This window comes from Pseudopodoces humilis, chromosome 3 (genome assembly GCF_049639895.1).
Source record: "Pseudopodoces humilis isolate 2021_Gansu_Grassland_sample_001 chromosome 3, ASM4963989v1, whole genome shotgun sequence".
Lineage (NCBI taxonomy): Eukaryota > Metazoa > Chordata > Aves > Passeriformes > Paridae > Pseudopodoces > Pseudopodoces humilis.
This window is the reverse complement of record NC_142202.1, coordinates 2,138,138-2,282,316: the sequence shown is the minus strand read 5'-3', so window position 1 is coordinate 2,282,316 and position 144,179 is coordinate 2,138,138. Positions and strand designations below refer to the sequence as shown.

The window sequence follows — 144,179 nt, the reverse complement described above, 5'->3', positions numbered from 1 at the left end:
TATTATCGACTTTGGAAGGATTTACAGGTCTCAGCTGCTCGTGTTTCTGTACCACACTACATTACATTTATGTGTACCATTGCCCTCTACAGGATGGAATTCGGGATTTATGAAAGTGTTGCAGATATTTTGCTTTCTAGGAGCTCACAAAGCAGTACATATTTAATTCCAGAGGTGGAAGGTAGTAATTTTATCACAGAAGGTTCTAGATTCCAGACCAGATAAAATATTCTGTGATATAAAGAATCAACTGTGAATACAGAATACTGTGTACACGGTGTACCAATATGTACAAAATAGTATTCAAAATCATCCCTTCAAAGCACAAACATGATTTTTAGATACAAATGCAAAAAGCACCTTTACCTCTCAATAATGGCCTTCTTTCTCTAATCAGTACTTTATACAGGACATGTGCAATAAACACTTTTACTTGAATATTTAGATTACTTAAAAATATATCACATTTTAAAAATGTGAAATGTGAAAAGCATTTAAAATAGACAAGAAGAACCCTGCAAATTCCGATCTGGCATTCTGAGAGCACAGTTCTATCATTCTATTTCACCACTATTTGCATTTACAAAGCCACAGCAGCAATTCTGGTTACAGAAAAAGATGGTTAACTTTTACATTATATTATTTACATAATAAGCCCGTATTTTCACTGAAAATCTGGCCTCTGGGCACACTTAGAATACTGGAAAAGTTCCATGGTGTAAACAAAACCAGAGGTAAGTTTGTAAGTACAAACGGACACCGAATGAGATTTCAGTACAGCAAGTGAGAAATTTAGGGACTAATTTAAAAAAGGGAAAAATTCTTATGGAATTCCCATCTGAAATTTCAGTCTTCACAAAGTATTTATCTCTGAACTTTAAAGTGCACAAAAATCAGTTTCAGCAGAAACACTGAGATCACCTCAATTTCCATCATTATTGGAACTATCACATCCTCCAGTTTAATCAAATTTTTGGATTTCAGACTAAATCAAGGGATTTTATAAAGACAGACCAAGAGGCCACTGCTTCAGATTAGTTGTTAACAAGGTCTCCTTCATTTAGAAATTAAACTTCATTGTATAAACCTCATGCATAAAAAAATTGAACAGATACAGGTAGGCCTTCTAAAACAGGATGAGATATCCTTATCAAGGCTTTTACCTGGTCAGTTGCAACTTTTATATATAACTTTTAATATAACTTTTTTAATTACTATTCATCTTCCTTCTTGTTAATTACAGAAAAGGAGAAAAACAATTTATGTAAAGTTCTTTTAAAAAGACATTTAGAAAAGCATTGAACAAGACATTAATAACAAACTGAAAGGATAAGCAGAATGGAAGTCTGAAAAATTCTATATTTGTATTATACAGGCATTGTTTTCATTCTTGGCACCTTATTTTTCATGTACATAAAGAGAACACAAGCTACAGCAGGGTGAGACAAAGATCAATGCTGAATGTATTACTTGGCATTGGTCAGGCTCAGTTTAATAAGAAAAGAATTGATCCATTAAGCTAAACCTAATTCTTGGCCGAAAATGGTTGAAATCTCTTCTTTATACTGCTAGCTTCATAAAGACCTATAATATTCAGAAGAAACAACTCAGAGCTGAGTTTAATAAGATTAAATGTATTGCAAATATACTTAACAAGAATCTATCAAGTTGTTAATGATTACTATTAATATCAAACAATTTTTGTATAGAATTTTTTTATTAGAGTGGTTGTAAAATACAGCTATGTGAAATGCAATACAAAAAGGGGTTTAGGTAATTTGTAACAGCCACAATTGCAGAACCAAAACCTTAACCTATAAGATATAGTAATTTATTTTATCAATCCTGTTTCTTATACAAGTGCAATTCAATTTGTAAAGTATTTAAGTGCCAGTCATTAACACTGTATAGCAAAGTGCAGAAGGACAGCATCTACTATATGTGATTGTGTTATTCTATGTAAAGAGACTGCAAAATAAATTACTTTTTCTGTCAGCAAGGCTGGAGCCCTATTGTTAAAACAACTTCAGATTTCTATGAACTGCTCTACAAAGCAGTTGTTTCGTGGCTCTAACAGCTAACAGCAGCCCTTGGTGCTGTGGGGACAGCCTGTGCTGCCAAAGGGACACAGTGACAGGCACCTCACTCTGCCACTCCTCCCCTGAAAAGCAGAGGTGCAGCAGCAGAGCCCATCCCAAAACCTCTGGGAGGGCCCATCCTGCAGCACGGCACCGCTGGGATGCACCAGCCAGGAAAATCCCCACCTTGGGAATACATAAAAGAACAGGAACAGGTATTCTGCTTCACCTAGGATTTGAGCGGAACAGGACAGACCTGGAATCTATTCAGCAACGTTGCAATCCAGTTACAGTTTTAATTAAGATGACAATGTGGCAAAAATACAGACACTCAAAAATCAAATCTTATGAATTCAGTGAAGAGAATTACTGAAACAGTGGGTGAGAGTGGATGGAAAACAGCACTGGAGGAAAAGACAGAAGGAAATGGAAAGTACTGAAAGTCAATTATTACATGCCCAAAGGTGAGATGTGCTGGCTGGCATCAGAACCTTGTGTGGTAAAATATATATTGAGAATGAAGAGAGAAATGAAAGAAAATTAATTTATGAAAAAGGCATATTCAAGGTACAAAAATAAAGAGAGGGAAGACAACTAGAAAGATTATAGCATGGAATTAAGAGACTGACACGCTGATAAAGAAAGCAAAAGGGGAAAATGAAAGGAAAAGTTCATATAAGGTGAAGATATTGTAAATAAAGATTTTTTTTCTTTTCAAGCACATAAAGTGCATAAGGTCACTGAGAGAAACAGAAGCACACCTATGAAATGGCAAATGGCAGTTTACTAACAGGAAGGAGAGACTGCTTAAAAATGAACTCTCTATTTTATTGTACATAAAACAAGGTTGGGGCTGATGACAGGATCAGACATAAATTTCCTGGGGGAGGAAGAATAAACACCAAAGAAAATCAGTAACATACCAGAACAGCTCATCAAGAAATCAGAAAGTCTGAAGGTTGACATAACTCCAGGAATAGACAGAATTAATTCAGAGCTCAGAAAGATATGTCAGAAGAAATAGAGAAATCATTAGCAGATATATTTAACACCTGGTCAGAATATGAACTGGACTCAGGAGAGGTTAGTGATAACCACTATCTAGAAAAATACAAACCCCTGACTTCACAGCCATGTCAGACTCTTGAAACATTATTATTTCAGGAAACAATACCATTAGGAGTTTGTACAGCTGCAAGAGAAACTGCTGGCACAGCTCACCAAAGGGATATCAAGCCTAAAGACACCCTCAGCACTTTTAAAAGAAGAATTACAAGTTACTGATCACAATGGAATATATGGGCACAGATTCCACACTCTCTAGAAAAGCTTCTAGTGCATTAATACACAGAAAACTCATCTACAAGGTCAGGAAGTGTGGGAACTAACAGTAAGATGAAAGGGTATGTTATGAAGAGAAAAACCGGTCAGCTCATCAATGAAAATAAATGGCATGAAATTCAGACTGACTGAAGTACACTCAGAGAGACTGAAAACCTGGCAGAGCAGAAGTGTAGACAGATTCATTTAGTGTAGGCAAATTTATGACAACAAAACGAACAGCAAATAACAAGCAAAGGGGCTCTACCCTTGGAAGGTGTTAAGTTCAGATCTCTCACATTGATGCACTTCATTAATTTCAAATTTTTCATTATCTGTCCATGATGACACAGCGATTTCCACAAGAAGTTAAAGCTAATACAGGACCTAAAAATAGGTTAAAAAATTTTAAAAAGCTTTCTAATTCACATTTCCAGGAACTGTATCTCTCATCAGCCTGCTAATTTACTCAATTTCGGCAAATGCTTCTAAAATCCCTCTCCAGACTTTTAAAATCTCAACTACCTGAGATAGCAGTATTTCAACTGCGAATTCTGTTCAAAGTTCATCTGGTTTTAAACCACAATGTTGAATAATAGGAGTCCTAATCCAGTTCAACCAGTGCCATCATTGGTTTAAGTCTAAGCTTTATCATTTTAGCCACAATTCTTGGATAGACTTGAACATTCTAGATTAGATCTTAGATACATTCTCTTTTTATTTTAAGTAATACATGTTGAATTATACAAATCATAATCTATTTGCAATGGAATGCTCTTTTAAATCAGGCATATTTTTTAACTTCCAACTTTCCAGCACAGGAGCTGGTTTTAAAGGGAAGTTATACTAAATGATTACCAACATATTAGCTGCATGCAATGGAATGGGGCAGTAATTGCTACAGGATTGAGAAACTGACAGCTAAAATGGAAACGTAGTATGAACAAAAGAAAAGGGAAGATGACTTCTAAATTTCACCAGCCCTAGAACAGAGTCCCTTTTACAGAGTAGGTGGGCAAGTAATATCTTCAGAACAAAGTGGGGTGAGTGAAAAAACCACACATTTAATCTAGATATAGTTACTGTCAATCTAGAAAATAATCTTTTCAACTAAACATTAGTTTACCTAACACCAAGCCTTGATACATAAATTCTCTTATACCTGTGAGATGATGTGTTTTCTCTTTTATCTCCATTTTGGTTTTTCTACTGTCTACTTTATACATTCCTCCCTAATCAGCAACAGCTGCCATTAGCCTCAAGGCAGGATGTCATTCAGTGCTATTACAAGTATTGCTTTGAAGCAATGAAGAAGGATGAAGGATGAAGATGGAATTCATACCTGTTTGGTTGTTAATGCTTAAAGAGGTTTGCCATAAATTTCTTCAGAAAAGCAAAAACTAGATATGCAAAATTAAAAAAAAAAAACAAACTAACAAATATAAAATGTGTGACGTTCAAAAGTACTCAGCCTAATTCTGTTAGAAGTTTGATTTTAACAGATGCAGAGTTAGGCCAGCACTGAGCACAGGAAAACCACTCCATACAGAATGAACTCTGATCAATGCAGGTTTATTTTTTATGACTTAACAGCTTGTGAAAGGAGGACATTGACAGCTCTCTGTTTCTCTACACAGCACATCTCATCATGAACCAGTGCAGCACCAGCTTCTTGATGAAATTAAGCATCTCCCACCTTTCCTTTAGAAGTGAGACTCTTCTCCATGCCTGTCCAGCCAGAGGAAAAACCTATCAAGATGGATATGAAAAATGGGGAGTTTAGTGATGAACACCTTTCAAGCAGACTGATCATATAAGACATGGTATGGCCAGCTGACAGTCACAGCTTTTAACCAGGACTGATATGGAATGAAATGAAATAATATCACTAGTTTCTGGATAACTTTTTGTATCCAGTACCAAATTCTCAGAGTGAGACAGTGATTGAAAATCTTCAGGGAGAAAAAAGCAACCACAGTAAGAAAACCCATAGATACCCCTGATTATGACATCTGTGATTCTGTCATGCCTATGATGTTCCACCTACTGCAGTTTTTATGGACTGATTTAGTCGTGATAGGTGGAAAACAAAAAGGAGAGCCCCAAATCCAGTAGTTATCACCCAGCCTTTGTCTTTTCAAATGAAGCTCTTAAAGCATACCAGGAAAAGGTCCTGCAAAGTATCACTGTGACAAAACATGTGTTTGCAGTGTATAGGAGGTGCAGGTGGGGGATAGGGGAAATTGTTAGTTAAAAGGACCAAATGAGGGAAAAAGGAAAAGAGAGAAATTATGGTAGAGCTAATAATATGCCTGTTATACAGTGAATGCTCTTGCATTTATTCCTTTTGAAATCTGGTACATGTTATTGTCTATTTTGCTTTTTAATTTTCAGCATGGTCTCCTTCAGTGGTGCTCGTGTTGAACTCGGGAGTTCCTTGTTTCAAATTGTAGTGGAAACCTCATTTTGAACAATTTAGTCAGGCAATGAAGGAAAGCTGGAGGTAGTCAGGCAGCAGAAGTTTCTGCTATACCTTAGCATGCTGTCCTGATTATAGTGCTATTATAGTTTGCTGTTCATAGAAATCAAGGAATTTATGAATCATTAAAAGGGGCAGGCGATAGAGAAGCTATTATAATAGCACTCAGAAATATTACAGGAACTATCACAAAAGCTACAGTGTTAATACCAATGACTTAATATAAATGTATTTGTGAAATTATGTGATAGCTGAGGACAGGGAAATGCCAAATTTTCAGCCTCAAACCAGTCACTGGCATGTGCACATTTTTGATGTATGGCTACATTTGTACAAAACTGGTTTAGGTGTATAAAAAATGCACCAGAGGTCATTAAAAGTGCATAATGATTGTGTAAAGACCCTGGACTGGAGCTTGTGAAAACACAGGCTTGGGAATATTAATAGACATTATACTAAGTTCCTCATTTCCTTATCTTTTGCTAAGAATTGCCCAGTGCCAGACACACCAGCCCCTAATGACGCCAGTGGCCAATTCCATGCACTTTCCATCTCTGAGAACAAGATTTCCTACTTTATTTTTTTCATTCAATAATGCATCCATAGAACAATGGTGAAGCATTTTTCTTTAAGTGTGTAAACATCACATATGCAAAAGATTGGATAGAAACATTTGGGGAAAACCCTTATTTTGGTTGTATGAAGACCTAATTTTTTTTTAAGTCTGACTTTTTGAACTTTGAATGTGTCTCCTGGAAATCTGAGCAAGTCAACATTTACTGCTAACCACCACCAAAGGCCTCTATGTTTGTATTGATATAATTATTTTAGATGCATAAGCAAAAAGCTACCAAGACCAAACACAGAACTATTTAAGGACTATAATTCAGGAAGTTATTCAGCTGGATTTTAAAAACTTTGAACAAAAACAGTAGATATCGAACAAGATTTAAGACCTTTCTTACATGTAAATAGAATCTGCTGTATCCAAAAATTTCCTCATTTTCTTTCTGGTCTTTCTTACACCTATAATTTTAACTGACTGTTTAATTGACTCAGTGGGGCAGAACCAGAGCTACTCTGCTCTGCTGCTATGGGAAGTTCTTAGCCATGGTCACTTTGCCTCATAGAACACTTCCTGCTCCTCAGTCAGCCCTCACCTCATCCCTCTGCTTAGTATTTTCCCACCATCCTTTAAAACAAAGGATCCAGACTGCATGCAAGAGAAACCAGATGAACTGCACTAACTACAGCCCAATTCCCCTTCCTCCTCTTTCAACTAGAGAGGCCTGGCAGTTCACTGAGGGGGTCATGTTTGCAGGCCATTAGCACAGCTGGGAGCGCCTGCAAACACCTCCCCACACTGCTCTCACTTGTTAGAGCTGCAGCCAAACCTCCCTTGCTTTGATGGCCACTGAAATTCATCAAGTTCAGCTCTCAGAACACATTTAAGACAGAAGGAAATAAAGTATCTTGACCAGTCTGCACCATCTTTTCTTGGCTAATGCATGGGGGGAAATAGGCAAAATTCCTCAGGTCTATGTTGCCTTTATTACCTCCTTCCTAGGGCAGCTTGGGAAGGTTCTTTAGTTTCTCCAAGTTCCAATCCAGCCACCTGCAGTACAGGCCTTCTTGCCTGACTGTGCTGTAGAAGAGGCACAGCTACTTCAATATTATAGTCACAGATTCTTCAATTTAACAAGTTATAAAGGACCAAGAAAAAATAAGTATTTAAAGGCTGTTCCTCTGCAGTGTTCTTCTGCAGCATCAAATGCAAAATGTTGGCCTGTATAGAGAAGCCATTGCTGGCATTCAGACCTTAAAGAGCAGCAAAGAAACTGTGGGAAGTGTGTGGAAGGAGGTGTTCTCTACCTGAGAGGAGTCATTTAGCCCCTGACAAATCCCCAGTAATAGTAAGCTGTAGTTTTACTCTTCATCCTAATAGCTGGGATAGAGGAATTTATACATATAGGTTTTCACAATGTTTTGTCTCAGAAATATTTATCATTCTAAGAGGCAATAGATGACATTCCATAATGCTACCTCTTACTGTAGTTAACACTGCAGGGAGGAAATCTATCTCTGTCCTCAAGTTCCATTATAATAAAAAAAGCAATAAAAGAAAACTAACAAGTGCATATAAAGTAAATAACTATTTCTGACAAATATATATTTGTCATCATAGCTGTCAAGTGATGTAATCACTTGCTCTTCCATCACAATTGAGGACCACCACACACCAGTAACAGTAACACTTCGTTTTTATATAGCACATCACATTTTAATCTGAAAACTCTCAGCAGAACAAGGACAGCATGGTGAGGGACACAGCCAAAACCTGTCCTACAGCAACCTACAAAAGAGAGACAAGAATCCAGTGCAAAAATCTGCCCAAGTCTGAGATTTCAGTCTGTCTGGGTAATCTGTTCCAGCATTTGACCACCCCCCCATGATAAATTCTTCCTCAAGTTTTCCCTATTGCAGCCCGTGCCCACTGCCTCTTCCCCCTTCACTGAGCACCTCTGAGGAAAGTCTGGATCTGTCTCCTTAAAATGATACATCCTCTCCCACCACATACAGGAAGACAGAAATAAAGTCCCACTTCAGCCTCAAATGTAATTTTTCAAGAACATTCCAAAATATCATGTGAGACAACTTACTCTACAAAATTTATGTATCTCTAAAGGAGAAAGTGTTGTGTCAATCCAATTGGGATTTTAACTCTTCCTAGAAACACTTCAGATAGAATTACTCATTGATAATTGATGAATTTAAATTACTTCTGACAATTAACAAAATTACAAGTGCAAAGTCCTGCTTATTGGCAAATAAAATGTGCTGGAATCTGCCTGCTTTCTTCATGCAATATTCCCTGTGCTGGCTCCCCAGTGGGATTTTTCACAATAAAACAAGCTGGTTTGTGCCCAAAATGCATGTGATAATAAAGCTTTCCCTTATAAAGCTTATATTGTGCAACACATCTTGTTTATTTGTGTAAACTTATATTCTGCACTGGTGAATGACTCCAACCTGAGGTCAGAATTCTTAGGGAACTGCCACAGTTCCACGAACACAAAATCTTTCCTTAGCAATAAAACATCCCAGGACTCCTGGAGGGTGCTGTGCCTGCAAGGATGGATGCCAAGCAAATCCAAAGGGCCGGGAGAAGGGAAAGCTCTCAGCATTCACCTGGTGAAAAGCTGCAGATCCACAAAACCTTCAAAGAATGTGAGTAACTCACAGGCACAGGGTGCACATGGAAAAGATGACAGCTCCTGTATGTGAGCTCAAATGGAAAGCTTGGAAGTGTTACAAACCCAGCAAACGTTGATGTGTGTATGTTTTAATGGAAAACAGAGTAGAAAAATGACACAGCAACTGACCTTGACAGTTTTGCAAGGGATAGTGCTCCCATGAAGAGCATTGGTTATTCCCACTGAGTGCCACAGGGCTGTCCAACAGGAGACAGAGGTCCTCTAATTTTTTTTTATTTTTCAAATGCAAGAATTTATTGTGGAGAATGCAAGACTGAAGTAGTTTTTAAATGTAAACCACTTACATACGGTACCTACATAACCTGAAACTATTGCTTGGATTTTTAGTTCTCTAATCTCACACATCCTTTGTTTTCATTTGCAGGTTTCAAAGACTGACGAGTCAGGTGATGCAATTTATCTGTCTTACAAAGGTAAAAAGCAACATGGAAGTGATAAGAATTAGACTCCTGCTCTTTAATCATTCCTACTATCACCTTCATAATTTTAACAAAGGATTGATACTGATATTGACTTTCCCTTTGGCCTTTAACCAAATAGCCAAATGTGTGCACTGGTGTCAGAAACAACATCTGGGAGGATCTAGAGCAAAAAGTGTGTCTTGTTGAGGATTTTCTTTCCCTGTGAGGCTAAATTTCTGCATATTTCACTTGACTAAAAGTCTTCTGACCAGGTATTTCTTTACTCAATTTGATGCTGTAATGCTCATTGTGAAGGAGAGACAAAACCTTCAGCCCTTTACCTGGTGCTTTCAGTCAAAATGTGTGACCAGCAATTGAACACCCTTTGAACCCTCGTTAAAAAGTACCTGCATATTTCATCACATTTATGGCAAGGCTTAAATGGTGCTCCCAACAGCTCAGATTCTCTTAACTCCAATGTTTTAATGAAACCAACAGTGGGGATCAAAGGTTTCTCTCATACTCTGTTTCCTTACTAAATGCATAAGGTCCGGCTGAGCTAAATGTCACATTCTGACTTGCTTGATTTAGCCCTGCTATTTAGTAGTAATTATGGACAGAAGTCTCATTTAGGTGTATTGATCCAGTCTTTAACATGAGGAATAAATTCAGCAGCTGAGCTATGGAAAACACTGGATGAATTCTCAATTCATGGCTCTCCACAAAGAACAAAAGAGCAGCAATGCTTTTGCTGGAGCACCAATTCTCACACATGTATGTCTGGAGTTAAACACACTAAAAAAGCTTCTCCTCGGGGAGAAGCCACAGCAAGAGCAACAAAAAACCTGTGGCCCATCAATAAAGCCATGGAAGAGGAAGGTTCCAATCCTGCCTCCATGGAAGGCAGTATCTCAATTCGGGAAAGCATTTAATCATATGTTTCGGTCCATCAGAATTCATGAGAGTCCTTAAGTATGTGCTTATTTTTAAAAGATGCTTAAGTGCCATTGATTTCAAGTACATGTGTAAGTGCTGTCCTCAATATAAACGATTTCTGAAACCGGGGTTGATGGGAGTTTTATCACTGATTTTAATAAGAGCAGAACAGGAGCTGAAGAATTTAAGAATCCCAAATGCTTATCCAAATTGAATGTCTACAGGACAATAAGGGAAGAATAAACGTGGACTGTTGCATAGTTATATTTCTGCTACCCAAGTAAAGAAATTCTGAAATTAATGAAAAATCCTAAGCTCCTCATGTTAACAAAAGATATTTACCACAAAGGGATAAGAACTTCCCTATCTCTGTATCACCCTAAATTTTTAACCTTACACGTATTTTCCTATTTTAGAGTTTTGTGGAGGGTTTTTTAAAGGGTAACAATACAATTTTCCAGTTAAATATACTTATTTTTTAAGTTATTAAAAAATCCATAATATAATTCTATGGGAGTTACCATAATAGACTGTAACAGCTGCTATGGTCTATTGTGTAAATAAGTAATTACAGAATTTACAGACTATCATGTAAATATGTAATTATGGACTTTTTAAAATGTGCATTATTTCCTCGATAGTCTATAGTTTAAATATGTAATTATGGACTTTAAAACATGTATTATTTACTCAGACTGCAACAGCTCCTTGGGACAGAGCTGTTCCGGCCGTTTGGGTAAACATGTAATTACGGAAATTTTAAAAATATGTATTATTTATTTGCCAGTGCTGCTGTCAATACATCACGGCAGCCATTTGGAAATGGGTATCATATAGTCAATATTCTGTCAAGTTTTCTTTAGTCACTTGATGTAATTCACCCCATGTTCCGGTCTGGTCCAAGGGAAGAAACACTCCAAGTATGTGTTTCTGGTGTGCTTTAATCCTAGAGGAATGCAGTTTTGGTTCTGGGAGATCACTGCACAACAAGATCCCAGTGCTGGAAGTGGGCCTGACCCCTGCAAACATTATTCTTCATCTCATCAAGGTAGGAGCACCCACAGAACACAATCCATGGGGCCACTTGCATCCTGATTTCTGTGCATCTTAAGCAGGAGAAAGGTTGGAGAAAATAGTTCTGTAATTTATGAAGTGTGGCATTTTTGTAATATACAGAACTATGAATTCCAGAAATGCTTCCAATGACAAGAAAATATTCTTCAAAGTGGTGGGAGAAACTTATTAAGGGGGTTTCACTCATCCAAGATGGAACTTCAAAGACATTATTATTCAGAAGAAGGGGTAATTACCATTACCATTAAATATTTATGTTTCTAAATTACCCATAGGCCCCAATCAGAGACAAATTTTAGGTCCTCTGCAAACATTTATGAATATCCCAACCTCAAAGACTTCACAATTTAAGAAATATTTTCAAATATATTATACTCTATAGAATGCTTTTTAGAAGCAAAATGAATGTGGTCTTAGGCCAAAATGTATGCACTGAGTTTATGATCTGCTGTGTCTGCATCTATTTCCCAATAATTCTAACATTTAGGCATGATTTCCCTAATAGACCACAGCAAAAGGAGAAGCAGAATAACTTATTCTTGTAAACATATAGGACAGTTGTGTAGCGTGGGACTGTGTTTCACTACAAACAATTCTATCCTTACACTGGAAATAGGGGTGGAACTGTCATTTACCTAAAATTATCTCCTCACATAGAAAAGGAGAGAGAAGATAAAACTCAGAAAAGAAAAAAATATTTTAAAGATAAGGGATATTGCCATAGTAAGATATATTTATTATTCATTTTTACTGATGTCACTTTCTCTATGGTTTCCAAGCCTTGTGTAATAATAAAGCTCTAAGAACTGAAACTAAATAGAAAACATTAAGAGTACTAAAAAGCCAAAATAATTCCCATCCTGATGAAAGATGGTAGGGCATTGGCTGGAGCTAGACTGAGTCCAGCAAAGTCAGCTTAACCCTTCAGGATGGATCTGGATTAACCAATGCAAGGCTGGAACATGACCTGTGAGGGGCAGGGGAAGAACCTGGGATTGCTTAGGCCTGAGAGGGGATGACTGCCAAGGACACAGTGAAGTTCTCCAGATACATAAGAAGATAGAGAGGAGTGAACAGACTCCTCTTTATGTCTAATTTAGATAGAACAAGTGGTAATTAAATTCAATATCCCAAGGGAGATTTAGGTCAATGGGGTACCCAGGAAGACTGCAAAATCTTTGTGGTTTCTAAAAATGGAGTGAAAAAACTTCCACCAATAATCGCACAGTTATCCTGCCTTTGAGAAAGGAAGACAGACTCTCCACATCCTTTCTTGGCTGGATTTTACAGGGTTTTTTGCTCCAGAACTGACAACAAGCTGTAGAATCAGGCTTATGCCTAAAAACCAATGAAACCCACTGAAATGTTAATAAGAAAGAAGTAAAACAAAGAAACAAACAAAAAAATCCCAAAACAAAATAATATTAAAAAGAGCTATATATATAATATATAAAATATATATAAATAAAAATATGTAAAAATATAAAATATATATAAGATCATTATATCTTATAGATCATAGATCTTATAGATCTTCAATACAGTCTAGATAATGTGTATTTCAAGATCCTATTTCATATTACTTCTCCTGAACAAGAATGTCCTGCCCCCTACCCAGAGTCTGGCAGCCCATACTCAAAGACAGCTCTGAGGAAGTGCCAGATTGCACCAGGGTGCTTTGAAATGTGAGAAAGGAATATGTGGGAAGACCCTTTCTCATCTCCATATATGTACCATGAACATATATGTTATTTTCAACCTTAAAAAGGTCCCAGTTTATTTCAGAAAGGTAGAAAAAAAATAGTTTCATCCCAATCTATCGTTTACTTAGCCAGAGAAAAAGCTGGCAAGAAAATGTATGGGAGTAAGGAAGAACAGCCTGAACAAAGTGATAAATGTGGGTGTTGTCACAATGAGAACCCACAATCCACATCTGGAACACAGAAGCTGTGAAATCTCCAGCCATGACGAGGATTTTCAACTCTGTGATGAGTTCTACTGACCATGGATTTTCTGTAATAACAAGTCAGGCTTTCTAACAGTAGTTGGAAATTGTTGTTCTCAAGGTACTTCACCACCTGTGTAAAGCAAGTAAGTTTTGTAGGAAGAGTCTCTGCAGGCTTGGAACCAAACACTGGGATTTCCTTCCAGAATCTGGGAATCTGCCATAGTCCTCACTCTTCTGAGCTGTTTATTCTGGAGCTCAGCCTGCATTTGCAAGGTCATGCCGGATACTACTCGTCACACTGTGTTGCCTATGCGTGAAATCCTCATTTTTTGCTAAGCTCACAAATATATATTCATGTCATAGCACCTTAATGTCCAGGGATGGTTGGAGCATGCCAAAGCAAGGGGGGCTGCCCCACACACTCTGTCTTTGACTGGCAAAACAAGGCCAAGTGGGAAGTTGTCAGCTGGAGACTGGAAATCTTATGGGAAGGTTTCTGGAATTAGGTGGAGGGGGAAATATAGACCTTGCCTTGTGTGTTTGCAATTAGTTTTGTGTGAAGTAGACCTGCCAAAATGGGAAGCAGTGTCCATTTTGTAGCAGTAATTATTATTGTGAAGCCATTTTCAAGGTGGGATTATGGGCACTAAACCGCTGGGACTGGCTGTGCTGCCCATGCGTTAAATCCTCATTTTGTGCAGACTTAATGAAAAAGATAGTTTCTTGTAATAGGTTCTGTCTTGTCAGTTGCTCCTACACAGCAGTATTGGGATGCTTTCTTTGTGCTTAATACATGCAGTGATAATTTTTTCACATGCTCTTTCTGTAAATGTTCCACCACAAAACATTCTGTTAAACTGGAATTAAGGTTGTAAATATGCATTAATAAGTTAGAGCAAATTCTGTACTAATTGCCTGCCCACACAACCTCACTGCCATAGATGGAGAAAAAGCTGCTGAAGAACACTGCAAGCTGGGTTCTCAGCCCAGAAATGTTATTCTACCTCCACATACAGGGGTCTGACCGAGAATCAAATCCCATGCTGAAGTTTATAAGAAACACACACTTCAGTATCAGGAATGCAAGATTGTACTCCCACTTTACAAACATAAAGGACAGGATTGCAAAAGCGCTTGTCAGTGGCCTAAATCTGCACTCCTTGGAGTAAATGGCATTTTCACCAGTGGCAGTACAACTAAGCCAGTAATCCCTCCTTTTGGAAACCCTATCCTGGGAGACATGAATTAAACAAATCCTATCCTTTGTGATTCGAATTAAACAAAACAGTTTGGGTTTCTTTTGTTCCGTCAACTAACATCTTTGTACAGTCTCATCAGCCTTTCACCTACAGTTACATCACAGGATGAACCACACATCAGAGTGATCCCAAATTTACTTTCTGTTCCAGCTACATAAAATACATTCTACTGTCAAAATTCTCTGCTAATTCTTTCAGGAATCAGTCAGTATTATTTTCCCTGTAGCTCTGACAGATCTGTCCATTCCCGTGCCTGAAATTAATTTTTTTTTCTGTTTCATAAGATCATATTTTATTGTCAACATATTAGGAGGGAGAACAGTATCAGAGAGCAGGCAAATCAGATAATAATTAACAGAAAATTAAATAATGGTAATTAATAATGATACATTTCTCTGTATGATAATACAAAAATTCATAATGGTGTTGTGAAGCTTAGTTTACTCCTACCTGTAATTTACTTTGAGGTCTTAGAATAAAAGGTGCTTAGAATTGAAAAATATTATTATTAGCATAAAAATGAGGTATGTTCTATTTATTTTGTGTATTAATTTAGCAGAATATATTATTACACAACTTTATACTGTAAGCACAAGGTCACACAGGATATGACTTGTCACACTGTGTTGCCTATGCATGAAATCCTCATTTTGTGCAGAGCTCTGAAATATATATTCATGTCAGAATATCTTACTGTCCAGCGACAGCCCCAGAGTTCCATTCTATTACATATTGAGGAAACAGATTCAGCATCATTTGAGAGGTCTCTTCTTCTCTCAATACCCGAATGAACTCTCATTAATCAAAAACCTACAAACACTCACCACGAGAGAGCCAATCCCAGTAATGCTCTCCTCAGCCTGGAACGTGATGATATCTATTCCACCAGCATTGTCTTATCATTTCAGTGTGACTGTAGTGGTCAAACAGCCAAAACAGAGCATTGATTTTACAGTTACTAGAAAACAGACCCTAACTTCACAATAAGTGAATGATATTGTTCCTAGGGATGGAATTTTTCTGGCGCTGGCACTGTTGCACACACTGCACAGACCTCAAGACAGATAATGCTCCCTTCTCCAAACTTCCAGCCTAGGAGCACACACTGGAAAGTTCAAGCTCTGCTTAGGCTGAGCACACTGATAGTTGCAGTTTGATAAACAGGAGTTCCTGGCGAACTTTGTTAACCACCTACTCGTCAACTCATCATTGTTTTGCCCAGCTTAAGGTGTTTTCTCCTCTAAATACATTCCTACTGCAGAAACAGAAACAGAATTATTTCAATGATGCGTCTCAGGGCAGCCTTGTTTTTTGTTTCTTTTCCTTAGCAGCCATAAAATTGAGATTATTGTATAAACAGTTTTAAGTGGGACACATTGCTCAACAAAATTCTTAAATCTAAGGCAATGTCAGTTTGCATTAAGAAGAAAAATATTACCTTGGTCTTCAATAGCATAGTAGAAAGCAACAGCAGTTTAGAGATCAGAGCAGATCACCAGTGTAGCCTCCAGACCAGAACAGCAGGTTTGACATGATACTCAAGCAAATAGCCAGAACAGAACAGTAATTAACAGTTAACAGGCCACTTAAATTAAGAGCTTTCCTTGAGAAAACAGCCTCAGACCTTCGGAGACTGTAGGAAGTAAAGTGGCAAAAGATCGAAGTGCATGGGGAATTTCCTCAATAGGCCTTTTATCCGCAGAATGTACAAACCCAGAAAAGCCGGGCCAAAATGTCGATGTAGGGGAATGTAGCTGCACAGAGGAGGGAATAAAGAGAGGAAAGGAAACAAGAGATTTGTACTAATGACCTTCTAAGCAATGGAAACATAACTTTCTTCCCTGATGTCTCCAGAGCCAAAATTTTGCATGGTTTGACATTTGGTGCTAACCTGTGTTTTGTATCCTTGTCATGCAACATGTCACCACAACATCTGGTAATGGAAGACGGATATCGAGGGTTTGAAGGCAGCCACAGCTCTTGGTCAGGCCACTGCCCTTCCCTTGGTGCCCCCAGAGTCAGCAAAGGGATGGATGCACACACTGAGAACCAAAGCCAGGGCCCCTGGATAAACATGCCCAGCCCTGGCACCCACAAGCACCTCCACCCATTTCTGTTTCACTCACTGCTTCAGTGCACCACCACCACCACCATGCTGATATGAGCACAGGCTTCTCACCATCATACAACACACAGCACTAAAATCCACTCCCACAGATGAGTGTGAAAAGTGAATGTCTCCCTGTCCCCAATCCTTTTTCACTTACACTGCTTCACAACTCTACAATATAAAGCATCTTTCCTTCATTCATGAATTTGACCTCTACGAACTTTTTAAGTCAAACAGTTCAAAGAGTTAATAAAGACATATCTTTGCTACTTTTCTCAATCTCACATAGCTCAATGCACTCTGAATTTGGGACATGTAGGAGCACAGCCTCATAAATATTTGTAGGTTCGGCACTGCAACAGAAAAAGCCCGGAACCAGCTAAGTGTCTTCCCCAGCCCCTATGTCCTGCTACCTCAGTAGTCATTTTGCCGGTCCTTCTGCTGCCAAGCCCTGGAAGCAATTCATGCATCTCCCAAACATTCCAGAACGGTGATGCATTCGGTGCAGCAGGACTCACAGCCAGCGTATTCGGGTTACAAAACCAGGGGGAGGCCACTGCCCCTTAGCCACATCCAGGAGGCCAGAGGTGCCAAATTAGTTTTACAGCTTTCTAGCGCTGAGATGTGTCTGGGGCCGGGGGACTTTTTGATGGACGCATGGGAGCAACACTTGCAGCCTGCTTGAAAGGGTCATTTCCACATTTCACGGCAGTGGCCTATGGGGAGGGGTGGGGGGTGGCAGTGTCAGATCAGCAGTCTGGGGGCTGGTGTTGGCAGGGGGAGGGACCCAGGCGCCTTTCTGACTGTTTCGGGGTGGGGGGTAGGACGTGGAACACAGTTCTGAGCAGCACCAAGAGCTAAACCCGTTCCTTGATTGAAGGAGGCTGGGAGCAAGAGGGTTTTGTCGGATAAAATGTTAGAAGTGCAGATATTTTAGGGCAAGATCGGGGCTGGTGCTGTTTGGGGGTAAAGCTGTTTGCAGACAAGGGCGTTTGAGAGCGAGGGAGACTGGAACAAAAGCACTGGGGGCAAGGATGTTTGGAAGCAAGGGCAAGGACCATTGAAGGTGAGGGTGTTGGAAGCTGATGGCTTGGGGGATAAGAGAATTTGCACAGCAAATACACGTGGGGGAGATGGCATTTGGGTCAAGGGTATCTGGCAGCCGGCACGTTCGGGGACGCGGGTGTTTTGAGGAGAGGGGTTCTGCGCTGCTGCCAGCTCCCGACCCCCTCCGCCAGCGCCCACGCTCGCTTTGCGCTGCGGCTCTCGGACACCGAGAGAAGGAGCCTCATCAAGCCGCCCCCGCCACCGTCCGCGCGTCTCCCCCCGCTGCCCATCTCGGGGCCTCTGGCTCCCCAGGAGCGGAACCCCGTGATGGTGCGGGCGCGGCGGAGGAGCCCCCCCGTGCCCGGGCGGGCAGGTTGCGCCCGGCGGGGCACGGCGGCGGGGGCGGGCGGGGGGGGCGGGGGGCGGCCGCGGGGGCGGAGCCGCCAGTCAGCGCCGGGCTCCGTGACCCCGGGGCGGGGACGGGCACGGGGACGGAGACGGGCACGGGGACAGGCGGCCCCTGGCCGGCTCAGCGGCGAGAGCAGCCCGTGTCCCCCCCGCGACACAGACACACACAGACACACACACACACGCGCGCATCGGGCGGGGGGAGCCGCTCGCCCCCGCCCCGCGCCCGCCCGGGTCCGGCCGCCGCAAGCTCCGCACTTACCCGGGCCGCGGCGAGGTGTCGGCGGGCGGGCTCCGGCGAGCCGCGACTGCGGGGGGCCGGGGGGGGCCGCTTGGGTTTGGGGGGGGTTCCGTAATCCAAGAGGCTTTGGGCTGCCAAATGTAAACACTCCGCCATGATTTCTTTGTTTAGATAATTGAACCTGCCTCCCTCTCCCTCGCCGACTCTCGCTCGCTTTTATTTATTTATTTCCCCCCCTCCCGTCATCATCATCATCATCATTATGGCTTGTGCGGGGTGTTTTTCTTTTTTTTTCTTTTTTTTTTCTTTTTTTTTTTTTTAAGGGTGGTTATTTACTAGCTGCATTTATCAACTGCTGATTTTACGAATATTTATATATATTTATATTTATATTTATATTTAAATACATCCCTACTGGGGGGGCGGTGAGAGACATGAAGGACAGGAAGTTGTTCCCGCAGGTTTGGGGATTGAGGTTCTTCCTCCTCCCTTGGCTGCCGGGGCCGGTGGAGCCGAGGGCAGCGGCCGCATCACCTCCCGCAGCGCCCGGCGCTCCCAGGGAAAAGGCAGCGGTTCCAAAGGCATCGCCCGCTGCAGAGGGAAGGATGCTGTGCGCAGGGGGCAGACGGGTGGAAACTTCCAGCCTTAAGTTTCTTCACTGCATTTCCTCAAAATTCAAGTTCGACAGGAAAGCATACATGTTATTACTATCTATTCTTATTGTTGTTATGCGGGAATTCCCTGTCGGGAAATAGGGGTTTATTATAGGAACTGTACAGGAAGTGTTAGCATGACATGTTCCACCTGCAGCCCTACTTTGGCAGCAAGTGTCTCTATTTGGAAATACCAGTGTATTTCCTGTCATTACTGCTTGAAAAAAAACCTCAGTGCACTTCATCAATGTCCATAAATCCCTTTCCATAGACCTGATCCTATCAGATCCCAACTTCCCAAGGTTCCGCTGGAAGTGCCTAGAGATGCAGGAGGCTGACTTGAAGTGCAGCACCAATCCTGTCAGCTGCCCTGGAAGGACCTGGTGCCCCACACTTCCCATGGGGTATTTGAGGAATTTTAGGCATTACATCTCCCAGGAATTGTGCCAAAGACTCCAGAAATTCTCCATGGTTTGTATTTTGTTCCTTTTTGTATTAAGGAAGAGCACCACCTCCTGATGTCTCCCTCCTCAATCATTTCTAGGAGGTCCTCAAATGCCACAGAATGTACAGCATTGCCTTTGCTGCTGATGTGTAGAAAGAGCAATACAGCAAGGACGATCTAAAGAGTTATTATATAGAAAAACAAGATGATTTACTCCCCCTGTTACAGAATAAAGAGAAAATTCTCCGTGACAACTATCAATCATCAGATGGGCTCCCAATCCCTTTTGCCCTGAGCCTGTGGGTACCACTCCCACAGCCAACTGCCTCAGCTTTGTAAATACACCGACCATTTGTGCCTTATTGTACCTTAAATATTGTAAATATTTAAATATTATAATTTAAATATTTAAATATTATAAGAGGTCCTCTTTCTGCAAAGAGATCACCAGTTTGGACCCTCAAACCTTCTCTAAATCTCACTAATCCCTCGTAAAGCCATTGCTAATTGTTGGGATAAGGAACTCAGTATGTACAGTGAGCACAGAAAAAAATAAAAGAATAAACATCCGTATTACACTGCCAGTCTATAGGAATACAGGTTTACATTACAAGTTACATTTTAGAACTGCACAGGTATTTTGTAACTATTTTACAGTAAAATACTGAGAGTTGATTGGGTCATGGCTAGAGTGGAGCAATTGCCGTGCAGGCCTTGGAGTTGCTCTCAATAGTTTTGCAGCCCCCAGGTCACCCCTCACAATTTGACCTCACTCCTGTATTTCAAATACCAAAACATGCACCATCACTTGGTTTCCCACAGTGACCGCAGCTCTGCTGTCCTACTTTTTTCTAGTTCTTTTACACAGAAGTGTGAGAATATTTACCAGTTTCTCCTTTCTCTGCTTCCCATTTTAAGACTGCACTATTTGCTTATGATGCTATTTTTATTTCCCTGCCAGGATTTCATTGCAATCTCCCCTTTGTGGATTTTTTTTTACTTGTGACCATTTAAATTCATTCCAGGCTAGAACTTGGCATAAAAGTTCGCAGCTTCTCAGCCAGATTTGAATTACTATATTTAATCCATACTCAGCTCTTGGGCTTTTTTTTTTTTTTTTCCTAAATGAGAGTGAAGATAGAAATAATTTTGTTGTGGTTCCAAATGGTGCCATCATTCTGTACTGCTTTCAGATCTTGTCTTCATTCCACTAGTTTTTCAAAAGGACATGCCAGAGCATTTGAGACATGCCTTTAGAAACATGTTGCTTTCAATCCTTTAAAAACGGGTTATTTCAGCATAAAACTTTGTGAAAATTAAGCATTGTGGGTGCACAAGGGTATTTTTATTGCACTCTTAGATATGGCTCACTGAACAGCAAAGCCAGTTTTCATGTGGGCTTAAAGAGGGCAAAAGTCTTTGTTATACTTTGAAAAACAGTTTTGCACAATTGTGTTGGTGTTATTCATTTTTGGGAATATTCAGGCAGTGCTGTGTTGGCTCTGTAGATACAAAGAGGAGGTAATGACATGCAGATTTTTATTAAACAAGATTACATTGGATAGCTTAAATTTCATTTCTCTACTTATCCATTTAAGAAACAAATGCAGTACTTAAACCAAAATGAATTCCATTGTATAAATCCAGCTGAGTAGTTGCTTGAGAAATATTTCTACCAAGTCAAACTTTTATGTGCTCCAGGGTTTAATATTATTATTATTACTAAACTTTTTTATTAGAGTGACCAGAAAATAGCAGAGCTACTGGTAGTATTAAATAAATGTAATTAAGATAGTGGTTTTTATCCACTTTTTTTATCTATATTTTAGAGGGATCCTGTGATAGATCCTGCAGTCTTTCACTAACTGCTGGGTAGAGAGTTTCACCAGTCAGATTGGGCAGAATTTTCCAACCTCTTGCTTCCAGCTGTGGGAAGTTATGGAAAATCACACCAGACCTGTGTGATAGTATTTCCTCTGACTTTACAGAGCTGCTAATGATTGATTTTATAATTAACTATTGTATCACACCACGATGTGATGAGCAGGAGCAGAGAGGACCCTGCGGTGCTGGTGACAAATGGGATAAGTGGCAGTCCCTGTCTCGAGAGTGAGCAGACCCAAATCCAGCAGATCCATGGCCGAGTCCATCCTGACTGCCCTGCTCACCTGTGCAGGGAGCAGGCTGCTTTTCCCACTCTTTGGAAAAGGCTGGCAGAGGGACACTAATTTCTGGTCTGCATGGTGATGGAAGTAAAAGGATCATAGGAGAAAGTGTGCAGATAGCTGCAGTAATGTGATCCATACTCAAGGATCCTTATGATGTCTATGATGGGGTATCTCGTGCTGGAAATGGGTGCTGTAAAAGGCTCTTTTGCAGAAGAAGTTTGAAAGAATGTCACAGATTTTTAAAACTACGGGAAGAAGTTCAAATAAAGGGAATATGCACATTTTTCTCCATTCTTCTCATCTGGGAGGTGTCTTTATGGTAAAGTAACTAGATTCTTTGCAAAGCTGTTTTCTGTATTAGTTTACCTTCCCTGAGATTGCATTTGAAATGTGTGTGTAAAAAAGCAATCATGTGTAGACTGGGAGTGTTTTAATCAATGCAATATGACAATGTATCCCCTGGTCATAAAATGGTTGCAATGTGAGAGCTCTGTAATAAGCTGCAATGTTGTACAAGGGAGTAGAGAAAAGATCTTAAAATCAGCAGTAAAAGTCTTGCCTAAAAAGATAATATCCAGATTCTAAAGTAAGGTTGAGATTAAATCTGTCAGTCCAAGAGCCTGCATCTACAGAACCAAAAAGAAAAGATTCAGGTGCTGAGTTTCTCTTTTGCAAGCAGATCTTTCCACTGTAAATATGGGTAAAAGCAATTACAGAAGAAAATATGAAAAATAAAGTTTTCTTTGAGTGCTTTGCACCGAGTTAACAAATTGCTATTGCACAATAGTAACACTGCATTAATTATGTCACTATTTTTCCTTCGTGATAGATTATTGTTAGTAATTCATCACTGTAACATATTAATAGTGATATTAGTTTTTAAACAGAACAATCATATTAGTAGCATACTTGTCATATTAGTGAAAATTAACAAAATGATGAAAAATTGCTACCAAGTCTTTGGGGCTCTAACACTGCAAGGAAATCACTTTTTTCCCAATCCAGCAGTTTTTCAATGAGCATATATTTTCTTGCAAAGATAAAGAGACTGTTTTACAGTGTTCTCTGTCCAAGCCCCAGGAGCCATTGCAAAATATTTATGCCATTTTTCTCATGCCAAATGTGTATATTCTTTTATGAGTCTAATACTTTTTTTTTCCTGCCTTTTAAAAGCCTGAGTGCTGTCATTCACAACCCCTGGCATGAGGTTTGATGCCATTAACTCCCTTTTTGTTGGGGATTGGGAGGCTGTACTGTCTGGTGAACTTCTGGAGCACAATCCAACTGCCTTTCTAAAGGATTAAGGAACATTGCCTGCAGAGCCACTTATTGTGAGCTTGTCCATTTTTCTCCAGCCAGTCCTTTTGAGGGTCATTTTGGTGGAGGTTTCTGTTTGTTTGGAAAGGAGGTAGCTTCAGGCCTCTCTGAGCACCCTCCTTCCCACTTCTTTGTCCTGATCTTTTGCATTTTCTGCATCTTTATCTCTTCCATGGGATCTCTAGCTAATATACAAAGATGATGTATAGATTTTCCTCTAAGAGTAACAACCTGAATTAGGGAATGGGATTACAGAGGGGATTTTCTGCTCCTTCTCTCATGAACATCTGGTGTCTCAGAATCAAAAAAAGAGAAAACATTGACCAAACCCCAAGACTGTTTGGAACTGGAGTCACTGGCTTTGCCTACTACTTTGTGAAAACAAGGGGTAAATCTTCAACCCCTTGTGTGTTTACAAGCCAGAAATATATAACATTTTCCCCATTTATTCATGTTTAGGTTGGCTGTTTTATAATTTACAAAGCAGTTTCTTTGACTTGTCTGCTGATTTAATGGAAGATGTGAATAGATTTCATTTGGTTAACTACAGAATGTCACACTGGGAAAATAAGTATTTATGGGCAAGCAATAGGCCACAACAGGCCACTTCTTATTCAATAATTACTTGAGCCCAGTCAGTCAATGGGTGATTGAAGCAGATGAAATGATTCATTTCTTGAGTTTTCAGAATGACCAAAAAGATGGCTTCATATTCAAGGCAAGATTGCTTTCTTTGACTACATGATTCATCAGTGAAAGTATTTTGGAGAATTAGAAGCACAGTCAGAACCAGAATTCCAGTATCTGTCTAACAATCCTTGGTCTGTTTTTTGCTAAAGTGTCTCTAGAAAAAATCCATACTGCCACAAGCTGGAACCATCCTAGGGGAGTCAGAGCACTGAACAAGCCTGCACCAACCACAGATGTGACCCACACATACAGCAGGGTTAATAGCAATGCCCTCATTGCAAAGATTAATTAGTGCTTGCAAACAACTTTTATTCTCAAAACTGCTGTTGGATTAGCCAGGCCACAGCATCTGTGTGAGCAAAAGTGTGTGCAGTTGTTACACCTGGGCTGTGCTTGGCTGAAAAAAGTTCCTCAGGAAACATCCACAGTGATGCTGGGACCAGCTTTATGGTGACCTCAAGTCCATACCCAGTGACCATCTGCCCTGAAAGCCTCCCAGCTTCTCCCATGGCAGCGAGTCTGTGTAGGGTTGGAAGAGCTGCTGAGCTCCCAGCTCTCAGCTGGGACTGGCCCCTGTCCCCACCTCTCCCACCTTTCCCACTCCTGTGTGTGGAACTCACGTAGGCACAGCTCAGCTCACACAGGGGCCACAGTGTCAGCTGTGCCAGCCTCAGCACCCCCTGCTCTGCAGTTCCCTTCGTTGGAAACTCAGCTTTTCTCTGTGTTTTTCCTAGCAGCAGATAAACCGTGGGGAGAAGCAAGTGGCATAGGTGGCCTCCCCTTGGTCTGTGAGTAACAACAGAGAAGTAAATTTGGTATTTTAGTGTCCCTCTTCTGAAATTTAATTTCCCAAGTATTTCTAAGCTCTTCAGGTGCTGTGCAGGTGATGGCTGCAAGCAGCTGTATGCTTCCAAATGAGAATCTCCCCAGTGATGTTTATAAAGTTGTGCATGTTTTGTGGCACTGATTTTAATACAAAACATTAGATTGACATCCAATCTACACGTAACATGCATTTGACTGACGTGGGCATTTTTTATACATTGATGTGACATATGCCAAGCATAACAACAGCTCTGACTGACAACACAGCAAAAAAGGACTTGTGTTATCCGTGCTCGACTCAGAATGTTTCCATCCTTCCCTATTTAGTGGTAGTAATAGTGCTACACATAAGAGGAGATATTTTTGGAGTAATACAGCATTGGAAATTGGCCCGAGTGGCACATAAGTCCATGGCAGAAAGAGCAAGAGGTCTTTTTAGTCTCTAAGCATTTAGAAAAGATAACATAACTAGGGCTCCAGTGAATTGGAGTTGTCAAAATTCACACCTAAGAGAAAGGGGGTGTTGGGCCTGTTGCCAGGAAACAGCATCTGGTATCACATTTCTAACAGGATGCATGCATATGAATGCAAGTGGGAGCTGCAGCATGATAAATCTATCCCAGAAATTGCACCTCCTCACGTCTGTGTTGTGGCACCCGCCCATACAGACTTCCTTGCCCTCATTCCCTAACAATCCTTTACTCAGCAGCCAGAGTTACTCGGGCAGGTCATCTGCAGGGCCGCTTACAGGTTCACCTTCCGTGTGGCTGGTGCCACAGACTGTGTGCTGGGCCTGAAAGCAAGCCTGGCTGCTCTCTGTGTAGGTACTGTATTATATTAAAGATATGATACATATCATATTATATTATGTTATATTATATTATGTTATGTTATATTTATTATATTATCTTCTTGCACAATATCTAACTTGATCCCTGGCTCAGTTCTGAGGCCACACTTGGATTGATTTGTGTGGACAGGATTGCATTAAGCTTGCCTCCCACCATTCTCCAGTCCTTCAGCACCATCCCACCTTTAATGCTCTCTTTGCCCCAATGCCACTCTCTGTGGTACAGTGACAAACTCTCCCACTGTTTCCGTTCCTGAGAGCACAGACACAAGAATAATTCTGTTGTGTGGACATGGGGACAGGACACAGAGCTCAGAGGAGATCCGAGGCCGGTGTGATCTTGGCCAGCTGATCCACCCTGCCTTGAGAGCAGAAGATGTATCTGGGCCTTGCTTTATTCCAGGAAGAGAGATACAGAAGGAAGAGAGCAGAAGGGGGTAATACTGGAAGTATTACCTGTGATCAGGGCACTATAATAGGTTGGTAGTGGAGGTCAGAAATATTCACTCTAACTTTTCCAACACTGTGGAGTTTCTTTGGAGGACAGAAATCTCAGGAATATATTGGGGTAAAGCCAGGCAAAATCTTGACTGGAAATTCTGGTCCCTGGTCTCCCAGTGATGGTCTGAGCAGACATCCAAGGCCTCTGGGAATATCTGGTGTCCTGACAAAGTTCCCAGGACAGTTTTATGATGTGATACTGGAATTGTAATAATCAATATTGAATGGACACTATGTTAATGAGTTTTCATAGGTTTACAGACTCACAAGTATTCTGTAGTTCCTCAAATTATGGAACATGCTTACTCAAAAAATAAAACCTGAATAATTAACAGGATCTTATTCTGGGCATCCAGTCTATATCGCCTCAGCACAGTTTTCACAGACCTCTTTTTTTTGAGCAGCATTTCCCTTCACTCTCAGAATGGGCCATAATGCAGGAAATTAAGATTTCTTCTTTATTGTCTCCTTTTTTCATTAATTCCCGGCAATATTTGTCTTCGTTCTAAAGTTTAAGTGATTTTACACTTCTTAGATATGGAAATTTAAACTATTTGACAACATTAAAACTGAGGCAGACAAGGAGATTTAGGAACTGGAAATGAAAAGGCCCTTTCCTGAAAAAGTAGGAATTTATTTTCTAAAATACAGTGTCCCCCTTGCTTCCCCAGTTAGGAGAATGTCTGCTGAATGGTAAAATCTGGTCATGTAGAGTTTCAGTTGCCCAGGTAGGTGTTGGTGCAGGGTAACAGAGAGGAAAAGTTGGATAAGAGAGATACACAATAAGTTAATATTAACACAAATTATTTCTCCCCTTGTTTTTAAAATGCCTTTCATTTCAGATGGCCTTTGGCACTATGACTGTTCTGTGACTAATTCCTTTTGTAGCATGTCATTCCTGTGCCTCTGTATGACTTATATTTATTTTTAAGCAAGGCCTTGGCAGACCCATTTGTTTTATTTATGGTTTTATTGCTAATTTTAATCACATTAACCTTGTATATTTGTAATCTCTCAAACTGTGCACTCGGGTGCTCTTGGGCAGCAGGGTTTACAGGCACATTTTCTGAAGAGACAATTCGTCATGTATTATGATTATTCACATTACATCTGAAATCAGGTTATCTGGCTTTTTTTTTAATGGGTTTATTTACATGACTGTTAACAGAAAAGTTCTTTTTCAAACTAAAGGATTTCTGAGTGGAGGATCATCGATTTGTGTTGGAATCTGTATCTGAACAGGACAATACTGCTTGGTACTGCTGGTCACTTGGTTTAGGATTCAGTCCTATAAGGACTGAGTTATTTGAATGCTATTTCTGGGTTGTTCAGTAGGATCAACTGTGTTACTGGAAGATTCCTAATGCTGGTTTGAGAGTGCACCTGAAAGGAAATTTCAGTGTAGAATTTACCTCTTCAGTGCCATTCACAAAGCTATTGTCACATGCCAGTTAATTGTAACTGCTAAATATTCTCTTTATTCTTCATATTTACTCACAAGAAACTTCTGCAGATACAGATATCGAAGATCTCATATCAGCTGAAGAAATTTGCTAAGTTTTCAATTTTAAGTGGGAAAAATAACAGGTGTATTAGAATTAGAAAAAAAAAAATATCCAATGTTCAATTATCATAATGCAGTTAATAAAATATTTGGAAGTAATTAGTAATTGATAGGTTTTTAATATACTGCTTTCTTGGCAATTGTCAGCAACAATCCATATAACTTACTAGGAAGAAGTAGGGAAACTAATTTTTAGTGCACATGAAAATTGCAAATTAGAACAGGGCATATCCTGAAGTTCTGTGTTATTATGGTGAGTAAATAAATTTCCTTGTAGGCATGCTAAATGAAAACAACAGTGGAATTGAGTTCATGTATCTTATTCCACATAGATGTTTTTATAGCTTGTGATTTTTTAAAAAATTGTGCAACAATATTAGTTATCAAAAGCTTTTCAATTAATTAGAATAATTTAAATTAATCATTAACATTTTGTTCTTTAAATCAGCTTTGCATGTCTGTTGCTTTAAATTCTCTGAAGTACAAGTTCTGGATGGACAAGCCATATTTCCAGACATTTTTTCCAGATTTTCCCTCTGTTTTGTGTTATTTTGGCTGGTTTTATCTGCCAGAGGGTACAGAAGAGCTTTAAATTTTAGAGGAATAGAGATGCTAAGAAGCAAGAATATCCCAAAGTGGGTAAGGGTATGTGCTACATCCCACAGTCTCCCTGAGCTCTCATACCAGCCCAACTAAAAGTATATGGGTCTGCTAAGATTTTATAAAAATGTGGTGTTCATGAAAATGAGAGACTAACAAAAAAGTGGCATAGTGACCCTTCAAATCAACATCATGTTTGAGGAAGTTTTATTGTGCCCTGTGTGGCCTCTCTAAAAATGTAAATTAGTTGGAGATATGTGAAAATGCAGCAAAATAGAAAAACCTGCTGGGGAGTGGGTTGCAAGAGGCCAGAAATAAAAACAAGGTTTACCATTGTAATTACTTTTGGAAAAGCAGTACATGTGCAAAAAAAAATTAGTTCTCCAAAGAAATTTCTTACTCTTGGTAAAAAAAAATTGCCTTTGGATAATGCTCCACTTGAACTGTCAGTACAAGTTTGGAATTGAGAATTTAAGTCTCTGGTTTACTTGCAGAAACTTCTTTTTCTTTTAAATTTGTTAATCCTTAAGTTCAGGTCACTCTTAAAACTCAAATGTGATCTTATTAATGAAGATTAATTAATACTAAAAAAAAAAGTGCATGTGAAGAGAAACTTTTCTTGTCTCTGTTGCACAAGAGAAATACAAGAGTTAAACACCTATAATCTCCTGCTGACCAAGGCTGTGGCTGCCTTGATCTACCACCAGGGAGGGGCCATGTATTAACCAGTGCAAAATACAAATTGGGAAGGGACAGTCTACAACTTTGGCTTTTGCAGACTGAAATGCAAAGTATTATTTAAAGTCTCACACACAGCTCTCAGCAAACTTCTGTCTCTTTGCATAAGATGTTATTAGATAGTTATGACTGCACAACAAATTGCACATTATGTGGAAATTCACTGTGGTTGTGGTGCATGTTCAAATGGGGACTCATTAGGCAATCAGAGTTAATTTAATGTATAACTCCAGGTAGGGTTTAGCTTTTATGTTTGGAAATTTTAGTTACTCTAACCCCTATGTCCTATCAGATTCCTAATCAAATATAGTCACATTTCCAGCCACAGACTACATGTAGTACACCAGAAATACTGTCTTATGGTTGATTCTGACAAATAAATTCAGTGACTTGGAAAAAGGCATTTGGGAGGGTGGAAAACTTTCTGGATGGCAAAGAATTATTTAGGTTAGTCAGTACTACAGAGCACTGCAGAGATGTTCAATGAGACCTAATAAGCTGCACAATGGCAGCCAGATTCAGCATTGACAAATATGAAAATACACATATTGGAAGGAACAGATTGAATTGCTCATGCACATTGCTGGCTTCTAAATTAACTGTAACAACTTGGGAAAAGGACCTGAGGGTCACTGCGGGCAGCTCAATTAAACATCTGATCAATGAGCAGTGGAGGTTAAAAAAGCAAACAAAATGTGAGAATGTAGAAAGAGTGGGATGGAAAACAATGATAATATTGTAATTCTGCAATTATACACATTGTTGGCACTCTCTCCCCAAATATAATATTTATTTCTAGTCATGCCATCTTAAAATATGTAGAGGAAATAGAGGAAGCCCAAAGTTAGGCAGCAAAAAAGGAACAGAGACAAGGAGCAACCTCCATATTAAGTGAGATTTAAAAGATGAGAAGTGTTCAATTGGAAGAGGGAATTAATAAGTGGGGACATGATAGAGATATAAAATAATTAATGGTATGGAGAAGGTCAATTGAATGCTCCTATTTACTCTTCCCCATAATGTAAGAACAAAGTGACATCCATTAAATTGAAAAGAAACAAATTTAAAACTGATAAAAAGAAATATTTTTTTACACAATGCATAATTAGCCTGTTGAACTCGCTGCAACAAGCTATCATTATGCCCAAGAGCTTAGTAGGATTCAAAAAGGATTATACACTTATTTGGATAATGAGAGCACCCAGGGATACCTTAGATAGGATAAAAATGGTTGGGGGTGGAGATGTATGAACCCTCATGCTTCAGGGCATAAACCAATCATTAGCTGTCTGGGATTAGGAAGAAACTTCCCCTATGAGCAAATTATTCAATAATTGTCCATTATGAGTTTTCTTGCAAATTCCGCTGAAGCATCTGGTGCTGGCCACTCACTGTAGAGACAGAGCACTGGACCGCTGATACGATCCAGTGTGGAATTTCCATTTCCCAGATTGCCATGTGTGTTTGCCATGGGTCTGGGAAAGCCATCTCTGCACCAAAAGGGATTGTTCCCTCTGTTCTGTGATCTCCCTGCTGCCTGGCAATTACTGTGCAGTTACTTATGTATTTATTTGTGACACAGGCCAGGATCAAGTTCCATCTCTGGGAGAGGACAGCTTTTCCATTTGAAATGCATCACGCCCGGCTTGCGCGGAGCTGTCTGACGCCAACATGTGAGAGCGTTTTATCCTTCAAAGTTCTGGAAAGCCTTTTGTGAGATTCACTGATAGTCAAAAGAGCATGTGATTCTACTGAAGTGTTATTATCTCTATTTTGTTTTTTATTTTGTTCCTTTTGATAGTTCACTTGACAGATTTTTCTCCTTTTTTCACTTGCTCCACAAGTGCGAAATACCCCCTGAAACAATGTCTTAAGGAAGCAGTATTCCAGTCTTCTCTTGCACTAATCCTATAACAATCCAGGTTAGATTATCCAAGGAAGGAACCTAAATTTACCCATCCAGGAAAATCAGTCAGATACTCAAAATTACTTCCTGGGGGTGCTCTGCCTGTAGCAAAGACAAGTAAACCTGCCAATTTTTCCTACTCTGTAATATATTAAAAATGAGATGCCAATGAGATACTTCTGCATCTATTATCACTTTATAGTTTGTTCTCTGCCATTTACCCTGTTTTTAATTCATTCACTGCATCTTATGATCAAGTTTTACTATTACTATCTAGTTTTACTGTTTTACTATTGCCATCTAGCAGTTTTTTGCTAACACTTTTTTTTTCTACTATTACAATCTACTATTTTACTATTACTATATAGTTTTACTATTACTGTTATTTACTATCAGGTTTTACTGTACCATTTTACTACATAAAACGCTGAGACAAAGAGAGTGTCAGATGAATTTCTGCATTAAACCATGTGTGTACATGATGCAGAACCAGTGTCATCATTCTGGAATATCCCTTTCTTACATTTGGGACTCACCCACCAACCCCTGGAAATCTCATCAACACACCTATTTCCCTATGAGTAGTGCTGATAAAATCCAGTAGGGTCAAATAATCACTAAATACAATCTAAACTGCCTTGTTTAATTGTCGGGATTCATTGTAAGTTTTTATGGTACTGTGACCTAACAGTATTGAAAACAAAAGGATAAAAATGCCTCAAAGACAAACTGTTTGTAGAGAAAGGAGTCAACAGTGGAGAAACTAAAGCAAGGTAGATTAATCTGAGGGAGTAAATTCTTAAAGTCAACAGAAAAACAACATTAAAATATGTAATTGTTCCATTATGCTGCACAAAAATCATCCTTAAACCACACAATTATAAAACTATGTTCTACACAAGAACGATGTAAATATATTTAAATCCAGTTTATGGAAAACAGACAGAAAGAGTACTTGTAATGGTCAAATAGCTTTTATGTTTTAAACCAATCAGAATGGTTTAAAGTTTTGTAAGCTTGCTTAGAGTTTGGAAAATTTGGAATAAGGTTTCCATACAGCAAAAATATTTTCCTCATATGTAATGTATTAGTCTGCACTATTTGTATGTGTGTTCTAATGATACATTTGCCTTAAATAATAATAGCATCCAATCTGATTTTGAAACTGTAGGAGCCCTTAGGAGATATATCCAGTGTTTATCAATCTACAAGTAGCAGATGCAATTTCAGATGGAATATAATGGAGAAAATGAATGATGAAGATAAGTGCAAGGATCAGCACTTCCAGAAAGCCTCATGAATAATGACAACTGAGTTGGAAGCATAGCTTTAGTAAAGTATATCCAGGGAGACCAGCTGGGCTGAGTTAACAAATACTTTACAAGGAATTTTCTAAGTCTTTGTGTTGAATTCAGCTGTAGGTAGCAGTGGCCAAGAGGAATTACTATCCAACAACTGTGTCTGTGGCCCAGATTAAGTGAGTTTTCTGGGTTTGATCCAACTCCTGTGTCCCCAGTGTTCACACTGCAGGAATTACCATTGGAGTGATCCAGGTTAGCATCCTTGCTCAAGTCTCACACACGTATGGGGATTGGGCATGGGGAATGAACAGTGCTGGAAGCCCCACATGGGCTCCTCTGGGTAGTGCTGGCAGCTCTGCAGAAGTGAGCAAACAGAGTTCCTGCCTATGCTCTATCACTTACAGATAAATGGAGTTCATCAGCCTCCAGGGACGCCAATCAGGGCCTTTTCTCAACCTAGATTTCCATTTACAGCTGGGATTCCTGACTCCTAAAAGCCATGGACTGCTGGAGGGCTTCAGGTATTCACAGGAGAAAAGTATCAGATAAATGCAGGCAATATATAATAAGAAAATATTTTATATCTGTTTCCTTGAAAAAAGCTTTGTGACACTGCTGAACAGCCTTTGTTTCAATTGATGAAGTCAATACAGCCCTCAAATGGGTTTCTGCTGTGAAAGCCTTAGGTCTGTGCCTGTTGTGGGGCACAAATGATTCTGTTATTGAAACAACCTTTACAGCAAGGATGCAAAGTAAGTGAAGATCACCACAGTGTAGTTTCAGGACAGTGTTCTTAAAACTTCATCCTTCAGATGCGTCCTTAGAAAAGTTCAGGCCCTTCTTTATTGCACAGTTGCACCAGCCCAAGCTACTGATTCTGTGGCATTAGCAAAATTTTTTCTTGGAAGACTCATGCAGGGCTGAGAGCTGTCCTGTGACAGCTGAGGATCAGGGCCATTGTGGTGCTGGATTTTAGATTCTTCACTAAAAAGTACAATTAAATGTATTAGAATAGAGATAGAAAGAAAATCTCATATAAAGGACCTGAAAATGCACTGTGTAAGACTCTATTAAAAAAAGTAGTCACATAAAGACTCATTGCTACAGCATATTTTCTTCATTATTTCTGCCTCATTGTATGTGAAACTATATTAGTATAATGAAGTGAGAAATAGTAGGATATTGGATATTATATTTCCTGCCTAGCAGTTTTAGAGAATTTAGCTTAAGGCAAGAAAAAATGCAGCCTTTCTGCCCTGAAGAATAAACAAAAACCTGTTACAGAAATAAAAGTGTCAGTAAGAAATCAGATGGTCTCTCCACATGGATCAGCACATTTCTTACCATGGCTTTAGAGAGATCTGCTTATGGTTTGTTTTGGTTTGATTTGGTTTGGTTTGGTTTGGTTTGGTTTGGTTTGGTTTGGTTTGGTTTAGACACACTCAGGTTGGTTACACATTTATGTATATCTTTCTTTTTATATATAATGGGGACATTTGAGATGTGGAATAACCAAGGTGCCATTTATCAAGCTTGAATGTCAGAGGAAAGGTGCAAAGCTCTCTGCTTTAGGACCTCAAGTTTTTTTCTTCAGTTCTTTATTTTATTCTCTTTTCAGCCCCCATGTTTTATTTTTCTTATTCTCTATGTAAGATATCTGATATTTCAAAAATTGCTGTTTCTTTTCCTTCTTATCTCTGTTCTCTTTGGTGTGCCATTAATCAGTCTTCAAACATAGAATTCTTTCTCCACATAAATAGTAAATTCTTCACAGTTTTGTTTGTCAGCTATTTTACTTGCTTAAGTACACAAAGAAATCTTATGTTATCGGGGAGGGTTGGATCCCAAAGCCATGGATACCAACATTTACATATAACAGTAGAAAAATACAGGTCCTAAAATACAGCAACCAAATCGCCAAACTACTGATAATTGCATAATTCTAGAAAATTACATTAAAAAAAGATAAAGTTAAAAAATAGCAGAGGATCAGTGCTGCCGGATCAATATTAGTGGACAGCAGTCCTGCTTCTAGCAAAGATATTTTGCACTCTTTTACATAAGCTGTTTTTGATGTATAGCACTGGTAGACACTCTCTACAGACTTATTCACTTAATCAGAGAGCTTCAACAGCTGGTGTTGAGAGATTTCATAACTTAGGAAGCTTAATAGTTTACCAACTCTCTTTTCCCTTTACCAGGCCTTAACATTAAAATAAAAATGTATTCTTAAAACAGTGGATCTTCTACATTTTACTTCTACACTGGAGCTTTCTACATTATTGGAGAAAATAAAATGTTCATAAAGTGATACTCCTAAATTCTGATATTCTTAAATGTTAAATGCATTGATTTTCTGCTGAATCTTGGGCTTGGCCAAGTGAAGGCAGTGCACATAGAAAAGGACACAGACCTAAGTAGCCCTTTGACTTGAAAGCTCACAATTTATATAAATAAGTATATAAAATAAATTTATAGTATTTAGGAACCAAGGCAAGTAGGCCATGTCAGAGGTTGAAGTGAGGTGATTTTATTGCACTTCCATGGCTATGTCTCTGGTTCATGGTGTCCATCCAAGCTGCTTTGTGAACCTGGACTTCTTTGAAATTGCTGATCTTTGGACATTCACCCTTTTTCCTTTACAGCACTTTTGGTCTTCAAAGAGAGATCCAAGAGTTGCTGGAACTGGATCTCCTCTACTTCACATTCCTACTGCTGGTTATTTTCCCCCCTTACTCCAGCTTCAGACTGCTGCAGTAACGCAAGGCCAACAAGAGCTCCCATTGCATGAAACTGCAATCACTGTCATAGCTTTGGGCAACTGAAAATTAAAAAGGCTGTTCCTGCAGCTGGAAACCACAAAGAATAAGGAGTGCTCCTGTGACATTGCTTTTCCCCAGCCATTTATTGTAGTGAAGCAACACCAAGATACCCTAATCCAAAGACTTCCCACTTATTGCTGCTTGAGGATGTGTTTGGAGAAAAGAAAATTACCCTAATGAAAGGCAGCTTCCAGCCCTGCACATCAAACTTCATTAACTGACATTTAAACAGTTTTCTGTTCAAATCTTTTCTACAAACTGCCATTTATTTTCACCCTGTTACAATTTGCTCTGTATTACATCACAGTTCCTTCACTGTTTGGATTTGTCACCTGCAGTTCCTTGGTGAATTCACAACATATGTTGCACCTTATAGCCCAAACTAAACTACTTTTAACAAAATTTCCCAAATTCTATTCTAGTTTTCTATTGTGACCAAAGAATAGTACGTCAGCAGTTGTCTCCAAACTCCATTGTTTGCATATATCCTAGGGATCAGGTGATCAGTTTTGCTGGAAAAAGTGTTTCAGACTTCAACTAAGGCTTTCTTTTCTATCAAGAGCTCTCCAGTGAACTGAGTTTTCTTTCTGATAAGTTTTCAAATTGTTCTATATGATATTTCTGTATTTTCCTCCTAAATCAATCATCCTATCTTTGTTGCAGGGATAACGGCTGTAATATATTCTCATGTTTGCCACAGAGCAAGCACAGATTCATCTAAGATGTGACACCCAACAGGCTTTCTTGTCTACAGAGAGGGTCATCTGTTGTGCTTAAGAATATGGTGCAAATGATTGTACCGGTATATTGCTAATGCTTAAATCTACATTTCTATGTAAAATTAATTTTCTCTTTTGTCTGTAGTTGCAACTTGGAACGCCTTCCTTATATGCACTATAAAATGTTAATAGCAAAATTTAGTGTGACTTTATGACTGTGGTGTCATTTTTCTCAGCTTGATCAGCTCTTTCAAATGGCATCATTATGATCAAAGTTGTTTACAGTAATAAAGCAAGAACAGTTCCAATAAAATAGTAGGTGCCTTTACAGTTAAAGAGTAGCTGGCATTTAAGAACACAGCAGCTCCTCATTCTGTGGGTGCAGAATCATACAAGTTCACAATATAATAGAGTTAATGCATGTAATTACAAGATTGCCCCCCTCAGGATTTGAGGGCATTGAAAGAGACAACAGGAAATACATTATGAATCTAAAAGGGGGAAAAGTAGCAAAATTACATATATATTGCCTGTGGAAGGAGAAACAACTGCATTGAAGCTTTGAAGTCTCAAAAATTATGGATTACTCTAATGTACCATTATTGTTCACCAGTAATTTATCACCAGTTACTGACTCCTGAGAATAAAGTGGTGACACTTGAAGGTGCATCTATAAATATTTGACTAATGTTACAAGATTAATAGAAATTACTTCAAAATGAAGTTATTGTAGGTACATTTTAATGTGTTGGAACACATATGGATGATGTTCCAAAAGGTGTTTAAAAAATTATGGTCTAACTACCAGTTGTAAACCTTAAAGCTTTGGGACATAGGAAATAATTTAGAAAGCATGGGTCTCTATAAAACCCTTAAAGAAACTTTGTAGCATTAAGAAAAAAAAACAGTAATGGAGCTTTAAACCACTTTCCTCTTAGTCCAGAGTCAGCTTGGATATGGTGCAGCTCTGTAACCTGCTTGGAAAGTAGCTCAGCTGGGAGATAAAGCTACAAGACACCACAGAGGGGTTGAGAACTGCTCAGGACAGTAATAGTGATATTTGCTTGGTTAACAGTGGTAAGTGGCAAAGCTGGAATCAAGGTTAAACAAGTGAAACCTCACTTGCAATGTTCATACCGTTGGCAGTAATTTATTGGCAAAGGCTTTACCTGGGACAGTAACAAATCCCAGACTGATGGTTGCTCTCCTACAACGAAATCTAGTAGCAGTACTGATTCCATTTGAAGGCTGTACTTCAAGATTGCAGTTCCCTGACAGAGAACTGAGGATGTGATTGATTTACATGACAGTGTTTTAACTGAGAACACCATAAAATAACTCAAAACCAGTTTGACATCTTGGAAGACAACCTTATATTAAGAAACGTCAAGATTGTAGAGCACAGAAAGAGAAGCCCATGATATATTTTTTCTATGAATACCAGAAGTGGTAGGGATGCCTACCTATAAAACTTCTGTACAATGTGTTGCAGTACATTGTATCCTTGGAAAGGCCAATCAAGTAGCACATTATATGGTACTTGTGAAATGTTGCAAGTCTTGGAATGAGGAACAGAAATTTGAAACAGGTATATAAATCTGAGTCAGACTCTTAGGGTTGAAGAATTTTCTTTTATCTGGATTACCCTGCTGCTCTTATTTGATGTTGAAAGGTGCTTATAACTGTTAAACTGGGAATGAAAAATATAAGCCAAGATAATGTGGCGTCACATTCACCCAGGAAGAAGGCTCATTGAGGAAATCAAAGTTGTCTTTGACTCACAGGATAAGAGAAGGAGATCTATGCCTGGACAGGAGCAGATTTCCATGTTTTAACAGGAAGAACAGCCTTGCTAAAATGATTGCCTCATGTTTTCTGGTGGTAAACTACATCCTTATTACATAATTGATTTTTGAAAATGTACAGTGCTGCCTTCTCTTTTTTTAATCTTACAGATGTTGAATGACTTTCCCTGCCTTTTAAAGCACTTTTAATCACTAGAGACTCATGTCTACAGGGTATGTAACACTGTGGTTACAACACACAGACAAACAGAATTACTTTGGTTTCATCCTTCCTATGCAAAGAGAGAACGATTTCAGTTCAGAGCCTTTAGATGCTCATTATCAGACAGACTTAAACAAATTACTGCTTGCACATGTGGTTGGCAGTTCCACCAAAATCAAGAGAGTTGCAATGCAGGGAGGTAAATATTTGCATAAATCTTTGAAAGACTTGGGTCATAATAGCAAACTCACGTTTAAGTTTTGTTTTAAACAAAACCCCCTCATTTCATACAGAATTTTCTCCACAGAAGAAGACATCCAGTATGGTGGATTTCCCAGGTAGGACCTGATGTATTTACATAGAGCAGTGAGAAACACACAGCTCCAAGGTCCAGCTTTCCTTTCACTTTCCCCTGCTGTGTTCTCTCTCTTTTTTCCTTCTTCCCCCTTCCCCTTCTTCTGGCTTGCACAACGGTGGAACAAAGTAGCACAAACTGATTCATCCTTTTCAGACTGGAAGATTTTGCAGTTTTATTACAGGACAAAATCCTTATGAACAGCTCAAGCTGGAAATACTCTTTCATAGGTAGAAAAGTATTTGAAAGTTTGCCTGCCATGCCTGGTAAGGCCAGAGCTGGACTATTTGAATAAGCCTTTTGAATCTTGCAGTTGCCTGAGTTAATTGTCATCCAGACCTACAGCCTGAGATGACTGGAGCTGCTCCAGGCTTTGCAAACTCATTACAAGCATAGGTGATTTGCTGTCATCAAATTGGAGTGTCCATTAAAACTTCAAAGGAAAAGCTTGATCTAAGTTTTCCTTCTCATAATGTGTAATACTTGTTACAGAGAGATTTATTGCACTGCTCTCATTTTATATGTTGAATGTAGTGTAGGGTCATGGAACATATTAGGGTTTTGACCAACAGTAAAGAGATGAAATTTTCATATTTTGCTATTCATGACCTTGGGACTACTTAAAATGGCAGCCACCTTTAATTCAATGCAATTCTGCCTAAGCACATCTGTACTTTCCCTCTATTCATGTTTCAAGAGACAAAAAACCCATGAAAAGATGAATGTGGAGTGGTTTTAGGAGGCATTTTAAAAGCCAGGCACTATGCTAGGCCAAAAATGAGAGACCCTACCATGTAAAATAGTCTTACACTCAGCTGGTAATGCTATAAATTGAGGAGAAAAAAATTCATAATTCAGTAAATTAAGTTTGAGTGCTCTGTCCTACCCTGAACTAAGTCTGTCTTAGTGCTGCACATTAAAGACCTGTAGTGTGTGCCTGAGAAATCAATGTTAAAACAGGGAGGTTTTGCACATCCTTTAGTGCTGCATTGGAATCTGCTCTAACATTATCAACCAGCTCAGCACAGCAAATCGGCTCATTTTCCCTGATGGTACTGACCAGAACTGCAGAGTAGAGGAGAGAAGTGCTTACATTCCTTACAGTGGTGTAATCTATAAAAAACTAACCAAGACAGAACCAACTGGATTTCTTCCCTTCTTTGGTTCTTCGTGGTACCTAACAAACACTCAATAACAAGGTTGTTTCTGCTTAAATTATATTATTATATTTAATTTAATTATTTAATTTAAGAAATTAAAACATTGCAAAGACTGAAAACTCCATCTAGTTTATGGGATAACCAGTCTATTTGTCTTGAGCTGCTCCATTCAGAGAAGTTCTTACTTATGGGCACAGAAGATCCTACTCTCACCTCACGTGACATAGGATAATTCTTTTTTAAACTAAGGAGTTATTCTGTATTTACAATAATGTAACTATGAGCAGAGCATGAGCATGAAGTTGTGTCTTACTCCATTTTTACATGGAGCAGTTTTCAAAATTGTTTTCACATGATTTGCCAGACTAAACGGGCCAATGGTATAAATGTGGCAGGCACCAGGGAAATATTCATCCTCCTGATACTTGACAATAACTGAGAACACTGTCCCAGTGAGGAGTTCAGTGTCCCAGTGCTTCCTATAAAATCCATTTTATAGGAAAGACAGGCTCCTTTGGAGTGTCAGAGAGCACCTGAATCAGGTGCTCTGAACTGCTGAGTGAAGGGTCCTTTCACTCTGCTCATATATGGGGAGATTGCCTTGTCCCCACTACACATCAGGTGCCTAAATTTGCATGGAGGGGAGCGACTTCCCTGGAAAATCTATTTTGTGGATGGATTTTTGTGCATAGACTTCATGAGTAGCTGAAAAAGCTTTTTATTTGGGGGGTTTAATTTGGACTGATGTACAACTGCATTTAAATCTTTTTGCAAAGAACAACCTTTTGCCTACTGTCCTAAAGAATTTATTTGTTTTCATGAGTTTGTCTCAACCTTCAAGTTATTGTAACAGTTTTGTGTGTTTAATATACAGTGTGTGTTAATATTACAGACAGTTTTATAACAGCATTATAACTTACACCATTCCCTCCAGCTTTTTATGGACATCTACGCTTCTGCATTAAACTACTGTAGCTTGTGGAATTTACAGTAGAAATCAAGAATGAAGCCTGATGAAAAGCCTTTTAAATTGTGGTGTAGACATCCACTGCATCCACCTTGCAAAAGGACTAAAATGAAGAGAACTCTTATGTGATAATTTCTAGCAAGAGTACAGGATTATCATCATGCTAGACAAACCATAAAGGAAAAATGTTTGTGCTACAGTAGGAAGGCTAACTTCATCTTTTTATTTGAAGTCAAGTTTAATTATTTATGTTTTCTCAGGAAAATAAAAGCAGAATGGTAACTATGCATTCAGTTTAATGGATGGCTTATTTTAGTTTCTGCAGCATTAAAATATAACTGGTATATCTTATCTAGAAAAATAAAAGCAGAAGAGACCAAATAGGCAGAAACACAGAGAGACAGACAAATACCCTACTTCTGCAAAAAATGGAGCTAAACAGCAAGGTATTTTATGAAAACAGAGTGGTCTAATTACTTATTGTGCTTTGAAGATACAGTAGTTCTTAATTTGAGAACTGCTATATAATTTTTAGTGTAAGTTATATGCAAGCAATGGAAGTTCTTATTATAGTACCAAGCAAAAAGAAAAGACACCAAAAAAAGCTAAGATGTTATTTTTACATTAGAAATGCTCTGGATTTCTACAGAAAAATATAATGGATTACACAAGTTTTACTTCACATTATCAGTAAATACTACCACAACCTCACCATGAGGCAACACAGGTTGTCATATCCAGTTATTATTTTGTTAGGAATTAAATGACTTCTGGTTATCATGGGCCGATGTGACACGACAGTGTAAAATCATATCCCAGTCTATGGTGAGCAAGTTGCTAACATATGTCACCACTCCAGTAACCTGTGAAAATCCCTTGGAATTTCTATTTATTAAACATCATGTTCACCATTCTGTATAGTGGCTTCTGTATAGGGCTTCTTCTCTGGTTACAGTGCAGCACTGCTGGCTCTTAATTTCTTCTCTGGATTCCATTTCAATAGCAATAAACCTTTAAACAGTCCAGTGAAAACTCTCCTTAAAGAAACGCTTTGAACATGCTTCAGAAGGGCTGGTGTGCTGCTGAATTACCTCTAGGACAGCTCTTTAGCTATCTGTGTCACTGCTTGCAGGCTATGAATTCAGTTATATTTAGCTCACAATTAAAGCACAGCTGACCCATACTAAAAGTCCATTACCTGCATTTAGGCTGTATTTACCTAAGTTCTCTCTATCACTCACTCTCAGTTTAGGCTTCTCTATCTTACTACAGATGTTCTTAATCATTAATTCCTTAATCAGGAATTATCATCCTGAGGAAATACTTTGAGGAAAATTATGATTAAAGAGTCTCAATGTACTAGGTAAAAACAATTCCTGCAGAATTGTCTTTGCAAAGCAAAAAAGCAAACTGAAAAATTTATCTCCAGAGTTTAAGACCTCTGAGTTCATGGAAATGTCCAATCCCCTTTTTTACTTTTGCCAAACTAACATCCCACAGCAACAAGCTCCACATTGTTTGAGGAGTGTGTATTCTGCTTTAAATTTCCTTGAGTGTTCTTATCATATGACAAGATCCTAACTATCCTTATCAAGGTATTATTTCATGGCTTTTTATCATATCTACCATGGGGCCCTTTTGTGAAGCTGGTGATGCCAGTTGTTCCAGTCTTTCCTCCTTTTCCTTTGCATCCTTGCCAGAGAGAACTGAACTGCTTCTATTTCTGCAAACCTGTTTGCAGCTGATGACCAGGATTGCACATGGTGTTTGAAATGCAGAGGAGAACCAATCTAATGACATCAAGGGGGTTTTCATGTTATTCTTCCTGTACCAAAATTTTCTACTATAGCTGCATGACAAGTGGAGGAGTTTAATGTACTCTTGACAATGCTCTCTTGGTCCTTTTCTTTTGATACAATTAATTTAGAACTCACTAAGGTGTAAAAATAGATTTTAAAAACTCCAACCTTGTAAATTACATTAATTTGTATATATCAACATGGAACTTAATCTGCCATCAGATTGATCATTCACCTAACTTGTTTATTTTCTTCTGAAGTTTCTTATTACCCTCTCCAGATTTGATTAACCTAAATAATTTTGTGTCACCTGCAAATTTTATCACCTCAATGCTCATCCCTTTTTCCAGTTCATTAAAAAATATATTAAACTATGTCCCTCTTGCTGCAGAATATCACAGACTTGATGTCAAATTCTACTATGGTGAAAACTGAGAATTCATTCCTTCCTCTTTTTTATAACTCCTACTTGGATTGATCCATGACAAAAATTAAGTGAAATCTTTTTTTGACTGATACAGGAAGTTTGTTGGACATGAAATTTCTGGCTTTGTTTCCAGCTTTCTGACTACTTACTATCTTCAAGTTTCCTGAAGGATTGAAAGGTTAGACTTAAATTAATAGACAGTTTGCCTTTATCCATACTTTTATGACATATTCAATGAGTTCTAATAGATAAATGGGTACAAGGATGCCCTGATATACATGGAAACCCAGAAAGACAACTTTTATTTACCAGATCAGGTTAATTTAGAAGTAGAGCTCTCTGGGAACAGAGAGCAGTCCTGGGCAAGTAGCTCCTGCTAATCCTGCTGGAGCCAGGGGTTTGGACTAGATGGTTCAAGAGGTCCCTTCCAACCAATTTTGTGTAATGCATATGGAATTATTGGAATTAATTATCTTTTTTTAAAAAAATCATTTAATAGACAGTTTAAACACAGGAATTAACTAACAAGTCAAACAGAATCCAAAATCAGACAAACCAAACAACAGATGGGACTGGCTGAATCTTTGGTGAAGCTTTAACTTTCCAAACCACTGAACTGATTCCATTTGAAGACAGTCTTTTGAAACTCTAAGATGTTTTGATACATTTATAAAACATTACCAAGTGCCTCTTCTTTGTGCATAGATTTAATCCAGTTTTATATATCCAGTGATAAATGTAAACTGTCAGAATTTCAAAACGTCATCAACAAATGCACTTCATGAAGAAGTGAGAGAAGTGATAAATCCACCCTTAACTGATTTGACCTGTAACAATTCAGTTCTTTGTCTCAGTGTAGTTAAATCCCCAAGACATGATTTTGTGGGTGAGAATGTGAGAAAAGCTTTAATAAGAACTAATGCCTCATTATTTTTTCCAGGAAATTCATAGAATGAAGTACTAATTAAATCATTAAACCCTTGTGCTCTTTTGTACAGCCTACCTTTTTTCATAATACAAGTGATGAGAATGTTTCAACAATGGGACTTGAAATATATTTTAAGGAATCTTTCTCCCATTGTTGCATGTTAGACATGTTTTGTGGTCTGTTAGTGTTTAGAGTATGAGGAAGAGACTTCTCACTTCTTCCAAAGCAACAGAAGGGACATCTTGAAATAGAACACAACAGAGACAGGAAATGTTTATGACTTAGAGGAGCATGTGCTACCAGCACCAACTTTAAGAGGTGTCAGATATTTCTCATGATGAAAATCTTTGTTTAAGGTGAAATGGGCTACATTGTGTTTCTTTTATTCCAAAGATGAGATGGATTTGAAAAACCTGCCTGGCTCCTTGATGCAAGGACTCGCCACATGAGATAATCTCCAGCACATTACTATTGGCAAGCAGATCTTTCACCCTTTTTTCTCCATGCATTACAGAAAATATTAAATCAGTTTGGTGTCCATAAAAACTTTTGATCCTAGGAACAGCCTAGGGTACTATCATTATCTTCAGGAGAACCATTTGTAGATCTTCAGTAGGTAGCACTAATTTAATTTCTTTGCTAGAGAAAAAGTGGCTGATTTTCTAGATCAATATTTGATTGAATATGTTTGAAATGTCAGCAGATAAAGGCCCCTTTTTCTGGCCCAAAGAGTTTTTGAACCACAGAGGTATACTGTTCTAGCTCCCCTGGGATCTGACTGCAAGGAGGTCTCAAAGATCTGTTAGAAACCTTCCCGCTGTTCCTTGTGTTCTTCCAGCAAGACTTTCTAAAGGTTGAGATGAGAAGAAAGAAGATCAAGAACCAGAATGTCTTTATATCCATTTTTTAATCTTTCCTGGTGCTTCTCTTAACTAAAAATAATCGTTTATAACACCAGTTTACAAAAAAACTCCTGTAATAGGATCATGTGAAAGAAAGAAAAAAAATATTGAGGGCCAGGCCTTCAGATTTGCTTTAAGAAGATGCTCCAACAACTTTTGCAAGCCATTGACATTTGAAGGGCTTTTTCTCTTTCATGACACTAATTAAAGCCGAATATCAATGTATCATCATCTTGAAAGTGATCTATTAAAGAGATTTGCTCAAGGCTGGAAAACCAGGGCAATGGACACATATTTTAGAACTTCAGAAGAAAAGTTGCCCAGTTATGTTAAATAACTAGAGAAAAGCATGAAAGTGAAAAGATATTCTTAAACAATGATAAGAGATGCTGTTGGAAAAGTGGCATGATGTGAGAGCCTGCGACCATATATTCCATAGAAATTCATGCCAAATACATGCACACACAGAATTCCCCGCCCCAGCCCCACACATAACAGAGCTCATGTTCGTGCTGTGAAAATGAGGAGGATTCTTTAAATCTTCAGGGCCTAGAGGTACATTTCTTAGAAAGAGACAATGAAATATTGTAGATGGAAACTTCTCATACACTGAGATAACAAATGCATCCAAGAGTAAACCATATTGCCTATCTTGACTGCATGTATAGCTTGATGTTACATGATTAACAGCATATGTGCTTCTGCATAATAAAATCCATTCATCTAAACATTCAAACATTATTTTTCCTGCATAATATATTACTTAGAGCTTTGATTTTATTTTTAAAATATGTATGTTTAACTTGCTAATAATGTACATGCACTCTGTTAATATACAAATTAGGAAGAAAACTGTATTGAAGATAGTGAAAGTGTGTGGTACCCGATCAGTCCTGATGATAGCAGTTCTTACTCATCTGCTGCAGAGTCTAATATCAATTTTCTGCCAGCTTTATAAATATTATATCATTTTCAGGGATTCAAAACCTCTGCTTTAAAAAGGGCTTTTCAATTACTCACTATTTGAACAACACTGCATTCTACTTTATTTCACTGTGAAGCAAAACGTATCCCTATAAGTCAAAACTGTGTAAGATACAGCAGTAGTTGGTTTGTTTGTCATTTCAGTAACCCTGGCAAAGACTTTCGTCTTTTAATTTCTTTTAGAAGATGCAAAAATGCACCAATATTTCTGTTAATCTCTTGGGAAATAAAGAGGGAAAAAAATAGCACTACCACTCTTGTATCTACCCCATAATTTAGAAAGGTCCCCTAGTAACTGCAGCGCCTTGTATGTAAATAAATTGTTGGTTGCTCATTAATTCATAAAAAAAAAAAATAAAATTAGCAGCTTTGCCACCCACTATTTCTGCATCACACCTAAATGAATAGATTATATCAAAAACACCTCATCCAGTTGCTGTACCAGGTTCTGCTAACCGAAACCATAAGCCTCCAACAGTGAAGTCAGATACCCAATAGTCTCTGCATGGATCAAAGTAAGCCAAACAAAATCTATGTTTTGTACCTGCTCCCAATATGTCTGGGAAGCACTGTTAATGAAAAATGAGGTTGATGTACCTATTGCACACTTTTGGATTATTGTTCACTACCATCAATCTGAAACCTAATGAAACAGAGACCACCTACAGTGGAGGGATATTGTGTCCATCTGACAAACTGCATCCAATTTACGAACTGATGGGATGGCATAAGCTGCCACTGGTCATATGATTTTCAGCTTCTGATTGGTCATACATTAAGCATTAGTAATGGGGCAATGCCATTTCCACTCTCATTCTCTGGCAAGAGTAAAAGTATTACATAGTGCACCATAATTCTGTGATAATGATAGCATGCAATGTGCTGGTTTCTCCCCACTGCGGACACAAAAATTGTAGGAGACTTGGCTTCTCCAGACTGTCTTTATGGAATTAACAAAGAAATATGCTTGCCATGACATATATTGAACCTTTTCAGTGCCTTTCTGGGTAACTTTATGGGCACATGTGTTATGTATGTCACAACCAAACTCTGCAGGAAGAGATAAAATAGTGCACACATCACACAATGGGTATAAGCAATGGGCAACCCAGACTCCAACCTGCACAGTGCACAGAGATTTTTTCAAAGAAAAATGCTGACTCTCTAAATGGAAGACGCTTTAGTTTCTGCACCTGTTTTGCTCAGTATCTTGTTAGACTGTTTCTGCTTCTACTATATGTCATACTAATAGGGAGAAGCAAAACAGGGAGAAATTATGATGGATATTAGTTGATCCTCTTGTTATTGCTAGATGTGATTATTGCTTTTTCCTGCTTGGGCTCCCTCAGTGTACTCCTAACAGAGTGCGGCTTATTAAAAAGCTCTGCTGTTTAAGTTTTACTGGCATAATAACCAGTTCTCTCTTTATGGTTGTTCGGAAGTTGATTCAGTAGCCACCTGTCAGTTTGTGAAACAAATGTTAGATTTTCCTAATGACTATTAAGATTTTCCATGGATTTTTCTCCCATCATATCTCTCTGAACTTGTCCAGCGCTGTGTTTGTGCTCGTGATTTATGCTTAGCAGGTGTTTGTTTGCTATGGGTTTCTAAATGTTGGCTTCCTACTGTAAGGAAAGAATGGGAAGGTGGGAATGGGTTTATTATATTCTGTATATTGTTCTACAACGACAAAATGGATTTCCAGCTGACACCCTATGTGCTGCCACGAATTAAGCCACAAAACCCTATCTGTATCAGCAATATACCAAGTAATGCAAGGGAATACACAGTTAAGACTGAAGCTCCATTATTAACTCACTATATTGTGCCTGGATATTGCTGTACATATTGTTTGGTACATACCAGGATCACTGCAATAGGTAAACAAAAGCAGGTGAACTTACAATACAATTCAGTCTTCCCTGTGAGATCCTGTGCCTCATTGTTTTAACCAGACCTTTTGTCTTTTGCTCAATTTTGGAAACCTAAATTGTATCATTTGCTGTTTCACTTTTTCAATTTTAAAATGTCTGTCGAGGCTACGTGACCCGGTACAAAATATCCTTAGTGTTCTCTCATGCAAATGCATTAAATATTTTAAATATGTTTCAAATTACAGTATTCACATAATTATTTAGATTAAAAATGCTAAAAACATCATTGCAATTAGCTAGATTAATGAAACCCAATTTTAAAATGCTTATACTTTACTTGATACACTGTACAAGATCTTACCAGAAACATTGCAATGTTTTTTACAAATCGTTTTTGCCCCTAGTTCTCATAGCCATTATTCACTTTAGAGAGGATAACTACTGCTGTGAAGCTGTGGACTGTTCAGTGTTATTGCCAGCATTTAGATTTTCAATCCTGTACCTGTACAAATGCTAGAATCCTATAGAAATCTTACCTTTCCTTGTTTCCTTGTTCCTTGTCCTGCCCCTGTATATGTGGTGGAATTCTGGAGAGAACTTACCTTTCCTTAGTCCACAAAAGCTTCTGAGGCTGTTCCTGTCACCTGTGGGATCATCACCCAAAGCCTCCCAAGTTGGTAGAAAAAAAATTTATAGCCTTTACTGGACTTTGGATTATTCTATATTTTAACACACCTTTCCCAGCTGGGCTCACACATGCACAGTTCCCCTTTGTCCCCAAAGACAGGTCCTACTCAGCATATGAGTTATCATTTACTTGTGTCCTTCAGGGACTCCGTTGCATTTTGGTCACCTTTTTCTCCCAAGCTGGTCTTGGTTTTATTCCAGTGCTGCTGTCTGAGCATGATATGGAGGTTTTTTTATTGTTACATTCTCATGTTGTCCCTCATGTTTACTCAAGTAGTCACTGGCATGATCTGTTGTTGACTCTTAAGGTTGTATAAAATTTTGACCTTTTCCTGGTGACTTATGATGGCATTGCTATGCCATAAAGGTGAAGGAAGTTATTGCTCAGCTTTCTGGAAAAAAAATGGAACCAACCCAACAAAAAATACTGCAAAAACCTGCAAGTACTTTAGTACTGTAGGCTGGTTTTGATTCATGTTAAAATCATGAATCTAAAGGTTTGAATCAGCATTTTACTTGAAATTAGAGCCTTCTATAAAGAATGAAATCTTAACAACAAACCAACACACTTCTTGGTGTTTGCAGGATTCTACCCAAAATTTACTTTTAAAGCATAAAAACATTTTACTTATCCTTTGCATGAATTTAGTTACTGGTCTTTATTCTTCAGCTGTTCAGTGTGTTCAGAAATTACAGTGCACACAATTTTGTTTATCACATAACTTTCCTTCGGATCATTGAGATACACACTAGAGCCAAGATTGGCTGTCATTTACCAACAGAAGGTTGTTATTTTTGTTGTTAAGTGTCTGTGTGCTGTTTTGACAATAACTCTTCTGTTTCCTTGTCTCCTCTGCTTAATCTTCATAGGACTTACAAGATAATTTAGAAGATCTTCTGAAGACTGCTCCCTATCAATATATGTTAGGTCCATTTTGTAACTCTCATTTGAGGAAGGTGTCATTTGATTTATTTCTTTATTTGGATATTTACTACTCTGTATTATGAGTACCTAGTCGATGCTCTGGGCTCTATTGATAGCCTTTTAAATATGCACATAAATAAATAGAATTTCCAGCTGTCACAAGATCCATCAGAGCCCAGCAACAAAATGGATATAACAAAAATAATTTGTCCCTACCAAGTGACTGATAGTTCCAGTGACCTCACTGGAACAGGAGCTGTACATGATTACCATAGAACCATCATGACATCACCAATCCCTTCCACCTGTATTCTTATAGGATAGGGACACAAAATGGGCTGAAGGTCATAAAACATGATTTTTATAGTGTGAAGGAAGGCACTGTGTAACAGTTCTAAGAGAGATGCTTCAAATATCTCTAAGACAACCCAAGGAAAAAAAATATGGATGTAAGAAATCCCGATTACTTGAATCATTAGTCTTAATCTGGTACATCAATTTCTATGGATTTTTCCATAATTTTATTTGTTTTAAAAGGACACAGCCAAAGTTAAAATAAGCTTAGTTAGCATTTAAAGAATACTGTCACAAACTACCTGCCAGGCAGAATCATACACACACGTGTGGGGTTGTAAAATCTGAGTTCTGATATTGTACCACTGGAATCCTTTTTATCTCACAAAGTCTGCAACAATGCTCTGTAGCTCTTGAGAGAGGGACTTTTTTATACAGTGTTTGAATCACCTTCCTTTTAAATGCTGCTAACTGTGAAATTAGTGTTGTCCCTCAAAGTGCATGAGAATAATTGTCAGTAATTGAACACAGTTTGGGGGCTAATTATACAGAAATTGATATTAAAAGAATACTACAAGATTGATTGAGTTTTGCAGTTCATATTTAGTTTTCAAATTACTAGAGTTGAAAGGCTGTGGTAAGAAACAATAAAAATCCATTCAAAGCTGCTAAAGCAAATTAAGGTTTACTAGTCTTTTGAAAGACAAGTGATCCAAGTGAGGTAATGTAGGGAGGACAGTAAAAATGTTCTTGAAATTTGCCATAGATTTAAAATATCAGGTGTTTTAGGATGATGTATGTTGAGCACATTTAATTTTTCCGTTTAATTTCCGTTTAAATGGCTGGAGTTTCTGTTTTGGATTGTCTCAAAAACAGGGAATAAATGCCTTCTTTAGGTGTATCAGCTCCAGAACTTTGTTGAGGATCCATGTGAGCCAGAACATGCTGAGATGTGAGAGGAGCATAGAATGTCATGACCTTGATCTCTGCTTTTGAATGGGAGCAGAAAATTGGTTTTGGGGAGAACTTTTTCTAATTGAAAACCCTCTTGCCTTAATCATAAAGTATCATAAGTAAATGGGATCATGACAAAAGTAGAGAATATGAACTTAGCTTTGTTCCTCATGCTGGAAGGAATCTTGCAACCCTGGGAGCAGTTGAAGCACTCCCAGATTTTCCTGGGAGAGAAACAGTAAAACAGTAAGAGAAAAGATAGAGAAATCATGTACCCTGTTGCATGCCATAAACCCAGAGGATTTCAAACCTATCCCATATTTCACTGCAGCCAGAAATTGCTGGGCAGTTAGGGGAAAAAAAAGTCAAATAAACGTTTATCTTTCCCCCCGAATTTATTGGAGTAGTAATATTTTCTTTTTAAAGTAGTAGCATGGAAAGACCACAAAGGGATATTTTAAACATACATGTGACAATGCAGAATGTTTGAGATGGGAAAATCCTATGCATGAAACATTCAGAAGGCAGGCCTAAAACAATTTCATTCAGGCTTTGTTTTTTAATTGAGCCTTAAAAGTATTGTGAGAAAGACAATATCCTTTTATGATTTGTATATTTTTTCTATAAAAATGTCATTCCTTCTATATAAAAAACTAGAGAAAGTTTTTAAGAATAATTGTCGATATTTTTCTCTTAAAATAATTATAAAAACATTTTTACAGCAAAATTTTAAATAAATACAGTCTAGATAAGTATAAAATAAATCTTCTCAAAGTCTAGATAAGTATAAAACAAATCTTCTCATAAAATATTTCTTTTAAATCTGCTGCATTTTGAGTTCTATGTAACTGTTTGGACGGTGAATGTCTTGCTGTAAATTTTACAATATTATTATGTATCAAGTAATTTGGGTGTAACAAAAGCAGTGAATATTTACACTGACAATAAAAATATTTCTAAAATGAAATAGCAAGCGTTGGAAAATAACTGAAATGCAAGTCAGTAAAAAAAAATCAGTTTCCCTCAATTAAGACAAAATTCAAGACTAAACATTTTAAAAAAATATTTCAGAATGAAAAGATATGGGGAAAGACTGCATTACACTTGCAACCTCTAAAGGATCATAAGTAAGGAATTCAGAAATAGTATATGATATTAGAAGAAGCAATAGTTTTGCAAACTGTGTGAAATGCCACAGTGGTAAATATATGCAGAGAAACTAAGAGCCACCCAATGTTCAGATACTAAACATGATTCATTTAGTGAGCAATTAAAATGTTATGGGGATGAAGCCAAAGTGTTCTTTCCTGGAGGAGATGCCACTGGCTAAAGTTACAAGCAGTGGAAAAGGAAGCGCACTTAGCTATAATAGCCCACTGCAAATGCATATGATTAAACAAATTTATCTACCAAAATGGATGTACAAACCACAGGTAATGAGTCTGATGGAGGCTTTAATGCATAGGGGTGCATTAAATCTACATCACATTGCCATAGGTCCCAATGAGCTTTCTAAAGCAGCTCTGCCACGTAAAACCCAATTAACTCTTGGAGTTAAATATAAACTGAACTTCTCCAGATGGCTCAATCATTTGGAGTTAATTTAGATACTTCTGCCTGGGTTAATAGTATGGTCACTGTGCAGAAACAACAAACAAACTTACAAGAGCTTCAGAGATAAGAAAGACTGGAATAAAGAGAACAACCTACAGTGGTTCCCCAGAACAGGAGGTGAAGGGATCACATTTAGACTCCCAAACACAAGAGAGCTTTCAGTTTGGGCTATCAGCCAAGAAGCCTGGCAAGTCTAATTCTATAAGGAATTTATTCCTTCAGCTCTTTTCAGAAGAGGTTTGCAAGAATTAACATTTTTCACTATTCTTTCCACATCTGATCTTTAGAGTACCTTGTTGCAGACTTTGAAGGGTATGGACAGCATGGAATCAAGTAATTACTACTCACCTGCTGGGTAGTGAGGAAGTTCAGCTCCCAAATCAGAACATGGAATTTCTGTAGGGAAAAGAAGATTAGACTCAACAGAAATGCACTTTTTGTTCAGCCTGAAGGAATTTGGTTATACAGAAGAAAATAGTGACAGAAAGCTAGACTTGACCCTGTACAAATAGATCTAAGTGTGTGCATGGAATACTTGAACATATTCATCCATGACTTCTTATGGTTCAGCACTTCCTTCAAACAATACATAATGGCTTTAGGTTGAATGGCAGAAGGAAAACCTTTGGAATACAGAAGACACAATTCTGCAGGTACTGAAATTTTTAAGATTTTTAAGTTTTAAGATTAATCATGGTTTGCAATTTCAACCATGTTCAAATATGGACTATTTGAATATTTACTGACACGTGCCTGTAACCCTAAAAAATGTTACAGAATGCTCCAACTTCTTTTACTTCAGAAAGTCTCTTGTATAATGCCTAAGAAATCAGGATTATGTTAAAATAAAAATATCCCATATGCAAATGATATTTTGACAAATCCTGCTGTTCTTGCTGAAAGGACTATATATTATAAAAATTATTGTATATTAACACTTCTGTTTTGAAAAAATCAGTGAATTATTGTGCTTTTTTCTATCACTATCACTGCCATATTAAAATATGTTAACTGAGATTTGAATGTTACATTCCTGGCAGGAATTTTCACTGCTGGGAATGTTGCCTTTGCTTTAGCTGCCTTAAAAATATGAATCCCAGGTAATTATGAAAACAGATTTTCCTTTAAAATAATCCTTCCTTACAAACAGCTCACACATATTATTGAGTAGTGCAACCTAACTCTAACATTGCAGGGTTTCACCAGAAAAATCTTTCAAGCTTTCAATAGCTTCACAGCCATGTAGTTTGAAAAAGAAAACTTCAAAGACCAGCCCTAAATCCTAGTCCTTCTATATGACTGCAGTCTTAGCAAAGTTCCTCCCTATTTTCTTTGTGATCTTTCATGATTTAATTAGAAAAATCTTTAAAAAACTTTTCTTTATTTTTTTTTTACTGTAGTAGTATAACATCTGCATTTTCAGCAGCATGCTGTTTAATCACATTGGGTTATAAAGTGAAATTCTTACTACTCAGTGTAATATCTTGTAGAACCATGTGTTTGGTCTTTTAGTGTCCCTGACTCATCATCTTATATTCTTTCATCAACATTTTAATAGCCACTCTTAAAAATGTAATTTGATGGATAATTCTCTAAACCTGTTTCAGTTTTGTTGTTTCTTTAAAAAGTTATGTCCCTGCACATGTTTTCTTTCTGTGATTACTGCACCTGAAACTAATTTCAAGCACTCAAAGACAGCCTTAAGCCCAGGGCCAGCATAAGCTCAGAAATTGATAGTTATGCCAGGTTATGGCGTGTTCTGATTATCAGGTAGGACAATTTTGCCAGTGTCAAGTATTTCACTTTTATCTCCAACATGTGTATTTGTAATGTATATTTAATATTATATATCTAGTGTATGGCATGTAGTGTCATTTGAGTATAAGCAGCTGAATCCTGGTTTGACCCTTTGTTCAGTCCCTATGTGCTTTATCCACAGTTCTTGCAGTCAGCAGTTTCTGTCTCTGTTCCCTCTTAGTCTAAGCTAGTAAGTCGAAAAAGGGGAATATTTATTCCTTTATTCTCAATTCACAAGTAGCTGTCACAGAAACCAGGGTACTAGACTGACTAGGAAAGCCCCAAAGAGTATCACTGCTGTATTCTTCCTTTGACACAGTTTGTCTTGTCTTTAAAGTTTTTTGCTTTTTTTTTCCCCCTAGGAAATAGGGAAATTGAAACTACTCCACTGCATAAAGTTTAAAAAAACTAACCAAACAAAAAAGCTCTAAAATCAAAGCCCTGAACTGAATAAAAATCTTTAAGTTGTCTGTGATTGTTAAAGGAAATTCCAGGAAGTTAAATAACAAGAAAACAGAGAAAAGATGGTATAAGTGCTAAATATCTGAGGGGGAGTCTACACCTAAAACTTGAAGACATACTTTGAGTTCTGATTTGGAAAATGACTATGCAGTACTGTGCATTATGGAAGCCATATGTGCCTACTTGGGTTTTTTAACCACGTGGTGCAGCGTGGCCAAAAAATGAGAGTATTTTTTTTCCTCTGTCTTAAAAGAAACCCAAACTGCGTACAGATTTCTACCAAATATTTAATGATGCACTAGAAAACTACTATGTTTCTATAAGGGAATGAACAGGAGAAAAAAACAATCACAATGTTGTCCTTATTTTCAGATGATGCTGCTGAAATCCTCATGTCTTGCCATGCCCTCCTTGTGCTTTCTTAAGCAAAATCTTTAAAGCACTTTGGCCCTTGAAGCAGTGTTGTACTGGATATATGCTTTTGACCCACAAGTGATAATTATGAAGCCCTGTTCCTAAGGTGGAAGGACTCTGTATTGCAACTTATATTACTAGTTAATTCTTTAAAAAGTAATAATCAGAGCCATTGTCTGAACTCAATTTCATTACACATGAGCAAATCTGGAATAAAGTTACTGCAGTCAGGTTAAAGTCAATGAACTAGATCAGATTTATATTGGCTTGACTGAGATCATAAATTGGTCCTGTAATTGGACCTTTGGTTTTAAATAAAACATTTGCAATTGGCTGTTCTGCCCAGAGAACAGACAACTGTATCTTGACAGAGTTCTGAACCTATTAGAATTAGTTGGGAGAGAGTGACTAGATGATGAACATCAACTTCCATAAAAGAGAGAGAAGTAAAACTGCAAATAGGAAAGTGCTGAATTTGAAGCAGATTATCCTTAAACTTCCATCTGCATTAGCAGAGCAGGAAGAATATTAATTTAAAATAAATGTGTGATGAGGGTGTGGTATCTATGGCACTTTTTAATTTTTTTTAATTTTTTTTAAGTTAAAAAAAAGAAAAAAAAAAGCTGTAGCTGCATTTAAGATACTGACTGGACATTTGCAGATGGAGTGAATTATATGCATTTCAGCATTTTCCACTTGAGTTTAATCCAAAAGGAATTTGGTTCATGTGGTTCAATACCACATCATGATGTGAATCAAAGCACAGAACATCAGGACAATCAAAGATTCACTTCAAAAGCACAATGCTGATCTGAACTAAAATGGCACTAACATGAGAAGAACTCCCAGGTAGAGAGAGCTATTTGTAGGCTTTGCTGAAGATTGTTTATTCTCTCAGTGGAAACTCTTACAAAGAGGCCCTGAGTGAATCCTCAGTGTTCTTTAGAAGAAGACATGGCAAGGCCTGTGAACCACTTGCTTGAAACAAAGAGAAAATTATCTTGTCAAGATCAAACTATCCTTGCTGAGTTTTATCCAGCTAGTATAAGAATGGTATATAAGACTTCCTTTAGGACTGAATTTCTCCTAAAAGAAATTATTCAGAAAGGAACAAGGATGTACTGAGTTATTATGAACTCTCCAGCTGACCTTTAAGAGAACACGTCAATTGTAGGGTAGATACTTTTAGCCCAAACCAGCTAACCTGGCAAGGTTAAGGGCTGAAAACCAGCTTTTGCTCCCTTTTACAGAACACCTTCCATGGTCAGTGCAAATGAAATCCCCAATGTGTTGATGTCACCTTAACACCCTTTCCACAATCAGGCTTTTCATTAAAAGGGGTGTCTGTCTGTCTGTCCATGGCCTGAGACATGGGCATAAATCTGGGAGTTAACTGTGCACACTACAGAGACAGCCCAAAGGGAATTAGTTCTTTTATTTAAGAATAAACTGTCTCTGACTGCTCCTTGGGCATGTGGTTCCTTCAAGACAAAAAGGCAAGTAACTGGGTTACATTTAGAAAAATTATTTTAATGAACAGGAAAATGGCATTTAATCTTTTGGTGCATCCTGCATTTTATGAGTAAATTTCATGGGAAACTGTGTAAATGGAACATAATTATTTTTAAAATAGAATCCTTTGTTATTAGCTGCATAACTGTCGTGTGTACATAAAGCACCCTGCTGCACAGACAAAAGACTGGAAAAGTTTCCTGGAGAGTTACTGCTATTGAAAGAATAAAAATTGAAGCAGTGGGATGAACTTTTGGTTCACAGACTCAGAAACTGAATGTTAAACCTGGCTGAGAGAAAATCACTTTATTCTGATAACCGGATTAGTTAGAACAAAAATAGAGAAAATTAAGAACTGAAGAGCAGAAAATTAAGGTGGAATGCAATTTAAAGAGTAAGTAGATGATGTAGGCTTTCATTTTCATCCCCCCTAGTGTCCAGCTAATTAAAATTACAATCAAAATGAAAGTCTAAACTTGTAAATATCTTTAGCTAATGATTTTGTCTTTTTAATCATCTTCACATTCAAAGACTTTATTTTATTCATTTAGAGCTTTACAATAAAATGAAATTGTTTTCCTCTAGTAAAATCCTTTTAATTTTCGTTATCTGTTTCTTTTTACATCATACATTATGCATTTTCCTCTTTTATTTCTAATTTCTGCACAGTATTCTCTACTCTTATGGTCTGTGCTCCTCTTAGGCATTTGCTTAAAACTGTTATAAAGTTAAATTGAATAAAGTGCTATAATGTAAACTTTTTGCTTAGTGAAAAATCCCTGGAGTTGCATCTTCTGGCTCACAAACTGATCTAGACAAACAGCAGCTTTCTTCATAAGGTACATCTACAATGAAATTTTAAGCCACTGATCACATAATACTTATTGTTCTGTCTAAATTTAAAATTTTATCTCCTTTGTTTCCAAGACCAAATAATGGATTTGCTCCAATTTATCAACTGCTATTTGTGGAAAATGGCTGGGTTTTTTCTGTGACTTCTTAGGTCCTTTTTGGTTTGCATGCTTATTTCGCTGTGACATTTATGAAAGAACATATTTAGTTTTGCTTCAAAATTAGTTTTTATTATGCAAGTTTTCAAAAGTGTGCTGAAGAAACCTTGAAACTGCTGCTTGGTGATACAATTCTGTCTTAATGACTTCCCTTATTTTGTATCATAGGAATTTAATTTTATTTTGCTAGACCACATTGACTTAAAATGGGTACTAGGGTTGTAACTTAGCCATAACAATGTACTTCAACACTATACAAATACATTTATTTTGTAAACTAGCTCATTTCAACTTCAGTGTTACTTGTATGATCTGGCTACACTGTAAAATCTGAGGATTCTGCACTGGATTCTGGGTGTTAGCCTGGATTCTGAGCTATGCTGGAAAGATGGGATTGTATTTTGTGTATTGTAGTCAGAAAATCCCACAAACAGGCAGTGCCAACACCCAGGTGAAACGCCAGAAGTTCAAAATACTCAGATTTGGCAGCTGCTGGTGGACAGAAATGCAGTGTGGATGCATCTAAAGGTGTTCCACCTTTAGCTTTACAGAAAGGTGTTTCTCATCTGTAATGACTCTTCTGGATGCTTCAAGCCATATCTCTACAGGAGATTCATGTGTGGGTTTGTAATTTTCTACCTATCTTTTTTGACCTACCTGGGAAGATTTGCACATCAGTCCTTACTCTGGTATCTGAATCATCTTCAAATAGGTAAAATTTATTAGCAGCACAAAAGACCCTAAAAACTATCATAAACCATCTGACATGTTTTAGATGTTATAAAACTTATAGCTGGAAGAAAACATTTTCATTTGTTGATCTTTGCTTTTCTTGGACTTTAAGAGGGAAGCATGTTAGTATTACACACTTTTTTGCAAGATAAAATATATCAGTGCACATATACAGATATCTCCTGGAACAGTCCCATTTTACACTGGTAAAAGCAAGTCCAGATTTTGGCCCAGCATGTTTTGGAATCTCTAACAACACACAGCCCCTGGTTCTGAAAGGCAACTTTCATCTGGCTGCCTGGAAGATCTCCAAGAGCCTGTGCTCTGCAAGGTTTGAAAGGGATTAACTGCATACTCTTGTGCCTTTAGAATCAATATAACATATGGATTGGCCTCATCTTCCTGAGCTGCCACTGACTGCAAAGGGAGTATTTGTACAATTGGGGAAGATGTAATTGGGCTTAAAGGCTCTGTGTTTTTTATGTGCAGAGTTAATTTATGTGAATGCATTAATGTTCATACATCAGTCATTTTGCTGGGTCATCTGCCAAAAAGAGTGCCAAGACTTTGCCTATATATACAAAGATGAACATGAGCTTTGAGAGCCCTCTAGTCCCAAGACATTTTTAAAATAGCCAATGCTTACTTAATCATTTTATACTGTTAATAGATCAATCACTGCTCTTGGTTTGGATATGATATTAAAGATCTTCAAATACAGAAGAATAATTGCATTCAAAATCATCAGAACAGACGGGTTTGCTGCTTAGACACTTCTGTGAACAGCTGTACTGCATTGTACTGAGGTGCTATGAGGGAGGTGTCCAGAATCTCTGAGCTTGTGAGCTGCTAATGATGAAAAATGTTTTAAAATAGCCAGAAATAAAAGTAGAGTATAAGACAGCTCTATGCAAATAGGATCACAGAATGGTTTGGGTTGGAAGGGACCTTAAATAGCACCTAGTTCCAAAACCTGTCATGAGTAGGCACACCTTCCACTATCTCAGCTTGTTCCAAGCCTTTCCCAACCTGGCCTTGAACAATTCCAGGGGTGGGGCAGCCACAGCTTCTCTGGGCAACCTGTGCCTGGGCCTCGCCACCCTCACAGGGAATAAATTCTTCCTAACACCTAATCCAATCCTCCTGTGTCTCACTCTGAAGCCATTCTCCCTTGTCCTATCACTCCATGCACAAGCAAAGGAAGTGGTGTCTGTAGAAATTGTGCCAGTAAGAGGTTGTGGCCTGTGAGGATGGTGATAGAAGGGGAAGCCTGGTGGTTCTCACCTGTGCTCTCTTCCACTGTCTGATCTAACATCTTGCTTCCAAAAAAAGGTGGTTTGGCTTGTGGATGTGCCCTCTTCACACTCTCTTCGTGTCACCTCTAGTGCTTCTGCCGCAACTTCAGCAAACCAGGCCATCTAAAAAGAATTTTATAAAAACACATTAGCTTTTTGGTCAGTGACCAAACTGGCCCATTGTACAAGGACATTGATTGGGAACCAGAGCAGGCAGAAGGAAAAACGGGCTGCAGGGCCAGGAATGCCAGGAGCATTCAAAACAGTGGAAAATTGAAACTCAAGAGAGGAAAGCTCCTTAACTAGTTGAGGACAAGGCTGGAGTGTTATTTTTTCTTCTTTTGTCTAGGACCTCAGTTAAGTTTCAGTGGTCTTCTGTACGTACAACTCTGTAGCTTTTAGGTACAAGGAAGCAAATATACCTTCTTTTAAAAAAACTACAACTATACAATATTCAAAGTAGTATTTTGGTATATTTAGTTATGAGTTCTTACATATTGTTTTACCTTTAAGAATTAATAAGGGCTGGAATTTTTAAACTGGGGTCTATAGTGGACTTTGGAGAGGCCTGGGAAGTTGTTAGCTGGGATTTCTTTTTAGGTCTGCTTAAAAAATAAAGCTGCACTAGAAAAATAGTTCTTTGTAGGAAAACATACTAAATACTGTTTAAAACACCAGATTGAGTGACTGCTAGGTAGATGAGGCATCACCTCAGGAGAGAGGTGCTGCTCTCTGAAATAGAGATGCTTTGTATCAAAAAATAGTCTAAACTAGAAAAGTTTGAGAACACTTGATCGATGGCTTTTTGCTCTTAGTAACATTGACCTTCAGTGGCTTGAAATACTATTGTAATTTTTCAATTTGCTATTCTAAAATCCAGATTTCATAAACATATTATTATCTTTCCATTATGATTACTTATTGCCTCCAAGGTCTACAATGCTTTCCTGTAACATCTAAATGGAAATGGGATTAGGATGAGATTCTGTCACTCAGGGGATTTGTGGGAAAAGGTGGGGATGTGCACAGAAAAGGTCATTTCTTAGGGGTGAGACGAATAAAATGACACTGAGTTATGAAAAAGGACAGCAATAACAGTATTAGCCATTTTGCATGGGTTTAAATGGATTGTTTTTTGTTGGAGACACTAATGCTGGAGAACAATGCACTGTTATTTTCTTGCCTTTCATAACATCCTTAAATAAATAATAATAAAAAAAATCAGCTCTTAAAACATCCACATTATTTCAATGTGGTTCTATGTGCATTGTGACTGCTGAATGCATTTTCTTTCTGACTGTTGTGGGATAACTAACAAAATTTAGCTCACAAATTGGTGCTTTCAAGTGTTTGCTCTGTGCATTCTTTTTTTTGCCACCGGAGTCACGATTTTATAGATAGTTTAACTGGCTGAATATGATATTTGAATGGACAAGTAATTAATAATGTACTCCATTATGATTCTTCTGGCAAACAATAATTGTAATTAAATTGGTATATGTGGCCTGTGGCTGAAAGATCAGATCAGTGCTCTTTTCCTGTGAAGAGCAGAACTGTCCAACTTCTCACTGATCTTGTTTTTCAATTTTTATGTTTTAAAAATGATGGTCTGTGTGCCAGATGAAAGTAACATGATGCTTCAAGTAATTGCATTTTTTTATAAAGTTTAAAAGTGTGCAGTATATGCAGTGTAAGATAATGATTAATGTTTTCTGGACCCTAGTAGTAGAATATTTCATGCTTCTGATCTTATGGTATTTTTATTTAGACGCACTACTCTATTAATGCACTTGGCTAAAGGGACTTGACATTTTTTTAATGCCAGAGGATCAGATAATCATGGCCAAAAAAAGAAGAAAAAAACCTCTGCCTTCAATTTTGCACTTGATGCAATTAAGAAATAATCAGTGGACCTGGTAAAGTACAGAGCTACTTCACAATTAAATAAGGTAATTTCTAGTGCAATGCATACTGAGCAAAAACAGCTCAAGAGGAGAAATGTTTTGGTCAAAATTAAATTAATAGATAACACGAGGGATACAAATTGCTATGAAACACTGGATGAACTGCTCATGGTGTGCCATGCTGGGTAGTGAAAGGCACAGGAACAGCTTCAGGGGAGCAAACTACAAAAGGGCTGAACTTGATCGTGCATATGTTTAGAAAATGTTTCTTGTATTGGTAACAAACTTGCATTGTCCAAGGTTTTCTGGAGCACAAACTGGTGAGTAAAGCAACATTATTGCACAGAACTGATTCTTTCTTTCTCAGATACACTGATAGTTTCCTGGACGTGTGGAAATCACGATACTTCCAAGGTATATAAAAAAGGTAAACAGTGGTGAGAATACATATTTAGTATCACATATTCCTGAAAATCTTACTATGATGAGTTTACATATCAAATCCTGTGACTCTTTCACCTATCTATTGCCTCCTAGTGCATTTTATATTATATTTCCAATAGCCCCTACAACAACATAAAGCTGAAAGGATTTCACTGCTTTTGACTCCTCTACTTCAATGCAATCCCTGAATGGGTCTCCCAGGCTAAGGGAACAGGATTTAGTTGCAGGTGTGAACATTTGTGTGGTTTTCTTCATTTCTCTTTCAACCCACCTCCTGTCCCACAGGTACAGTTGCTTGTGCCACACACCTCTTATGTGACTGCAGTAAGTCACTTATCTCTTCAAAAAACTGTGTTTCCTTGCTCAAATATATCAAATTGGGGGAAAAAACAGTATTTTCTTTCTTAAGCATGCCTACTTGGGCAGAAATGTTGTTTTGCATGTTGCTCAGTCTTGGTGACACGCAAAGTTTTAATGCCTTCCAAAACATACACAAAAAACCCCAAAGTTTCAAGTTTCTCTCCTCAGGCTTTCCCAAATACTTTGGCTGCCAGGTCCTGGCAGCAACCCACCCAGAAAAGAAAGGAAGGTTTTTATCCCAACACCTGTGTAAGCGGGCAGAGGAACTATTACAACCCTCAAAGTGTTATGGTACGAAACATTGACTCCTAGAAAAGAATGGATAAATCAAGTAACCCCTTGCCCTGGGTGGCACGAAAATCTCCATGACACAGCCAGCTGACTACTATGAGCCTTACTTAATATTTATCCGTACATAACAGCTAGTCCTTAACTTAATCCAGTCCCCTCAGGATGTGCTAAATAGCTTGGAAACCCCGGCTCTGCTCTAGGGAAGCCGTGCTCCTTCAGCGCTCTGGAAAAGACGCTCCTCAAAGTAACGGGAGCCCCTCCTTGCTGTGAGAGAAGACAGGGCTGCTCCTCGGGATTCTGGAAGCTGCTCCTCGGGGTTCTATGGAAGCTGCCCCTCAGGAGCTCTGGAAGCCCCGGGGGCTCTCCCTCAGGGTTTCCCGCCTTCGGGACGCGCGGGCCTCCCCTGAGGGTGCGCATCCCTCAGCGCGGTGCGCATCTCCCCTCAGGCGTTCGTCCCTCAGTTGCACATTCCTCACCCCTCGAGGGAGTTCCTCCCCTCAGGTGTGTTCCCCTCCTCAGGTGTGGTCCCCTCAGCGATTCAACCCCCCCCTCAGGTGTGGTCCCTCAGGTGTGCTCTTTTCCTCAGGTGCGCTGCCCTCAGTGACACGCACCTCACCCCTCAGGTACGCTCCCCCCCCCCCCCCAGATGTGCTCCTCTAAGCGACACAACCCTCCTCTCAGTTGTACTCCCTCCTCTCAGGTGTACTCCCTCCTCTCAGGTGTACTCCCTCCTCAGGTGTGCTCCTCTCCTCAGGTGTGCTCCTCTCCTCGGCTGCTCTCCTCTCAGGTGCGCTCCTCCCCTCAGTGACGCGCTTGTCCCCTCAGGTGCACGCCCGCCTCAGCGTCGCGCGCCGCCCCTCACGAGCCCGCCCCGCCCTTCCCCTTGGGCGCGTGCGCCGCCCGCCGGCGGGGGCGGGGCCTCGCTTTCGAACGGCGGCGGCGGCGCCGGGCGGGAACATGGCGGGAGCGCGGGCTCTGCTCCGGCACTGCCCGCTGCTGCTGCCGCAGGACCGCCGCGGCACCGCCTACGAGGGCTTTGTCACTGCCCAGGTACCGCAGCCCGGGCGCCCCTTGGCCGGCGGACTTTACTCTGAGGCGGAGGGGGAGTTGCTTCCCGCCCTGCCGGGTCTGGGGAGGGGGAAGCGCTTCCCGCCCTGCCGGCTCTGAGGGGGAAGCGCTTCCCACCCTGCCGGAGTTCCTGGCTGAGCCACCGGGAATGTGAGTTGGGGAATGCCGTTTCCCTGCAAGCTCAAAAAGCTTGCCACTTCTAGATGCTGAGGGATCCCGCTGCCGTCCCGCGGGTTTGCCCAGGGAATGGCTTTCTGCTGCCTTCTGGGCTGGGTTAGTTGTGCTGACGAAAGTGGTTTTGGGGCAAGGCTGAATGTGCCCGCGTTCATGGCCTGTGGTAAAAGTTGACATAAATGTCTGATGGCGGATGTTTTCCTTTTATTTACTTGTGAGGGTTCAGCTGAGGCGGTGCATCGTCCCTCGGGATGCGGAAAGCGCGGGGCGGGGGGCAGAACAGCGCCTGAGGCAGGGTGAGGAGGATGCTCCCAACCCAGCTTTGCCATCGCTGACACTGTACCGCTGTGGCTCCTTAAAATATCACACAGAGCTCTGAACGGGTGTATTTTAATTTAGAAATAGCGTGGGGCTTTATTCCCCTCAGTAGATGGCAAAAGACATGGGCTGTGTCCACTAGCATTGTCAAAAACGTAGCTGACATTGGGACTGAAAGGAACCTCTGGAGGTCCTCTGCCTTAAGCAGGTTGCTTTAGGCCATTTGTAGTCGGGCTGTGAACATCTCCAAGCACTGAGAGTGTGCAACCTCTTAGATGGCCTGTTCCAGTCTCTGATCCCCCCTTATCTATAAATGAGGGGTTTTTTTCATTCCATTCATGTGATATTTCCTATATTTCTGTCACCTTAGCCTGTCAGTTTGTGTCACTCAGATCTGGCTGTACCTTCTATAGTCCTTCCCTGATCCCTCTTTTCTCCAGGCTGAACAGCCCAAGCTCCCTCAGGCTTTCCTGGCATGAGAGATGCTTAGAGCTCTTGGTCACCTTCAGAGCTCCTCCCTGGATTAACTCCAGCGTGTCCATGCCTTGCTTGTGCTGGGAACCCAGTACTCCCAGCTTCAAGGTGTGCTGAGCTGGGATAGGGTCTGGAATAAAAGTTTTAAGAGAAGTTCGGGGCTTCACCAACTTTCTTTATTTCAGTTTTATTTTGATCATTCCATAAGAAAGTAGGAGGAGGGCCTCAATAAGGACTGCAAATACAAGTAGGGGGGATTTAGAAGCTGCCATGTGTGGATTGCACTAACAAGAAAAAAAATTAAATTTATGTACTTGGGACTGTTTTTGTTTACAGTTCATAAAACTCTGATGAAAAGTGCTGTGGATCAGTGCCCAAGGTTCTTTTTAGCGTAGTTACTTCATAGATAAGTGTCTGTTTTGACTTTTACTCGAGTTGAAGATAAACTTTCTTGTACAGCAGCATGACTTGGATTAAATTATGTGTTTTGGTCTTGTCCAGATTTGGATAATGTTTATTTTTCTCCTGAAAGGTGTTATGTTTGCTTTATGAAATGTGATGTACTGAAGAGTTTTTACTGAATATTGTGAATTAAAGGTCAAGAGTATTTCAACCTCAGAATTAAAATCAACATTATTTGTACCTGTCACTCATGCTGCTTTTTATCCCTAAGGAAAGGTATTCTGAATAATATTCCTGCAAGACAAAAAAGACAGAGTTTTTTCCTTAGTAGCTGATCTGATGGGGAATCATTCCCACAAGTGTCTAATATTTTTCTTTTCTAACCTTCCTATTAACTAAATACTTCTTTTCAAGGGTAGAGACTTCCACATCAGGATACTGCTACCAGTGGATTTGCAACTGAAAAATGCCAGGTAAGAAAGAGACTTTCATGATAGCAATTTCTAAGTGTGATGTTACAAAGTTAATTTTGATAAAAGCAATAATGGATATGAAAATGAGTTATTATTTTTTTACAATATCCGTGTTATTAATTAATTCGTACTGGTAAATTCGTACTGGTTTCATCTTAACCTTGCAACAAAATTGCACAGCATCAGTGTTAATAAATGCTGACAATAAGCATTGCCTATATCAAAATATTTTGTTGTTAATTAACTTTGAAACATGTTGTAATTAATTGGTTGTATTTACATACATGAAGCAATGTACTTGGGAAAAATTATATTTTTTATATAATTTATATTTATAGATCATTTATATGTTACCATTTCAGAAACAGAAAATTCAGTGCAAAGTTGTGAATTTAGCAATTATTTAAGCAATGATGGTTAACAGAGCTTTTAAACTTCATTTTCTGTTTGCTTCTTCTGTGTATTAATTGGTATGACCCAACTTTTCCTTAAAAGCTCTGTTCTTATTTCTGTTTATCCCAGCAGTCTGTGGGAAGTGGGATGAAAGGGGCTAATCCGCATACATGGGTGAGCCTTTAACTTTGTGTTCCATGGTTCTGCCTGGGCCAGCCAGCTCCAAACTGGGAGCAGATGTGGTATTCCATAGCTTTATTACATTCTAGGTTGGGTAATTAAAACTGCATTACAGGTAACTTTGACATTTTCAGGTTATCACTTTTAAATATTAGTGGATTTTATGAAGTCACACTCGCTTGCAAGAATTATGTTGTTGTTTTCAGCACAGAACGGGCTTTTGCAGGTTGATGCTTAATTTTTAATGGGCTTTGGCATAGTGACATTTGGAAGTTTTAAGTAACTTTGAACACAAAACTCAAAGCAGTTTTGAAGTATTGTTTCCTTCCTTTGTTTTTTTTCCAAGAAAAACTGTTGTGTGTAGAAGGCTTTCTGCGGTCTTCTAAAAATCATGTACTGTGAATTTAAAATCTGTACAAAACTCTGTTTGTCTAGGATAGAGTGCAGCTGGCATCTGAAGAAGATCCTGCATGGATATCGCCACATTTTAAAGCAGGTATGCAAGTTTAAGACCACTTATTTAAATATGATTATTAAACAGTCTTAAATAATTGTTTATAAGGATTCTGAAAAGCTTGTGCTCGTATACCTATTCTAAAAGGGCTAAAGAGCCTCCCTTTCATTGTAGAGCCAAGATTTATTTTTAAATGCATGAGGATTTGCAAGTAAATATAATGAGAAATGGATGGAATTTAGTGAATATTTACTTTTATTCAACTTCTATTTTTTAGAGATCAGGCTAGTATAATTTTTAATAAATGACTGATGACATTTTACTGGAATTTTTCTGTACTCTCTCAATTAGAAACAGATTTTGTCTTCTTTTTTTAACATATTTACTTTTTTTACAAGTTGTTCATAATGCAAAGGAGAGAATTCACATTAATTTTTAATAGACTCAGTTCATTCTTGGGATCTGAATTACACCTGAGTACCCAAAGGAAGCTTTGGAGTGAGGATACAGCAGCCTTTGAGTCCCAAAGAATACTTTGTTTCCAAGGAGGAACCTTTGCCAAGGTGTTGGTTGAGACACTGTATCTCATGGATGTGGGTTCATAAATACATAAATGAGTGATGCCAGGGGATGTTTCATTCTCCGTAAAGTTTCCTGGAAGTTCTCTTCTGTAACTGAAAAATGTAAACATGTGGTGTACACTTGGGTGTTTTTATGTTTAGTTTGACAATACCAGAAAAAGAGTTGGGCTGACCCACCAGAAGTTATGAGTTGCAGAAAATTAACTAATCCTCTCCTTCCTCCAGAGGCTGCAGAGCTGCCCAGATCTTGTCAGCTTTATGGTGGAACTGAAAACTGTTTTGGTGAGTGGCACAATATATGTGTGGGACATGGGAGACACTTAGAGCTCTGGGTTTCACTTTCAGTTTTTACAGGTTACTGTTCCATAGATTTATAGCTTTTTTTTTTTTTTTAAATAAAAAGAAGTGATTTTGTATATATGCTGTTCATGTAATAGCTGTATAAATATCCTGTTTTAAGTGACTGTATTCTTTGGAATTTGGAGTGTTATAGAAAATTTAGAATCCCAGCAAGGGATCTCAGTATAGAGATCCTCTTCGCAGTGATTTTCTTGGAATTCCTGTTATTTTCTGGATGGTAAAGCAGGTTTATAATTATACAATGGGTTGTACAGTCAGTGGATTGCTGAAGGTGCTTTCACCTGTGTAACAATCTGACAAATACATGCAGAAAGCTTTTTTTTTTCCCCTAATATTTCAGAGGCTGCTGTTTATTCTTGTTTTAAAAGATTTTCAGGTCTGGGGTTGAAAAGTATCAAACCCTTTAATAACCATGAAAGTGGGACTTCTTATCTAATAGTAAAACATTATTCTATGAGCATTCTTGCTGATGAATACTTCATCCAACCTACTTTACTTTAGGAACAAAACAGAGGAAGTATTCTTCAAAACTGAAGCAGAAGTTCCTCCTGGCATTACACTGCTGCTCTGCTATGCTTGGAATGGGCCTGAATAAGAATGTCTATTTTGGAATATTTTACAATAGTTATTCCAATCTATTTGCTTACTTACACGAGCACTCAGAAAATGAGAATGCAGTGAAAATATAATTCATTCAAAATGGCAAAATAGTGATCCTCAGTTAATGCAGAGAATGAAAACACTGATGATGGTGTGGGACAACTGGGCAGAAATGATTGTTAAACTTGTCTTATAAATTATATTTTCATTTAAATTTATTTTATTTTAAATTATTAATAATTTTATTCTAAATGACATAAATGTGTGTGTTCTGTAAGCATAATTTTAACTTAAATGCACTTTTACAGAACAAGAAGCACAACACAACTGAAACACATGGTTAGGGCTTATTTTTCACAGTAATGTTAACTTTTCAGTAAAAACTTCTTTTTGAGACATTACTACATTCTTGATGAGTGTCGGTACCAAAACTTACTCTAAGGGATCCTGTGATGCTAAAACTGAGAAACTGATTTTGTTTTTTGATTGCTACATAAGATTTATATATATATATATATATATAAAATATGGGGAATATCATAGATGTGTTGTCTTTTGTGGCAGTGGAGCCCAGGAGACAGCTGTGGGCTTAATAGAACCTTCTTTTGAAATGTTCTTTCAGTCAAGATGCTTGACTTCAAATTTATTAGCTGAAAAAGAGGCACATTTGATATTTGCATCTGAAGACTCCGTTGTCAACATCTGTGGGGTTTTTTTTAAATTGCAGATGTTTTCATTACCAGTATCTGAAGTAATTTACCAAACAGCTTCTTTGTCTGCTTTAGCTGGAGGCTATAACAAAACAAATGCAGTGTACAGTTAATTTTACATAAGCTTAATATTTCCGAATGAATTGCAAAAATCACATGGCTAAATAGATGCAAAAATATTGAAATTGCCCTTAACGATGTTTTTAATGTTCTTTTAAACAGGAAATTGCTTTAAAAAACACACAAGACCTGCACATCCCACGGCCTCCAGAATACTACTCCTGTCTTGTCAGAGATCTAGAAATACTGGGCTGGAATAGGTATGATTATTTTAGTTCTTAACAAACATCGTCTTTAGAAATCTGTTCCTTTTCTGTATTTGTGAGTTGAACATATCAGATGTGCTTGTTCTGTTCATTTACCCTATTCAGAAACTGATTTTGCTTCGTTTTTAAATTAAAAACACACAACAAACCTGTATCAACAGAAGGGATATTTTCTGTCTCAAATAATTGAGCTGAAAGGTGATACACTACTAAGAAATCACTTCTTCTTTGACCTATAAACTACTGGAATATTAAAAATATTTAATGTTAATATTAGCAGTTCTCTTTTTCCCTATTTTGTACAGCTGATTGTGACTATTGCTATAGATTATGTCATGTACCTTTATGTTTTAATAAAAACATTTCATATGTTTTTGAGGATTAGAATAATAACTTTTTAAGAACCTGTTCTTTAGGGCACAACGATCTTCTTAGAGGAATTTATTATTTATTCCCCAGAAAGGTAAATCTACCCAAAAAATTCATGAGTGGAAGGGAGAATGTGAAAAACTCAACCCAAAACTTGAACAAGTGTATATTGTGCTAAATTAAATAAAGAAGCCTTAGGTGTAAGAACAGTTTTGAGTTTTCCCATCTGATTTCTATACAGATAAACAAGATGTGATTAACATTAAGTGGGAATTTGCTTTGAGGGCCCACTTTTATTTAAAGATTTAAAACACCCTTGTGAAATCAGCTGAAGTTTGTGTCAGTGATTGCCATTGTTAATATGTAATTGTGCCATACTCTATTTAAATTTCACAGACTCAAATCTGAGAATATCAGGTAAAAATTATTAAACATGTGGGAAATAAATTTTCAATTATGTTTGCTCTCCCAAAATGGATGAAAAACAAAAACACCAACCAAAAAACAAGCAAACAAACAAACAAAAAAAAACAAACCCAAAAAACCAAAATCTTGAAGAAAGGTTGGGGAAGTCAGTGATTAATCAAAGGACTATGCTGCACAGGGGGAATCACATCGGGTTTACTCCAACTTGGAAGGAGAATAACCTGGACAGGCAATGTGAAGTCCATTAGCAAGTCACACCTTTGATTTCAGAGTGCTTTTAACACTAAAGTGACTCTAAGAGAGTCTCTTTACTGAGACTGATTGTGAGTTGTAAGTGATGCTTTATTTGCTTAGCAGTTAAAGAACATCCTGCAATGATCTTTCAGCAGAACTGCCTGTGTTTGGTACTGGCAGCGAGGTGCAATCACTGCTCACACCTTGAGCTTTAGTTAAGGATATTTTTTTTAGGAAAAACCCTTGCTTGTTATGTACCCCAGATTTACTCATTCCTAGCAAGTTTTGGGTCATGCCAAAAGCTGACTGCACCCAAATCCACCTGAAAAATTGGAAGTCATTGGCTCTTCTAACACTTCCCCTTAATGAAGCTGGTTGAGTCAGTGACAGTGTCCTGGGAAGGCAAATTATCAACTATAAAACACCTTTAGGACTTTTATCACCCTCATGGGGATTCATAAACGTTGCCAATATCTCTTAAGTCCATGTTGTCTCAAATCTCAAAGCTCTTCTGCTTGATACTTTGCCATTTATTTCATATGAAATATCTTCTCCTCTTGCCTTCTCCATTTCCAGGGAATCCTGCCAGGTCCTGTACTCTGTCATTCACCTATCATGCTGGATTTCAGAGATTTACCTGAGGCTTTCCATCTTTATGCTGATTTCTTTTATTCCTTTTTTTGTATTTTTTCTCTTTTTTTTTCCCCTGTGATAAAGCGATGGAGCCTAGAGAGGTATAAAAGTCTGTTTAAGTGAAATATCACCTATGTACACAATTCCGTATGTGTTTATACAAAAAATGTGACTTTAAACTGAAAGAATCCAGACTTTTCTTATAAATCAAGGTTGAAGTGGTCCAAACAAGATGAATATCAGAACAGGTAAAATCCCATACACCTTTAATTTTTCTGTTTTCCTTTGCTGTGGATCTTTGCAGCAGAGTGCTGCAGGCTCCAGTTGTACTTTGGTGTGGACACTGCTGCATTTTTCACTGCGGTATCTGTGCTGGGCCTTAGCTGCTGCTTCAGGAATTCCCTAGCCCAGGAAGCAGTAGATGGAGGGGTGGTATAGAGGTAGTTTCTCATCTTTATAAAACTGATACACTTTTGAGGTAAAGTTGGAATGAAGCAGGATTAATGATTTTTCTCCCCCAGTTAGAGAAAGAATCCTCTAATTCTTTCTAAGTATATCAAGTTTAACTGGTTCCAGTTGAATGACACTTTTATCAAGACTTGTCTTCCTTTCAGCTGCTGTGGAGAAATACTCCCAGAAATCTGCAGGTCTCTTTAATATTGCATTAATCAGCCTTAAACATGAAATAATCTCTCTCTCCCTTCTTACCACCACTACTGCTTTTTCCATCTGTATTTTTCAGTTTCCTCCTATTGAGGCTATTTCATTTATGCAGATAATTTTCTTCTTTCCACTTCCTTCCTAGGGATGTGCAACCCTTTAGTGTACATCTACTTTTTCTTCCACAAGCCTCTACAACTCCATTGCCAGTTTCATTTAAGAGAACCATGTGACTTTTTCTAGTATGTAGCATTTTAAAAAAATAAATGTTGCTTAGGCCTGCAAGCAGATGATCTCTCTGAACTCTGTTACACCTTTCCATCAGTCTGGGTGATAAGTTGTGCAATTATCTTGGACTGCTTTTTATCTTTACACAGGAATGAGATAGTAAAAATGCCAAAATATCCACATGCCCAGTTTACTGATAAATATATGGAGAGGTTTGAACCTTTTTGGCAGTTGTTGAAGCTACTAAGCAGAATCCACCTTTAGAGAACAATATATTTTACAATTGTATCCATTTTCAGTGTGGTGGGAGGCATGAACCAGTTACATCTTAAGCAAAGATTCAGAAGTTTTAAAACTCATTCACATTTAGTATATACTTTCTGCTTGCTAGGGTGCATGAATACAGTGTAAAACTGTCATGAAATGAAGGCAAATCATCATAAATAACTCATTTTGTACCTGCTTGGGTACTCTTTTCTGCAGAAAATCGATTTTAGAATATGAACCAATATGCACTGAATTTCCCACAATAATAGTATTGATAATAAAAGAGAACTTCATTGAAGAGAAAAGCAAATCAAGAGCATAAAAGTCTCATAGAGTAAGAAACTGCAGAAATGGATCAAAGATTTGACAGGAAGTTTAATGTGTACATAAGTAGAGGCTGACAGGAACACGCTGTGTGTGTCAAAGGTTCCGGTGATGGAAAACTGAAACACGGTGCTCACTGACCACAGCGTGAGCCCTGACACATGCTGTAAATAACCCAGAGATATATGACTGCATTAAGCACTAGGCTGGTGTATTAACAGCAGTAAATCTGCAGCAGCAGAAATGCTTGGCATATAGGACTCCCTCTGATTAATATTTGTAACAGACTAATCAGGGTATTGCAGACCTGTCGTTCTAATTAGGAACGGCGAAAAGAACGACACAGACTCTCAAGGGAGTCAGAACAGGAGAATTCCCTAGTTTATTGCTTCAGGCCTGTTTTATAGACAGATACGTGGAAAGTACAGAAAGGAAACTCTTATTGGTTAGTTAACTGCTACATCACCATCATTGGTCAGTGGTGCACACCACCTCCTGACTTTCTCCTGCAAGGAAAACAAGAGGACAGACAAACAGCACCTGGCAGTTGTTTTCTGTCTCTAAGAATTGTTTTGAATTCCTCCTTAAAACTTCTCAGGCTACTTTCTCAGGCTGAACTGAACTCCGGGGCCTGCAATAATCACAGGCACTCTGGTTCAGATTTAGCATCCATACAGACCTTTCAAACTGCACTTCTTGCAGGCCTCTGAGAGTTTTCTTCTCTCTTCCAGAGTGGCCTATGTAGACACTGGGCTGACCACAGTCAAATTAAAAGCTGAAGACTCTTGTGGTCGACAGCATCTCATCACTCTCAAGTTAAATGCAAAGGTAAATTGATGTGGGACAAAATACCTTGAGGCTTCCTTGAAATAAATCGATTTTTCTTAATTCATTAGGATTTTAGAGGATTGGTTTGTTTGCTGGTGTGTCTGTTCTGCAAGGTAATAGGTCAGTTATATTTTCCTTATTTGAGGGTTTTCAGACTAACTATATTTAAAATTAATATTGGATTATGGTTGTCTGTAAGATGCAATAGTGCATCACATGAAAAACACTTTGATATTGCACTAATTTTACTGGATTGCAGACAAAGCCATATGAGAGACATTCCTTCATTATCACTCTATCCAGGGACTGTGCATAGAACAAGAATTAGAAGATGTTGGGTTGGTTATTAACAAGTCTTGCTGTTAAAGTCAGAGATGTAAAGATTTATGAAAAACTGAAGTCAGACAGAAAAATTATTTCTTTTTAGTCTAAATAAATGTCTCATTTTGACAGTACTTGCAAATCAAACCCATGGCATTTGCAGAAAGAGAACAATTTTAATTCTTCCTGGTACTTATCACTGAACTCAAATTACAACGTTTCTTTATAGAATGTCTCATTTCAAGGCATAAATCTCTCATCAGAGACTGTGAATATCCAGGCTGCGTGGTGACAATTGCTTGGCAATAACTGTTGTCTTCAGAAAATCAGCCCAGGGCAAAAAGAGATCTAGAAGTGTCTGGATGTTGTTGTTTGGGACTATCTATGGCCCATCATCTCGAGTTATAATCTTGAAAGCATGAGGAGGGGGCACAGTATTGTAGGATTAAATCCCACCTTCACAGGCATCCTATTCTAAAAACCAGGAGTTTTTTAGTCTTACATAACATGAACAAGCTTCCCCTTTGAAGGGGAAAAGGAGGGGGAAAAATACCATTTGAGAATGAGTGTTGCTCAAGTGGATTTTTAAAAAGAGTAAAACTGTTCTACATGCAGAGAGTAATGAGTGCATAATTAATTTGCTAGTCAGTCCATTATTAAATACACAGATGGAAAAAAATCCATCAGGAAGTACAATTATGGTCTATTTAATGTGCAAGGAGAAGAACCAGGTTGTGTTGTTTATAAGGGATAAATACACTTTGTGTGACGCTAGAAATTAGGTGCAGCCTGTTGCCCTAAGGCTTTCTTGCTCTTAGGACAACAGAAGTAAAGTATTTTTACTGATTGAAAGTATAAAAATGCAGAAAAATTCACAGCGCAATATTCATTTTTCCCATGGTCAAACACTGACACTTGTGCATTGGCTGGTTCTGTTCAGCCTTAACTTAGCACTGTCCTGAGGGAATGGAGGTTCTCATTTTCTGTCCTTGTACAAACTTGAGGGGTTTTTGATCATAATAAAATAGCTGAATACTCCTCATAGCAGAAGAAAGCACCATCTAACAACTAAAGATGTATGTAATAAAAAGATTAGACTATCAGACTTGTCTGTTTTAATAAGTAATCATATTTTTTCTATTTTTCTTCTTTTTTTTCATTTTGTTTTCGAGTGTTTTTGATGATGAAGGATCAATTACTTGTCCTTTTGAAACCATACCTGGCATTTAAACTTGCCAGACAAAATTTGTGTGTGAAACATTGTTTTGGTGACATGGGGATTTAATTTGCCTTCGTACACACAGACACTACATTTGAGAAGACTTGGCTGAAGTATTTTTTGGGAATTTCTTTTGATAACATACTTTAATAAAAGTGTATTTATTTTTGTTATGCTGTTGTTTTGGTTAATATCAGTGTAGGAGCATTTCAGACCCCAAGGCTTCAAATAGGCCACTGCAAGGATTTGCCTGTTGTGTAGTAATTAAGACACTTTGGTAATTATCTGAATGATCTGGCAAAGGGTATGAAAATGATTTCTCTAGATAAAGTTAGCTGCATGCTCAGAAAACCAGTATAAATGTTGTATTTGATAATTGTTTAAATTGTCCTAAGGAATGATAGGATGATTTCTGACACACACATTTGATTGTAACTGTAATAAGTTAAGGTGTTATCAAATCTTTTATGGCTATTTTTTTTAAATTACAGCCTTTTAAAAATTTTCTTATTGTTATCTCTTAATTTGGATTGAGGGTTTGTTTTGATTTTGGTTCTATGTTCACTTGTCTCTTTCTAAATAGTTAAGTACTCTAGATTACTTTCAGTTCTAAAAAACAAAACATTGCCAATCAGAACAAATAGTTTAGCTTAAATGAAAATTAGTTACTGACTGTTTGATTTTTAAATTTTACTATCCAGTATGGGTAATTGAGGAGAAATTTGTAAAAATATTTCATGCTTTGTGTCTTAAGGTTTCTTTAATGTGCCTTTGTGACCACTGAACACAGAAAATTGTGATTCTGTTGCCTTTACTAAAGACTGATATATAAAACATTTACATGTAGCTTTCTTCTTTAAATGATAATTAACATTCATAAGTATTCCTGAAAATGCTTTACAAACTGTTTCCTCTCAGAGCCAAGTTCTCAAAATCCTTTAAATGCTCATATTTTGTTATCAAATTTGGCAGCTGAGTATCAGTCTGACTTTAAATCGCTAAGAAAAATAATGTCCCAAACTGTATTTTATTTCCCTCCCTCAGTATCCTACAGAACCACCAGATTGCCTTGTGGATTTTCCTGTTCCATTTGCTGTTTCCTGGATGCCACAGGTAACTACTGGACTAGGCAGCTTTTTGTAATAAAAAATACATATGCAATGGCAGGGTGGTGACAAGGGGTTGGGTTTGGTTTTTAACTCCAGCTGTTCTCCCTGTGTGCATTTTATTTCTGTACATGCTCATGGAAATGTAATAGCACTCAACTCCATAGTCCTTATCATAGCACCTTAAATATCTTCCTTGCCATGAAATATATCTTGCATGTTGTATGTACTGGTTGGTGGGGTTTTTTTAAGCTGTTCATGGGAGTGAAAATTCTCCAGGAATTGTGGTGGGAAAGTAGAAAGGAAGTGAAATTTAGAAAGAATTATTGTCTTCTAGAAAAGAAACACCCTCTAAAGTTGACAGACATTGAAAAAAGGAGTTGGTTATCCTATAGAGTTTTCCCCAGTTTGTTATCCTACAGAGTTTTCATAACTTAGTAAAACTTTTCCAGTTATAATCTATATAGGAAGGTATTTAATTAAATTCTGATTTCACAGCTTAACTGATATTGCTGTTATAAGGAACCACATTGTTTTTTGTGGGTCTCTCACCTTATTTCATGTAGCTTTCTTCCTGAGTAGAGCATGTGTGCTTGGTGAAATGGATTTAAATGTGACCACTCAGATACAAGTTGATTTGAACTATATGTAGAAAATAATTGATATCTAATTTCACTTCAATCAGGAAAATAGATTTTATATAAGTGATTACATCTGATAATTCTAATTCTCACATGGGTTTCTACCCAGCAATAAATAACAACTTTCATAGGGAACATGGCTGGGAGATTGCAACAGGGTGAGTTTAAACCATTAAATTTAATGTAATTTTTCTGCAGAGCTCAAGGTTCTGTGTGTCACCTCAGACCCACTAATATTGAGAGGAAATAACTGCAAGAATCAACCACTGCAAATGAAAAATGTATTTATTTATGTAATTTTAGGTTTTGATTCTCTGGTATGGTTTGGAACAGTTTAAATAAATGTTTTCCCCTTAAATTTTACTGGAGTCCCTACACTCTGGCCATGATTTCAAGTGCTGTTTTTAGCCTCAATACATACTTTCAACAGTGCTTTATTAATTTTACAGCCTTGCAATTTATGTTGCCTCAAATTAACAACATTTCAAACATCCCTGACAGTGACTGCTTCTCTGTGTTTACTATTAGTAATTTTAAAGATGGACTCGTGTTTTAATAAAATGTTCTGGAAAAGCCTGACATGGAGCAGCCTTTGACAAGTTAAAAATGGGGGTGGATATACTGATACTGGCACTACAGCCAAGGAAAAATCCTCTGTTAAAAATACAACACTGTGATGCTTAAAATCTTTTTACAATTAGAATTACCTGGGGACTATTTGAAAACATGAACAAAAGGTGTTTGTGTGTAAGTGAAGAGCCTGTTTTGAAATCATGAGACACGACACTAATTCCAGCTGCAGAGAGCCTGCTCTAATCCTGAACCAAATACCAGCAGACAGAAATGCTTTAGCTGTACAGCAGCTTTTGCAAATTGACCTTATGTGTGTGGGTGACATGAACCCAACACTTGTGGGGACAAATGGCTTTGGTAATTGTGTAAATTGTGTTTATTTTCCAAATGTGTGGGAATCACTGCTGCGAGCAGCCCTCACACGGTGATAAAATATGGGTTAAGCTTAGATAATGCTGCAACACCACTGGTAGCAGAATTCAGCAGGTACTCAAGTGCATGAAAATTTTGGTTCCTAAAAGGGAAAAAGAACAGGCTGTACCTCTTCTCCAGTGAAATAACACGGTGTTTTGGTACTAATTGGTCTTAAACTTTTAATATTACGCCTTAAAAGTATAAATTGACGAGGCTTAACTAAATTGGTGCAATGGCACCATTAGAATATAAACTCCTATGAAAGAAAATATAAATAGATTGCAGGTAATTGATTTTTCTTTCCCACCCCCTGTGTGTGCTGCTGCCTATTTCAGGCTCATGGATTTTAAACTTGAGGGGTTGTTGAGGTTTTTTTCCTTCTTTTTTTTTTTCCCTTCCGTATAATAATAGACATGGCTTTATGGCATCCATATTAAAAATGGGTAATTTTCCTTATGGTCCCTGTCTTCCTGCTGGGTTGATAATGTTTTGATGTATTTTTCTTTTGCTCTGATGAGAGGTCTGCTGCTGCTGCTCTGACATATTCATTTGGATGAATAATTATAACTTGCACAATGTCAAGCTGAAGATGGTGGGGTTTTGTGCGTCATGACAAGCCCAGTAGCCAGTGCAGGTGTCTCACAGCATGAGCAGCAACAGCCAGTGGATTCTGGCTCAGAGGAGACGTTTTAGAGTAGTAAGAAATCAGCACCAAGGGCAATGCTGCTGCTGCTGCTCCTGTTCTAAGTGCCAAATAAATGCAGAGTGCTTCTCAATGACAAGTGCAAGAACATCCACTTATTTCTGTTATAGCCTTTTTCTAAAGAACCAGATAAATGTGCTGTCTCCAATTTTAGCACACGCTGGAAGTGCAGTTCTGCAGAATCAGGGTGTCTAATGTCAGGGCAAGGTTTCCAGACTGACCACTGCCCACCTGGCTGGCTACATGAAGGTCATGGGAGTGGAAATTAATGACTAATGAGGTCATGCAGCAGCCGGCAAGGAAACGGGAATGCAAGGTGCAGAAGATGGAGTGATGAGGATGAGATTATTCTTGGGTTATTTAGATGAAAACACAATAAAAAGCATCGTAATTGTGCTTTTTCTTGGCAAAGGAACTTCACAGGCACCAGCTGGAAATGGAGATGGTTGACAAGACACTTTATTATAAAGATTTCAGGTTTGTGTCTTGGCTTGATTTCTGTTAAGGAGAGGGGAAATTGTTAAACTACTGCTGATGAGAAACTGTTTCCAAACAAATCTAAGGAATCATAAATTCTTTAGGTAATCCCTTTTCCATTTAATGACTGTTTGCTTTATGAAATTGTATTTTATTTATGAATTCATGAAGGTGAAGAAGGTAATGGCACCTATAGTTTAGGCTATTTCACCTTTCCTCTTAGGGGGCTTTGCAGTTGTTTTAATTTTGGATAAGCAAATTTTGTGTTAGGAAGAATTTTAGCCAAAAAAATCTCAAAAATAATTTGCGATCAATTGTTCTGGATTTACTTTAATTAGAACTTTTTTTACTACCATTTGATTACTATTTAGTTCATCCAGGATTTGGAGCAGATGCTTGAAATTTGGCAGAACAGCCATATAGGTTACAGCACTTCTTAGAAGCTCCTGAAAGGCTTCATTGGTTTTTTGGCAGGCACAGACTCAAGATTTTTCTCTTTATTCTTCCCAGCTTCTGTGGCTCTAGAAACAAGAACCAAGAGTAGACAGCTTAGAGTAGATTTTTTTCCCATTCCTTCTTATCCCTTTGATTGGAGGGAACAGTTTATGGGCAACAAGGGTGGACTTTGGAGAATGTTTGAATTGAAGGAAGAAAGGAATTGGCAAGAGGAGATCCTGGTGATGAGGTGGAGATGAGAGTGCAGAGGTTTGAAATGGAAATAAAAAGGCTGAGCAATCACACGATACTTTCCTGGTAATAGAGAAGTGTTCCCCTCCAAGACAGGGAGGTCCAGAATAATCTGACCCCAAAGTATCTGATTTTCCCTGGACGAAGTCAGTGGTGGAAATGGATATGGGATCCATGGAGTCTGATAACACAGAGGTGACATTGGGGTGGCACTTTCTGGGACCCACCGAAGCCAGTGTGTTAGAGGATGGAGGAACCAGTTGGGCTTTGTGAGTGCTTTTACAGCCAGGGTGAGCAGCAGTGACAGTCTGAATGATGTCTTATTTTCCAGAGAATTTTGACACATTTCACACAAATTCTAATTCATTTGTACAAGGGGGACCATGAAACAGAGTTTGTGCCATTTGATATTATTAACAGTGGTCTTGGTGTAATTTAGACCAAAGTGTGATCTCTGGCTGTTTTAAAAGTGCAGGGCAGTCACCAAAAATTAGTTGGTTAATCAAATAAAAAGGAATCTCAGAGTTTTCATGGTTTGCATGACAAGCAGGTGATGTATTTAAATAGCTATAGATGCATTTATGTATATGGCAGGAGACAGCTGGCAACATCAGTGAAGCATGCAAATAAGATCAAATGAACAGGGTAGGAAAAAAAAGATTTAACTACCTTTTTAAGAAACATCATTGAAAAATTACAATTAGTATTAAAATTAATTGGATTTTAAAACTTATCTGTGGGTTATAATCCCTTGATGTTTCTTTTTTCTAGTGAAACCCTTTGAATTCCCAGAAGATAAAGATAAAAATGATTATTAGAGGATTTATCTGTATGTGATATAGAAAAATGTAAAAAATCAAAATGGAAAGCAACTGTTGCAAGTACCAGAAAATTATGCTATTAATTTAAGTGTCATCAGAGCACAAAAGATCACATTTCAGGACTGTGTGAAAATTATTAAAATACTGGAAATAATAGTACTTAAGATGAAGATACTATACTCTAAGATGTGGTTAAGTGACTGACACTATTATATCACTTCAGGTATAATAAAAGTAACAAAATGCTTTTAAAGATAATAAGCGTTACATTTTGAGATTGGCAGAATTCACACTTCTCTGCTTAGGTGCTTTCCTACTTTAATGTAATTTAACAACAGCAGGAAAAGATGTAGCATTTTATTTCCAAGCTACGCCATTTCTTTCTAAAATACGCATGCACAAAATATGGAAAGTTATTACATAGGAAAATTCTATTTCTTCATCTGAGAACACTCGGATAATTTGCTGTTCTTTGTCCAGGTGAGAAAGGGAGAATATAATCACTACAGATTAAAGGAAAACATTCCTTCTGTATTTTGTTTAATTCATAGAAAAATACCTGTCTGAGAACAGAACGTTTAATTTGCTTTTTCCTTTGAACCTCAAGGTATCTGAGATCTGTCCCTCTCTGGACATCTGCACCTGCAAAGGGTTCACTTGACCACCAAGGGTTTTCTCCTCTTGCAGAAATCTTTTCCTGGGGAAATGGTGACTTCTTTTTGTCCACTGATGACTTCAAACGATTTCTTTTGCATTGCTGTCCTGTCTAATGAAAGATGCTTCTGATTCTGTGTAATCCACTCTCAAATATTGAAATCCCCCATGTGTAATCCTCTGCTATTAGATGGCTTCTCCTTCTCATGCCTTATTTACAGAGTTTGAAAGCTGATCTTAAGCACCTGCTTTTATACTGCTTAATTTTGAGATAATGATGAGGTTGTTAGGTGATATTCCATGCTTTATGCTAACACGATACACTGGGACACATGTGGATTTCAACGCTCCTTAAAATAACAAATTGGTTTTTAAATATTGTCTCAGGCCACTGGTGGAAACTCAGTGAAATCTGTTTAAATTTCTTGTTTTCTTAGAACTCCTTAATAGACATTTACAATCAGTTCCTGGCAGCATTGGAGTCCCTGAAGGAATTCTGGGATGCCCTGGATGAAATCGATGGGAAGACATGGGTGCTTGAGCCAGAAAATCCCACACGGAGTGCTACAACCAGAAGAATTGCAATAGGTAGGAAAAGATTTAAAGGGATACAGTGGATTTGAGAAATAAAACTCAGGGAGCTGTTTTGTTTTGCTTGTCTCATCAGATGGTGCTTCTTTGGGTTTGGGAAAGGAAAGGCAGCACTTAAAACCAAAGACAGAACTCCTCTTTCACATGTAAAAAAAATAACTTTCCATAACAGAATGCTGATCCTGTTTAGGAAATTCATCACAACTTTCTGGTGTCAGAAAAATGAAAATTTCTGCAGGAAAACCTTGTGTATTTGTAAATTACGAACATGGAACTGTCAACAGCTGAGCTCTTGCATGGTAACCCTAGAAAAATCAGTATTTGTAAAAAATCAGCTTAGGTGAAGCCCTTACTTCAATCACAAATTCCTGATTTTTAAACCTTAGATTGATCCTATCCTGCAGTGGAAGGAGTATTAGAGTGCAGCCCAAGGGGAAAAAGGGGGTTAAAGGATTCAAGGGGAAAGGACAAAGAAATAAAAGAGAGAAAATGAGGCTTCCCTGTTAACTGCCTGAAAATGTCCCTCAGTTTATATGATGATTTTAAGGTCTTAATATACACAGGATAAGGAATTTTATAGTTATATATGTAAGATAAGGAGTTGTAATTGCAGCTGTCAGGCTGGAAATGTTGGGGGAATGTTAACTTTGCCCAAAAAGTGCCAATTTTCCAACAGCACATTGTAGAAATGTGAGAATACAGAGTGGAGCCATGTTGTCCCTGACAGCTGTGGAGGGAGAGAGGCAGGAGCTGGAGGGGAGCTGCTTCAAGGGAGTGCAGGGAAGGACAGGAAAAGTGCAGCAAGTGGCTGGAACGACATGGGTCACACAGCACTTTGTGTGCAGGCAGGGGGGCTTTGTCCTGCTCCTGCTGCCCTTTGCCACAGGCCAAGGAAAAGGGAAGAAAAGCCTCAAAAATGCCCCGGAGCAGCCGAGCGGAGGAAGGATGAGGCTTTGAGCCATTGTTGTCAGAGAACCTTCAGCTACCACTGAACTTTGAGTTCATTCATTCCCACCTCTTCCAGGATGGAAAGCCTAACACAGCTTTAATTACAGAAAGGGTTGGGTTTCACCTGGGCTTGTTCAGAAGAGACTCTGCTGTGATGTTTTGGAGCTGGATCCAGAGCAGCACTGAGCTGCTTCCCTCTGAGGAACAGAGCCCTTCCAGGGATGATGGGGTGTCTGGTAAAGCCAAATACTTGCTGTTTCAAATATACAGCATTGTTGTCTCAGTCCTGGAGTTTGCTGGGGAGGCGAATGACTTCTGCTGCTTAATATTGGGGTAGGGGTTTCTTTTTGACTACAAAAGATAAAAATGAATTAGTAAGTTACATGTCTCTACCTTTAAAGTTTCAACAAAATTTTGAATGGATATTGTCATCTAGGTTGGGTTGATTACATTTATTTCTGAATAAGTGTGAAGGTTAAGCCAAGTCTAAAAGAAACACAAGCCTGGCAAGTTTTTTTAATCAGTTGCTATTTTTAATTACAGTTTGTGGAAATGTAAATATTTGATGTATACTGATATTTTGTACAATCATTTGGATACCTCCCACCTTTGTTATTATTTATCCTAATGAAACCCAGCCTGAGTTAACCAATTTAAACCTGCTTTTAAAAATTGTTCCTTTTTCAAATCCTTGACTGCAAAACTTCCTCATGGCCTCACTTTCTCCTTGCAGGGAACAATGTCTCAGTGAATGTAGAGGTAGATCCTCGCCATCCAAACATGCTTCCAGAGTGTTATTTCCTTGGAGCAGACCACGGTAAGGCAGCAAATTGCACTTGTTTCTACTCCGGACTCAGTCTGATCCAATCCCTACCTGAAACCTGGGAGGTTCACTGGGGTGATGCCATTATTCCTGTCTGTTGTTTGCAGAAGTGAACCCTCTGAGAGCAAAACTCAACAACAACATGCACTTGTGGTGAGTGTCTCTGATAAAGCAGGCTAGAAACCCAAATGGTGTTTGCTATTCCTCGTGTGGATTTTTCTCTCCCCCTCTCCCACCTGCAGGGATCCAGAAATCAGCTTGTTACAAAACTTAAGAGAGCTCCTGGAAATTGATTTTCCATCTCGTGCTATGTTGGAAAAAAGCGTAAGTTGGTTTTGGTTAACGATCAGTCCTTATTGCTGAGTTAGTCACATTTAAATGGTCACTTTCTAAGAGCCAGGGACAATCAGGGGCTTTTGAGAGGTAATTGCATTAATACATTGTCAAAGTACTTCTGGACTTCAAGCAACAGTTGTCAGAGCTTGTTAACCTTTGATTAGAGGAGCACACTTCCCTGTGGCCTCCATAGCAGTTAGGTCATTAATATCAGGCTCTGCTATTAAAAGGAAAAGAGGAAGTTCCAGCGTGGCTAATGAGATGTGGAAAATCCAAACATTCTGTTATGGATGTTGATAACTTCAGTTCTAATTAGGTGGAGCTGCTTAGAGGGGACAAGAGGCCATCCAAATACTGGCACATTTCAAACAAACTGGGAATTAATTTTTGAAAATGCTTTAACACTGGGATTACGAGCTTCGCTTTCACTCATGAAGCTTCTAAATTAAGATCTGACTGAAGGTTTGTGTCTAATGTCGAATCATAATGACAAATCATAGTGGTTAATAAACAAAATGTGCCCAAAAGTATGAAAATGCTTGTTGAATGAGATATAGTTCAGTAAGGGGATAAAATATAACCCTGTTGAGTCTTGCACACCTGGAACCCAGTGTCACTGCACCATTGTGACATAAACATGTGTGTCTTGAAGGCAGAAAATAATAATTCCAGCCAACAAAAAGTGCAAAAGCAAACCACAGGTGAAACTGTTTGTGTGCTAGCAGCCCACCCCTTCCTTTCAGCTGTGCTGTTGTGTTCCAGGACTTTGCCAAGGACTGTGGGATCTGCTACGCCTATCGGCTGGACGGCAGCACGCCCGACCAAGTGTGTGACGATCCTCGCTGTGGGCAGCCCTTCCACCAGGCCTGTCTCTATGAGGTGATGTGACCAATGGCACAAACTGCTCATTAGCTTTCTGGCACGTTCTGCACATCAAGCACTGTCCACTTAAATTCTGCAGTAAGCAAGTACCCTTAAGGAACATTATGGCAGTCACTTATCCTGCCACCCCCAATTCCTACAGGAGCTCTCTGGGAAAGGGAACTGCCGTCTGACTTTGTATGTGCACTGTCAGATGTTCATCAGCTGAACTCTGGTAATTAATAGACATTTCTTAAACTGGAGATGAAAACAATGTGACTTTTAACCCACTTCTTGTGTTGCAGTGGCTACAAGGCCTTCCCACCAGCAGGCAGAGTTTTAATGTCATCTTTGGTGAATGTCCCTATTGTAATAAGGTAAGGAAATCCAAGGAGTAGGAGTGAACTAGAGTGGAAAAGGCAAATGTGTCGGTGTTTAACTAAAGGTTTTTTGACATAGCATAAAGACATCCCCACACTAATGCCAGAGTAATTAAGGTCTACACTCCACTGTATTTAATGGTACTTTTAATGCTGTAACAAAAAGTTCAGTCAAAAACAACAACAAAAAAAAAATCAAAAAAAATTATAACAGAAACCAGCACAAATAGTTCAGAAAATCCGTAAGTATTGAGTGCAGATGAGAACTTGCCTGTACAAGGCATGTACTGACAAGATTATTTAAAAACTTCTTTTTCAAGCCCCTGACACTGAAATCTTCAATGAAGAAACTCTAGGAAAAAACTGTGTGGTGGGAGCAGCACTGCACTCCCACTGAAGACACAGGAACAGCAACATCAAAGCAGAGACAAGGACAGGACAATGAGCAGCAGAAGCACCAGAACAGCTGTAGTGTAGGGGTAGGTTTCATCAGCAAATGCCAGCCTGAACACAGCAGAGAGAGAGGAACGAGTGCTGCCACCACCAGCCTGGGATGCTGCTGCAGGAACTGGAGTTACAAGGTGATTGTGTTTCTTTCGGAATTCTGAGAGTATTCTGTAGGGGTCATATGGTGGCAGTTCTCTTGCAGTGTCTTCCTGCAGGGGAAAAAAAGCTGTGATTATAAAGCTAATATGAAGTGAGATGTGAATCAAAAAACCAGAGATGCCATTGAGGTATTTAATATATCCTAGAGAAAGCATTACAATTCTTAGAGTCTTACCTCTGGAATTTGCACTTGTATGGATATTGTATGGTAAGTGTGTAACGTGAGGCACAGTTAAACACCTCCTAAAGAGACATATCTACATTTGTTATTGAAGTCTACAGCTGAGATTCTTCTCTGTCTTTGACTTGTTTCCAAAAACATTTAATATATTCAGTCTTTCCTGTGTTCCTGCTAATAAAGATTTATCCTCAAGATAAAAGCTCAAGATATGATTTTAAGTGTGAATGTGCTGGTTTGATTTGTGTAAGTTTTGCATTTCACAGTGAAGCTGAACTTCTGCCCATCACAAGGAACATAAACTGGTGGAGTGGGGCTGTTCTGCATCTCTGGCAGCAATGCTGTCCTTGGCCAGCCTCACCTCTGAAAGGGATCCCCAACACCACAATCCCACTTCTCACTTAGCCAAGGCTTGATTCTCTTTTCCACTGTCCCTTAGTGCCAGGGACAGCTTTGGTTTCCTACAGAGCTTTCCATTACCAAGCTCCTGAATTACGTGAGAGAAGTGAGAGAAATTCTGCAAAATGAAGCAAAGAGACTCCTGCCTTTTTTCCTTCTCCACTTTCTCATTTGAACAGCTTAAATGTTATCTGACACCCATTTAAAGTTCCCCCTATTATGCAGAATATTCAGTGAGTACCACAGAATGGTTCTACACAGAAACAGCATGTTTAATCCTATTGGAATAGCGGCTTTTCCATTAGGAAAACTAAATCCAAACACAAATATAATCTAACCGCCAGCCCAGTGATTAGTCCCTTTTCTGCAAAAACTTTACATATGAGGACTAGGAAGTAACACGGGAATGTTTTCCTATTCCAAAGTTGTGTTTGATGTGTCAGACTCCATCTCCCCTTCTGGCAGCCAAAATTTCCCAGGATGGTTCTGCTCACCACTGTCCTGCCTGGTGCTCTCAGGTACAGCTGTGCTTTTGCTGCTTCCCTCTCCCAGCTTGTACCGGAGTCTCCAGGCAGTGCTGGTCAGACTGCTTGAAGCAAAGAATTTTGGATTAATCATAAAGCTACCTTTAAAGTTGCATTTTTTGTGCTCATTAGAAACTGTCCTCATTTAACCAAGTTATTTGTTTATAGGAAAGAAAACCAGGGTGGAATCCCCTCACTAAAATATACCAGAGTGCCAGAGAACAGGAGCACAGGGTGATCACAGATGGACATGGTGCTGTTTTATTTGTACTAAAACTAATTTGTTTATTCATTTTTTTCCTGTACAATTGTAGAGTAAGACTAAAACTATTAATTCAGCCCTTTTATGCACTAAATTAACAATAATATTCAAGGTGAGTTTGTTAATGTAAAACTCCGAACTTAAATAACGAGCGCTATGAAGTTTTCCACTACACAGAGAAGGAAACTGCTGAACACTACCAAGTCTCTACCAGGCAAACAACAGGATGCACAAAGGGAGACAAGAGTTGGGCAATTACAGTCTGGCTTTGCAGCTACACAAACTGCAGTGGTACATAATGCTGGCCAGTAGTACATACAGGCAATCACCTACAAACCTTCAGTGTTCGTGGCAAACAGAGTTTGCATACACATAGCTGAGGCTTTGAGTTTTTGGAACTCTTGTTTTTTGAAAAGCCGATCTTTCCTTCTCAAGCACAGTGACTGTTCCACGGTAACACCAAACCCCTCACCTTTTTTGGGTGCTCAGGCTCCTGACGTGTAGTGTAAAATTGAAGCGGCTTCTCTTCCTCCTGGAACTGCCAGCGTGTTCCCCGGGTGCGGGGCCTGCTCAGGCAGCTGGAGTGGTCCTTGTGCCCTGTGTCCTCCTCCTGCTGCACTGCTTTTGGGGATGGCCTGGGCAAGGGAGCCCGCTGGGGTACAGACAGTAACTCTGTGTGCTGAAAGGAATTCAGGAAGTTCAGAGTTACCCCAGGTTTGCAGGCACCAGGTTTGGGGCAGGCCAGGCACTGCCCTCCTGGCGCTTATGCACTTGGCTACCAGAGACTCAGGTTCCTGTTTGGAATACTGGAAGCCAGCAAGCATCTGCCAGCTCCTGGAGTTTGTGACAGAGCCCTTGGCTCTTTTCCAGCTCTCTTCCTCCTCACCCATCCCAAGAGATGAATGTGGAGCTAATGAACAGGGAGATCTGGGTGCTGCTGCAGTGCCCAATTCCTCACCTGCTGCAGCTCTGCCTGGAGACGCCTCGTGCTCCGTGTACTTGGCTTCCCTTCTCCCAGGAGCTGTGTGCCTGTCACCCCCACATACATTTTGTTTGGACAGGCAGGCTCTTCAGCTTCTGGCTTTTTTCCCTTCTGCTGAGCTGGTTTTGCTGGAGGCTTTGGGAGGCGAACCTGGGGTGCACAGTAAGCATTTATACAGGGGAAAAAAAGCCCAGATTACACACAGAAAAAAAATGATCATCATATATACACCCTTAAACAACTGCATCACTTTCCAAACCGGACTTAGAGCAAAATTTCAAGTTTTCATTTAAAGTCCTAACAATGAAAATAAGTGGGTTTACACCTAAAAATGGCCATACTTCATCCTAATGAAATTACAGGTTGGTATTAATGCAATTATTTTTTAGTCTGATTTATACAAGATCAAGCAAGCAGTAACCTGGCTTTCCACACACTTTGATCCCACATTCCTTTTGCCCCAAGATCAGCACTTTCACTGGAGGGGGAGTAGCTGAAAATTATTTATCCAGGGCCAAAAATGTGGTAAACAAATTTGAGAATTAAAGCAAATAATATTTTATCACCTATCCTTGGTTTGCAATTGGAACCAAGAATTGAGATATAGCCACAGCTACACTTCTTATGCCACCTCAAGATCAGATTCAGATACTATACAGGGAGCAATATCCTGAAATCCATGCAATCCTCTTCACATCATCAAGGGGCTACAGGAGCCTCTGTTCCCAGTGTTCACTGCTCTTCAGAAGGGAATTAACTCCAAATCCCCTCGTTTCCTGTGTACCAAACTGGTACAGGAGGAATCAGACATCAGCTGCAGTCAGATCCTGCTCACAAGCAACAAATGAGGAGGCAGTGCCTTGTTTGCAGTGGCTCCCCATTCTGAGGTTGTCTCTTCAATGGGAGAAGCATTTGGTGGAGTAGAGAGAGGGAAAGGGAATGCTGACATGAAATGAGTCAGGCTGAGGATCACTACAGGCAGTGCCACGAAGAGATGCATTGGGAAGAGCCTGCCTGTCATCCAGCACTGAAACGTTGCATTTTCTGAAAATAGCAACACATTTTGAGAGAGTTCAGTTACCTGCCCTCTCTACTTGTATTTAAGTACTCCTTAAATCCTTTGAATAACCCTAAAATTGCCTTTCTGCAGCTGTTTTGCAGTGAATGTTTAAAGTGGCTCGTGTCAGAACAGGCTGCAGTAATACAGAGGTGATCCTGGTGCTCTCACTGTTCCAACAAGTGAGACACTCGGCATTACAGATTTCCCTGAGAAAGTGCTGACAGATACCAAGATTTAGTAACACCCAGGCATTCCCTCTGATCCTATTCCTGGCCATCAAACCCAATCCCACTGAATCCTGCAGCACAGGAATGGTGATAACTGACACTCCTCAGCCAGGGATTTCCAGGGGGGTGTGACTTGCAAATATCCAGTGCTGCAGCAGCTCCTGCAGCCCGCAAGGCTGGGATCATCTCTTATGCCACAGACTGTCGAGTCTTTGACCAGGCTTAAGAAGGAAATAGATTTACTATTTATTGTCTGGCTCTGAGAAATCAAAGACTCCTGTGAAGCTGAGATCCAGCAGGATCAGTTGGAGATCAGTTAACAGCGACCTGATGCTCCCAAGTCAGTTCACAAAACAGTGCAAACTTAAAAAACCTTCTCAACTGAGTGAGGGCACAGTGGTCATCATCACAGCCACACAGTCCCATCACCAAAACAGTTTTTGGTTTTGTTAAAATAAAATAAAAAAAGGGGGAGGGGGGTAAAATCAGAAAAGTCAATAAAAGTGCTGAAGTAAGTATCTGTAATTACCAAGATCAAAACCCAGTACCTTTTCATTAAACATGAACTTTTGTTCTGCCTTCCACAATACGTAAATAGTGCTGACAATTGGTTTGTGAGGCACTTGCTACAATAAAATCTAATTGTATCATGAGAGAAAGGTGACAATCAGGAGATCATGAAAAAATTACATATTCTCACTGGTGGTTAATTAGCCATGCAAAACCCCCTCAAACAGATATTCTCTTCTATTAGGAATGATTACTATGCAGGCCTACAGATGTCAATACCACAGTCATTCAAATACTTCTTTCCCTACTAATTGAAGGTTGTAAAGCTCTGGTGCCAAGGTTTTGCTTCCAAAGAGCTAATTTATGACTAGAAGGATATTTTATGTCTTCAGTTGCAGCAGCTACAAAACTCAGCAAATCAGAACCATCTGTGCACTGATACTTGAATCACCATTCATCTCGCAGCCTATCAGTCACATTAGTTTGCATCCTGCATTCTTGGCTCACGTACACTTGTGATGGTCCAAAGTTCACCAGGAATATTAAAAATGGATGGGACCCTGACCCTGCCTTATTGCACACGCCCCAGAGCCCCCGCCCGGGGCTGCTGCAAACGGGGACTTTCACAGCAACAACGGGACTGACATTTCCCAGCAAAACTGATAATTACCTCCCTCTCTGCTTAGGGAAGCTGGGCTTTATTAACTTAGAGCACTGGAGGAAAATAGCACAGGAGAGCTGGAAAATCCTGTGCCAGTGCACACTGACAGCCCAGCTAAAGCCACAGGAACATCTCCTCCACACTGGGGCTGCAGGAGGATAAAGGCAAATGACAAAGAACAGCCTAAAAGCAAGAAATGAATTAAATGCTGTCACTAATAAAGGTAACTTTGCTTTTAATCTGGGACGGAGGAAAAGCCTGGCATTCAGGCTTGTCTTCAAGATGTTAGTGAACAAAGTCCTTGACTTCCCCATTATCCTGACAGTAAATCATTCTCCACAGACCTACTGCTTTGAAGTGAGAGCGTGTGGGTCAAAAGGACTCATGGCAGTTCTTCCTCCTTGAGGGTTGACATTCCACTTTTTAGCAAAGCCAGGGGAAACAGGAATTAACAAACATGGTGTATTTAAGGCAGAAGAACTGCTGTGTCAGTCTCATTTTGAGAGCTTTAACTATTTCCTCCTCTCCAAGAGGGAGGGCAGCAGGCAGGAGCTGTCAGAAATAATGCCAGAGCTGTCTCACTCACTCTGGACGCCTTAGCAGCGCAGTGATTCCGTGTGCACGCTGCTCCTGCGGAAAATTCCAGAGGGCCGTCGTAGCGCATCCCGCTTGACTCCAGGCCATCCAGCAGGATTTTCTTCAGCACTTGATACTTGGGCTTCTCAGCATAAGCTAAGCCAGAAACAGAGGCCAGAAACTTGGCTATTTCACCTGTAGAGCAGATTTGACTTGTGAATTTCACTGAGTGTAACCCCAGAAGTTCAGAAAGGATCTCGTTCCAACACGGATGCCAATCCTCCGCTGCCAAACGAGACAACACTATTTCAGCTCAAGGCACCCTCAAAACACAGAACTGACAATGTCTTGTCTTTTTGGGAGGAGAAAAGGAAAAGACAGACTTGGATAAACAAGCCAGACTTGAAGTGCTCCATCTCGTTATGTTCATGCACTGATTCCCATAGCACTGATAGCTATCCAAGGATACAAATTAAAATATTTCATCAGCAAGTATTGATAGTTCTGTGTATAAGAGAAAAGTCTTTGCTAGATCACAATATCCCTTTAAATATTAATTACTCTGAACAGTATTATTTTAATCTGCATAAATACTGTACTGGGAATGCTTGGGAAAAACACAATTTTTTTTTTTACTTCAAATACTACTATTGTTTTTCTGATTGCATCCCAAAACAGTCCAACAGCAGCAACATTTTTCCATCAAGTGGTTCAAAACACAGGGAAACCACCGAATGGGCAGAAATAATGCTACTAGGAAAAACATATGGGGGGTTCAAACTTTTCTTTCAGCTGAAGACCCAAGTGTATCCTAAAACTGGAGTACTACACCAGATATTAGCATCTGGTCAAATCCCAGCAGGAAAGATTTATTAAATATGTATACACATCATGAATAATTTTCACCTAATACACAGTGCGTTCCAATAATTCCAATACAAAAGTGCTAGGAAAATAAGGGGATAAATCAAAAATAGATACTGACCTTTGGTGTTTTCCCTGGGTTACTTTAGTATTTCAGGGAAGGAAAGAAACAAGACAAGACAAACTGTGCACCCATTTGCTTTTTCAAACTGTGAGCAATAAACCTTTGGTAGACAGTTGCTTACTATTTCCATACTAACAGCTACTTCTGTTTCCAAGATAGTCACTGTTTCCCAACACCTCGGATTACGTATGGCCAAGACCCCTTACGTCACTCCACGGGACACATCACAGACTGAACAAGATTCTTTTTCTTCAAAGACTTTGTTCAATTTCTGGGTTACTTTCACTTCTGTTCTGCTCCCCCCAGAGTCAGACATTGAACTGTGTTTAGCAAGAGGCTGAAGAGCCATAGGGTACAGGTGCAAGTACACTTACTGCAGCTGCTTCCAGGAGAATCCCACCTCAGCACTGAATCTGGGAGCTCATCCATAAGTCTGAAACAACACCAGAGTGCAACAGTTTAACGCACTTTTGGAGCAGGTGATTCCTCATTTGGGATGTAGGAAGACAGCAAGTCTCAGTTCCAAAGGGAGTGGACCTCCAGGATAGCTAATGATTCACAGGACTGCTTTTAAACCCAGATCTCCCCTCACCAGCTCCATTTTTAACTCTTTGCACACTGCTGCTTTCACCTAAAACTGCACTTTTTCTCTTTGCACATATTTTAAGCTTTCTAGAAGGAAAAAACAAAAGCCCTTTGAGTGAAATGGCTTGTTCTGATTTCAGATTGATGATTCCCATTTCTGTTTTGCAATTTAGGTTCTGCTCTACCTTCCCATCATTTAGCATCAGGTCCCCTCTGCCATGGAGCACATGGCCCCAACCTAAGTTACACCCAGGCAGGGCAGGGCCACAAGGGGACAGGGAGGTGACATCACCTAAAATCCCACACGCCTTGTAAACTGTAGGGCCACAGGTGGAATTCCTGTCTGTCCTGAAACAGGAACAAAAAGAAGCTTGGCATCGATTCCTAAAAACAGAAATAACACCAGCCCTCATCTTGGGCAGTCCAGCATCCACAGGAACCTGAAAATGAAGATAGATAAGAGGGAGAACCTGGGCAAGATACATATTTCCAGTAATGCAATTCTTTAGAGTAAGAAGATGTTTCTACTAAGTAGAAGCTGTGTAATTTTCTGTGCATTTCCTTGAAGTCTCCTTTCGCTCAGCATCCTGTAAGGCGAGCCATCCAAGGGTTAACGGCAAGGGGAGACTCAGTGGAGCAGCTTGATTGATTAAATTGATTTCCCATTGAATTCTATAAGTGTTACCTTGCAGGGGGCTGTGTAATGACCAGAACTTCTAAAGGAGAAGTATTAACCATAGCAGAGGGTGTGAACATTCCCAGCTGCACTGGGCCCCGTGCGCAGGCTGCAGCCCCCATTCCCCGTGCCGGGAGCTGCGTGCTGATTCCAGGGATGAGCCAGCCCTGCTGGGCACCTCTGGTGTGACCTGCCCTACTTGAAAGTTTTCTGCCTCCTGCTATTGGGATGTTACACTTGGGGAACTCCTCTGCTACAGGTACCACGTGCAATTAACGCCCTCCAGTCCCAGCTGGGAGGGCAGAGGAAGAAAACACTGATCCACTGTTGCTCCAGTGAGCTCCAAGTCACACTGGGAAAAAGGAAAGATTTCCACCAAGCTCCTTAGTGTTTTGGTATTTAATTGTTTGTAATGGTAGTAGGCTTATATAACATTAAAAACCTACAGAAAAACATCTAAAAACAAGTATCATATAGAAAGTTAAATAAATTGAGTGCACATGTGGAAAAACCTCCAAGAGATGTTTGTACTACGGTCTCTACAAAGCACCCGTGAAGTTTAATAGAACCACACAACAACCTTCTGTATGTGCACTAAGGCCTGTGCTAATTTACAAATGTTTTCTTGGAAAAAAAATAGAGTATTGGAAAAATACACAGCAGACAGAATGCCTGTGTACTGTGCACTGGAATCCATCCTCTCCTCACAGCAGCACAGACATAAACATGCAAGGGAGGGTAGACATGCACATAAAGTTGCCATTTTAACTGCTTCCAACATCTCTCTTAATTAAGGAAAATTGTTTTAGCTTTCTCCTAAGGTGCTGTTCTGCAGCATGGAAAGCTGTGTTTCCCAGAGCTGGGAGGCGGTGAGGATGCTGCAGGGCTCCAGGCCGGTGTGTCCCTGTTGGGGGGGGTTTGCTCTTACTTTGTTTTTGCAGTCTGGACAGCTACAGGGTCCTTGAGGTTCTGCTCCCAGGGCAGCTTCCCACACATCCACTGCAGCATGCAGTAGCCAAGGATTTCAAGGTCACCTCGTCTGGATGGGGCTGAAATGTGGGAAAGGGGGAAGGGGAAAGAGTCAAAAAAAATACAATTAAGAATAGGAACCTCTTCTTAGGAAATAGAAAAGACTTTGATTGAGCTGGTGCTGATGAAATATGAAGAAGCCAAATAGGCAAAGTGTTTTGTTTGTTCAGCTGTATTAGACCTGAACCGCCCCGACGTTTGGCCACAGGCCACAGACAGGCACTGACTTGTTCCTGCTCAAGTGAGGGTCAGCTTCCTCACCTCCTCCAACTCCATCCTTCCTCAGTCTGGCCTGTCACATGGACTTGATCCCCATGGCCTCTGACATGATCCAGACAGCCCATAACTGAGTACCAACACTTTCTCAAAGAGCCAAGCAGTAAAACAAAGAAATAAATGTCTGCTGCTAAATTGCTAACACATGTTCCAGGAAGTCCATGGGGTCCACATTGGTCATGCAGGGACTCTGTGAGAGCAGACTAAACACTGATGGCCTTTCCTGTTCTCCCGCGGAGCCGTTTGAACTCGGATGCTGGGACAAAACTGCCATCTAGTGTGCGCTGACTCCCTGAGCCTGCTCCCGGCTGCAGAGCTCTGCACTGCCCAAAATACACTCACTGCTCCGCAAAGTCCTGGGTGAACTTCCCACTGCTGCTTCCAAAGAGGATTCCAAAGCATTTCAGGAACAACTCTGCACACCAGGCAGACACAAATACAGGAGACTAAATTAAATCAAAAATTAACCCCATCCCCAAGCATCATCTACGCAGAGAAACTGAAGTTAATCGATAGATTGGCTTTTCCTAGAGAAAAAGTGCAATACCAACAGAATTGCTCGTGCTTGCTGCTACCCAGAGGAAACCAAACTTGCTAAAAATGAACAAGCAGGAGCGCAGCAGGATTTCTTTGACTTGCAGCCTACAGTTTGCACGTCAAGACCACATGGAATCTGCAAAACCAGAAACTGCTTGTCGTGATTAAAGACAGACAGATGTAGAAGTTAAATGTATGCTTTTCCAAAATGAATTTGTGCTTTCCAAGAAGGAAAAAGAGGAGTTCAGACTTGTTTGGTACTTTTTATCTGGTGTAAAGGCCAGTAGCTGAGCACTGTGCTGTTAATCCAGCTGTAAACAGATATCATATTTTATGGGCCTTCATTAAATAAATTCCAGAAAGTCACTCGGTGAACTTATCTTTTAATTTAAGAAGTCATCTGCTAAGAGCCACGGTGCCAACACATCATAACTGTTCCTTGTTCCTGTACACACATTGCTGCAAAAGCAGCAGATTAGTTTTTATACATTCCCTATCCTAACTGCTGTTAGGCTCGGGATTATTAAAGGCCCCTGGATCCAACACCGCTGTGCTGTCCCTTGGGCGTCGTTTATTTTCTGCCCTGGATTCAGCAATGTCCTAATGCAAGACTTGGCTCCCATATTAAAATAAAAACACAATCTCTACCACTTGCTGTTCTGTAGTGATTTCTCTGGCCATAAATCTCCTGTAACTGTGGAACAATTCCATTCACACACATGTGTTCACGACTCCTTTTTCCATTATGGCAATTCCAGATTAGATCCGTATAAGCCAGCGTTTTTGACTGCAGATCCTCTAATTTTCACAATGCCTTTCTGGCACCTGTTTGTGTGAGAGAGGCTACAGAAAGCAGCCTTTTGAAAGAAATTGTCAGAATTCCAAAGGACAGCTTTTTTTCCATGGGGGGGATTCATTGATGTGCATCTATAAACAACAGCAAACCAATCAGATTTCGGAGGTTACCCCAAGAGGAGTAATTTTCTGACAGAACAGTCCCAGAGACTAAAGTTTCTTCACAGTTTGGCCATGACTAATGACCTTCCCTCTCACCTGCAGCTCCTGGGACAAAGCCATGACAAACCAAGCGCCTTGGCTGACACCTGCCCAAAGCCACAGCAGGCACAGGGACACAAAGGTACGTGGAGCTGAACATCCCTGCCCAGCAGCAACAGGAAATGTTTCACAGGAGACCTCACTCCCCTATCCCTCCATCTCCCAGGCCACCACAAATACAGACATCACATGGGGTTTTTGTAGAACCACATGAAAAACATCAGCATTCGATTCTTTAGCTGTACTTGCTTATTTCTCTCTGCTCTGTATAAGCTAAATCCCTCAACCTTTTAAATCATTTAGATTCTTGTTAAAAAGCAATTGATTAATCTTTAACGAGTTAGTATTATCTATGGACAATGGGGTTATTAGATTTTCACGTCAAATAGAGCACTAATAGATAAATTTCAATGATATGTTTACTTGCAAAAATAAATCTGCTCACACAATTGAAGATTACAGGAATTCTTGATAAACATCAATGGAGAGAAATCAATCTGCCTTCACTTTAAATATGACAGCCAGGTGAAAATAAAACAATTCTGCTTGATAACTTGTCACAGTTACAAGAGTGTACATTCCAACCAGTACTTATTTAAATCAAATTCTTACTTCTCTGCTAAAAAAATTGCTGGGTTTTTGTTTGGGTTTTTTTTCTCTTTTTTAATAGAGGTTTGATTTCTGCTTTTCTACTCACAGGATGTTTTTACTATTATTTTAGTCTCATATGAAGTCGTATTTAATGGGAACATACTAGTGGTATCTTATTTCACAATGTCTTTACAGTTTAATTTTTTTAATTTACAGATTTAAGGCCTGATTCTATTCTCAGTCCTACCAAGATAAATCAGGAACAACTCAACTGAAGTTGATGAACTCACAACCACATCTACAAAATCAGGGTTTTAAATATACCACAAAAATACTCAACACGCAGGCACAGGGTCCAATAACTCAGAATAACAATTCACCTTGGAAGAAAATAGATTAGGTATCTCTGTACACTGAATTTGGCAGCTATCTTCACTCTAATTTATATTCAGATTATTATTTCTAAATAGATCAGAGATATCATAGCAGCCACAATGTGCTCTCAAAACTCCACTGCTCCCAAGAACTCCTCTGAAACAGAAGTAAAAATGGAAGGCTTCTCTACGGCCTCTGTTTAGCTGATTTTCTCCAGCCTTTTGTAAAGATCAAAAAGTGACAGATGAAACATTCTCTTATTTTTAATTAGCACTGCTACATGATAATTTCTCTATTAGTGATTTTCTGTATTAGAAGCTTTTGATAAACAGGATCATTTTGGTTGCTCACATTGCATGGATGTGCAGCGGCACCTCCAATTCTCACTGGCATTACAGAACATGAATTTATGGTAACTCACAAGCAAGCAGAGCTCACACCACAGCCAATAATGCAAAAGCCCATAAAGGAAAGGAGAGTTAACATGACCATGGTGAAATACAATCATGATAAAAATGTATCATCACAAACTCAAGGCTGAGATGATTAAAAAGCAGACAAATACAAGACTTGCCAAAAATCACTGCCTCTATTAGGGGTAGGAGAAATGGAAAGACAAAAAAAAACCCCCAAAAAGCAGATAATGAAGTATTCCTTCCCCTAGGGCCTAGTCAGTCTGAGGAGCTCCCTGCAGCAGGATAATGACCAGTGGAATAGTGGGTGGGTCCACAGAAGAGGTTAGAGAAGTCCATCAAATTAAAGATTTGTTTTAGTTCTTGGAGGCCATTCCACAGAGTTATCCAGCCTCAGACGGGGCAAACAGCAGCCAGGAACCATCTCTGCTCTCCTCATGGCTCAAGCACTCCCTGACAGTAACCACCACCACGGATTGCTGGAAGGAAAAATCCATGGCACCATCACAGCTGGAGCACAGCTCTTCCAGAGAGCCCAGCCTGTGACATGGCAGAGAGGGACATCCTGTGCCAGCCACGCTCTCTCTCCTAAACTGGGATCCTACAGAGACACACTTGATGGGTTCACAGGCATGGAATGCACAGCAGAGCTGCCAGGAGGGAATCACCAGGACTGGTGGAATGGCATGTGCTGAAAGAAAGGGGTTGGGGTCCTGCTCTGGGAGTGGGGAGAAGTTTATGGAATGGGAAAGCTGGAAGGTGCAAGGGAATGTCACCACAGATCTGGGTGGGAGATCCCACACTGGTGGGAGGAGATGCCGGTACCTGGTCAGAAGCAAAAGGTTCCAAGCTTGCAGTAAGGACATGAGGCAGTGGAGAGGGGACAGGAAGTTTTACTCTTCTTTCACATCTGTGTGGCAGAAAAAAAGAATCACAAAGGTAAGGGCCTGACAAGTAGGGGTGGACAAGCAGCTGAGATTCACTACCTTTCTGAATTGCTGGTTTAGAGAACAACAGCCAAAATTAAACAGCCAATTCCCAGGCACAGTCCTCAGATGCGACAAAGTTGTAAATGCTTCTCATCTTATTTTTGCTGCTTCTGAACATTCCTGGCAGCTTCCAGAGGTGGCTGTAGAAGCCTATCCAATCTTTTCCTAGCTAGTGACTCCTCTTTCACTTACAACCACCTCCTGCTCCCTCCTCGGCAGCGCACACATTTCTAATCCAACTCTCAGGAACTAAACCATCTTTTTATTTATTTCCCACTGCAAAGTTCCACCCATTTTTTGCCAGACTGGTTATATTTTCCTTTTATTATTTAGGATTTACAGTTTGTCCTGTACACAGTCTTTGGGAAACACATATCAAACTGCAGCAGATCAATAATTCATTTGACCGACAAAAAAAAAAAAAAAAAAAAGAAGAAAAATCCTGCAGGCTCCCTCTGAATCCTAACTATGCATGGACAGATGCCAAATCAACCTCTTGATCCAGAGCCACTCAGAGCTCTGTTCTCTGGGAGCAGGCTCCCAAAGAATGTGTTTCCAGGCATAGGTGTTTATATTCCTGCACATCCTTTTGCACAAAATGAACCCTGCACATATTTTAGTCAGTAGAACAGGAAAAATGGCCAAGCACTGAGCTGGGTTTTTAACAGCACAGAGCAGCTCTGCTGGAGCAGAGGGGAAAACCAGCACATGGGCTGCAGGGCTTGCCCTGCCAGCAGCCCAAGGCTGGCACTGCCCTGGACAAACGCAGTGTCCCAGTGCTGAGACAGAGCACACATCACAACAACCGTGTGGGAGGGGCACAGAGAAGCCTCTCCAAAGTTCCCATTCCTGTGGGAAGCAGCTTTTACTACTGCAGATGTAGCTATCAGTCCTGCACAGACTTCAGTGGGGTCTCTACTGATGGAAGAGATGGCAACACCGCTCAGAGTTACTGTGTAACGTTGGGAGAAGGGAGAGGACTCAGTCTGGAATCCATGGCAAACACAAATATATGCTGGAGGGAATCAGCATAGACACTTCATACTCTTATGTTCATCAATGATAGCAAATTAAAACTGGGCATACACACTCAATGCACAGGACTGGAGTATTTAAAAGAACCTCAATATGTTAAGTGCAGTAAATCTCCAGAGGAATTAGGTATTGACTGCATGCTTCTGTGAGGAGAAAATCTACAAAAATCCATAGGAGTCATTGATCCAAATATTACTTTTTAACACTAACTATGTAACAATTTTTTAAATGTACACTGAGTACAGATATAATTCTCCTTAATTATCAATCAACAAACCAAAATGCAATACTGTTTATACAGGCTGGTCTTTAAAAATGAATACAGTAAGTACACTCCAGTGCGACGCTAAAACCAACAACGCAGCTATGCCCTGAAAAATCTGCAACAGAATAAAAAGGGTTTCAATTTCAAATACCCACATTGGGATCCTGCCACAGATCCAGGAATGCTGAAGGTGTGGGATGGATCCTGTGGCAGAGGCCAGGCTGGGCCCTACTTGGTTCCAGGAGAGCTCCAAACACAGCTCAAGGATGCAGCTGCCATGGGAACAGCACATCCCACTTGGCCTTAGCAGAGGCTGTCAGAAGAACACAGACCAATCCCACCACCCCAAAGTGCTTCCCTGCAGTGGCCACTGGTGGGGACCTTTCTGGATCTCAGTGGACTGCACAGCTCTACACCAGGTGAGTTCCACAGAGATCCTGGGGAATAACCCAGCACACAGCTGGGTTAAACTCTCCATTCAGCCACAGAAACTCTGCTGTTGACTTAATTTACTGGGAAGGGAATGCATTTAACTGGCTCTGCAAGGAGGGTATCAGCTCCAAGCCATTGCCAAGAGGCACTTTTGAAAGCTAAAATTCCTAATTTTGTTAAAGCTTCAGCATGTCCCTCAAATCACTGCATGCATTCAGTAGCTGCTTCATGAGCAAGTCAGAATGTTCTCATCTGTCCAGCTCAGCATGGCCACTGATGCTGTTCAGGGGGGATGAGATATTTATGTTGCTACACACACACACACAGGAAATGCCCTCTGGAAAGGATGTTATTTCTATAAAATAACACTTAACAATTAGAATGATATTCCTGGAGCATTGAAATAACAAAGTACTCTGAAAAGCTGGGTGACACCAGAACGAAGGCTGTCTCTGCACCTTCCATTTGCCAGCAGTCCTTAAAGACTTTTCAGAACACCCCACCTCACTTTGTACAGGAAACTGTGCCGAGACTCCACCACGAGTGGGGAATCCAGGAGGCTGCTGAGCAAAGAAGCCCTTTGCCCCAGCAGCTGCAAGTCTTTCAGCATCCTGGGACATCTCTGTGCTTCTCAGCCTCACACCAAGAGAGCAGGGAAAGCCACTGCTGTGTTCTGCCAGTTGAACGTGTGCAATCTCCAACACAAGTCGCTGCAGATGCAGATTTTCACTGCACTGCTGAGAGCTCTGCTGCAAACGGGAAACGCTGGCAGTTTGACCTTAATGGATTTAGGCTGTTTGTCGTGGTTTAACCCCAGCCACCGATTAAAGTAGCACATGGCCATTTACCCCCTGCCCCTCCCTGGAGGGACAGGAAAGAGAATCAGGGAAAAAAGTTAAAGTCTATGGATTGAGATAACAACAGCTTAATAAGTGAAATAAAATTTAAAAAATAATAATGAAAAGCAAGGTAAAGAAGGGAACAAACCCCTTGACAGGTAAGTGATGCTCAACAGAGCTGCTCAGCACCACGTGAGCAGTGATCAGCCCCTCCCAGCCAACCCCCCCAGTTTATCCTGTCCCTGTTATCCGAGGGGATGGAATATCCCTCTGGCCAGGTCAGCTGTCCTGGCCACGCTCCCTCACAGCTCCTTGTGCAGCTCCTCACTGCCAGGGCACGGGAACTCAGCAGTCCGTGACTGAAGGTGAGCCCTGCTCAGCAACAACTGAAACATCCCAGTGCTGTCAGTGTCATCCTCACCCAAAATCCAAACTGCAGCCTGCACCAGCCACTGGGATGGAAATTAACTCTGTCCCAGACAAAAGCAGGACACCATCAGAAGGCCAGAGCTGGCATTCCATGTGAAGAGTTTGGATGCTCTGCAACATACCAGATCCTACATCATGTTCTGCAGTCTCTTCCAGCAGGAGCACCAGAAAAATCTGAGGATTTTTTGTTTCCAGCTATCAAGCAAACACTTTTCAAGTGTAAGAGGGGTGTAAGCTCCCTCAAACTATCTTTCTGAATATTTCGTTTTATGGAGTCCTCTGGTTTTAACCAATTCCATCATGATTTTAGCTCTTTGAGGAGGTTATCTAAGACACTGATTGCAAAGTTTACCCCATGCTTTCTCTACACACCTTTTGTCACACAAGTCTGTAAAATTTCCTTGCACTTTCAAATAAAATGAATTAATATCCATCCACAAACACTACCAAACTGGCTGCTGTAACTACCCAACAGCCAAATCCCAAATATTCCAGCTTCCACCTACTCTTCAAAGAGCATCCACATCAAACACCAGCACACAGCCACACCACTCATGCTACCAGGCAAAGCAGGCAGAGCCAGGTCTCCAGAAAACACCCTGCATGCTTGGGAAGGCCAGAAGAGTCCAAAACAGATGCTCTCCTCACCACAAAATATTTTCTAACAGGTGAAACAGTGCAGTTGTCTTAGAAGGAAATACTTGCCAGTCTTATTTTATTTTTCCTAATGACCAGAGTTAAATGACTGCAGGTTTTAACAGCTCCGGCAAATTATCAAGACCCTCTACATTACATGGTCAATGGTCCTTTTAATAGAAAAAGCAATAATATACAGTTGTTTGTGCCAACTAAAACTCGTTAGAAAGTATTAGTTTAAGGTAACAGTTCAGCAGCTATTAACAAGCACAAATTCCTGCAGTTCTCACTCGTGGCACTGATGCTCACCAAGCTGGCAGCAGCAAACCATCCCTCCTGCTTGAGATGATCTTGGGGGCCAAGGAGGGGAAAGGGGAAAGAAAAGTTAACAAAAACACTCTTTTGTAGCAAGAGTCAAAGTTTTTCAATAATCACCATTTTTTTCACTAGCATAACATTAGAATTGACTTTTTGTCTTGCTGACATAGCAACTAAGAAAGTTGTGTTGCATTGACCATATTGATTGTGAACAATGCAGCCATCAGTGGGACTTTACACCATATATTTTCAATATTGACCTCCCAGTCCCTTTTCCATGGCTCTATGGGTCTGCTATTGGATTTGGACTGCAGTGTAATAAACAGCTAAGGTTTAATTAATGGTAAATGAATACAAGACATAGGTTATGACTTTAACTAATTAGGGAATTGTTGAATTAAGTCTGCCTTGGAATGCAAGGCAGTACAATCAATATCCAATAAAAGGACTATGTATGTAATTTACCTGCAAATGTGTTTCCAATACCATCAAAGTGAGTTTAAATAAGTAAGATATATGAAAGGCTACTGGAAAAAGATTTCAAAAAGTTAACACTTTATGGCTTCAGAAAAGGTTTTTCTCCTTGCAGAAGCAATGTCATCTTGAAATACCCTCCCACAACACAGATGGTGACACTCAGACACAGCTCTCCCTAAAGGACAGTGCAGACTCCAAACCCTTTTCCTTGACAACGCAGCATTAGCAAATCCTGCCTCTGCAGGGTACAGCAAGCACAAACCAGTGCTCCCAACATGAACCAATTAAGTTTGATGTTGAGCTCTTCTCAGGGCTGTCCTGGGCTGCTCCAGTGCTGTGTGTGCAGAGCCTCTCTCTCAGGGTCCCTCCTGCTGCCCCTTCCCCCAGCCCTGGGGAAGCATTGCCAGGCACACGAGGAGGTCACCACACCAGGGGCTGAGCAATCCCCAACACTGCTTCTCCTGTGTACAGCAGCTCTCACAGCCTGATTACTCATTCTATAATCACTCATCTGAAATAAAAAAAGAGAAACCTACCTACTCCCTTGTGGGCATCTATGCTGGTAAACTCTATTGTCCCATTATGGCCCTTCCTAGGATTTTCCTGATACTGTTTGTGGTTCCCATTGGGACAATATCTGTAGGAAAGTCCATAATCTGCAAGATAAACCTGGAAGACATGAACAGACAAATGAATAATGCTTTTGTCCTTTGAAAGTATAACCTTTATAATTAAGTCTTAAGAAACTGATAGGTTAAGGACAGCCTTAGATCTAAATTTTATTAAACCAAATGGTGCCTCAGGATAAAATATGTACAACTGGGGGCTATAACAGCTGCCCTCCCCATTTAAATCCTTCCACTACTATACTCTTATCTTATTTCAGAGTCGAGCAGGATTTCAGTCATTTTATTTTGTTCCTGAGCTCTCTGCTCTCCAGGTGGGCATCCAGACATCATAAACTGCAATATGCCTTTTATGCAGCCTCACGTTGCTTATGGGACCCCTTCTTTCCCTGACTTAAGCAGGCACACACATCCCCCTGTTTGGATTTTCCAGCAGCTCTTCCAATGCAACTCTACTGTGCAGCTTCAAAGCCAGAGGAAGAGGCAGCAGCTTCCCCCAGCTGGACTGTACAAGGGGCTCCAGTGCCCCAGTGGCCACAGGGCTGCTATCCCACCCTTTGGAATGCCACTGTCACCGAGTTCCTACATAAACTACAAAAAGCGTAGGCTAAAGCAAAGCAGAGCAAACCAGCCCTCTCCAAATCAGAAAGCCACCCCAGTAAACCCCTCCTGAATTTAGAATGAATTTTAAAAAGACACAGAACCAAACTGTGGTTTCCCAGTTACTCTAAAGCAAATACATGGAGTTCAAACAATGTAAGAAAAAAAAAGGAATCGGGCCCAAATTTTACTACACTGCAGTAGTGCCACATTCACCATTCCATCCACAGATTTCTGGGGCAAAAGCTGAAAATCATCTGCAAGCCCAGAGATCACTTCTACTAAATTTTATTATATGATAAAGAAAAACATCTTATTCGAAGCTTAGTTTAGTTTCCTCTTTAGTTACAAAACTGTTTATTCTAAAAGAGTCTAAAATAAACTTTTCTGGCACTCACTTGTTATTTAATTATGTCACTCCTGGTAAAGGCAAAACCAACCAACCAAAAAAGCCTCAAGAAAACTTAACGCATTACTTTGTAGCACATTCTGTTGAACTACTCATTCCTATTTGTGCTCCAGGCAGCTTCAAATCCTGGGATTGCTGGTCTCTTGGTTTTACTGTTTCTGCTGCAGGATCTGAGCTTATCTGGAGCGTGTAAGCCAGGCTGCAGCGCTCACTTCCTGCAGGGGGGTGGCTTTTAAGATTATCGATGATGTTTCCTACCTGACAGCCCAGCCAAACTGGGAGACAAGATTAAAGACCAGAGGCAGGGATGCCTCCAAAATCTGGGACAGGGCATCAGCTTGGTTGGGCTGACTGATTTGATTTCCTCCTGCATCCCTTCTCCAGAGTATTCCTGATGCTCTGGTGCTGCCCCCTAACTGAGCCCACAGTCAGAGAACTCACTCAAACTACCCTAAATACCAAGTTCTGTGTGTCTTCTGCATCCTTTGTGGGCTGGGAAGGAGAGAGGAGCCTAGCAGGTGCATTCTTCCCAGATTCAGTGGTGTGCTTTGGATTTTACTTGACCACAGGTTTCTGACATGGACAGGAAGATAAAATACCTTTAAAAATTAAGGCTATGCCTTACATGAAAATAAGATTTCAACTGTTTGGAAAGAAAACACACCCACAGTACTTCTGGCAGCTCTCTGGTTTGGGCTGGGCATGCCAGCTGATGTGATAGAGACTCCCATGTGACAGCCCAGCCTCAGTGATCTTTCAAACTATACCAACAGCAGGCCACCCAGAAAGCAGCCACAAATATTTGCTAGTCAAACCTGAAGTATGTAAAAGTACCCCCACTTATCCTATCACAGTAACTATGTACTTTTTTACTTTTAAGGCAGCCCCATTAACGCAGCACATTTTTAACCAATGGATTTGTTTAAAATACCTTCAGTAGCTGTATCAGCAGGGCAGTTTTCAATTTATACTGAAAACCCTCTAGAAGTGAGAAGTAACTTTAAGTAATCCTGCACTGACTGGTGATGGAAATAAAGAAGCCACTCACATGTAGGGTGATCCTGCCATCTGATCACAGCAGTTCTCCTCACAAGTTGGCCATGAGTGTACCAGCTCAGCTTCTTTCTAGCTGGGCCATTTGTCACTTCCATAATTTTCACATCAGATTTTTCCACAAACATGGCAGCCTCTCAAGGCAAAGCCTTTTGGCCACCAACAAAAATCAATCCCCTTCAGCTTGTACAAAACCAGCAAGGCACTGTTACAACCTTGCCACAATCATTATCAGAATGACTGTGTTATTTTAAATTACCATTAATTTCATTTCATCAATTCTCATTATAACCCTTTCATCATTAAAAAGATATACAGTTCTTTATAGCCCGTTGTCACTTTTTGATAATGTAATACTGCATGCCCTTCCAAATTTGCTCAGAACATGGTAGAGGTAGCTCATTTAGAGTTTATAGTTGTTGTGGATTTTTTAAGGGTATAGGGAAGGGGAAAAGCAGATGAGCATTAAAAAATACTGAGAAAAATTACAGCAGTTTTAGTATGTGTTTCAATATCATAAATATTTTTTACCTGCATGCTTTTTTTGGGAACAAAAAGCAAATAAGAGCAAAAAAAGAACAAAACAGAGCAGAGCAATCAAGACTAACAAGACACTGGAATAAGAAAAGATCCCATGGATGCTGAAGGTGCAGAAAGGACATAAGCCCACAACAGCTGGGTTTAGCTGTGGTACACTGCACACTCCTTCCCACTCACTTACTTATTTTAACTCCTGTTTTTGTTCAGTTTTCTCTTCTTTACACATCCCAATCTGCACCAGGCTCTGCAGTGCTTAGCATGGTCTGTTATTAATGGATTTTTGTTACAAACCATGAGGCAGATTTCTAAAGTCTTCACCTTTAATTTCATGCATGCATAAATGTGCCCATCTTGGTCAAGTGAATTATCACAGGCTCAAATAATTATTTGTGAGCACAAGCAGCCAGCCACAGTTTCAGCCATCCTCTGCCCTTTTTGTGCATGACTCCCTCACAGTGCTTGGTGTCTGAAGTGCTAAATGTCTGCTAAACATACACAATTCTTACAGCTTGTACACTTGATGATATTTAATTGCACTGAGATGGGTAGTTATGAGCCTGGCCCTTTGGATTCTTGTGGTATTCCCTTCATCCTGAAGGACAGAGCAGGAGATTTATTGCTGGAAGGATGAAGTACAGTGATTTTCTCTGTGTTTCCATTCCTAGGTTTACGTCATGCCTGTAAATAATTAAGTAGATGCCAACTCATAAGAGGCAGATTGGTTGCTAATGGCCAGAGCTGTCAGGTTCAGCTGGACATTGGACTACAAAAAGGGTAAAGGCAGACTGAGGCTGATTTTGGGACAGGAAGTATGAAGTTTGTGATTAGGACAGAAAGAGCACCTTTCATAAACAAAAGCAGGTTACCAATGGAGAGATGGGCAGGGGCACAGGGCATCTCTGCCCTGAAGGAGAACAGAAAAGATTTGAATTTTTCTCAATTCACCCACACTTTAGTCTGTCCCAGTGGGCTGAAAAGCAGGAATCACAACAATTCACCTCACAATGAAAAACAGCTTGAAGTCACAATTGCTTTCATGCAACTTTTTCCCATAAGATCAATGCATGATTTCTGTATCTTCTGAAACAATTTTGTATTCTTCTATCTCTGATAATCAAGTCAGAGTTCTATAATGTAACTGTCTTGTCTAAGAAACACTTAAAATCAAGAGTGAGGTGCACATGCAATTAAAATTTAAAGCTTTTAAACCCAAGCAGACTTGAACCTGCAACAGTGCAACATGTCTGCCTCTAAAACCCATGGGGAAAAAAATGCTACAAGGTGATTGTCTGCAAGAGGTGCTCTCCCAAACCTTATTTATTTAAAATGCAGATTTTAAGCACTTGTTTGATGACTAGTTAATAGTATCATCATTTAAATGATATTAATGGATTGGAATTTCTTTCAGTCCCTATCAATGCTGCTTATTCTGCTTTATCATACAGTTAGGCCCATGCACCAAATTATCTTTAACTCTCCACAGCCCTGAGACTGTGCTCCACCTGTAATTTATAGGTCTGATGACTTCAGGTATCCTTTGAGGCCTCTGTGAGATTCATGGGCTGTGCATTCCCCTCAGTCCATCACTGCTGCTTTGTCGGTCCCTGTGCAGGTCTGTGCTCAGAACCACTGACTGCAGAATTGATCCTGTGACCTGTAACTCGGGGAATGGCCTCGCTGCCTCCTGCCGAGCACATCTGCAGCTCTTTGAGGTCACTCCATTGGGAGCCTCTCCCCATTTCTAACCATCATTTGGAGGTCACACAGTGACAGCACCTTTACTTTATTTGTAGGGGATAGCAGTATGGATTTCACACGCCCTTTCAGAAAGGGGACTCTTATTTATTTGCTATTGTCTAAATTCACCAGGTTAAATTACAGAAGAGAGAGAGAAACCAGCAGCAGAAACACAGGAAAACTGCATTTTTTCTGTAATTTAGTAACTGTTGATGTGTATTCTTACATACTAATTTGTCACTGACTTTCTGTAGTTGCAAAAAAGATAAAGTTTAGTATAAAGGTACACCTGTTTTTTTGAACAGAGATTTATCTCTCTTTACCAAAACAAATTACAGAGTTATATTTTGAATAGAGGTATATATTATTTTTAAGAGATGAGTTTTTGGTTTCTTTTATAAACAAGGTTCTTTAATTCTGGAACACTTTTAATATATTTTCTCTTAAAATCCTAGATCATAAAGAGAAAGAACCCACTGGCATTAAATTCTTGGAAAACCTCACCACAGAAATCGTTAGGTCAGACAGGTCATTTTATTATGCCAACTCCCACTGGAGCTACAGAAGCCCCTGGGCTTGTATTTCTGAGTTGGAGTTTGCCACAGGCTAGATGCTCTCACTCCTTATTTATGAGAGTAGGTTGATCATTTTACCTTTTAAAAAAAATCAAAACCAAGACCAAGACAATTGAACTATTCACTGTGTTGGCAGAAAGGCAGCACAAACACTTCACACATACAGGAATGAAAGTTTAATTCACACCATAGAAATGCAAGCAAATATTAGAAATTCTCCCCGTTAACCCTTCTGAACTAGAATGGGAACTTTTAAAAATGTTTTCTAGAATAATTTTAGTGGAAGAGAAAATTTGGTGCAACAAAATTCTACAGCAAACCTCCCAGCAGTGATATACACTTTGTACATGTTGAGTTAGGAGCTACTCAAACTGGAGCATCTACTGATTTCTTTTATTTAATAAACCCTAGAAAATAAAACCTCTGTCCAGTAACTCACAAGTACCTTATTTTTAACCTGTCAACAAATTTACTATCATTAAAGCAAATTACAAGTACAGCACAATCTTCATACAAATAACACATGAAACAAATCAGAAAATCACCCAGCAACTTGCCCAATTCCAAGTCAGCTCCAAGCCTTAACATTTTATGATTACCCTAAGTGGACACTTCCAAAGTGATTGCATGTGAAAAACAGCAGCATTTCTTACTGTCATAAAAAATATGCACACAATAGCCAAGACAAAAGAAAAGTCATTTGAGTTATGCTAATGGTTGCAGATCATTTTGGCTCTAAAGAGCCTCCTCCTCTGGATTCAGCAGAACACCATAAATTGTGATTATGCACTGGCTGCTCCCCCTGTATAAACCCAGGGTTGTCTGAAACAGCCATGCTGCTTTTCAAATGATATCTTTCAGAAAGCTGACAAGTTAAATTTGACTCAGCTATTTAACTTGATGCTTTTAAAAAGAGCAGATATACTTGAATGTTTCACCTCCAATGGCAGGGAGCTGCTTTGTAAGATCTGTTTCTTTATCACAGCAGCAGAGAAACCAAAATTAAAAGAAGTATTGCTTACAGCTAATTATATTTAAGTGAAGTTGGAGATGTCCTTTTTTCCTAAATGATTTTTTTCCAATTAAAAAAGCATACTTAGATTTTATTACCTGAAGAAAAAAAAAAATACATCAGAGCACGTGGAATATGACAGGACCACAGGGTATTTTTTTAAAACATTTCACCCAAAGACTTCCATTTCAAGGCTGGCTTTAGAGTATTGGAGAATAGCAATTTTAATCCTACTTACCTGTTCTATCCACTACAACAAGCAGGACAGGAGAGTTAGGGCATGGAAACAATTCATGGCAATATTAGAAATCTAGAACTTCCAAGCATTAAAGTACAATGGGCTACATCTTTAATCTCTACTAATACCCTTTAATTGGTATAACCTAGAGCAGCAATTAGTTTATCCTTTCATTTATCCTCTTCATTAGTTTACCCATCTATAGCAGAATCCCAGTCAGCAGAACACAGAGGGAACCAAGCACAGATTTGTCCTGCTTCTTTCTCAGTCCCCAAGCTCCACAGAGCCACTCTCAGATCTGTTGTGAGGGGATGTGAATGTTCATGCATAAACTCCTTTTAATATGTGACTTGTGGAAGAAAACATTTGCAAAACTTAAAACTTTCCAATGGTTATAAACAGCAGAGTAAAAGTGTAGATAAGTAAACACGCTCACCTCGTGTGGATTGCTGTAGCCCAGAAGAAGATTTGCTGCTTTAATGTCCCCATGTACATACTCATTTTCATGTATGTATTCCAAAGTATCCAACTAGGAAAGAGTTTAGAACAGAGGAGAGAACATCATCATCTTCTCCACTCTACCCCTAACCCTGCCAGCAAATATTTCTCACTTAGCCAGGGGAACCAAGGGCTTTACAGACTGAACTGACAAATTTGGCTTGGACTAATGATGGCAAAGCATAAACAAGCCATACTTTGCCTGAGATATCCCTGTGTAACAGCTTCTAAATCCCACAGCAAGAATGAAACCAGTACTGAAACACCAGAGGAGATGCTGAGAACACCAAGCCGTTAGAAAGTTCTCCATCAGTTCTAAAAGTCTGGCATATATTTGATCCAGACCAGCATTTCATGTCCCAGCCCACTGCATCAACACCTTCAGCTCCTTACTGAGGCACAATAGCTCTAATTATTATCAAAAAACACATTTGTGCTTGGCAGCTCATACAAAGGACAACCCAATCCTGACTTTTGGAGAGCACAAAGAGCGTTACAAGTTTATCAGTTATGTGACTGTGAAATCCCTTCAGTTTTTAAAACAATATTATCATTTAGGTTAAAAGGATGCTTCGGAGGCATCCAGTCTAAGAGTTCCTCTTCTCTGACTTCAGACCAATGACCCTGCTCCATTTTCCATTCATCTCTGCTCAGCAATAGCAACATTTCACAGTGTTTCACAACACAAATCATGTTACAAAGGAGCACACATGTAACTTTCTGTTGGAATGTGTGAGTCTACAGCCATTTGGAAGCAAAACGAGTATCTGCAGACTGGCCAAACCCTGGCCTGTGTGATCAGCGTGTTCAGCAAACACACTGAAAATTTGGCATTCAGGCATGCAATTGTGAACTTTGACAAATATGGATGTCTAATACAATACCCTTCAGACACTGAAAAAAAAATCAATACATGTTGAAACATGAGAATAGGCTTACACATCTCAGTCTAGACACACAAGTTGAAGTGGATGGTCTGTGTTTTAACCTATTAGAAAAAAAAATTGGTTTGACCAAATCTCAGTCTGTAGGGGAGTCTTGATTTTCTACCGAATACCTTTTTTTTTTTCCTAAAATAACCCAGAGAAGTAAGAAAATACATAACATTTACACATTTAATTCTAAACTCAGCAGCCACCTAAAGGAACTGTATTAGCAAGGTAATTCTCTAGCTGAACTCAGCAAATTTGAGACACAGCAATTTCCTGTCTCTCTGTGCATACCAGTCGTGCCCCAAGTTGCAGAACAATCTCCTTCTTAAACCTGCTTCCACAATCTTCAAAGATTCTTTGAAGGTCTTGTCCCAGTCTCTCCATGACCATGAACCTGTAGCTATCAGGAAATATGGAAAAGGGAGGAATCCTTTAAGACATGGCTGCAAGTTTGTGTCAGATTGAAAGGATTAAATCTCCATATTTGAAAATGGGTTGTCAGTCAAATTGAGATTTATTTACCATTTATGTCATTACCTTTTTCCCTTGTACTCAGCCAGGCCTGATCCCCAAAACACTGGAATTCCTAAACATCTTATTTTTTTGAGATTCATCCATTTTCTTACTGTAATAATAATAAGAACATAACATTGGGTTAAAGGCAGCTGAGAACTCCAGGTTTGGGGTGTTTTCTCTGTCCTAGGGCTGGCCTGTCTCTGGAGTCCATTCCTTGGTGTTCCCATAATAAACATGGCCCTGTTCTGGCTGGCTGGATTCTGGTCTCCCCTCTGACCAGAAAGGACAAGGACAACACCCAAGTAACAAAACCTACAGCAATTACCAACTGCCACTGGTTCAAGGTATATAAAATCAGCTGGCTTTCAAGCTCTAAAGCACCAGGTCTTAGCAGAGGTAGTTAAACCCAAACTTGTCCTTACATTTACCTGAGTCAGAGCTGAGACATTACTTACTGTGCTCTTGTTTTGCAGCCCTCTGGTAAAACTTCAGCTCAGAAAACAAGGGGCCATTTTCAAGATATTCCTGTTGAGAAACAAATAGACTTGGTATAATTTATTTTATATACATAAAAGGCATTAGAAAGACAACAGTTTCTTAAGAAAAGCATATAAAAAATACCAGGAGAATTAAACCCCTTTTTTCTGCCATCTCCCATATGACCTGACATTTAATTTTATTAAGTAGCCAAAAAGAAAAGTTGTTTGGCAACACATTTTCATCAACACAGATTCTTTCAGATACTGCTTAAGACACTATTTTCAGAAATATTGGGGATCTGGTGTGTTTGAGGTCATAGCCTAATTTTCTTTACTAAACTGTTGAGGGGCTGTAATCAAGGAAAAAAATCAAGTCAAGGAAAAATTGTGCGTCATGGAAATGCCAAATATATCCCCAAGCAGGGAAAGGATACAAAAAACCCAAAGCACCAGAAGCCACAAGCATGCAATAGAGCCCCAGAGCTGAAAATAAGGATAAAAAATTAAGAGAAAGAACTGTATGCAAGTGAACAACTTAGAAATGAGATCTACACATTACCACTTTAATGACATGCACTGCATCGTCTTCTACAGGAACCTGAGTTTGAGGGGATGCTGCAAAGGAACAAAGAGATGGAGATCAAGCTGTATGCAACAAAATGTAATTGCAAATACATTTTTTCCATTTACAAAGACTCTGCTAACACTGAGTCAGGCAACCAAGAATACACACCAAAAGATAGTCTGAATTCCTGCTTTTAAAGGTCAGAGCTTTGCCAAGTTCAAGGAAATATAAAACAAAACCAACACACACAAGAGAAGTTTTAATCAACAAGTAGAGAAGCAGTTTTAAGCCATGTTTTCAGAAGTCTCCCCTGGATATTAATTAAGGAGTAAGCAGAGTGTCCTCAGTGCACTTTGCACCACAATGAGCTATTCCATTAGGACAGAGGCTGTTTAAGTCATTCCAGCCAATTGGAAAACCACTGTATTTGGTTGCTGTCAATCTACTGTCGTGACAAAGACACCACTTAAAAGTTCTGACCTACATTATGCCTCTAGACAGGATTGTCTGCTTTCCTCTATCACAAATTAATTTGGCCCTAGAACCTTGATTTCTATTCTGGCATTATTTAGACACTGGCCTAAGTTAGGCATAGCACAGCCACCACCTGCCTAAAGGGGAGCTGAGGGATTGTGCCTCTCAGTGCAAGTAGAGATTTCAAAACAATAATTGACCACATGTGCCAATTACAGCCCAGGAGACAGAACCTCTGTGCACAGACAATGCAATCCTATTTTCTTCTGACCCTGAGAGAACTATCAGCTCTCTCTGATACTACTGAAGCTACATGGAGCTACACTGGGATTAAAATTTAATGAGACTAAATCATCTTTTAGAATCATCACTGAAAAAAGGTAAAAAGAATACAGTTCCTAAGAAATAAATGTCCCTTTCAAACTTCTGATAATGATCAAATACCAACAACAGTCCAGGTGTGAAACACTTCAACCATGAGCACACACAAAAATAGACCCCTTTTATCCGCATAATAAAAATCAAGTAAACTTGGATCTAATCAAACCATCCAAGCTTACTTTTTTTGATGGTCAGGGCATAAAAATACTTCTACAATGAACAGAGTCCTCAAGCTGCCATCTTCCTTCAACTCTATTCAGCATCTGTGTTGAATCTGGCAGTGTACACACCCCAAACACTCACAGGCTCCCCACTGGCACTTGCCCATGTGAATGCTGCTGTGCTAATAACACACTAAAATAAAATCAAAATATTAAAACTGTGGCTCTGGAAGGTGTGAACTATCCATAGATTCACACAAGTAACAGCCACATTCAGAACACACATTAAATCTACTAGAAGGGAAATTCTGGTACATTTTGTTCTTACCATATTATGGTACTGAAGGGGGAATGAAGGCACAGGCATTTATGTCTTTTATTTTTATGGGCCACATATAGAATATGTGTTAATAGAAGACATTAGTAAAAGGAGCACATCCCACATGTTTTCACTGCATTCAACAACATTACATTATCCAAACAGAATTTAATGTGCTCCCTTCACTGGCACAGATCAGAAAAGAACCTCTGGATAAGAAAATGTAATTCAATACCAAGTTACTTAACAGAGGTTTGATAGGTGCAGGGAAGTATCAAATTTGAATGTGTTTGAAAGAGGCTGATCTAACTTCCCTGCAGACTTCTTGACATTTTATAAAGAGAGGCCTCATTCATGGTAATCTGGAACAGAGTAACAGCTGTCAGGGTAATGAAGAAGAGCAATTAACAGGAGGTAGCCCAGCAAAAGGGCTTCACCCCCATGGTTCTTACACTGTGCTGGCTTGGATGCTTTTGGAGTCACACTGAAAGCAGCTCCTGAAGGAAAACAATCCCAAACATAACCAGCAATGGTTACAAAGTGAAAAGGGAGAAAAGTCAAAGCTCAACAAGATACTGAAACAGGTGCCCCACAAAATGAGTTACATTCAAGTATCCAAAAGGAGAAAAGGTGTTATTTTTACTGCACACACATGGGACAAGGCACAACAGTCCCTGTGAATAGCACTAAATTTCTCACACAGATAATGCTGGGACAATCAGTCTCTTCCATACAGATAAGCAAAAGTTGTACGTGTACTTTTGTTACATCACTTTAATTACCCATTCAGATCTCAACCAGCAAAACTCCAGTCACAGCTCAGAAAATAGACAGACTATTTTTTTGTCCATAAATAAACATGAATGGTTTTTTAAAAAATTGTCTCATTACTATGTATAGTTACTTAACAGACTGGAAAGGCTCCCAAGGTTTAACAAACAGTCTGATTACATACCTCATAGACCACCACCACATACTCTCCTGCGAGTTTAGCTCATAGTTAATTACTGTATACTCGTAATTAGCCATGTGCTAGCCTCGTTCTGTGTGGTAGCACATGGCTATTTATAATATTACAATCAGTTAAATGTTAGACTGCAGGACAGTGAGCAGAGACTCTGCAGGAGAGCAGTGCTGATAGGCAGGAGGTCTCTGATGGCAGATAAGTACTCACAGAGGGTACCAGGAGCACTATATGGTGAGATTATGTTTGCAAAAAAAATCCTTAAAATAGCATAACAAGTGTACAAGTTCACAGCTTATGCTGCTTTTATCAACTAGAGATACACAACCCCTGACATTTGGGGAGGGGGTTGTTGATGCAGGCACACAACCCAAACCATTGTCTGCATAGCTGGGAGCACTGGCGCAGGATGTAGCTGTGAAGGAGGCTGTGGCTGTTTCCCCCCCCATGCCAAGAGAAGTCTCACAAAACATTTGCAGAGGGCAAAGGGCACAGCTCTGCTTTCCCTTCCTCCCCCAGTCACAGCTACCACGCCAGTGAGGAGCACACAGCTTTAAAATGCCCTCTGAAACAAAGCAGTGCAGCAAGAGTCACATCCTAGCAGTAATTCCCTCTGCTGTGCCTGCACAAAAAAATCTCACCTGGAATTAACCCATGTCCAGGATTCCCAGGTTTCACCCAGCACAGCAGTTATGGCATTATCATCCGCTTCAACCATGAATTTCATCCTTTTTGTTGCTGAGAGCCACATCCTTAATTAATGGCACTCTCTAAATGTTAACAAGCTATGGTAACAAAAGGGTGTTTGTGGCTGAACTGCCGTTTCCTACAACCACACAGCACAATTGCAGCCTGACAGAGGAACGTGCCAGTTCCCTTTGCCAGTTCAAACGTGCTTGTTGTAGTTTTAGCAGTTAATTTGTGGCAGCCACATTTGGAATATGGTGAAATATTTTCAATGGCTCTCACAGAACCACTTTTGTTGACAAAGTTTACACAGTGGAAAAGAAAACAGCACTGATTTGGCAGTTTGGGAAAACAATCCCGCTCCTGCCCACAGCTGGTGTCTCTACCATTGCTGGATATTTTGAGGATATATTTGTTTGGAAAATATGAATAAAAGTATTTTCAGAAGTTCTTTAGTTGCTACTATTTTATTTTTGCTTTGTTCCATTCATTAGCTAATCCTGAGGAGTGATGTATCAGCTTAAGTTTTGCAGAAATCAAAACTAATCTCAAACATATCATATGTTTGAAGTTAAAGATTACCTATAAAAAAGCTGGAGAAGTTCTGACCATGTTTAAGTCAAGCCAAGAGCTGCTAAATTCAACAGGTAAAAGCAGGGAAGGAGTGTTGCTCAGAGCATATAATGATTAAAAAAAGGATCCAAGTTGCAGCAATAGAATTACTAAAAACAAAACATACATAAGCAAATAAAAAGCAAGATTTGCTATTAAACATAACTACAATTATTTCCTACATAGGGGAGGTGCTAAGGCAAATGTTTAAAGGCAAACAAAGCACATTGCCTCCCTATCCCTGACATTGCTGACAAGAACTGAGACAGTGTTAGAAGGGTGGTTACATTCCACTTTTAATGCAGCCTAAGGAAGATCTACTTCTCTGTTACTTTATAGATCCAGCATCATTTCCTGGACCGACTCTGCTGAGCAGCATTTCTGACCAGGTTTTATTCTGGATTCTTATTCCAGGTTGCTTTAAGGATGTAGAGGGGTTTTATACAGATTACAGATACATAACCCTCCATAAAACCTATCTTTCACAAGACTAAACTAAACTGATTTTGGGAAAAAATAGTGTTCAACTGCTCAACTGCTCTGCAGTAATTCCAAAAGCCTCCAAGTTAAGAGCACTCAGTAGTGGTACGAAATTTCACTACATTTCTTACTTGTGCTTCTGTGAAACCTTAATCTTGACTCACCAGAGTTTCTGTATTCCACAGCAATGGAAGCCAATTGTTTGACTTTCAAAGTTAATTACTCCAAGCTGGAATAGGGATGACACATCCTTTAACCCCAGGCAGAAAAGCTTTGCATGGCCTGCTCTTACAGCACTCTCAGATGGGAGCCCAGGCCTCTAATATTTAAAACTTGATGCACAAACTGTTTTCTGGCAAGATTCTGCTGCAGCCCATCTGCTGGTCTGACATGGTGCCCACTCAGAAGATACAATGCCAGTTTCAGTAGGGTACAGGTGCCAAAGACAACTGAAGGAGTGTCCTCGGTGAGGCAACAGGTACCTTTGCTGTCCTCCAAAGCTCCTCCTACATCCCACATTGAAAGTAAATAATAAATAAACTCAATCAATCAAAACTGCTCTCCTGACCTCCCAGCATTACTCAGCATATGGAAAAAGAATTCCCAACACACGATGCAGCAGAACACTACAGTGTAACAGCAATGATCTCTTTTTTCAGGCTTTAGACTACTGTGCAAAAATTAATTACACTTTTCAAGTTAAGACTTTCAGCTTACAGAGCACCAAAAAAGAAAAAGAAAAGAAGAAGGGTGAAGATTCCAGAGAAAGCACTCATCAGCAAAAACTAGTAAAGGCAAGGAGTATTTTCTCTTTGACAGATAGTGCAGGTCCTGTAACATGTAGTCAGCCCTAAGTAACCTCTGAATAGCAAAATCAGGCTAAGTTTATGATTTAGTTTGCCTACAAACAGGATGCTTGCAGTATTTCTATTTGTACATTGACCCTTCCTGAAATGGTGTTTGTCTACTAACAAATTTATTTTCACACTAAGGTTCACATCTGCAGGTACAACGCATTTCAACATCTTGAAGTTGAGAAAAATCCATCCCTAACCTGAGTTACCTGCTAGTGCTTTTAATTACAGAGCTTTGCTATGAAGATTCTTCTTTCCATTGAGCTAATAAAAATCAGGCTGAATTTATCTTTTGGTATCATTTTACTGCATTTTTAATTCATTTGCTGCATTATTTTAATTTAGGCAACTGCTGAAGAACCTTGTTTCTCCAGAAGCAATTGCTAAAGCAGCTTCCCAAGCAAACCAAGGAATGAACAATAGGACCAAGTGTGCTTCCATCAATGTTTCTCTTCCTTGACAGGTACACCCCTGCTCATAACTATACAAATTATCCATGGAAATTAATCTGAAACAGAAACAAAATCTCTTTCACACCTCAGCCTGATTCCCAGAATACCAGCAGTTAGATTGCACTATGACCCAAGCTTAAAAGAACAGGCCACACCAGACCTCCTCCTTACCTCCACCAGTAGCAGGGCTCAGTGTACTCCTAATATTAAAAGACAATATTCACCTATTTAATCACTGTTTACTGCTCAGGGAGAAATTCTTTCACTCTTCCTTGAAAACATGAGGGAAGAAAACTCACAAGGAAATGACAGTGCTCTGGCTATACTGATCTCCAAGCAGGGTACAATTCAATGATGACTTTATCAATACTTATTTTCCTGAGCTTCATCAAATTAAAACACATTTACAATGTAGTAAGTTCTATCATAAAAGACACCATCTAACAAACATTTGTACATAAATTTAAAAAAATATTGGTATTTTTCAGAACCATCCCTTTTTCATGAGAAAGAAGCCTGCAAGTAGATAGTGCTGCATGCAGCAGGTTTCACTGTGACAGAAGAACCTTAACAAAATATTGTGTGACCTTTCTGCATTTAAATTTTCATTCCAAATTGTGCATTAATAGAGTGCTTGCAGCAGGACTAGAGAATGATTTATATAAAGATTGGTATTAATTACTGGCTGTGATCAGAGAGATAAACGAGAGAATGTAAGGCTCCTCAGCTCTTGGTTAATTTTCCACTCTTCTCCACAGGGCTCCAAACCAGTTGTGACACCACCAATGTCACAGCCTTCTGCAGGTGCTCTTCATTCTGCTCCCCTTATCAAAGGGATAACAGTTCTACCTGAAGTGCCTGAAAGCAAATCAGCACCAGCAACACAAAAATTTGGAATAGATTGGAAAGAGACAGAATGATCAGAAAACCAGGGAAAGCATTGGTGAGGCAGGGCCTAACGTGAAGATTGTGGAAACTTTCATGCACACAGTTAGAAGTTCTGAAGCCCTACATTTGCATCCTAAGACTCAGGATCAGTAAATGGCCTTCAGCAGCTTTGATTTAGTGAACAGAACCTTATTCCACAAAATGCACCCCTAGTAAATAGTTTTTGCAGAGATACCATAAAATTTCTCAAGAACGTTGTTACAGATTAATGGAGTATGGAATACCCTTAATGGGAAATTAAGCTGTAACAACCACATCAAAATCTTTACACTGCTACTGTAAAAATACTTATTAAAAGCTATAGCTGGCAAAGTTAACCTTTACTTTCATAAAAGGGCTGTGCTCTTCATACCTGGCAGGCAATCGAACCTCCTGTCTCCCACCTCTGTAGAGCTCTTTCAGGGTGAGCTGCTCTCTGAAACTTAGTGGTCCTCTCACACCTTGCTCTAGATGTTCTAAAAACAGGTCTGAACAGCACAGAGAAAAGGGGGTGTCTCCAAGCATCTGTATCTTAATCACAAAAATTGTTACCTACTTCACGCCCCTGGGGTCTCAAAGACATCTGAATTTTGTAGCATCAAGGCCCCAAAAAGCTGCTGAATGGTATACTTTAATATAAATTCATCAGAGATCAAGAGATGGACAAAAAAAAAAAAGAAGCTTCAGTGTCAATACTTAAGGATAAATGTCCATTTTCTCTTTAATTGATGAGCTACAAAGGGAACTGAGCCTTCAGTTCAGTGCTGCAGGTAGCACTCACTGCTCCTCCTGAAAGAAGGGATTAAATGAACACAAATACCATTACAAAAGTGGCAGCTGCATTTCCTCAGCCATGCTGTCACTTACAAAAAAACACAGACTAGTAATACCAAGAGTCCCTGATTGTATTCTCATTTTAATCCACTGACTGCTCTCCACCTCAGTTCAGTGGGAGCCAAACTGCAACAAACATCTCAATGGAAGAAATCACCTTGGTGGGCTCTGTGATCAGGAAGAAAACTCAAATCTGCACAGAATTGTCTGAATCCCATGTGCTAAGCCACCCTCAAAGTCCAGTGAGATTTGGCTGCTCAGGAAATGACAGAGCTATGCTCTGAGTGACTCAGGAACACAACACTAATGTGTTACACATAGAGAGCTACACCCACTACAAACCTGCTTTCTGCACTGCATCCCCAGCTCCCTCACACCTTTCTGTCTGTGGGAGACTTCTGCAGGTTCCCATCTTCCTTCCTCTGTCTTGGAGTGGCAGCACTCAAGAGACACCTTCACTTCTTAGCTCACGCTAAGGTCTGTTTCCTCGTGGTAACACCTCTCATGTGCCCAACACACTGCATCTCTCAGATGTAACCAACTAATGCTTCAAAGGTTTTAACAAGGTAATAGGATATACCAAAAGGAAAAATAAATACTCTAACAAGTGCCCTACCCTCTGATGCTTCTGTATCTCCTCCGTTAGCTGAAACCACTGTCGTTCCCACTGGTTCTGTCTGCAGAGCAGTGAGGAATAGTGTGAACTACAGAAATTCCAGAGGAATCCAAAGCAGAAACCTCACTACAGGAATCTCTTGGATGTGCTGCTGCTGTATGTATAGCTATTTTCTGCATAAAGGGAAGCTGGTTTGTCTATAGGAGTGACTTGCTTATTAAGTTAAGCTTAACTATGTACTTAGTAATTAATTAACTAATTTAACTAAGTAATTAACTGATTAACTAATTATTAATTAATTTTTATGCTTTATTCCTATGGAGTTGATGCCTATATTCCAAATAGAATTAATATCACTGTAACTTAAAAAGATCATGTTAGGCTTCAGGGACAAGGCAGTAAACTGCTTCTAGGTGATTCTTCACTGCTCCAAACAAGCTCAACTTAGTTCCAAACAGACATAGTTTCTATATGCTGCCAAGAAAAAAAAAACCAAAAACCAAACCACCCAATCTTGTAATACTGCCTTGAACACAGGATCTGCTCTTTCCCAGAGACCAGCAACAGTAACATATATTACACCCTCTGCAGCGACCCAGAATGCTTTACAAGCTGCCTTTCAGAAGTATTCACTCTTCACAGAGCACAAACTGACTGAAATGCAATGGCTTCTTCTGAAGGAAACACGGAAACTTATCTAGGCCACAGCAAATGCAGAACACCATTTCCACCTCTGCTGAAAATATGGGAATTCAGAGGCAGCACCCAGCTAAGTACTGTTACTGCTTCATTTCCTGGATGAAAACTAGTTTACTCTTGGCCAGAAAATAACACTTCCAATAACCAGAAACCGAAAGAGGGCTACAGAGCACGAGGCTGGCATAAGGCCAAAACCCTGGCTAAGAAAAGCACTTTTACTTTGAAAAGCATCACCTAGCAGCGCTCTTTGGTGGTGTTTGACACAGTGGCACCTTGGTTGCCCCACTCAAGATCCACAGAAAAGCACATTACCATCCAGCAAAATGAGCTGGACAGGCCATGGAGAACATGCTGCATCATGAGCGGGAAGGGACAGGAACAACAGCTCAGAAAACCACACTCGAACAAGGATCACTAACAGCATGTAAAACAGACTTTTTTTAAGTTACTGCCTTTTCCAGTTAAGGAAGTTACAAAGAAATTTGCAAGTCACCGTCTTAACTATCAGCAGTATTTTACCTAAATAGATCAGGCCAAATCCTCCCTGGCCGATCTGACTGCCCAGCCTCCAGGGTTTCCCTTCGGTGTCTTTCAGGATCATGTCTTTAGGGAGCGGGACTGGCAGCTTGCCTCTGGCGGGACCTTTGGGCGGCATCGTACCTTGAGGTATGGGAAAACGAAAGTTTGTTGAAAATTTGCTGCCAGAAGGTACAATATCCCTCGGTGTACTTTGCCCACCAGCACGGAGCAGGGACGGGGAGATGCCCCTCAACCCGCTCCCCTTCACCCACCTCCACAGAGCCCTCTCGGCCTCCCCCCGCCGCCGGCCGCAAACTTCCAAGCCGGGCACTTCCGCAGCAGCAGCAGGAGGAGGAGGAGGAGGAACGGGTAGCGGGACTCCGTCTTCCCGCCGAGAAACCCGGGGCGGGGATCGGGGCGGGATCGGGGCAGGGCCGGGACAGCCCAGGCCGGGACCCCCTCAGCCGCCTCCTCACGGCCCCCCGCGCGGCGGGGCGGGGCGCGAGCCATTTCCCGCCTCCCCTCAGCCCCGCCCTGAGGCGCCGCCACCTCCCCTCAGGGGCCCTGAGCGGGGAGCGGGCGGCCGAAAAGTCGCAGTGTCCCGGCTGCTGCGGCTCCTCGCTCCGGGGACAGGGAGATGGGGGTCGGCGGAGTAGGGAGATTACGGGGAATGGAAGAGGAGGGAGATGGAGCAGGGAGATTATGAGGGACGGAGGAGCAGAGGGAGATGGGGTCCGCGAAGGTGCCTCAGCCCCGGGTGTTCCCGCTCTCCGGCTTCTGAGGCTGCGCTTCGCGAGGGAGGAACTTTTAAAAATTATTTCGTGCATAGAGAAGTCAGAGATCAGGCAGTCTCCTGCCTGAGGTAAAAAATAAGATCTCAGCTGAAAGGATTTGGGGTGCAGCTTTCAGGAGGTTCAGCGAAATCACAGAACTGTCACAGTACCAGGCCTCACTCAGGCCAGTTCGGTTTTCCCTCAGGATCTTCCTGGCAGAGGTCAAGGGTAACAATTTCCACCCAGAAACACAGGAACTCACCCGAGAACAGCACAGTGGAAGAGGTAATGGCCGCCTCAGGCTGGTTCTAGGCAGGGACAGAGGAGAGATGCAGCTGACCCAGGAGTCGATCAGCCCAATCCCCTTGTAAATTGGCAGTAAAGGACAGTGTGAGGTGAGTTTTAATTCCCCAAAATCCCAGGGCATAGCTTTGATCGCAAACCACCATTTTGCGCAAGTTTTGCTTTGTCAATAGGGTCCGTTCACCCAGGTACACGCCTCCTAGGCAGACCTCAGTGGAGACTACCACACCATGACAAGTCCTTTTCCAGAAAAGAGGGTATAAAACTTAAAAGTTTAAGTCTATTTGTTTTTTTTAAAAAAAGGACTTGTTTCTTTTTTTTAAAAGAGCAGTCAAAATTCAAAACATCAGCAACCACATAATTTGCAAGTAAACCTAAAAGTAGTTAACACAGATTACAACTGCAAAGCCTGTATTGCTGCGAGTAAATTAAGCTTTTATGGAACAATCCTTTTGGCTTCATCAGTCTTGGCAGGCTCTCTGTGGTTTTATTGTTACTGATAAAGACCAGCTGAAGAATCACCAGCAGAAAGCTCAGCCATAAAGGGAGCAAAATCAAAATTTGGATAAAGCATTTTGTAGAGTTTTTCCCCTTTGCAACCATTGTCAAAACACACCATAGGAGGGTGGTGTTGGGGTTGTTTGGTTTATTTAAAAAAGCAACTACAGATGCCCAGTTCAGCATCAAAGAAACCATCACCGTTGTCAGTGTTATGTGTTACCTGGGTAAAGGATCTTTCCAGAAGAAAATTACCTCAAAATTACCTGGGAATCAGAGGACAAGCCTCTGTTTAAGGAGAAAATTTTTTTGCTCAGCTGTTGCAAAGAGATATCCACGTAATTAAACTGAAATGAAAGTATTGTCAAAGGGCTTCCTGCTTCCAAGCTCTTTCCCTGCCCACAAAGTTTCACCAGAATAAGAAAGTGAAACAAATCAGATGAGGTAGAGGAAAAAAAAAACCAAACAGACAGGTTAAGTATGAATAATTTGTGGAATTCTGAGGAATAGTGAACCATCCTTAATAACTTAGAGCTCTATCACAACTTGTGCAATTTAATGTTAAAATGTGGTATAAGAGGGTTTAAGGCATTTATCCTACAACTTCTGAGGAAATAACTGTGGAGTTGTTAGGTTGCTTTGTTTGCTAGGCTTGTTTTTTTTTGGGGGGAGGGGTTTGGTGTGGGGTTTTTTTGTTTGGTTTTTTTTTTTTTAATGAGAGAAAAGATGCAAAGTTGAAGATTTTCAAGCTTTTATCAGTCATTAAAAGTTAAAATCCTCAAAGACAACCACTCAAGAATGTCATATGACTCATATAAAAAGCAAATATTAAAAAGAAAAGTTCCTGCACATACCAGGCCACTCCTGAAGAACGACTTTATACTTTAAGACCAGATTTTTATTAATAAACAACCATAACTAGTAGGCCCATGAAAAGGTGTGTGCTACCAGCACATTTTTATGGTTTGGTTTCAGACACTTTAAAACACAAAATTAACACATACATATTTTTAAAAATTAGTAAAGACCAAGGGCTTTACCTCAGAAAAGCTCTAAGCAGATTAGAACTTGATTCTAGAGCCTTTGGCCCTGTTAGTAGCACATTCTCATGTTTTGTGGATGGGACTAAGAAATCCTCTTTTTTAAGAGATGGGACTTCTTTTCTTTTTCCCTGCTTATCATCAACCAATTAGCAACCCTCCCAGAAAACTGATCTTCATTTAGGCAGGTTCAATAAAGCCGAGTGTCCTCCCACAGTTACTACAAATTAGCAGTTTGGGGAGGTGATAAAGGGGATTAATGGCCATACCAGCTACAGTTGTGGGGGTGGTTTTGTTGTTTGGGTTTTTTCAGGGAAGCCTAATTATGATGGAAGCAATTTCCCTTCAAGGTGATATAGCTACTACTACTACCAAATTCAAAAATCCTAGTAAGAGAAATGTGAGTGTGCTAATAAGAGTAAAAATGTATAAATCCTACCAGTATCAACCTCTTTCTAGCATATGTTCTGGAGCGTAACAATCAGCTGTTCATGGGCTTCATATATAGAGTGTGGTGAGATTCTCAGGGAATCAGTGCATTCTTTAAGTGTTTAATAAGACATCAAACCTGTCCTGAAAGTGGATTTGTTTCTGTCTTTGTCTTAAAGCACTGTACATTAAACATTCGGTCCATCTTCCATTTATTTTAAAATTTTTCTTCTCCTTGCCCAAACCTAAGCTTGAATATAAAGAATTGCAGTCAATTATACGAAATCTTGCAGTGTCACATGCACAAAGCCCCTTAAATTTCCTGCAGTAGGTGAGCACTTGTAGCTTCTCTCACCGTTGCATTGTGATGCTTTTGTGGTATTTAACGCTGGCATTTTAGCGCTCCCACATTCAATTCCCCTGCTTTGCTCCAGATCTCACTGATGCTTAAAATATCATGGCTAAATTTACTCCAGAGATGTAACATCTCTGTATTAAGAGCATTGACAACAAGGCATCAAGTTTCAGACTGCTTCTCAGTTTATGCTGAGAAATCTATTTGTGTCCCTGCATCTGTGCAGATCCCGTGCTCCTGCCGCGCTCGCTCCATTGTTGCCATGCTCCCTGCCAGTTCCTCAGAACTTTGGGAGTAATTAGTTCTTGCAGTATCCAGGGAGCTCCAACATCCAGGGGCCGTGTTGCTAAGCTCAGTCATTGGCTGGGTGCGCTGACACCCATTTCAGAGCCTCCTGACTCTATTTTGTGTGGCTGGCCCCGTGATTGAGATCACATAATTGCAATAATTAGGAAGCTCACCTCAGGATATTATCAGAGCAACCCACCCAAACCTAAGTCCATATGGTTTGAAATAGCTAATGAGTCAGTTAATGTGCTATGTCCAGGAGTAATGGACACTCAATATGGATGGCATGGAGACATCATTTACCAAACTCATGACTGATTACGGCTTTTTGTGTAGACAGCTCCTGCATTTTGCATCTCAGTAAGTTCAACCTATTAGAGGTGTTTATGTGTTAAGCAGATCAGAGGAAAGCAGCAGAGACTTGTAAAAGGCAGGTAAGAAATTAGTCTTCTCTTTAAAGAAAACACAAAAGATTGGAGATCTGGGAACTTTCATTTGAAATATACAAATTATGTGAGAAGTGCTGTTAAAGTCCAGTAATAGTGCCAATAGGTGACATTTGCTTTAGTGTAAAGTAGCCTGGATGAGTGACTCCCACACTTCCAGAGGGGACACTTTAGCCTCTGGAACTTACCTTTCCTTAACACTCACCTTGCTACCAATCCCATGGAATTGTGCAGCCAGTTCTGCACCCTGAACTCACCAGAACAGAAACTTAATACAAGGAAGGCAAAATTCCTGGCAGCAAAAGCACCAAAAGCCCTGAAAAAGGTAAGAAGGAATGCCTGGCTTTTGAACGAGCTACAGAATGTAGGGTCAGGAGTCTTCTCACTGAGGAATTATTTTAATTTTAAAATGCTGCTCTCTCATCATTTTCATGGCTGTTGGGATGAGATGTTACTCCCTGTTCCTATCACTGTAACTGCAAAGATGGTCAGACCCTGGGCGTGTCCCTCATCTCTTGGATGTCAGAGGTTTTATTGCTCATGCCTTTAGAAAGCAATTACTGCTGAGCACTGAAGAAAAAGTGTTTTCTTATCCATTTTTATTTTCTTTCAGAAATGTGTGAAGAGGTAATGTAAGTTTATTGGTGTTGTGGGAGTGGGTTGTATTTGCAGGGAGAGCAGACTGTCTAGTGCTCAGAGCAGAAAAGGGGATCAGGAAGATTCCCCTTATGGGAGTAATTCCTGGGATCCTAATCCTGGTTCAGCCACTGCCTGACCTTATAGGAATAATTTCATATTTGTTTCATTTTATCCATGTGGAGCAGTCTGGATGGCTTGGTTTGAGGCACCAAGATTTTTAGTGTATGTATATTTGCCATGGCTGTTACCTGATGAGAAGGTACATATATATAAATCACTACAGACTTTCCATTTCTGAGATTATCCACTTGAAGTTGTCCAAGAAGGGAAACTCATCTGTCATGGCATTCATTATTCACATATCGGTGCTACTTTTTATGTATAAACTTAATTATGTTGATAGGATATATTAAATATGACTCATTTTATTGCAAGATTGATTTTTTTTCCCCTGACCTCAGAATAAATATTGATCTTCATGATCTTTAAATGTAGTGCAAGGGTTGTTGTATTAATGGCATATTAATAGAAAGTAGCCTCGACCATTATTAATATTAATATATTTGTATTGTTATTTCTCAAATCCCATCCAGAGAAAAAGAGGCAGTGCCTTCTTTCCCAGGAGAAATCAGGGAGCCATTGACTTTCCTGATTGTTGAGACTCCTTTCTATTTGTTGCGTTTTGATTTTTTGGTTTTAGGTATGCTTTGGGTTTTTTTAAATTAAAAAAATAAAACAGGTGATGAAGTGGCAACCAGATCTAATAAAATAGGGATGGGATGTGTTTCCAGCCTGCCCAGAAAAGCAAGGCACTGTCCGTGCTCCACTCCCCACTGCTGGGTAGTCAATGCCTTGTGCAGAATTGCAGTTCTGTGCGGAGAAACGGGATCATTTGGTGGTTTGTGGCTCTGATTTCAATAATCAGGCTAGTCATTTTCTTAACAGCTGAGTTTTAAAAGCTGTTACTTTATTCAAGTGAGGTTTTGCCCTACTCATGTGACTTTTATTTATTTTTTCCCCCTTTTGTGTTTATAGAGACTCCTGAAAATCCAGGCTTGGAACTGCTGTTCTAATGTTGGCTGAACTAAGACAGGTCTGTTGGTTTTTAATACTCCTCATAGAGTCGTTGTATGTGAATTTTCTATAAATTCTGCTTTATAAGGAGCAGGGATAAGAGGTTGCACATTGAAATAACCTTTATATAATAGTGTACATTTTCTATAGGTCCTGAGACAACAGTACCCTGTTTAATTCAGTAACAAAACAGAAAGAGAAGTGTCCTTAAGCAATTTGCTGAAGAATATGAAGTTGTGAGGTACTGGGGTATTGGTGTTTGAGAAATAAAACAGAATACAAATTTTAGGATACAAAAGGTAAGTCTGTGCCTCTGGAAACTGCTGGTTTGGAGGAAAAGGAGAAGCACAGAAGGACCATGGGCTGGCAATGTGATTTTAGAAGTGTAGAAAAGTCTGGTCTGACTCTGGGTTGTATCAGATCAAGAGTTTTATTAAGAAATTCAGAATACATATTTGGTAGTCTTCCATTGAGAATTCATCTTTACAGTCCTTGAGTGTTAAATCATGGAAGTTATCTCAAACAATGCAGAGGGCAATGGCCATACCAAATGTTTTCTCTGGAGAGCAGAGCTAGATTATGGCTGAACTGAGTGGAAGAGGAACCCATCTGCTGGGAAGCAGCTCTTGTAAGAAACAGGTTTGATAAGAAGTTGTGGAGAAATTTCTTGCCAGAGGCAGAGTAAGCAAAATTGTATTTTTTTCAGATGTTAGGTGTGCTGAGGGATAGGAACAGACTCCTTTGCATAAGCTGTAAATAGTAGGGAATTAATTAACTTGATAGTTGAATTAAGAGCTGAGCAGAGGACAGAAACAGGATATTTGTTTTGTACCTTCAGAAATACCATGAGAGGTAATAATGAGGCTGAATTTATTATAATGTGAATTATTTTATGACATGCAGGGCTCCATTTTGCAATCAACCTCTCTCTGCTTCATGATGTGAAGACCTATTGCTTCCATATGCTTTCATCCTTTGCACTGGGAAAAAAAGGGGGAAGAACTGATGAGTTTGGAGATAATTTTGTCTTTTCCCCATAGGATTTTCTAGGAAAAGGAGAGAGTTCAGCTCATTTAAATGCTGTTATTAGTTTGGTGCTTCCAAAGCATAGAGACACAATAATGGTTTTGCACTCTTCAAGTAAGTTAAGACAATGGCATTTAACAGGTGTTTCAGGAGCATCCTGGGCTGTTTGTCCCAGAAGTTTTCAAGGTAAAATCAAACTTATTTACTTGTTGACTTAATCTTTTGATGAAAATGCAGCATTCTGCACTTTCCTGTGACTCCAGAAGTTAGTAACTGCATTTTTCTGTTAGGGATATCCAAAGAAATAGTTAATGTCTGTTCCTGCATATGGTACTGTTAATTTGCTTGTTTGTGTGTCTGTCTGCTCTTTGCTTGTCTGCTTCTGTGTGTGATATTTTATTGGAGCACACGATTTGAAGAAGCTGGCTGCCTGCTGTGGTATTTATCCTATACAAATTCCCCATTAAATGACAAATTTTAGACCCATCAGAGACAGAAGACTAAGTCCATCCATTGAAATCCTGTTTGTATTATTACTTCCTAATGAATTCTGTATTACAGCAGGTGTCAAATCATATCTGTTGTTTTGCAATCGAGTATGAATAGAAGATGTATTGCTATTGCAAATGAATCTAATATGAATCTAATGAGCAGTAATGAGCAACTGTTTTGTCATTATTGAGGCAACCACTGTGATGCTAATAAACTCTCGTTTCTGCTACTTAGAAAAAAGCACTGACCAGGATTTATATTGTGGCCTTAATGTCCCAAAAGCCTGAGGCAAAAGAGAAGAGTGGAACCCCTAAACTGAGCATAATTCAGTAATTTTCTGTGTGGCAGACTTCTTATTTTCTCTTATTAAATGAAACCTGGTTTAAGGCTTTCAAGCTTTCTTACATTTGAAAGGAAAAAAAGATGAAAAATGAGTGTCTATTAAAGAAACATAAAGTTAAGAAGATGGGCATTCTGCCTTAATTTTCTTTAACATAAGTACGCTAATTCCATACTTGTACACTTGTCAGTGCTTTTGTAATGCTGAGGTGACTTTGTGCAAAGTTTTAAAAGCAGTCACTTTAAAAGTAACAAGCCATTAAATCAATATATAACTATAATATGTTTGGGGGGGAACTGTCTCAACTCTGTTTTAGTTGGAACTTAATTTTTAGTTGTTTTTTTAAATTTATTTTCATTGTGTGTGGATCATAGGACTGCTGAATAAACAGAAATACCTTTGATGCAATAGAAGCAATAGCTTATTCCATAACTGAAATATAAACAAGTTCTGACTCCTGTGTGGCTCTGTGTCTTTCAAGAGTAAATAATACATAGAATGATACATAAAGCTGTGTGGGAGGGACAGCTGGGTCCATGGTGCTTACAAGTGGAGGAAAACCATTCAGCATTGCTTTTCTAAAAGCTGAGTACAATCCCTCCATCAAAAAATAATGCTTCTGTCCGTGTATGGAGTCTTCCTGGAGCCATCTCCCTGTGCAATAAAGATGCACTGGAGAGATTCATTTCAGTGCTTCAATTGGAGGCCTGAACTGTTCTGTGTAGGGTGCAGCTGTTTGGTTTACTGCAGTACACTCCAGACTTGCTTTAACTGCTGGATGGAGACTGGATTGCCAATATTTAAGGTATTATATAGACCCAGCAGTGAAACTGTGAATTCCTGAGCAAGCCAGGGGGTGGGCATTAGGACAAGTTACAGCAGTCATCTCTCAAAGTTGCAAATAGGGTGTCAGAGGTTGTAGGAAAGCCATAAACTGTTCCTTCCATGCTGGGGCACTCAAAGAACTTGTGGCCCCCTGAGCAGGAGCTTGCAGTAGTTCTCATTTACTGACATTCCAGTTCCATCTCGATGCCCAAGGAGGGAGGGGAGAAGGAAATTGGGCTTTCAGCTGCTCTGCCAATGCTCTGCTCTTCCCTGGGTGGCCCATCACATTCAGCTTCTCTTCCCAGCCTCAGTCATATATGGATCACATTTACTCACCCTTTAGGTAAATCACAGGATTATTTTTCAGTACTGGCTGATGTGCAGAGTTGAGAAAGGCAAGTCAGCTGTACAGCATCAGTGTTCTAGAACTTACCAGGAAATGCCTTTCTAGATACATTTGCTCCAAAATTCACGTGGCTTCATTCATTCCAAATGAGTTATTTCTACTACTCCACAACTTGTTTGTGCCACAAACCAAAGCATGATAAGGGGAGGCAGTCAGGAGCTTTATTTTGAAAGAATAACCCAAACACTGGTGGAGATGCAGCCCTAGTTCAGGGGGAAGCAAGAGCAGGTCCAGATCCAAGAATTACTGTTAAACCACTGTCTCCAGGCAGGAGAGTCTATGAGTTGCACATGATGATAAAAAGACTGTAATTATAAAGATTTTGGATTAAATATCTGATTTCTTTGTGCATTAGGGTGTGATGTGCTATATTATTTTCTTTATTGGTGATTTGAATCCTTAGATGATACATAAATTTTTGTGACACAGCCCGTCTAATGAAGGCTTTTATATTGCTCATGGAATCATCTATACAAGTAACAGTTCAAAGGAGTAAATTAATACTGCATAAAAGTTCAAGACTATTTATATTTTACTTTGGTAACTACAACTTTACAGAATTGTGTAAGTTAGGCCAAAAAAAAAATCTCTTGAGGTCATCTGGTCCAACACCAGTACACAAAGCAGGACCAGTTCTGAAGCTTTATTAGTCTTCAAAGCTCAATCAGATTGCTCAAGGCCAGAGCTTTCCTGCCATTTGAACGCTGTAACAGTTTGTTATTGAATGTCTGGCAGTTTTATAACAATTTACATTTCTCCTGATTGCTTTCATCTGCACTAATAACAGACTTATGTTACGGTGGCATCCACAGGTCTTTGTTAGGGCTGGATCTTTCCTAGAGCAAACATGGCAGAAACAGGGAGGTGGAAGTGTCAGCTTTTTGAAATGTAGTTTATGATCACAAGGCAGGGATGTTTTGTGGTAGTAGAAGCCATCTTTCTGTTACTTGTTTTTGTGCAGAGCCTCATAGACAGTCTCTGCATTGTGGATTCATGACTCACCTGTAAATGTAAATGCTAATGAATGGACTACAAAATTTAGTGCCAGAGGTAGTAAGTGTTGAGGGGCTGTTTGTCTACCAGTCTTTTTTTGTGCTAATAAGTTTTGCTCCCACAGAAAAGCACAGCAGTTATTAACTCTGATGCCATCTTGTCATGGAATTGCTTAGTTGGGCTGAATTGAAAGTTGGGCTGAATGTTTCTTTAGACACTGCCACCTGTTTGAGGGTCTGTAAAGAGCTGTGCAGTGGCCGTTCTTGTGCTCCCTGGACATAATTCTGGCAGCTCTTGACATTTTTTTAGGTCTCCCATACATTCTGAAGTGCTGGAATGAAGTAGAGGTGTTTGATGTGTGAGGTCAAAGGGGACTTGGATAGTCAAGTTCTCAGAAGAGAGCCCAAGTGGCAGCAACATTCCCAAAGGTGGGAAGATTGGATGTGAATGGAGAGAGCTGGCAGCAAGGGAGCAAAGGAGAGCTCTTTCTAGTTTGTACAGACTATGCACAAATCACAAGAGGCATCGTCATGACTGTGGATCACACAACTCTCCTGGGCAGGGGCTGAGATAGGGAGCAGATGTTCAAGGCTCTGTGTTGTTCACCTTGCAGCCAGGGTCACCGAGTGGCCTGTAGGGGGCACCCACAGTGGGTTGGGTAGGAAGGGGTTTGCTCCTGACATTGGGAACAGACAAATTTGGGAAGCAGATGTTGTTTAGACCATCTTGGAATTCTTTAGTGTAGGAAACTTTTCAGCGTGGTGCTGACTGCAGTGTTAGCAACTGTGTCAAGCTCCACCTAGGAATTTTCACCAAGAGGATAAAAACAACTCCAAAATAAAGCACTGTAACTAAGTAGAAATTCAGCTGAAATTACTATGATTTTTCTACTTGTCTGAGATGAAAGTGCCTTGTGTAAGTGTCTGTCCCTGACATTGTCATTACATCACTACAATGACCTACTGTAATTGAGTGGTTCATCAGATCGAGCCTTTATGGAAAGTAGATTGCCACAGAAAGGCATTTGAGGAAATCCCTTAAGGATATAAATATCACTTGCAGGAATCCAGAGGCATGTCTTTAGGAAAAGGAAAAGATTTCCTTCCAAGAATCCAAGTCATCATATGCTACTACTTTTTACATAAATAATGAAACAGCTGTTTAGCGTAACCCTTGAAAGCTTGCACTAACTTTGTTTATGCACACAAAACCCCAGTCTCCAGAGACATCCTTCCCCTTGATTATGGCTCTCTTCTCTGTTCTGCTGCTTCCTCTGAGTAAATGTCAACAACAAATTAATCAAGGGGTCATTAAGCTCTAATAATCTATCCCAGTCCATCCCTTTGTTCACACAGAGTAGAATCACAGACTCATTTAGGTTGGAAAAGACCCTTAAGATCAAGTCTAACCATTCCCCCAGCACTGCCAAGTCCACCAAACCACATCCCTGAGCTCCACATTTACAGGGTCTTTCAAATCCCTCCAGGGATGGTGAATCCACCACTTCCCTGGGCAGCCTGTTCAGTGCTTGACAATTCTTTTGGTGATGAAATTTTTCCTAATGTCCAGTGGAAACCTCCCCTGGTGCAGCCTACATCTCATCTCCTGTCTGGACTGAGTACAGTCTTTCACTTTTCCCATGTTTAAGAGCAGACCCTACTCTTTCAGAGTGAGGGGCACTTGAATCCAAATGAGAGGGACAATATGCATCAAGAAAGTGGACCTACATTCCCTATTCTAATAAGTGGCAGAAAATCTATAGAGAAGCTCTTTGTAAATGTAATACCAAGGCAAGTAAAGGAGCAAGAATGCAGCCCAGGTAAACGTTACCCACACAGCAGAGGAGCCTGAGTGTGCTAACATCAGAGAGGGGCTATGTGTGCTGTGCAGTGTGCTAGGAATGTATGGATGAGGAGCACCACAGCCAAAGAAAAGACCATTCCAGATGAATTTCAAGTCCTAGGATTGGGTGGGAAGAAGCAAATCTATACCTCAGCATTCCAAAACTGAGGTGACTTTAAAATGTCTTGAAACCATTTTGGTTTGCTTTGTGTCCTGACTGTGAAATAAGAGGTATGGAAGATTTGTAGGGGTCTTGTGAAATGAATGTCTTTTTTACAGGCTATAAAAGTAATCTTTGTTTCAAGTCAGTTCCTGTCAGCTCTTCCATCCTACCAAGTTTTGACAGGCCACAAATTTGGCCCCATTAAGTAGGTTGGGTGTGGAAATTAGAGGGTTTTATAGTTTGTGATTATTAGAATGGATGATTACACTGGCTGTCACAACCTTCACATCTCTCTGGAATTTCTAGACCTTTCAACTGTACACACTGTATTAATCAGAAATATGCATTGTTTTTGGTTTCACAGCAGTTGTGCCCCATATTTTAACATAATTTCGTAATCCAAAAAGAAATCTGTTCAGTCTGTAATGCTGCCCTGCAGAAGGTACTTGTCCCCTACAATTAGATGAATTGGAATGGCTTAATTTTAATTTTCTTTCTATTTCTAAGTTCTCAAGGTTTCCCTCAAGCTATCAATGATCTTGTCATTCTCTAGCTCTCATGTGCTTTGTTCCTTGACTCTATAGTAGAGTTTCACTGTGGCTTTTAAATCTCTTTTTTAATAGCTAAATGCACAAGGGAGTGAGGTTCATTTCTAGTTCTTGCAAGGTATTTATTGTCCCCAGTTATTCTCGACTGTTACAGGCTTATTTTTTTTTGGCAAAAGGAAGAGTAAGGCAATTCCAAACACCCTCTCTGAGCACTCCTGCATTTGTTGACTCCTAAACACTGTGATGCTTTTGTATTTGTCTAATGCAAGGCTTCAATTTCATCAGTGGTCCTGTGCATCCTTCCTGATTAGGAAAGAGTGAGTGCTCAGTAACTGCCCAGATCACCTCTGATCTCTTTTGAGAACGGCCTCTCTGGAGGGTGTTGGCAGCACTGAGCAAAAACTTGGTGTCAGTCCACGGCAGGAAAGTTGCCTTGCCCTGTGGAAACCCTCGTGCTCCCGTGGCTTTGCTCATCTCCTTTAGCAGGCAGCTGCTGTCAGTGCAGAGAGCCTTAATGGAGCTGTGCCTGGGATTGCTGATGAGCTCCACCAGGGACTGCAGCGCAGCTCTCCGAGGAATTGGCTTCCTCTGCTGAGCTCTGTCCTTCTGGAGCCCCGCTGCCCTCCGTGACACAGCGGCTGTGTGGCGCTGTAATGCAGCACTCCGAGGCAGAATGGTGGGAAAGTCATTATCATTTCCAGTTGGGAAAGGCAGAACCCAAGTGTCTGAGTGTTAAAAGATTTATGTTCTTTTCATCAGCCAGCCCGGGATGTTTTGTACAAGGCCATTTGGGGAAGTTCAAGGGTAACTTGATTTTTAAAGTTTTGTTGTGATGGCAAGGAGAGATCTTTTTCCTGATGGAAAAAGAAAAATTACTGGCATAATAATAGGTTGTTTTTTTTTTTAAATAACTTTTAAGGGAAGGAGGAATTTTATGGATTAGACAAGAGGTCATTTCTTAACAGAGAAAGTATAAAAGCCATCTTTCAAATGAGCTCTGTAGTTGGGGACAAAACAGCTTTATGAGACTACTGCAAGCAATAATCAGGGGATAAAGATGCAGGCTGAGCCTCTGGAGAAGGTTCTGGTGACAGTCATCCACCTCCTGGTTCCTGCAGTGAAATCCAGGGAACAGAAGGCAAAAGGACATCCAAGTGTAGTAAGTGGGAAAAGGGTAATAGATATTTTACATCATGGGTTTAAAGGCATTGTAAAAAGAGAAGTAAAAGAATCAGGAAAGAACCTACCTCCTTATATCCTTTTGGGCAGGAATGTTGCAGACTTCCTTACCTTCAAGGAACTTTGTTTTTGGTGTCTTGGGATCTTGTTGCATTTCTTTTTCTGAGGGGTCCCCAAGATGTACTTTTGAGGTGCAATGGATAAACAAAGTCTTATTTGCAGGTACTCTTTCCAGCTTTAAAGTGAAAACATAGTAATAAATGCAGAATGCATGCAAAACATCTGTCAGAACGTGGCATTATTTCCTCTTTATAGCTCAGAGTGGGCTTTCATTAATTGGTTGTAAAATGAAAATATCAAAAAGTTTGTTCAAAATGCACAGTAAAACCCATAAATGCTTAAAGAAAGGGCTGTGTTTATAAGTGTAATTTTCTTGCTGATATTTGAATGAGTCAAGGAACACAAACAGGTGAAACAGAAATGTAGGCAAAGTATTGAAAAGTCCAAGCTCAGTGCATTATTCTTCTGCTGCTCTTCAGAGCTTTATTCTTCTGTTAAAGCACACAACAAGCTTTCAAGTTTGGGGTTTTTTATTTTTATAAAACAACTCCTCACTTACAATGTGCTGTGGACTGGTATGGGATGGACTGTCCCAAGTGACACACAACACTCATATATGAAGTCATTTGAAGGTTTTGGAGCTTTGCAAAAGAAGCAAAAACTTTGTAGTTTATGCATCAAACTACTGAGGTACAAGTCTTTTGTCTGCAGCAGGCTGAAGATTATGGATTATCAGAAAAAGGAGGGGAAAAAGAACTGGTAAAGGACTTTTGCAAAGGGAAGCAGCTAAAAGGAGAGTACAAGCACGTGCATTTCCTGGTGTGATCACAGTATTGAAGTTACTCCCAGGGTTTAAGTGTAATTCAAACACATCTTGGGTCTCTGCTTCATTGAGGTACCAGAGACAATTACTCTGATGACATAATTAATGAATATTTGGCAGAGTGAGGTAGCAAAAGGAACCAAACAAACTCACCTTTATCAGTATTTAGATTTTCACGAAACTTTCCTCTGTTTCACAGATGCCTATCCAAGGTATATAATAACCATAAGAATTTGGGTTTTTTCACAGGGCATCTGTATGTGGGGTTTTGTTGTAGTTGGGGTTTTGTTTTGTTTAAATTAAACCACTGGTTTCCAAGAAAAGTAGCAAATCAGAAGCCTTAGGTTCTAAAGTGCATTTGCTTTGTGTTTTTGAAATAGTGAGTGCTATTAGTAGCTCGAGAACATAGTGACATATCAGATAATTTCTAGATAACAACAAAAGTGTTCAAAACATAATTAAAAATTATCTCTTAATTCATGGAAGTGTATCTTCTGTGACAGATATGTAATATTCCAACCCACTACAAACCCAACTTTTTAGATAGCATTTAATTTATTTTTTTTAATCAAGTGAAAATTCTTTCAACTACTTTGCTTTCTTTTCTGGTTTTTACCCCTTGTTAAATTGTCATGTAAGGATTATAATTATTATTGATTTGTCATTTTTCTATAATTCTGAACAAACCCACTGAGTAAATTGTAACATATAGAACAGAATATCTAGAATAATTTGAATTTAGTTAAGGTTTGCATAACATCTAAAGAATCTGTTCAGTCTAGTATTATGAAAGCTTAATTTATTAAACAAAAGGGAGCTTTCCTGCACAACTTATACTTGTGAAGGGTTTCAAAGATTCTTCCAAGCATTTATGCCAACAAGACCCTTTTATTATACATTCACATGATGCTAAGTCACCTGCAAGTACAGGTTTGAAAATCAGAATTTGTAAATTCTGATCCTAACAGAAACATGGGCTGACAGTATCCACAACTTCTTGCCATGTTCAAATGTCTTATATTTGTTTGTCTAAAGATCTTCTGTGACCATGCCATAAAACTTACTGCCTATTTAGTGGGCTTGAGAATTTGAGTGCTTCTTGTTGAGTCCTGCCACCTTCATGGGCATGGAGCATCCCAGGCTCTTTGCAGAGGAACAGAATTTCTTGGAGGGGAAGCACAGCTCTATTGCCAGTTCTGCCTTCTAGTCAGAATAAACTCTTAAGACTCCTGAGCTTTTGGGTAACTGCTCAGAGAAGAAATGATAGGATTTTGTGTATTTTTCCTCAGCCTGGCTTGCCATAATGAAGTATTTAAACTTTTGCTTTGATTACTTTGACTGAAAAAAATGAGGAGGAGTGAAATTGATTACTTTCACTCCCTGCTTTTAGCACAGAAAATTGGGGTTTGTGCCCACATAAGCAGCCGTGTTTCCTGCCAGTCCCTTGTGGGGCAGAAGTATCTCTGTCTTCACTTTCCACGTGCACATGGAGTCGTGCTCTTCCAGGGCCCTCAGGCAACCAGTATCAAACACCAGAACAGATGTGTATGGACAGCCATAGATGTATGGACCTTCCCTTCCCTGTGTGTCTTTCTGCCAGCATGTTCACCCTCTGCTTCCCTTGCTTTTCCCTTCCCATTGCACTCCCCTCTTCTTGGAAAAGCCCCACCTTGCCTCTCAGTTATTATTTTTTAGAGCACTCCACACTCTCACTTCATTGCAGGAAAGCTCTGCAGCTCCATCTCACGCTGATCATTAATTCTTCTGTAAGTTGGGGTGCTGCTTTGCTGTGCTGTGAGATCCAGCTGGGGACAGATGTGCTGCTTCTCCTGTGCTCCCACATGTCCCCTGTGGCTGGAGTAGAGCTGCAGGGGTACAGGGATACAGGATTCAGTGCAGGCGTAGGAGCTTTGGAGCAGCAGCAGGAGCAGTGACAGCACTGGCACGTGTTGGCTCTCACCAGGTGTAACACTGCAGCATGAAGGCTTTGCGTGTTGTAAAGACAGCAGTAATATGCCTAAGTTTTTTAGGGCTTTACTGAACTTAGAAAGCAAAACACAAATAAAAACTCAGCTGAACAAAAGCTGAGTGTATTAAAGAAGCGTGTTAGTTCCAAGTTCTGTAAAAAAGAAGCTGCTTTGGAATAAATCTGACCTGACAGTGACCTTCAGAATAGACTGATCTTCCCAAAGGAGCTTCCTAATTTGTACCTATAATGAACACATCATCTATATAACCCATTCCTGTATTTGAACTACACCATATTTGTTCCATTATATGATGAAATACAGATGTTTTTCCAGACACACCAGGAAGCTATTTCTAAATCATCTTTTGCCCCACTGCTGACTAAATAAAGTGATTCCAGGCTTTCAAGATTTAAAACAGGTTCCTCTCTAAACAGTTGTTGAGGGTTGCTTTATAGTGCCTGTAACCGCAGAGAGAGTCCTGCTATTTCACAGGATCCTTGCCCAGCACATGTAGAAAATTACAGAGTTAATAGCTAACAGTAACCATTTTCTCCCACAGCTTTCAGAAGCTTTATTCTGTTCTGGAGTGTGCACAGTCCTCATGCTGACAAAGAAATTGAAGCCTGTCCCTTTCTAACCATATGGTCCTTATGTTCTTTCTAGCAAGGCAAAAAACCCCTCTTACATATGCTTGTTTCCCAGGATGGCTTTCACAGGGACAGCCTTGAAAATCTCAGAGAATGGAGCCACACCACCTCTAAAAAGAAAACTGGGACTAACTTCACCTGTGGGTGGTTACCTAGAGGAACAGAATTCTGTGATTAGCAGAGACTTCTGGCTTTGTGAGCTCTTCTGTCCCTACAGAAATGTGTTGGTGACTTCTTCAGCTGATCATCCCATTATCATTATTTTTTATTCCTTCACCCTTCTGCCTGAGCCACCACTTTGCAATGAAGGGAAGCCTAAAGACAATTTTATGTTGTGCCATTCCACTTCTCAGGAATATCTTGTTATATCTTGGTGAAATTTGAAAAGCAAATCAGATAACCTGGAGTGTTTAGGCCAGATCTTCTAAACTGCTGTAAAGGGCAGTTGTTCCTTTTAAAAGTACAAAAACTCTCTTCTCTCTCTCTGTCTCTGTGAGCAAAAGGAGCAGTAGGGTGAATTTTCCTGACCTGAATTTGTGCTAATTCTCTACAATTCCTCTATGCCTTCCCATTCTGGGATAGAGCAATGGCTGTCAGTTTTCATGGCTCTGGTGATCTTCCTTTTGGCATTCCAAAATCGTTTGGCCTTATGTGGATGATAGTGATGAGAGGTGAGAAGAGTTAAATCACTAAACTTAAAAAAGACAAAAAGTAAAAGGAGCAAATTTTTGACTTGTAAAGCTTGTCTTTTTCATGCTTTTTATGTGATCCATCAGGGAAATAAATGAATGAAATAGTAAAAATCTAATTAGATCAAATCCAAAAGGTTATAGAATGATTTTCAAAGTTCTCTAAAACAGTGGCAGAAAAAGTCATGCAATAAAGTGATACCCCTATCAGGAGTTTCTTAGACTAAATTTTGTACAAGCACAACATTAAGCAACCCATTTTTGGTGCTAGCCCAGTTTCCTCTTGGAAACAATAGGAATAGGAATTTTCTCTTCAAGTACTTTTTTCACCTGAACTCCTAAGTTAATTCTCCCTGACTACACCGACAGGTTGGAGATCTTTTAAACCACATTTATTATTGAGCCAATTACTATTCAGAACTCTTTCCTGATTAATACACAATGAAACATAAATTGATGTCCTATTCTATGTAGATAAGATTGTACGAGGTCTTTATTTTTAAAGGTTGTTTTTCTTTTTGGTGGTAGCATTGTCCCCCCGCCCAAAATTACAGGCATGTTAAAGTGGAAAAGGAGGGGTCCAAGATACTGGACTGTAAATACCTCTTCCAGACTGCCAGTTCCAAAGCTCTCAGTACAAACAAATAAATCCCAGTGCATGGAGCATGAACAAATCTTGCCTTTTATATAAAACATAAGACTTTCTGAGCTTAAACAGCATTAAAGCTCAAGTTTGCTGTCTCCTGGTAAGGCTGACACCACGTGCCCTGAGCTGAGACAGCCCCTCACCAAATTGTTGCAGGGAATAACGAAGCGTATGGTCATCAGCTCCTACCATATTTTCCTCACAACACCATCAGCAAGCAGATGCTTTATGTAATCAGAAATTCCTGCTTACTAACAGAGAAATCACAAATATGACACATTGCCCAACATTTGGGCTTTTTTTTTTTTTTCATTATGGGATGGCTACAGGAATTTTAAATACGTTGCATAAAACTAATGAGTGAGTCTGTCTTCTCTAAGTTTCCTGAAAACATTGAATTCTCCCCAGTCACCATTTCCAGGCCTTTTCTCCTGTCTCATTAAGCCAAGAATTCGTATGTGTAACTTGCTTTTAAAAAAACAATTTTAATTGTATTTATCCTACATGATAAAATACATCTTTGATTTTTTCCATCACTCATAATATCAAATCAGTTGGTTTCAGAATTCATTTGGGGAACCAAATGCAAACTGCCACCAGGCACACAGTAAGTTAATATCAGGCATCCTCTTGTACTCTCCAGCTCATTTGGAAGCTGGCCAGTGAGGTGGGAGCCATTGATTTCAGAATACTGATGTTCTGTAGTCTCTTAGGATTGGGGAGTTGGACACTTTCCTATTCAGGGAAACAAATGTTGAATGTTACACACATTTAAACATTGTATAGAACTGTGGTTTGACCCACTAAGGATATGCAAGAATAGAAAAAAAAAACAGTTTAGCAGAATTTTATCACTTAGAAAAAGCTGCTTTTTCAAGCATATCTTGAAAAGCCCAGGCAAACGTGACCCTCAGCATATGACTCTAACCTTCCCTTGGGTCCCCATGGCACACACCAAATTTCAAGGCAATTTGAGCAAGTATGTGGATTTTAGAGCACTTAAAGTGTCGACCTTTAAACAGAAATAGGTACTCAAGCTTGGAGAGCCTGCACTCCCTGATAATTAACAGGAGGATTTTGGTTTTAAATTGTATTGTGGGAATGTAAAAGCTCTTTGTTGATATTATTAAAATTGAATTCTTGAGTTGTGTCAGATTTAGATTTTGCTCTTCCAGGTCCTAATGAGTAACTAAGCTTAGAATATATCAGAGCAGAGCTCTCCTTAAGGATCTTTACCTCCTGTATTCTGGAGCTGTCAGAAAATGCTAAGATGCACTTCATGGTGTTTCACCAGAAATCATTTGCATTTCCTGAAGAAAATGTTTCCAATGTGTTGTTTTTGTTCCTTTGTTCTCCCACACCCCGCAGCTGGTCGGATGTTGCTGTGTGTTATGGTGGCACCAAGCAGTTCCAGTACAGTCAGGCCCTGACAGGGTAATATTGCAAAAGAACTTCAACCCCAAACCAGTAAAAACATAAGTAGAAATGGAGATAAAAAAGAAGATACAGTGACAGGAAAAACAGAAACTGCAAGAGAATAGTGGCAGAGGTAGAAGAATTCAGCTCTTTTTTTCATACCTGTGTACCTCAGCATCTTTCCATGGACTCCAGTGCTCTGGAGTCAGAAAGGTTCACTTATTTAATTGATATTCTAGCAGTAATCATATTTCCTTCCCTTACTACCACCTACCAAAATCTTGCACATTTTTCAATCTATTTTCGAGCCTTCCTGAGAGCTGGGGCAAAGGGTTTAGCAATGCTTCTTTTGTCCTGCTCAATCTCACAAATCAGAGATAGCCAGCTGAATTCTGTGGTCCTTTTGAGCACATGCTGGTTGTAGTCCAAACTGCAAGTAAAGACTTTAAAACACTAGGATGGATGTTTTCTCCAGTTCTGGAGACAGACTCACAGTTGGTGTAAGCAGCCATGAAACTTCTTTTCTGTCACCTACTTCTGTCTTTTTCCATTGCCAGTTGTTCAGCAAACCCTCTTCTTGAGGGGAGTGCAATGTGCCTGTATGTAAGATGCTCATGTGACATGAGTAAACTCAAGTTCTCCCTCTGCAGTAGATCTGCTTTTGCATACTTCTGTTGGACACAGCCCAGCCCTTTCTCACTCCTGCATTTGTCATTGCAGCACTGGTTTATTTTTTCTTGCCTGTCATTAATACAAATGTGGATGAGTCAATTAATACAAATGGGATGGGCCCACCTCAGAACCTTCTGGCTCCCCAGGAGGCAGCAATATGCCAGGTTGAAATGTGTCAAGTACCTGTCATTCCCCTTTGCTTGCAGACCTTCAAGCAGCATCTTTCACTACCTCTGCAGAGGAAACACCACCTCTGTTTCCTACAAGCTATCCTGAAAAATTATATCTAGTTTCTTGGACAGGGGACTGTGACATAGATTTATTAAATAATCCTATCAAGTGCTTTTAGTGTGCCATTTTTGTGAGGGTGTTAATACAACAATCACGAATATAGTCTGGGCTGCTTTGGCTTTTTTTTTAGAATCCTTGTTGCTTGTTGTTCATCATTTTTGTATTTTATCATAAATTCCCATGTCTTTAATGGTTATTGAAGATAAAAATATGGATTCAGGGTTGCATAGTTAATGCCACAAGTCTCTGTGTGAGTCTATGCGATGATCTGTGTGCACTCATGTAAAAAAATCAAATTTCTAATTTGATTTTATCTCCCTCATCTTACTCAATTCAGGTAGTATTTTACCATCAGAAACAGCAACAAACCAATAGACAGAAAGTGGTGTCTACTTTCATTTCTCCAGTGAGAGTTCACTATTCCAGAACAAAAGCAGAAGGTTTTCATTCTTTAAAGGAAGTAAATGTAAACTGAACAAGATACATTTACATGATTTAATTGAAATTATAGACATTAAAGCCACACATAATCGAAGTATAGTTAATGTTTTAAAGTAGTTTATATTATAAATAATTTAACTGAATTCACAAGCAGATTTCTGTGTTAAAACTGTCAAGCCTCAGTAACTCAAGTATTCTTTCATAGTTGTTCTGTGCATGTCTTAGAAGATTTCCTTAGCTTGAAAAGAGCTGTGGAAGGAAAACCCTTCAGCCTGTTGGCTTGACATTGGAGACACAAATTTGAATATCACATCAGACAAGCTAACTTCTTACTGGTCTGTCACCCCTGGCAAGTTCTTTGTCTTCTAAAATGTAGGTGTTTTGGGATGTGGAAAATTACCTTGTCTGTACTTTTCATGGCCATGCGGTATTAAAAGACAGTAAAAGTAGACAACTAACAAGGGAACATCTTTACAAGAGGGCAAAGAAGCATTTAGACCTGTGGGAGATGACTCTTTCCCCCTCTCTCTTTTTTTCTCGCACACACACAGCCACACACACAGCCCAAGACGAGAGTGATCAATGCTCCTGCTGGGCCAGGCTCCTGCTGCAATCACAGTCGAGTTCTAACAAAGCAGCTGCAACCGTGGCCTCCTGCAGCAGCTCCTCAGGACAGGGCGAGCACCTTCTCCTAAAATCATGGCTTGTTTGCATCCTAACTGAACAGCATTAAAGGGGGAAATGGGAATTCAGAGCTGCCAGCTACAGCATCTCCACTAGCAGCTCACCAATAAGGCCCAGTACAGACCCGCAGAGCCTCTGGATAAATTCTATTTTCCAAGGGTTAATTAAGCTGTCTTGAGCTTCTGCATGAAGGGGAACAAACTGGCACTTGCAGCGTTTTCTGAAACCTGCTGTCGACATTACAGTCCCTGCTGCTTTTAGCTGTATCGATCCGATGCCTGACCTGTGAAATCCTTGATGGCTGCTAACACTGGAAGCTTACTGGAGCTTTCCAAGGGAGCTTCAGGACAGCTTGTGTAGTCAAGTACAATTACCTGTCCCTCCAGGAGAGCCAATTAGTTCACAAAGAGCTGGAGCAGAACAAATGTTTTGTGTGTGATTTAGAATCTTTAAAAAAAAAAAAAAAAAAGGCAGCTTTGTTCTGTCTCATTCTTTTGTTTCTAATTTTATGATTATTGCTCCGTTCATGACAATCCACACTGCGTTTCCTCACGTCTCATAAAGGACTACTTGGGCATGAGAAAACAGATTTATAGTTATTATTTTTTAACAGAAAAAAACCTTATATGCAATGCAAAAACCAGCCTTGGCCATTTTAAATACCATGGAACTAAAAGTAGAATGCTCACATACTGGATATTTTCAGAGCCTTAGATTAATGTGTTTAAAACACACAGCATATGTAGATATTTGTGCTGTAATTTTTATAGCACATCTATACATATATGTATATATAGTTATACACAGATCTCACTTTAAATTCTCGGGCTCGATTTTCTGAAAGTGAAAAGGCAGCAAGTGTTGTACCAAGAAAACCAACCAAAAACCAGACCATAAGGAGTGGAAATTAAAGACATCACTATCTATATTATAACCCAGTTAATGTGATATTTATAACTCTTTAAAGTAAAAATAAGACATAAAAAAAAACAAACTAAAATTTCCTCTTCTGCTATTCCAAACAACCTTACCATTTGACTCAAGTTGTACAGGGCTTACAGAGCAGCATTGGCTCAGGAGCAAACTTTTTCAATTAATTTGAACTAATAATTCAAATAAATAAGGACCCAATAATTTAGGTGGTCAGTTACCGTGGACAGATTCCAAAATCTGCAATATTGTACGTATAAATCAGAATGTAGGAAGGGTGGTTGCCATAGTGAAATGTTGGATGTTATCAACTGGTGGTGAGAGATGTCCTGAGGTCAGTGGTGATGAGTTTTGTAGGTATTGCTCAGCTCCTGACCTGTTGCTGAAAACTAAATCCTTGAGGGTTTGATTTTTTGGGAGGGTTGGTTGTGTCTAATCTTCCTTGAGAAGAGCGGTAGGAAATAATTCTCATTGGCTTCCAGTTTAGAGCTCAAGGTTCAATGACATTACATTTGGATTCCTTCCAATCCTAAGAACTCTTGGTGTTACTGTTCTGCTTGAGAAATGAAAGGAAGGGGAGTGAGATGAGACCTTTTCATTTCAAGGTCACTGCTTTGATGGGGTCTGGGTTAGCAGTGACCAAAAGTTATTACTGCATGATGACTGTTTTGGTTTGCAGTGTGAAATGGGAGGATGGGTTTGCAGTCCAATTCCTGGCTGAAGAAGGTTTGTAGTGCAAATCCACCGCTAC

At 39.7% G+C, this 144,179-nt stretch overlaps 2 protein-coding genes across 8 annotated transcripts; one reads left to right on the top strand and one right to left on the bottom strand.

Moving 5' to 3' along the window:
• Window positions 1–62,714: 62,714 nt before the first annotated feature.
• FANCL (FA complementation group L) lies at window positions 62,715–84,267 on the top strand. 2 transcript variants are annotated; one of them, XM_005525516.3, is made up of 14 exons: window positions 62,715–62,823; window positions 64,624–64,682; window positions 65,691–65,751; window positions 66,516–66,572; window positions 68,183–68,280; window positions 72,159–72,255; window positions 74,840–74,908; window positions 80,309–80,459; window positions 82,144–82,227; window positions 82,341–82,386; window positions 82,476–82,557; window positions 83,332–83,448; window positions 83,736–83,807; window positions 84,131–84,267. In XM_005525516.3, the coding sequence occupies exons 1-14, from the start codon at window positions 62,731–62,733 to the stop codon at window positions 84,164–84,166; spliced, it is 1,122 nt and encodes a 373-aa protein (XP_005525573.1). In that variant the 5' UTR covers window positions 62,715–62,730; the 3' UTR covers window positions 84,167–84,267. The 2 variants fall into 2 exon arrangements, with proteins under 2 accessions (XP_005525573.1, XP_087909041.1); XM_088052915.1 differs by lacking the exon at window positions 82,476–82,557.
• On the bottom strand, window positions 84,227–123,240 carry VRK2 (VRK serine/threonine kinase 2). 6 transcript variants are annotated; one of them, XM_088052910.1, is made up of 15 exons: window positions 123,115–123,181; window positions 121,536–121,581; window positions 120,501–120,641; window positions 111,516–111,571; window positions 110,933–111,002; window positions 110,499–110,586; window positions 110,253–110,361; window positions 108,968–109,060; window positions 102,278–102,410; window positions 92,973–93,093; window positions 91,158–91,216; window positions 89,806–89,990; window positions 86,738–86,911; window positions 86,252–86,458; window positions 84,227–84,466 (listed from the first exon to the last, which is right to left on the bottom strand). In XM_088052910.1, the coding sequence occupies exons 3-15, from the start codon at window positions 120,634–120,636 to the stop codon at window positions 84,227–84,229; spliced, it is 1,671 nt and encodes a 556-aa protein (XP_087909036.1). In that variant the 5' UTR covers window positions 120,637–120,641; window positions 121,536–121,581; window positions 123,115–123,181. The 6 variants fall into 6 exon arrangements, with proteins under 6 accessions (XP_087909036.1, XP_087909038.1, XP_087909037.1 ...); XM_088052913.1 differs by lacking the exons at window positions 121,536–121,581; window positions 123,115–123,181 and adding exons at window positions 85,488–85,582; window positions 120,773–120,978 and having other exon boundaries at window positions 84,329–84,466; XM_088052914.1 differs by lacking the exons at window positions 121,536–121,581; window positions 123,115–123,181 and adding exons at window positions 85,488–85,579; window positions 120,773–120,978 and having other exon boundaries at window positions 84,329–84,466.
• Window positions 123,241–144,179: the final 20,939 nt, after the last annotated feature.

What these genes read in the sequence shown, in the direction of transcription:
- FANCL (XM_005525516.3), top strand. Translation starts at nt 62,731, where the DNA reads ATGGCGGGAGCGCGGGCTCTGCTCCGGCACTGCCCGCTGCTGCTGCCG. An exon ending in ATCGCCACATTTTAAAGCAG is followed by an intron (nt 65,752 to 66,515) that starts GTATGCAAGTTT and finishes TCCTTCCTCCAG; the next exon opens with AGGCTGCAGAGCTGCCCAGA. An exon ending in GAAATACTGGGCTGGAATAG is followed by an intron (nt 68,281 to 72,158) that starts GTATGATTATTT and finishes TCTCTCTTCCAG; the next exon opens with AGTGGCCTATGTAGACACTG.
- VRK2 (XM_088052912.1), bottom strand. Translation starts at nt 120,636, where the DNA reads ATGCCGCCCAAAGGTCCCGCCAGAGGCAAGCTGCCAGTCCCGCTCCCT. An exon ending in TTCTCCTGGAAGCAGCTGCA is followed by an intron (nt 89,991 to 91,157) that starts GTAAGTGTACTT and finishes TCTGCTCTACAG; the next exon opens with GTGAAATAGCCAAGTTTCTG. An exon ending in AGCCTGAGCACCCAAAAAAG is followed by an intron (nt 84,467 to 86,251) that starts GTGAGGGGTTTG and finishes TTTCCCCTGCAG; the next exon opens with GAAGACACTGCAAGAGAACT.